Genomic DNA, 144,179 nt, shown 5'->3' on the forward strand with positions numbered 1-144,179 from the left:
ATTGTAAATAAATAAATACATTCACAGATGAGCTGGAAGGATGACCAGATCCTTATCCTCGCTATGGCTTTAACTGGATCTGATGGTATTTACCTCACAGGTGTCTGTGCATCTTCCATTACTGTTTCAGAGGGCAGTCAATGAAGAACAATGCAGAATAACTATCAATATTCATTGAAGACAGGGAATGCCTGATGGCCCAGCCTGAGCTCCTTCCTGAAGAGCAGGAGAGAGTACCCTCTGATAGCCATGTGCATGCTGCTCCTCTGCTGTGCTATCCTGACCACATAACAGGATCTTGCCTAAAAGTCAAAACCTGAGGCAAAATTTTCCCCATACCTAAGCATGCCATGTGATCTGATTTGTGGACCTGCTTAGTGCCACAGTTCCCATTAAACCTCTTATGGAGGGGCCTGAATATGGAAGTAAGTGTGTTGCAGTTTGACTGGCCTCTCTGGTGCATCTCTTCACAGTAGTGTAATTGCTAACCACTGTTTCCTGTGAGCTTGTGTGACTGCTCAGGAGAAATTCAAATGCCACCCATCAGATTAGCCAAGTGCCCACAGCTAAGGTTTCTGTTTCTATTGCTGGTACAACTTTGCACGTGCTGTGGTGCACATAAAGCATACTCTACACTTGGATGGAAAAGATTAGTGGGAACTTTGTTTCTAGCTTGGATAGATGTGTGTGCATTAGCACTGATTGAGCTAGCTCCTAAGAATAGTGTGACTGCGGCTACTCAGACTTGCACCTCACTATACAGTCAGGCTACGTCTACACTGGCCCCTTTTCCGGAAGGGGCATGTAAATTTCATGAGTCGTAGTAGGGAAATCCGCGGGGGATTTAAATATCCCCCGCGGCATTTAAATAAAAATGTCCGCCGCTTTTTTCCGGCTTTTAGAAAAGCCGGAAAAGAGCATCTACACTGGCCCCGATCCTCCGGAAAAAGCGCCCTTTTCCGGAGGCTCTTATTCCTACTTCAAAGTAGGAATAAGAGCCTCCGGAAAAGGGCGCTTTTTCCGGAGGATCGGGGCCAGTGTAGACGCTTTTTTCCGGCTTTTCTAAAAGCCGGAAAAAAGCGGCGGACATTTTTATTTAAATGCCGCGGGGGATATTTAAATCCCCCGCGGATTTCCCTATGACGACTGGTGAAATTTACATGCCCCTTCCGGAAAAGGGGCCAGTGTAGACGTAGCCTCAGAGGATATGGCAGGATTGTTCTGGAGGCAAGCTTGAGCTGCTATCCAGGTCATGGCAATGACTCGGATAGTCTGAGTTTGAGCAGAGATTGGGTATGTAAGTCTGCCTGAGCTGGGACTCACACTGCCCAGCTGCTATATAGACATACCTTAAGAAAGCAGGATCCAGGACACCTGTGAAATGATTATCTGCTGCCCAATTAGGCTTAGGAGAAGGTATCTAGGTGTTACAAAGGGGGAGCCAGCATTAGGAGAAGGACTGCTACCCATAGACTTCTCTCACCTTAGGGATGTAAGGATGTGAGGACGCTATGCAGAAATGTCTATCTGAGCTAGGAATTACACCACCCAGCTACTATGCAGAAATGCGCTAGAGGAGCCAGTTGGACTGTGGCACATCTAGTTATCCAAAGAGCTACTGAAAGAATTTGTGAAGGAAACAGTTGAGAGAGTTGCTGAGAGCCTTTAAACATAGAGAGGAGAACTCTGGAACTCCCTCAAACTGAGGTGGGAGATTATAGGCTGAGAAGGCCATGACTGAGAAACATAGGCCCATGAAGGAGGACCGAGGAACTCCCTGAACCTGAGGAGGGAGATTAGAGGCCAGAGAGACCTTTATTTGGTGTATGGGTAGAAGAGACCTTTGTTTCAAATGTGTTTAGATTAATAAAGAAGAACCTCAGCCCAGGCATTTAGCTCTCTACCTTTGGACTATGTGGAGTTCTGAATGGGGCCTTAAGAAGAGGAGACTGAAGCAGGACGCTACAGAACAATGTTTAGCCTCTATGGGCCACCATGGGGCAGACATGCCCTTTGACAAGGTGCCTAATGTTGGGTGCTGAGGCTAGCCTTTTAAGAAGACCCTCAGGCTATGTCTAGTCAGCGGGGCTATTTTGAGATACTGGAAATATTCCGAAATAGCAATTCTGCATCTTTAAACGCACTCATGATTTCGAAATATATTTCAAAATAACGGGTGTGCTATTCCAGCATCCCTGTAGCCCTCATTCCATGAGGATTAAGGGGCTTGTTGGAAAAGCACTTTATTTCAAAATTTGGCACTCTGTAGACAGTGCCAAATTTCTATATAAGCTATTTTTAAATAACCTCGAAATAAGCTACGCAATTCGCATAGCACAAATTGTGTAGCTTATTTCGAGGTAAAGGTGCTGTGTAGACACACCCTCAGAGAGCTAAGTGCCCCACTTCCATTAAGTGTTGAGAGCCAGACAGCTCATTCTTTTAATCTCATTTGAAAATCCCAGCCTGACATTTGATGGCTTCCATGTATGAATTCCACACTCTACAGAAAATGCTGGAATTTTTTGTACTGCTCTGCACCATTGCATAGAAAGAGAGTGGTGAATCATGCAAAAGCACCATTATTCTCATAGCTTGTGATTCTCTTCTATTGTGAACTTCGGTCATAATCAATGGTTAGAAGGGGGATGTGCTTTGAATAATTCCTTGTTTAGCATTGTTCAGAAAGTCCTTTGTTTAGCACATGTGTGATGTTTAGTGCTGGCTTTCCCTCCATCCAGCACAATTTTTAGATGGTTAGATGGTTTTAGGACTTAGACTGCAGCTAGGGATTTTTCAGTTTCTACCCTCTCAGCAAAGTGCCTGGAAACAACTGCTAGAATTTTCAGAACAATGAAATTGATTATTTTAAGTTTGAAATGAACTTATGAAAATGGATGTATTGTTATCTGGGGGGTAATACGCTTCTTGCTGTGTGCTTTAGATGTGTTTTCTGAGGTGGGATAAGACTTCAGTGACCAGCTTAATAACCCCTTTTCTCTTAGCCCCCTCACTGGGTATGTTCTTTGCAATTCTTTGTTTTAAAACTGCAGTGTGGAATGTGAATGTGCCAAAATAGCCTCCTTGAAATCCACAATCTTCAGAGACTTGCTTAAGAAACACTGGCTACCCTCCCTTCCCAAAAGGCATTGAGGCCAATAGTTTATTCTGAGCACATGTCTTCCAATCTGTGTTCTGTTGTTTTAATGCTCATTTAGGTGTTGGACAGGTAGCCAGAGAAACAGTGGCTCTTCATTCACAGAGTGGTAATGGACAGTGGCAGCAAGAGCTTCCCCACAGCACTGCCCATCTGTCTTAGGGTATGTCTACTCTAGCCCCCTAGTTCGAACTAGGGAGGCTAATGTAGACATTCGAACTTGCAAATGAAGACCGAGATTTAAATATCCCGGGCTTTATTTGCATTTTCCCTTCCGGTCGCCATTTTTAAATGCCTCTAGTCCGAAGTAACTGCCCGCGGCTACACGCAGCAGTTAAACGGTAATTCGAATTAAGTCCTTAGTTCGAATTACCTGTTTGAATTAAGTCCTTAGTTCGAATTCCTGGAATGTGGTGTAACCGGTAATTTGAACTAAGGACTTAGTTCGAATTACCATTTAACTGCCGTGTGTAGCCGCGGGCAGTTAGTCCGGACTAGTGGAATTTAAAAATGGCGACCGGACGGGAACATGCAAATAAAACCTGGGATATTTAAATCCTGGGCTTCATTTGCAAGTTCGAATGCCTACATTAGCCTCCCTAGTTCGAAGTAGGGGGCTAGTGTAGACATACCCTTAGATACATCTATGCGATTTAGAATCCCAATTACCAACACCACTTTTGAAAATGAAACTTGAGCTTCTAAGTCCATTAGGCATTGCAATGTTGAACACAGGACCTTTTAAACATCTGGGCTTAAGTGAGGGTCACTCACACTGCAAGCCTGCAGTGGAACATGGATATGAACCAAAGTCTCCTAAGTCCTAGCTTACTGCTCTTATCTGTCCACTCAATGTGTCTTTTCTGGGCAACACACCAAAAGCCTGACTTCATGGGATAACCTCTACACCATTGCCTATCAAAAGCATTTTGATAACCGTTGAGAAGTATCTAGTGAGTTGCCATAATGCTGACAGTTATCAAAGTAGACCAGGGCAAACTGTTGAGTATTTCAAAACTTTCCGGGTCAGTGTTAGCTGATATGATTCTGAAGTCATGGTCTAAGTGGATGCCTGATCAGCATTGCGTCAGACTTGGTAAAATTTTATAATGTAGCTAAGGCTTATGGATGAAGTCACAAAAAGGAAGCCCCTGAAGTTAGAAAGAGGGAGACCTGTGTATATAAGCCTAGAAAGTTTTTGTTCAGTGCATTAAAAATCTGTGAAGACGTATCTTTTTAGGGCCAAGGGAATAGGAGGGTATTGAATTTAGTGTTAGCAAGAAACATTCCAATCTCTTCCTGCTTGTATTCTATACTGTTAGGAGCTAGACATATTTGGAAAAATATTTCATTTAGACATGCACATTAATATCAAAGAGAATTTGCCACCCACTTGTGAGTGCTACATCTGATTTGCAGTCTCCATTAGATATATTTTTAAAGGAACAAAAACATTTGGGTCTTCAGGAATTATATTTTAAAGCTGATATCTTTCCCCTCTGAACTATGGAATCTGTTTACATAGGAAATTCAATTTATAAAGTCTTGGAAATGTTAGCAGGAGAAATGTTTTGTTATCTAGGCCACTCTGATCAAGATCTCCAAATAAATAAATAAGACATCAGCATAACATATATATCTAGGGGCTAGAAAAGGATGCAATATTTCTAATGGGCTCAGGTGATATTGTTGGTCTTGCTCTTATTTCAACATAGTCATATCAGCTTAGCTCCTCAAAATCAGTGTTTTAAAAGAAAAATGTTCTTCGGATTCTGTTCTTCAGGAGTCACCTATGCTTTCTTGGTTGTCACTGGCTCCTCAACTCTAAGGGCACATCTACACAGCAGGGCAAAAGCCGATTTAGATATACAACTTCAGCCACATCAATTGCGTAGCTGAAGTCAAAATAGCTTAATTCAGCTTTTGGTGCTGCCTACACAGCAGGAAGTCAAAAGAAGGACATTCTTCCTTCGACTTCTCTTACTCCTCATGAGTCCTTCAGCTCGACATTATTTAGAAATACCAGCTTGCTGTGTAGACGCTCACTTTGGTATTTCGGAATAACATCAGTTATTTTGAAATAATGCTGCAGAGTAGATGTGCCCTAATTGTTTCAGAACCAATGTTCCTTCCAATCTTTTCCATCCATGAGTGGATTTTTTCTATCCATGTGTAGAATCCATTTTTCCATGTGCACATAAGCATGTGCAAATGTGCGCTACCAGTAGAAACAAATCAGCTGGGTGGCATTTGAATTTCGCCTGAGTGGCTGCACAAGCCCATAGCTTACGGGAATACTGCACATGTCAATTTTATTTTGACTGCTCCCTCCTAATAGAAAGTTGAGCTGAACATATGTACTGATAAGAGCCTTCTTGGCTTACACAAGGATTGGCATTGACCCATAGGCTTCACTTCATGAACTTTGGGCTAAGGTATGACTAATGGTTGCATGATCAGACCCAATGTTTCTTGTCCAAAATGCATGCTTTTTGTGGTCCAGGTCCAAAGCAACCAAACATGAATTTCATCCATCTCTGGATATTCTGGGCAGGCCTGCCGATAGGGAAAACAGGGCAACAAAGAAGGCTATTACTCCGGAGCCTGACCACCACTGCCACTGCCCTTTGAATTTGTGCTGGAGCAGCTTGCTGAGTTCTCCGCACAACTTTGAGGCAGGGGAGGGAGGAGAGTGCCAGGGCTAGCTGCCCTGACTCTCCCCTTTCTGCCCAAGCTGTGCCCCCCAACACCTTGCCCCCCAGATCTGCACTGGTTGTCGGCCCCACTGACCGGGTTATCTGCTGGTTATCCAATGTCTTCAAAAAACATTTAAAATATGAGCAAAGTGTTGTGATTCTCTTTTGAAATCACATTACAGTGTATCAGTACGATACCCTTTTTAATATGAGCTATTGGCTATGCAGTGGGTCTGATTTGGACACCCCTGCTGACTTCAAGCAGTGCTCTACATTGTCAGTGCTTGCATGGAATGTGTGTGTTGGAAAAGTCATGCAACACCATGGTAAAGTTGGCAGAATCTGCTCTTGTATGTTACAACATGGGAAATGCAAATCATTTGGGGCTCGAGGTCACACGGTATTTCTATGCTGCCCCGCGGGCATCCTGTGGAAGGAATTATGGCTCAGCAAGCCATCCTTGCTTTAAGAGAGTGTGATTTGATGCTAGCCTATACCAGCAGCAAAGGCCCCCATGCCATTCCCAGTGCTGATTCAGCCCTGTAGGTCTTGCAGTGCAAGGAGGCAAAGTTGGGGCTTCTTTCGTTCCCAAGCCACTACATATGTACCAGCTTCAAAGATGAGCAGAGCAGAATCTCAATGATAGTTTACTCCAATATGATGGGATTCACTCTCTTGGTCACTTGTGCAGGAGGAAAGTAGGAAGACTTACTCATCCGTGCACTCCCATACAGGACAACGGGTCAAGAGAAATGTTGCATTTTGCAATTTTCAGTTTTATTCTCATTAAATAGATTTTTAGAATGATGACTCAGAGTTACACATTGACTAATACTATAAAGCGATGCCCCATATTTTTTCAGATAGTCAAACATGCCCAGACCAAACTAAACTAGATTCAAACACATCTAGGAGTGTATTTATTTGGGATTGGTAATGCTGTAGCCTTCAAAGAAACAACATTCTGGATAAATCAAACATGCCTGTAGTAAGCTGTTACATTAAACACCATATTATAATTACAGAATTTGTTTCATTTATGACCTCCATGTTTTATTGTATTATCGGTTGGACTTGAAAGCTGTAGCTGTGAATTTATAAAGCCCACTAAAACATCATATTTCCCACCCCTTTCTCAAAGTAATCAAATGGCTAAATCAATTGCTGGGGCAATGCCAATGGAATCAGGATCAATAGGAGCAGAAAATTTATTATAAATTTTCATTGTATAAATTTAGATTGCATAATTTATGAATGTTTATCCTTCTGAGACCCAGATTTCAGTTTTGCCTGAAGCATATGTTACAATATTTTGGACACTCTGTTATATTAAAATTTCAGTTGCAATAAATTTAATACATTCAAGTATGCTCTCAAAAACATCAGGAAAGGGTTTGTATTTTTTTTCTTTTAAGGTATGTGACAGCTAGTTTTGAGTATATCTTTAAGTTCTCCCAAGGTTTAAAGCCAGCAGTACATATATGCTGAGTGAAGCACTCAAGCATGTGCTTAAATGCAAGTACTCGCTTAAGTGCCATTGACATTAATAAAAACAAGGTATGTGCTTAAATCTGTTCTGAATTGTTGCTTTACTTTTTACTCAAAAGCCTGCTGAAGTCAATGGGATCTTTTTCTGTTGATTTTAGTGGGACTTGTATATGTCCTCATATGTACAGTTCTAGATCAGCCCATTGCTTAGTCTCCTCACTTTGCAGTGGCTATTTTAGAACAAGCGGAATGAAGGCTAAGACCATGCCCTGCCTCCCCTCCTCATTTGTATTGTTCATAAATCCACATTTAGGTGCTCTGCTTTGGGGGGAAGAGGGAAGAACCAAAAAGAAATCTACAGATCTACCTTATTTAAAAATATACACCTCATTATGTTGCCTAGAGGCTTGAGAACTGGGTCTCAGTTTTGTACCCAATTCTGCCCGGCCTGCTGGGTGACATTGTACAAGTAACTTCATTTCTCTGTTGGGGATAGTGACACTGACCTTTCGTAAATCACTTCGAGATCTGTGGAAAACAATTAATATACAGATATTTTTATTTGTCATTGATCAGATATTGGTGTGGGTAAGTGAATTCCCCATCCCTTTGGGCAAATGGTTCTAGAAGAGTGCTACACACTATCTGAGAATTCCAGAAGTTATTTTTTAAAGGCTTCAATTCAGCTAAACACATCAACACATGCCTGAGTCCATCCCTGATCAGCAAAATATCTAAGCATATGCTTACATCCCTGATTTAGTGAATCAGGGTCTAAATAACGCTGTCACTTTGAACTTTTTTTTAAAAAAAATCACCGATTTAAAAAATCTAATTTGTGTAAAATGTCTTTTAATCCTTACAATATTTACTCCTCTTGCTCCTTTTCTCTTGCTGATTTTAGGAGGATTGTTTTTATTTTCTGTTTTACAAGAAACTGACTCCACAAGAGAAAGAGTGGAGTTGATTATGCACAAAATGCTGAGAAATGGATAAAATTAAACATTCTAAAACATGAGTTTTAGGTGCTATCTGTAATGTGAGTAGGCACATAATATAATCCTAACAGTATTTGTGCCCACTAGCTTTACGATGAAGGAACTTTTTTTCACTTGACTACCATGTCTGTATTGAGAAACCCTGGGGATTTAGAGGTTTTTATTCCAGCCAGCAGAGGGCTTCAGTATTTTTTCCATTAATGTTGTAAAAACATATTAGGTCCAGTGTAAATCTGGAATAATTATGTTGATGTAAATGGAACTTCACCTCATCATTTTCATTTTTGTAGATGCATTAGCTGGTAGTGGTCATTTTATAATGAAGTTTACAGACGTGTGGTTTAGAGTCAGGATACTAGCCTCGTAATTGAAAACTACTAAACTTTACACATGGGTATATTCAAGTTGTGTGGTATATTGAATGTACTGGGAGTTGCAGCATAGATACAGAGAGGGGAATTTTGGAAGGACCAAAATTTATCCAAAGTCATTGTTCTATTTATTTGCAGCTCTCCTGTATACTTTGTAACTTATTTTTGTGGCATACTGAGGAAGGACAGGAGAAGTAGCCTAGGACTTAGGAGATTGGAATTCAAATCCCTTTTCCATCTTCTTGTTGTGACCTTAGTCAAATCACTTGGAATCTCTGTACCTTTATTCCCCATCTGTAAACAAAGATAATAACAGTTGCCTATCAGAAGGGCATTTTTTAATTTAAATATGTTAAAGATTGTGACACACATACAAAGAGAGGTACCAAGGGAAGGGGGGGGGGGGCATACAAACATTATAGATAACTTAAATTCTTTTTGGTCACATAAAAGCCACCTGCTACTCAGGGACATAGCTACAGGTGGGCCTGAGTGGGCTGTGGTCCACCCACTTTGCATGCAGACTTGCCCTTCTGCTGCCCACCCAATGAGCCAGTTGACGAGTGAGATTAGGGCACTGAGGCTTGCCTTGCATCTGTCCCAGCCAGGAAGCGAGACCAGGGCTTGCTTTCTCCCCCCTCTCATTCTTGCTCACTTACCTGAAGTCAGGGCCCATTGGGTGGGCCTTTCTGACTATGCCAGTGCTTGTCCCTCGTACAGCTTTAAGTTGCAAAACTGAAGTCTGTGACTTTGTGGTGGTTTTTCCTTGTTTGCCTTTTTTATAAATAAAAATGGAGACTAGCCATAATCCAACAGTCGTGCTTTGTTTGGAGTTCTTTCCCCACAGCTCTAATTGTGTAATATTACTTTGCGCTGGCTTTTGTAAGACGTGTTTTGATGTGTCTGTAAAGTGAATATGTTTAGTTATCATTATGTAAATAGAAATTTAATTGGATGGGAAAGAGGCCAGCATTAAAAATTTGTAAAGAAGTTGTATATGGGTTTTTAAACTATGATGCAGCTACTGACCATGACAGTAACATAAAGAGACAGTGTTAAGTATGGTTTTGTTTTTTTTGCTTCCAATGTCCTTTCAAAACCCTTACTGTACAGCTAACCTTTTTTTTTTTCTTTTTGAATGTAGGTCTACCCTGTGCTGACAGCTCTTCTTAGCTGTGCGCAGCTTTAACACCCCCTGCTGGAAGCAGGGCTGAGAGCAGTATAGTGGCACGGCCAAGAGGAGCTGCCAGCGCGGAATGGGAACAGTGGCACCATGCTTATTTCCTTTGGACACAGCATCACATAGAGTAGAGTCCTGTGGATCAGTGGATGCCAATGCGTATCTGTGGAGATCCACATCCATGGATAGATATTTGTATCCATGCAGGGCTCTAGCAGTATGGACCTGTGGGGGACACCACTCCATTCTGCAAACTGACCATTTATTCCTACTCTTTGTTTCCTCTCTTTTAGACAGTTGTCAGTCCATGAGAGGGCCTTCCCTCTTATCTCCTTCTTTGCTTATGTGCCTTTAGTGAGGGACCTTCTCAAGGGCTTTCTGGAAATCTAAGTTCATTACATCCACTGGATCCTCCTCATCCACATGCTAGTTGACCCTCTCAAAGAATTCTAGTAGACTAGTAAGGCATGATTTCCCTTTACAAAAGACATGTTGACTCTTCCCCAAGAAATTATGTTGATCTGTGTGTCTGACAATTCTGTTTTCTATAGTTACAATCAGTTTGCCTGGTACTGAAGTTAGACTTGAAAGGATTGCATCTAAAGTCCTTTTTAAAATTGGCGTCACATTAGACATCCTCCAGTCATTAGATACAGAAGCTGATTTAAAGGATAGGTTACAAATGACAGTCAGTAGTTCCGGAATTTCACATTTGAATTCTTTGAGAACCCTTGGGAGAGTGTCATCTGGTGCTGCTGACTTATTACTGTTTATTTAATGAATTTGTTCCAAAACCTCCTGTAATGACACCTTAGTCTTGGGATAGTTCCTCAGATTTGTCGACTTAAAAGAATGGATCAAGTTTGGGAATCTCCTTTGTGTCCTCAGCTGCAAAGACCAATGAAAAGAATCTATTTAGTTTCTCTGCAATGGTCTTATTGTCCTTAAGTGATCCTTTAGCATCTCAATCATCCAGTAGCCCCACTGACTGTTTAGCTTCCAGTTTCTGTTGTACTTGGAATACTTGCTTTTTAGTTTTTGGCTAGCTGTTCTTCCATTTTTAAATCCCCCTTAGTCCGAACTCCGTGCCCGCGGCTATACGCAGCATGGACTAGGTAGTTCGAATTAAAGATCCTAATTTGATCTACCGTTTCTCCTCATGGACTACCTACTCTGTGCCACGTGTAGCCGTGGGCACGGAGTTCGGACTAAGGGGGATTTAAAAATCACGGCTCCCGGGAACATGCAAATGAAGCCCGGGATATTTAAATCCCAGGCTTCATTTGCAACTCCGCTTGCTCTCATTACCCTACCTAGCTCGAACTAACCAGCTAGTGTAGACATACCCTGAGTTATTTGATGCAGAGCAATATGAACCCTTTATATCAAAATCTATATTTACTTCTGAGACCATAGCACAGACAAGACATTTTTGCAACAGAAGAACCATGTATTACATGATACAGATTAGTCTATTGATGGAGCGCAGGTTTGTGTGGAGCAATGGGGATATCCTGTCCATGATGTACTAGTAAATATTCTACAATGTAATCATTTAAAGCCATTAGCGGCATGTTATTGTCGTCTTTCATTTTTATTGTCTAACGACTTCAGCTCCGTGTATTTCAGCATCGGCACATATGCTAGTCTTTAAATAGCCTATTGTGGAATGTTTGTCACAAACAACCAGGACTAAAAAACTTGAGGCCATGAAATAAACATTCATTTGCATTAAAAAATAATTGCTAAAGTCCCCGCCTCCCCTCCAACCCTCACACACACATGCCCTTCTGGAGGAAAACATGAACTTTTGTAGCATTGGGTAAAAGTAACAACATTCTCAGAGATGTTGCCAGAAGTGCTGAAATGTCAGGGGCAGAAGCACCAACTCACCACCTTCACCTCACTACCTCTATTTTGTTTGTTCCCCCTCCCCTGCCCTAACGCAATACATTCCTGTTGTCGGGAATGACAAACATTTTAGAATAGAAAGTCTTTGCTTCAGCTGCCTGACATGTGATACCACGTAATCTCGGTTTCATTTTGACAATGCCAAAACCCAACAGCCTTGAACTGCAACCTGGAAATATAATAGGATGACTATACAACGCCACAATCAAGCTGCTGTGCTCAATGTGGAGACCTGTCCATAACTTAGCAAAACGTTTTTCTTTGTTTGCTGGAAATTCCTTTTAAGATGATTAGTCTGTTATTATTTGTCCTCCTCCTTTTAGAATTGCACCCTTATTTATTACAAATACCTGATGCGGCATGAAAAAAAATCCATTTTTAAACCCCTAATGCTCCATGGCCCCCTTTCCTTTCTGTGCTGTAATAGGGAAGTACTAGTTAACAGAAAAATTACAGTAAATTTGTTCTATAGTAAACTTATATCAAGAGAAGACACATCAGTTACTTCTACAAACCAATAATGACTGCATGTCATTACAGCATGGCTCATATATCACGGGAAATGACAAAGTGGTTTGAAATACATAAGAACATCAAAGGCCCCTTGCTTATTTAGGGTCACAAACATATAAGATCTGGTGTATGGAGAGCCTATATGAAAGTCATGGTTATTTTGAAACTGGGATGGATGAAATCCAAATTGGAACAAGATGTAGCCATAAAGGCAAAACATTGCATGAAACAAAAGTTTAGTGGATCATGATTAATCTAAATTTTTTTTTAAAATCCTAATTAAGAAAGCCGATATTGGGAAAATAGGATGTTTCTCAGAAGTGACTTATTTTACTTCCAGTGGCTAAGCAGCATTTTTTGGTTTAGTAGTTGTTTGTTTGTTTTTTGTTTCTTTTGGAGAACAAGTCAAGACTGTTTGTGGGTGGTTTTTGTTTTGTTTGGGAGCTTTTATATTATTCAACCTCCAAATTTTCTTGCTAAGAAAAAATATTGCATTCTGATGATGTGGGTAACTGAATATTCTATTGGAAATTATTTTGAAAATACAATTCTTGAATGGGCCCATCGTTTTATCGTTATAGGATTCCTGAAGCAATGCCACAGATATTTTCCTTGCAAAACAATCTATTACATCCAGGCTTCTCTCTTCACAGTATCTAACCTCCACTGAACCAACATTTTAAAAAAAGGGGGTTTCTGTGGCTCCCGTCCAAAGGGAAATGTAAAGAGGAACATTTGGGCCTGAACCACCCATCAGCCCATCTTTATTGCCAAGGGCAAATGCATCCAGATCCTTAAAAATGTTAATCTTTTTTCTGTGGTTGAGAAACATAATGTTTTGGCTTAGTTGTTCAAGCACAAATGTCAACAATTACAAATATTTGTTTTCTCAACATTAAACAGCTTCTTACCATTAGGAAACCTCTATACCATTCAGTCCAGTGCTCATCACAGATTAAATCCTTGTTACTCATTTTTTGTGCATTTAATGTGTTATGGATCTTTCAGTGTCCAGTCTTTGGTGGACTTCAAACTAATGTGTATTTTTGCTATCAAATATATACCTGCAAGATTTTGCAATCACAGACAACAGTTGTGATTTATATGTGCAAATGCAACTTTGTATGTGCAATTAATCAGATGCATTCTTTCCATTGTACAATCATAGAATGCCTAAAATATGTCACATTTTTATTAGGGTTAAATCAGTGTTTTCAGTAGTTACACCTATTTACACCCTTCAGCAAGTCTATATTCTTAGTTCAGGTGAAGAGAGCTACATGGTCTATAAATGTTTCCTAATTTGGGCTCTTCCGTATTTAGGGTATGTTTCACACAAGTCATGTCACAGTGTGCCTAAGGCAAGCTGTTGGGGGTGTGTACATAAATGTCACAGTCTCTCTGCTTATAAAACTGGGTTACTAATTGCCTAAATGAAAGGCTTTTTTCTTAAAACAAAGCTGGGACCCCATTTTACAGGCATTCTCACTTGTTAGGGAGAAGTTGGTGGGAAAAGACAGCTGATCTCAAAACAAACATGTGAATGAACTGTCAAATATTGAGTTGGTGGGAGCTGAATCTTCTACTGAGGTTTGAAAAAAATCTCTCCATTTATTATTATTTTGAAGTTTTAGTGCCCTCTTCACTGCCTCTGCCAGCTGTCACTGTCAGCAGAACTGAAAGGGCTGGGATGTAGCAAGAAACACATGTTGTCTTGCAATGCTCCTGCTTTAAATGGAAGCAGGAAGTCTTGAGAAGGAGGAGACATGCACAAGAAAGGCAATTCTCCGGAGACATCTGGTCACTTTTAACTTTTTTATTATTTATCATTATTTTGCTGGGCCCAAGTGGTTAAGAAAGAGATGTGGATAAGCCTCCGAGGTGAAGTATGGAGAGACGCTAAGCTCTCTTTTGGGTAAGATTCTGAAGTCCTTACTCAAATAGTATTCCAGATGAAGTTCAGTTAATGGAAGCTTTGCCTGAGTTAAGTCTTCCAAATTTGGCTCTCTGATTTCAATGGGAGTTGAGGAACTAACATGCCTCCGGGAAATCCTCAATTTATTGTAATATCAGGCTTTCCCCCCTACACCTAGGTGGTTCATGATTTAGAGGGAACTAATAAGCAATATATTACAACTCCAGGTAACTTTGCAGTTAATAGGTGTCTTTCTCCTCACCCCTGCAAAATGAGTCCCATTCATGTACAAAATCTCAGGTCCAACGGCGCTTATAAATCACAATGGCTGGCCTAAGAGGATGTATACACACTTGTTGGTGTTAACATAATCACTTAACAATATGAATACAGGCTAGCACCACTTGAGTGCCACTGGTCCTCCACTGTTTTCCCACAATATCTCCTATTTGCCCAAAATAACAGATTCTTAAAGTGGTACAGTTTACTATGGTGCTATGGGATATCCCCCCAGAAACCTTAGTGCCATACACATTTGAATACAGTGCCAGTGTAGATGTGTCAACTTGAGCATTGCTTCACATTGTGGCAGCTCTTGAAAGTAGATTACTCAAGTTCACTGCAGCGAAGACAATCTCGTAAGTTTAGATTCGCCCAGTGCAAAATGATAGTGTGAGGCCTATGGTCTACCTATGTCCTCAAAATACTGCTCAATTATGATTATAGTGGTATGTAAGCCTTATGCTGGTCCTCTGGACCGGGTGAATTTCATCCTTTTAGAATAGCTTTCCATAGATCTAACATATCTTTAAAACTGCACTTTCATTTTACAGAAAACCCTCCTTGTCTCTTTGAGGAAACACATCCATTTTTATCCCAAGTTCTGTATTTTTTTCCACTTCCTTTTATATTCAGTGGCTGACGAATGATTCATTTCCCAAATGTTTACAGAGAACATTGAGTGGAAAAGGGGATCATGACTTTTTAAAATACCTATTTAAAGAAGATGTCTCAGTCGTGCTGTGTAATCCAGTGCAGCTTCCCCCGGGTGGCCAGAGCCCACGGCAGAGTTTAATCAGTCTCAGTCAATCAAAGCAAAGGATTCTGTGGCATATATTTTACCATATTAATTCCAAATGCTTTTTTATTACAGTATAACAGGCTTTATTTTAATTGAAATGGCCAGATGTAGTGTTTTATTTTTAGTCACTTTTAGTATTGTTTCAGGACAATCTAAATTATTACAATGTCATTACTTTAATTTAAGAATACTATTTAACCATTCTGTGAATCTGCAGCAGTGATTTAATTTTATGACTAAGATCCTAGAATAGTCCTCTCATGTTCAATCTTACATGCCTTAAATTAAATTTACCAAATATAAAATAAGTATAAAAATAGACATTAATTTTCTCAGATGGAGTTTTAATATTAATTTCTAAGCTTTGTAAATGACACAGCACATATATAGGTTGTGATTTTAAATCCTGGAATATCTGTGGATCATATTTATCCCACACTAATGCTTCTATATTTAAATTTCAGGGAGAAAAAAAACTATAGGGACATTGCATATTAAAACTATAAGTAGCTATAGTAACATAAGTCCCTCTCCCCCCTCCCTCCCCACTGCATATTTGATTCATGTAGAAAGTAGTTTTATTCAGAATGGATTCTTCATATAGGGCAGCGCTATCATTTCTGCATCAAAAGAAAATCCTTCTTCTGATGGAAGGAGATTTGTGTCTAGAGTCAATCAACTCTGGTTCCCTTGAGCAGAGTCTGCCAATATGAGAATTGTGCAGTTTTGGGAGTGTATTCATATGGCAAGACATGGTGGTCTGAAAATAGAAATGGAGATATACATATGGTATACATGTGTGCATGCTTGTGACACTGATATACTTTTGTATAGAGTATATTATGTAAGGATGTTGATCAGGTAAGTTAGGCTGTAGTTATGCTAAAGCAATGTTATCCTCTTATGCCATGGAGCAACATACACACTATGGGGATATGCACATTGAACTCTTAACACAGATAGATAGAAAAATGGCTTTGTGGCATCTGTTTGTTTCAATTACTTTCATATCTCCAGTAAGGAACCACTATGGTTGAGTTAGCTGCCAGCCTGCCAGTTCAGCTTCAGATATGAAAGTCTAAGTGATTCTTTACAACCTGAATTTGAATCCTTTCTGGGCCAGAGATGATTGCTTAGGGCATGTCAGTCTGCCATGCTGTTTGCTGGAATGGCTATTTTGCAGTACAGGTTGAACCTCTTAAATCCAGGACTCTTTGCTCCAGAAATATCCATGGTCCGGTAGGATAATGGATGTTTCTGGACCAGAGAGCCCTGGGACTGGGAATGGCAGCCAGTCAGGGAGTCCAGCAGTGGGGAGCCCCACCATCAGACAGGTGAGCCCTGTCCCTGAAGAGCTCCGTCCAGGCAGGGCAGCTGCGGGACCAGCAAGCTCCTTCCCTGCAGAGCCCCATCCCAGCATGGAGACAGCAGCAGGGCATCCATGGAGCCCTGGTTGGACAGCAATGGGCCTGGAAAGCCTCGTCTCCATGGATCCCCGTCCTGGCATGGCAGCAACAGGACAGTCACAGAGACCAGTCCCAGTGGAGACCTGTCAAGGCGCAGCAGCATTAGGGCCACCAGCAATCAGTGAGCCCCGTCCGTGAGATGCCTCGGCTGGGCGGGGCAGAAGTGGAGCTGCGGTGGCTGAGGTGCTCCATCCCTGGAGACCCCCAGTGAGCCCAAGGCCTGTAGCAGCAGGGCTGGAGCCCAGTGGCAGTGGGGTTGGAGCTGAGCCAGCCAGAGGGAAGGGCAGTAACCTGGGAGGTTGGTGGCAGGGAACCTCCCCTGATCTGGCAAATTCCCTTATTCAGGATCAATCAGGTCCTGAGGATGCTGGACCAGGGAGGTCCAACCTGTATTTTAACTTTATAAAAGGTTGTTGGCTTATGGCTCTGAGCCTATCCTGGATGACCAGTGGATGGCTTCTCATCTTATTCCTATCTCTTGCCCAATCTGCTCTGGGTAACCTGACAGCAATTGAAATGCCTGTCCCAATAGTTTTTAGGGTCATTAAAAGACACAAGTCTTCCCACTGAGTGGAGGCGTGGACCTCGGGAAAGAGCTCTTCAAAAAATCTGGAGTGCTCATCAGCAGTTTAAAAACAACATTCTGTTTAAGCATCATGAGCCAGCGTAGAATTCGGCTCACACTCGCTTTGCTGTGTTAGTTTTGCAGGGCTAAGAGAGATGGAAATGGTAAAAATGTGTTCTGGTCACTGGCAGAGCATATTCAAAATGGTAATTCTGTCCTGATCATAAGTGCACAGTTAGGAGTGCTAGCAACATTACGCTAGACATCATCAGACATCTGGATTCCTATGTGAGCCATAGTCAGTTTTCCTGTACTATGTGTTGTGTTTGATGGAAGGCTTAAAAATTCTTCCCATGCAGTCCCATATTTTATATATTGCAAATTCAAATGACTTTAATGCTCAAGAAGAATGCCAGATCACTAGCATAAGAGATTAATGTTCTTCTGTTGGTCTGATCCAATTCCTACTGAAGACCATGGAAGAAGTCCCATTGATGTCAATGGACTTTGACTCACGTACACTGAACACATACAGCATACACCCCAACCATGCAGATAACTTTGAAGTCTATGGTATTTAAGCATGTGTGCATTTTTAAGTAGGACTGTTTGTGCGAATGAGATAACGTGTGAAGGTCATCGTTAGAGCCAGATGGTCAAGAGAGAAGGGGGGGGGGGCAAAGCGGGTGAAGACAAACTGTAAAAGACAGACTGTGAAGAGACATATCGGCATCAGAAGAACCATCTGTGTGTACCCACAGTCAAGAATTGATCAGATTGGCAGATTGACGACTCTAAAGGTGAAGGCATCCCTAAAAACAACTGATTAACAATCCAGGACAGGATGAGCATCTTGGAGATGTTTGGGGAATGATTAACATCAACAAAATAACAGTAACTTTCTGGGTGTCTGGCTGATGAGTCTTGCCCACATGCTCAGGGTTTAGCTGATCGCCATATTTGGGGTCGGGAAGGAATTTTCCTCCAGGGTAGATTGGCAGAGGCCCTGGAGGTTTTTCGCCTTCCTCTGTAGCATAGGGTACAGATCACAGCTAGAGGATCTCTGCATCTTGGGGTTTTCAAAGTATTTGAAGGCTTCAATATCTGAGATATAGATGAGAGGATTATTCTAGGAGGGGTGGGTGAGATTTTGTGGCCTGCACTGTGCAGGGGGTCAGACTAGATGATCATAATGGTCCCTTCTGACCTTGGAGTCTATGAGTCTATGTAACTGGTCACAGACTGACACAGCAAAATACATAGACTTCAACAGAGAAAAGGATTATAAAAGCAGGGTGCTTTGCTATGGAACTTTGGGTTCATCTTGCCACTAACTCCAGGATCATCAGATTGCACAGCCGACAGAGCCCAGCTCCCCCTCTGTGATTGATCTAGTTGGCCACTAGATTGATACAGACTCTGAACTGGTAACTATAACATCGTCCTGCGCGACTGTGTGTATGGTGTTTGTGTGTGTGAGTGACTGAAAAGCGTATGCAACTGTTGTATTCTCAATAAATGCAGAGTACTGCCTTTTCCCCATAAAAGTTCTCATGTGCTTCATTGAAGCATAACATCTGTGCTTTCATGTATTAAGGCCCTCATTAGAAACTGTGTGCAAAGTATTTAACTGTAACCAAAGCATAGGGGCCTACAAAATATGATCCACGATATGTCCTTGATCCATGAACACAGACCCTAGTGACACCAAAGGGACGTGTGTGCAGATCTAGGCCAGTTCAATGATCACTCCATGATGAATGCACTTGCAAAAGCTCTGTTTCACTCTGTGTTGGGTTCCAGCTGGTTGTGCATGACAACAGCAAGAGCCACACAGCTCCCACTCAGACTTTCTGCCTGGGAAGGTTAGCCCTTCAAAGCACAGTCCTCGGGTTCACAATATATTGCCCTAAAGATCTTCATGGAAACTCTCTTCTCTGGAGTGGCTAGTAATTGGTGACATTCACGCTTAGTTAAAATGATCGGACAAGATTATGGAATGAGAGACCTAGATGATACCTGAAGTGGGGGGCGGGGGAGTTGAAATCTCAATTGTATCATTTTTTTTCTGCTGAATTAAAATACAGGTTGAACCTCTCTACTCCGGCACCGTCAGGACCTGGCTGGTGCCAAAACTGAGGATTTGCTGAACCGCAGGAGGTCAATATTGTCTAGCAGCATTACCAACACTTCCACTGCTTGTTTAAGGATAAATTAGAGCTAAATTCAGCACAGAAAACTGAGAGCCAGGGCTTGCGGCCGTGGGAAACTTGGTCACACCCATGATAAATGGACATCTGGCTAACTAAAATCATGCCAGACCACAGATTTTGCTGGATCAGAGAGTGCCAGATTAGAAAGGTTCAACCTATTCATTTGTAGGAAACAATATTGTCGCAATCTGTTAACTCATTAAAATTCATATTATTCTAAGTCCTTCTTACATAGCAACTTCCTCCAAGTTTGGGTATTTTATATATGGACACAAGGTATGTGAGGCTATCTTTAATTAGACCAATCTATGTTGGTGAAAGAGACAAGTTTTTGATCTACACAAAGCTCTTCAGATATATTTATGTGTGTGGGTTATGGAACTCATTTTTGTAGCTTCCGAGTGATTCCTGTGAAATGTTAATATCTGCATTTTACACATAGAAAATTGAGGCGCAGAGTGCTAAAGGGACTCTTCCAAGATCACCAAAAAGGTATATTGTAGAACTTGGACTAAACCCCAGATTTTGTTTCCTAGCTCATGCTTTTTCTCTGTCTAAATATACTGGAACCTCCCTACACAGCAAAAGCAGGTAAAGATAGCGGTGCAAGAAGCTCTACAGGAGGCTTCCTTACTATACAGTGAAACTATGCAGCATGCAAACCCAGCATCGAACAGAGGTGGGTAAGCCAGGCAATGTTGCAAGTGGGTCTGCAAGTTCCATCCAGTGGTACTGTCCCCCATCATTTCCATATTCCAGTACTTACAAAAATAAACATAAAATGAAAAATCTCCAATGCCTATTGAGTTCTAAGGGTAGATTTTAGTCTTTTACGTCATGTTTTTAAGTAGTTATTTTCTTTGTATAATTTAATACATGTTATGCCTACAAACCTGGTAAAATTGCCTTGATCCATTCATTTTAAAGGAACACCGAGGACACTCTGCACTCTCTTGTAATAACAGGTACAAGTTTTATTAAAGGGATAGCATTTAAAATACTCGCAGAGAGTTGCTGACACAATTACTCTGGATGCTTCTTGACTAGTGCATGAGCCTTAGTAGAGTTTGCAATGAGGAGCTTATTTGCTGAACTGGGAATTATTACTGTAGTCACTTAGGACTCTGGTCATCACATCTTCTTAAGGTCTCAGCACACCTGATTGAGAAGGAGGGTAGAGATCATCTTTGGAACAATTTGCCCTGGGGGCTTTCAGCTGAGTGAATCAAGGCATTTCAACTGCTCTGCAGTGTCTGAGTGACAAGCTTTTGTGATAGGGAAGCCTGGAGAGGTGCTGGGATGAATGTATTCTTACAAACAATGAGCTAGGCTTATAGCTGTCAGCTAAGCCCAAAGTCCTGTGAACCTGTAAGACAGCATTGACTGGATGTTTGGATACACTCGTGTATAGGTGTCTATTGCGGGAGGTGGAAGGGGAAGCAATCCTTCACAATATTACAGAAGAGTGGAGCTGCAACCGAGATGCTTTTAAACTCAAAGATGAAAATGGCAATCTTTATGTGATAAGAGAAATGGTTTTCATTGGCTGGAACCAGAGCTCTGATAGACACTCATATAAACACTAGGGAAATTCAAAGTTTGTATGTAGCATGGTGATGACTTTGAATGGCCTAAAAATCTACTACTCCATGTACATCAGAAGACTCCAGCATTTTCCCCTTTAGAGACTCGGGGACTGTGTCTACGCTGGCCACTTATTCCGGAAAAGCAGCTGCTTTTCCGGAATAACTTGCCAGCTGTCTACACTGGCCGCTTGCTTTTCTGGAAAAGCAATGACGATCTACTGTAAAATTGTCATTGTTTTTCCGGAAAAACTATGTTGCTCCCATTCGGGCAAAAGTCCTTTTCCGGAAAAACTGTTCCGGAAAAGGGCCAGTGTAGACAGCACAGATTTCTTTTCTGCAAAAAAGCCCCGATCGCAAAAATAACGATTGGGGCTTTTTTTGCGGAAAAGCGCGTCTACATTGGCCACGGACGCTTTTCCGGAAAAAGTGCTTTTCCGGAAACGCATCCTGCCAATGTAGATGCGCTTTCTCCAGAAATACTTATAATGGAAAACTGTTCCGTTTTAAGCATTTCCGGAAAAGGGTGCCAGTGTAGACGTAGCCTAGAGGTACCTTTCAGAGTGAAGATGGTTGACTAACTTCCACCATCTGCAGTCTCCAAAGAGATTGGTATATGGGGCTGCTTTCTCTGTTTTTTCTCTAAGTATATGAGGAAGGGTGGCTGGAATAAATTCAGGTTAGCGTCATCCAAAGAAGATCTCTTGGAAAGGTTGGGGTCGGGGGAGACATGTTAGAACTGAAGGGATAGCTGAAACTATTGCATTTCATAAGAGCTGCAGGGTGATCTCTGGCATGATGAATCCATCCTATGAAAAGAATGTTTTCATAATTCATAACTTTCATTAACCTCAATGGGCATTTCTCTCATGAGGATAATCAACCTTTGAGTATGTTGGCATGAACAAAATCTCCATTCCTAAATAAACATTCTAAAAAGTCATTTATGAAAGGGCTAAATGCACTCCTTGAATATATCCTTTGGAAGCAAGTTCTACCATGGATAAATTTGCCCCGATATCTTGTCTTTAGAAATAAATTTAAAAGCCTGATAATGCCGTTCTGTAATATCAGATAAAAATGCATTAGAAAGCCATTATTTTATTATTTTTAAATACTATTCTCAGTTATTGGCATTGTGCTTGGCCTCTCTGAGAAATAGAGTTCATCATGGGAATATTTATGATCTTGAGTCGAATGCTGTCGTATGTTCCATCCAGACAGCACCAAAAACCAATGGGATTTTCTGGATAGAAATACATGGAGTTTGGCCCTTAGCTATGGGACAGTTATAACACATCCATGGATAATGATAGAGTGTTTGTGCACGTGTGTTAGAGGGAACACTGAATTAATAAATCGGTTAAGGGGAAAAAACCATGGTCATAGCAATCAGCAAAATGTCCTTGGAGGTGATGGGAAGAAAACTCCCCACAAACCCATCTTTATATCCCAATAACAGCATGCAGCAGTCAGCCAAATGGCCTTGTATTATGTGCATTCTTTTTATTTTTCATTTGTTTTCTTGGTTAACATACAACAAAGAACACTAGTGATGGGCAGAGCCACAAACCCATAATGACTGTGTGTATTACAAAAATATGGACAATGCTTACAGGAAAATGACACAGCAGATTTAAAATGTGTGGTAACATTAAAAATGTCTCTGTTTACTCTGGTTCCCACACGTTTGGGAGTTACAAGCATATGCTTTTCCCTTGGCAGGAATCTGACAGAGCACTTAGTGCCTACTGAAGGCTAAGTCAAGTATAGCAGCAGGGCCAGGCCCTGAGGCCTAACTAGAAGGCTTGATCATCCATCATCCCTTGACAGATGATTTTCTGGCTCTGTATTACATAGGGGAAGAAATTCATGCAACATACAGTAAATATAGATACAAGATAGGAAAATCCCCTTCTTAAATTCTTTTGTTTGTATTCATGATCTAATTACCATAATTATTAAAAGCATTTAATTAGGTTATGTAAAGGAGAGGGTCAAGGAAACATCATTACATCTCAGTGGCAAACAATAAATCATGCTGCAGAACAACATCTGAGCTTTTGCAAGCAGGTTTCTAGGGTCACTCAGCAGTTCTTGTGGCTTTTTAAAAAAACAACTTGATGGATAAAAGCTAATATAGTAGTTTAGCTAATGGACAGACAAAGTGAGTGAGGTTTTTTTTTTATTAGTCCAACTTCTGATTAAGAGAGAGAGAGAGAGACACACACACAATGTTTTGAGCTTACACAGAGCTGAATACCTGAAGAAGAGCTCTACATAACCTTGAAAGCTTGTTTCTCTCACCAACGGAAGTAGCTCGAATATAAGATATTACTTTGCCCACCTTGTCTCTCTAATATCCTGGGACCAACACAGCTACAACAACAGTTTAGCTAATGATACATTTCTGGTGTTTGTGTGGACACAGGGCTCTTGCTGAAATATCTTTAATCTTACAGAAGAAAAAGGCACAGTATTTGTTAGGGCTTGTGTATCTCTGTATGGAAGGGTATCTGTTTCAATGCTGGCACATGTTCCAGCTCATAGGATGCCCAAGAATGCATAGAGATGACTAGACAGATTTTTTTAAAAGGGCTTTAGTAGAATGAGGAACTAATCTCCCATTGATTTGGAACAGGAATTTGACAGTAGACAGATCTTCACTTTAGCAAACAAACGTATAACAAGATGAAGCTAGACAAATCCAGATGAGTAGTAAGGAACAAATAATGAACAGCAAGAGTTATTAACCACTGGTGTGACTTACCAAGAGTTGTGATGGATTCTTCATCACATGAAAACTTTAAAATCTAGATTGGATTCCTCCCCTCCTTCTCCCCCAAAAGCTATACTATAGTCAACACAGGGAAGTGCCATAGCTTGTGATAGACCAGGGGTGGTCAAAATCCGGCCCCAGGGCCGCATCTGGCCTGTAAAGCATTTCTCTCTAGCCTTCCCAGCAGATTAGCAGAGCATATTTACAACCAGCAGCATGTATTCAGAAGTCCCTTCCCCCAGTTTGCTCTGTCCTGCTGAAGGGGTGAGGGAAATGCTGAAGTCAGGGTGTTCCCCTGTTCCTGTACCTATCTCTGCAGAGCAGGGGTCAGGGAGAGGGAGACACACAGCAGACCTGCTCTGATCTGAAGCATGGATGTTAAGTGTCTCTGAAGAGAGTATCTTGAGGCAGTGCCCTGTTTCTAAGATTTCAATGCTTGTGCTCGCTCTCTCTCTCTCTCACATACACACACACCTTTGCCATCTGTGCAGAGCAAGGGAGGGAAGAGATAACAGAGCAGGACAGCTTTCCCTGTCTTAAAGAGACAGCTCATGGCTTCTCTCAGAATCTTACCCTGCAGCAGCCATCACACACACACTCTGTGTCATTGTCACCCACACCCAATCTGTGCCACACTGTCCATTTCACACACACACACACACACACACACACGGCCACACACTAGTCTCTGCGCTACACACTCAATTTGTGCCACAAAATCTCTCTCACACAGTGTCTCTCTTTCACACTCTCTTCCTTTTCCTCTCTCTGTAATCTCCAGCCCCACTCCTTCTGCCCAAAGCCCCATCCTTTCCAGGCGCCCAAGAACTGGCCCATAAACACGTACCAAAATGTATGAAGTGGCCCTTTGAGAAAATTATTGCCCACCCTGTGATAGACAGTAAGTCAGACTAGGGGCTTGTCAACAGGAACATTTAGTTCATGGCAAGCCATGATTAAATGTCCACGTGGATATTGCTGATATACACTGTTGGTTCTTTCATGAGTTTGGATTTAGACCTTCTTTGAAATGGGACTGTATCAGTGTTTCTCAAAGTGGTCCACGAAACCACTTTGAGAAACCTGTTGACTAGCCACTGTGGTGTGTTTATTTACCAGCACTTCAGCCGTGGAGCCTCGTGGCTCCCATTGGCTCCAGTTCATTGTTTGTAGACAAGGGGAACCATGGGAAGTGGCAAGGCTTTCCACGGCTCCCCTTGTGTAGCCAGACACAAACCCCATCTTGTTTTTCCACGAACCCCATCTTGTTCCCCCCCCCCCCAGAGAGCAAGAGAAAGGCAGTCAGCCTTTGATGCCCTGGGAACACAGGTGTGCTGCCTGTCCCTGACTCTACCATAAACAGAAACCAGACAGTAAATGGGCTAGCTGATGACCCGGGGCCTCCCGTCGCCCTGATGGCTAATACCAGTAATTGACACACCTGCACTGTCCCAGAGAGGAATCTTTGCCCATCACATACCAGAGGTGCCCATTGTCTGCATTTTCCCAGGTGTGAATTATGCTTTGCACCCTTCGTGGGAAACTTGGCATTCAAAGCCATTTTTCCTAATTGGCCACTTGAGACCAGGAAGAAGCCTACATGACCCAAGGGGTATAAAAGAGGTTCAGCAGCCCACCCCATTTGAGCTCCAATCATCTATACCTGCTGGCAGGTATTGATTGTCTCCCGAGGTCTGTGGGACGCCCAACCTCGCCCTACTTCTTCCCGAGGGATTGAGAGAAAGACACTGGCCACGCCAAGTCTGGAACGCAGGGGTGAGAATATATACCTGCTATGTGTCTATTTTGCATGCATTTAATAAGAGCTCAGAGAACCAAAAAGATTTCATGGTACCTGTAAGTGACTTATTAGTGTAATTTCTGTCCTGTCCTTTGTAGTGTCTGTGTTATCTGTAACACAGTAGTAGCATTTAACAACTAAGTTTACCCTGTAACAATAAATAGTAACTGTTTAAGCTTTAACCTGACTCCTTCAGTTGCTGTAACAGAACCAAGCACAATTTAAAAGAACTTCAGCCGGTCATAAGGGACTCACTGCCCTGACCGTCGGCTGACACCTTGTCTACAAACGGTGAACCAGAGCCAATGGGAGCCACGAGGCTCCATGTATGTGGTGCCGGTAAATAAACAAACTGTAGTGGCCAGTTAAGAGGTTTCTCAAAGTGATTTTGTGGACCACTTTGAGAAACACTGATCTATGTAAAATGCGTTAACAAACCATCAACGTGCATCAGCAGGGTCCATGAGGCTAGCTAGCAGGGTGTAGATTCATTCCCCAGCTTGCCAGATACTGAATGCTTGTGTAAACAACTCCAGAGGATCACAATGGACTTTTCTGGCTTTGTCTGTTCTAATTTACTGACTTACTTATGTCTTCATACTTTCCTGGAACAGAATACAAATTTATTTCTATATATTTGCTCCTGTACAAACTTCCCTCTTTCAGTCTTCAGAGAGATTTGGCTCAGACTTGCTGAGTTTTGTGGGTAGGCTTGGCTAGTTTCTTATTTTATCTGAAATGCGTCATCCAAGTTTCTCTTCCTTAGTTTAAGTAGCTCTTCAAGCCAAAGCTAAGATTTTTGTCTGTTGTTTTTTCAGTGCGTCTCCTTCATAACATAGTGAGATCGTGTATTCATCAAGGGTCCTGTTCTGTATTGCTTGTGCACTACAGGTCCCACTGAAGTATGGTGAGCAGAGAAAGTTGTTAGGTTTTTAATAACTATTGTGTCAGCAGGGCTTGTGTTCCTGTTGAAATATACTAGTTAATATGATGGAAGTATGGGACTTAGGAGATGAAGAGTGTTCCGGTGATTCAAGGCTCTAACCTGGGATTCATAAGGCTTGGGTTCAATGTTCTGCTTCTTCACAGAACATTGTGATTTTTTTGGACAAGTCATTTAGTAACTGTCATGTTTTCTATCTATAATATTCCTTCCCTACCTTACAAGGACATTATGAGCATAAATACACTGCACATTGTTAGGTGCTCAGCTGCTGTGTAATGGAGGCTATACAAGTACTTAAGATAGGCAAAAGTTTGAAGGATATGCACAGGACTTTGATGAATATACTACTCGGTAACTTTTTTTTCAGGCCAATTTTCCCTCTTGGATATGCATGCACTGGTAGTGCGGAGAGGAGGGGGGTTCATGTGTATATCTGAAAGGCACAGTGTTGCCTCAGGGAACAAGATGTTTCATAGGGTGTGTCTGCACAGCACCTTAAACTCAATATTCTGCCTGAAAATATTTATTGGTGTGATAAGAACCTCTATGTGCAAAACCCTGACATTTTGATTTCAATGGGAGTTTTGCCCAAGTAAATGCTGCAAGAGAACCACTTATCCAAACCCATAGGTTTGCCTACAGGTCATACATATGGGTTGCACTGGATTTAGAGAAGGGTTACAACACCTATAGAAACATAGGCTGGGATATTCCAAGATATCTAAGGGTATGTCTACACTAGGCAAATGAGGGCAACCGGAGTTGCAAATGAAGCCGGGATTTAAATATCCCGGTCTTCATTTGCATGTTCCCGGGTGCCGCCACTTTTAAATCCCCCTTAGTCCGAACTAATAGATGTGGATAGATGTGGCAGTTAAATGTTAATTCGAACTAACTCCTTAGTTTGAATTCCATGAGAAGTAACAGTTAATTCAACTAAGGAGTTAGTTCGAATTAACGTTTAACTGCCGCATCTAGCTGCGGGCAATTAGTTTGGACTAAGGGGGATTTAAAAGTGGTGGCTCCTGGGAACATGCAAATGAAGCCCAGGATATTTAAATCCTGGGCTTCATTTGCAACTCCGGTTGCCCTAATTTGCCTACCTAGCTCAAACTAACGAGCTAGTGTAGACATACCCTAAGGGAGTTAGGTTCCCAACTCCCATTTGAAAATCTCAGCCATCCCTCCAGTTAACACCGAATCCCTTTTTGTTTCTTAAAAATGCAGGGTTCTGGGATTTAACCTTGTGGTTCCCTTTCAGTATTTACTTGGGCAAAACTCCGATTGAAATAAAAAATCAGGGTTTTGCCTGTGGATTTCTTTTAGCATCTCCATAGTAACACTATTTTGAGTATAGAAAATAATTTTATGTAACCCTTTTATCACGCCCCTGGGAGATGTATGACTTGAACAAATGGATAGTTGGGAAAGAGGTTTATCACTGGTTTGGTAAATGGAAGGGGGCTTCTAGTACTTGTTTTGACTTTATTTGCCTCAGCAAATTCACATCAGATACTTAATATTTGCTTTTCCTATCAATGTCATCCAACCCACTGAAAACTCATGAGCTTGCGGAAGGAAATTCTCAAGTTTTCATGTGGTCCTAGCTAGACAAATCATTTCCTTTAGTATACACATGTTCAGCACATTTCCTGGATCTATCTTTGGTAAAGTTGTGGCATGACTTAGGGGGAAAGAAGAGGAAAAAAGATACTGAAAAAGTATCGATCATAGAAAAAAATATTTGGCTAACCTGTCTGAAAACAGATTGACTAATGGTTAAATTAAGCAGAATGTTTGCTTTGCTAAGACTATGGAAGTGAGGGGGGAATTCTGCCTCTTGTCTTCCCATTCTGTCTGTTTCCAGGCTTCCAGCCATGGCTTCAGAGAGTCATTCTTTCTCTACCTTTCCAATGAATGAATAAATAACACATATGAAAACTGGGTCCCACAGTGGTAGTGACGTTTCCTGAGTCACATCTAAGGTAAAGTAAAGTAAATTACCCATTGCAACCTACACCCCAATATGAGTACAACAATGCCCTTCCACCTTGCAAAAGGCCAACACTCTGCACAGCAATCATCCCCCACACCATTGTGTTAGGACTGATGTAAGTTGATTCCAGCCTGCTGTGTGTTATTTGTAATGCTTTCTGATATGTTCATTTTCACTGCTGTATCTGCTTGTCTGCTTAGCTCTGCATGGAAAGTCAACAAGGTTTTGATTCCTTGATAAAGGAATCAGAGTTCCCAGCTTTTTTGTTTGTTTGTTTGTTTGTTTGTTTTGTTTGTTTTTGTTTTGTTTTTTTGGGGGAAGGGGTTTGCTAATTTTTTATTTTCTGCCAATTTGGTCTAATGCCCGAGATACGTCAGCCTTTTCTGTAAAATTTTGCTAAATTTGAAAGATGTTAAGAATATACAGAGGTCAGAATTTATTATCTGTCCTTTTCACCATTTGCAACAACCTTTCTTTTTCCTATTCCTCCCATTAGTTCCTAGCTAAAGGAGTGTGCACAAAGATTCCCATGTAGGGAGGCAAGTGTTAATAGCACCTTCCCCTGATCCTTTTGGGATCAGAATCTTCTATTTAATCCCTGGGAAAAGGCATAAGTCTTCACTGGGGATCTGAACTGTTTTAAGGCATGCATTTCAGCTAGGTATTTCCCAGTTGAGACTTTGGGCGTGACCTGTGATTTTCAGTACATAGACAAAGGCAAGTTGGTTTTCCCATACTATTTCTTGAGGAGTAGGGGAGGGTTACTGGTGGGAGATGAGTTTAGGGAATGGGAAGGTTAGTATCTGGAGATTGGGTCTGTGTCTATTGGTTTTGTTACTACTGTCAATTAAGGATGTTAACTAACTATTAATTTGCTAATCGAGTAGTCGATGGAATTTCCACCAACTACTCAACTAGTCGTTAAGGAAGGGCACTTTAAGCATTCACTGCCGGCTCAGGCTGTGTCTGAGCACAACTCCCGGCTGCCACTCTTCACTCTTAAAGGGACAGAGGAGTCAGTGTGCAAAGATTCTGGCTTATTCTCTGGTCCCCTGCCGTCACGCTGCCACTCTGCATTTCTAAAAGGGATGCAGCAGCGGCAGCTGGCTTGTGCTGAGACAGACAGGGGGGGGGGGGGGAGGAGGAGGGAGTGATTGAGTAGTCGATAGTGCTTCCTGATAAGCTCCTACAGGAACTTATCAGGTAGTCGACTACTTGACTACTCTTTCACGTCCCTGCTGTCAATGTGCCTAGCATCAGGAAGGCTTTACTATTAATAAATATCTGTGCTGGTTTGAAAGTTTGCTGATTCGACTGACCTATAAGGAAGATGCTCCAAACCAGGATTCTATAGCCAGCTTCAAAACAAGCAAACTCTGCAGCATGTGGTTAGAGGAGCTCCTGTCACCAGTTCCATAAGCCACTTGCCTAGTCCTTTCCCCCTGGTATGAGGTAAAGGGGAGGCAGTGTGCTTGCACCTTTTGGTGCCCTGGTTGTCTGAGCAGATGCCCCATCACCGCAAGCACGGAGCCCACTTTGCAGCAAGCCCTTGTGATGGTGATATGTGTTGTGGGGAACCGAAAGGCGCAATACTTAAAGAGCACACGTATGTCTCTCCTCCAGGAAGAGGATGAGGATGAAGCTCAGCACGGCAAGGAGGCCCTGCTCATGCAGAGTCTGGCACTGATGCTAGCACAGCTGCCTGTCAATCCTCTGAACATGGTGCAGCACCGGTTCTGGCTCCATGAGGCCAACTCAGACTGGGACCGCACAGTGCTGTAGGGAGCAGATAATCATCAGCTGTAAAACTTCCAAATGTTCAAATGTTGTGGGAACTTTGCAAATGGCCTTCCCCTGCCCTGAGGCACTAGAATACCTGATTTAGACTTGCTTTCACCTTGGAGAAACCCAGGGCAATTGCCCTGCGGAAGCTTGCATTGACAGACAGCTACTGGTCAGTGGCGAATCAGTTCGGAGTAGGGAAATCTACAGTGGGGGCTGCTGTTATACAAGTAGCCAAGGCAATCACTTTTCCCCAACAAATTATGTTCATCTAGTCCCACCAAGGAGTCCAGCTCACTGAACAGGAATATGAGACCATTCAACTATAACTTCCATGAGCCATCTTTAAACCCAAATGTTTTGGTATTCCAATTTCTGCCCTCAAAATGAATTTTTGGGGGCAAATAGGATGTATTAAAGCAGCTCTAGATGTAGGCATAAATAGTTAGAGTGCTTTCTTGTGTCTCTCTTCTCGTTAATTAAAACATTACCTCCTCTCTTCACCTTTCCTATTCATACTGGATGTATTCTTTTCCTCTCCCTAGGCTAGGGAAAACTCTATCCTTCCTTTATGGTCATATCTGCCGGACAATTAATACACATTTTTGAAACTGGTTCAATAGGGTAAATTTCATCAATCGCATTTTAAATTACTATTGAGTGGAAGTTTTATTATGCCAAGAGGACTCATTTTCATGGACTGAGAGTGTTAAAGGATCGCTTGCATACTTACACAGTTCCAGTTGAAAGGAAGTTTTTCATATGGGTATGGTGTCAAGTTACATACCATAGGAGCTACCATAGCTAGGCATAAAAGGACAGGGGAAGATGGAGAGTCAGCCTTAACTCTGAATTTCCTGGCTATGTTGGTTATTTAAATTTAGTTTGGCTTATTAATATAAATACATCCAAGCACAATCCACATCATGTGTTTATATTTCTGATCAGTTCCCAGAATTTTATACAGAACATCCCAGAACTGAAATTTTTAAAATTCCTTAGTTTATGGGAACTTTTACACAGTGGATTTTCCAACACACAGCTAGGAAAAATCACTGACCACATCTGAGAGTACTTCAGCTTTCCTAAATCTCTCATGATGTTTTTATTAATATCCAAAAAAGGAAAGAGTGTTCATTTAATAAACCAGCTTGCCAGGTTCCTTTACAAGTTGTTGAAGTCCCAAACTTTCTAACTAGATGGATATTTTCAATTATTTTGTTTTTTTTTCTTATGAAATTCTACCCAATTAAAGGTACTTACACTGCACCTGATGTGTGTGGGGGTGGGTGAGGAGAGGGTGTTTTTCAGGTTTGTTGGAGAAAGGTAGCAGTGTTTTACAAGTGGAGACAGGTTACTAAAGGCTATAGTCAAAGTGACTAGTTTTTCTGAGATGCTGAGCATCTGCCTTTGACATTTATTAAACTATTATAGTTTAGAAAGGGGTTTTCAATCAGCATTCAGGAGCTGAATGTACTCTGTCATTTACAGGACTACTTATTACAGGACAACATTTACAGGACTACTCATTTTTAAAGTTACAGACTAATAGGGCTATCCCTCTGAGACTTTCTTGCACTCACTGAAGTTACCTGAGAGGTAGCTAGGAGCTAAGTTTTGTCCTCATCCATATTTCTTCTCCCCGGTTTACTTTTTAGAAATAGATACAACCAATTATATGAGTAGTTAGAATTTGGCTCAAGAAAAAAATAATTGTTTTTATACTACCAGTAAAACTGCCCTGTGGTGGGGAAACTGCCCCACATTGGCTGGAAGGGGTTAATGTAGGCTGGAGGGAGCCTGCACAGAGACCTGGTCTCTCAGGCTACATCTACATTGCAGGCTTTTGCCAGCAGAGACTATGCTAATGAAGTGCTCATTAGCCCTCGGTCACAGACAGAGCTCTCCCTCCCTCGCCAACTTCATCTAGTCAGAGAAGCAAAGATAATTATTAGTTAGTTGTTGTTAATATTACCCGGTTTATAGTCAATTGTTACAGTTTAGACGTCACAGTGCAAAATAACCCATAAGAAAACCTTTTCTTTATTCACTGGCCTTTAGGCCGCTGACAAAAAACCAAAATAACGCCCTCCCCCACCTACGAACGGATGATGCTGGGTTCTCCGGGCATTAAAAAATGCAACATTTGTCATAAGCCCATGCTGGCCTCAGACTGCCATTCATCCTGCATCCGCTGTTTGGGCAAGGCTCGTGTGCCTCAGAAATGTGCCTATTGCTTGAAGTTAACAGCAAGAGCCCAGCGAGATAGGGAAATGCACCTTCTGATAATCCTGTTCGATAAGGCACTCTAGCCATCGGACTCAGAGTCCGTGGCTACACCACACCCTGCTACTACACAGAAACAGACAGCGTCCTCTGCAGGGGCCGCTCCAGCAAAAAAGATGTGGGCTTCACCGGCACGTTCTCTCCTGCCAGTCCCACTGAGCAGGGTGGGCATGGGTGACCGGCCTAGAACATCTGGTACTGAAACTTTGCATACACTGGCGGTTCCAGGCACAAGACCTAAAAAGATGGCAGCTTCAGATCAACATCGGCACTAGTGGCCACCTCGTCTAAGGCAATGGCACCAGTATAAATGCTGATTCCAGCAGCGTCACCAGCACTGGCTGCTGTGGAACTCGTGCTGCAATCCAATCCGGCACCGGAAAGGCCCAATGCTTTCTCAGCATTGAGGAAAGCTTCTACAAATACCAACATGTGTAGGAGTCCGATCCCTATCTCTGTCTCTGCAACGTTCTGTGCAGTACCATCACCTTCTCCACCAGCACTCAGATCGCCTATGCCGCTCATTCCCCATACAGAACGGGAACAGATTTCATACCACATTGAAGGTCTCCATCCCTATGCCCTGCGGCACTGCAGAGAGACTCTCGATACCATATCAGGCACCTTTCTCTGTCTTCATCCCCGTCATCAAGAGGTTCTGGAATCCATCCTCACTCACCTGTGCTGTCACCACATGCTGCATACTGGGGGGGGGGGGAGGAAGCACAGGAGTGCTTTTTCTGCTAGGCATTCCTCAGCTGGACAATCACATCATTACCATAACTACCATCATGACCACACACCTTACTATTCGTCCTTTTATCATCACCATTAGTCACATTCAAGGAGATGGTCTCCATTTTGTCATAGGTTGCCCAGATACCCACCAGCCTCCGTAACGCCACAGGAGCACCACCCCCTGCCACTGCCACCACAAAGCCCACCACCTCAAGCGCATCACTCAGAACCTGAGGAACCAGGAAAGCTATTCCTCTGCCAGAACAGGTCTCCAGATAGCACTGGATGTCATGGACACATTCCATGGCTGCCCATTCCATGGCTATCATTATTATGATGAGGAGGTCTTCATGGTTGCAAACCGTGGGAGTCCCAAGAGAGTTACAGAGCAAGGTGAAGGTCTTCCCCTTCAACAAACAAAAACTCTTTGTTGAGAAAACAGATAAGGTCCAGCAAAGATTCACATACCATCTTGCGGACTCTTGGTATGTACACCCCTCCATACCAGCACAAACATTATTTACCTTACCAGAGGTTCCATGATTACCCATATAATAGGCAACAGAAACGTGGTTTTGACCAGCCATGGTCAGGGCAGCAGCCTCAAAGGAGGTGCAATCAGACCAACCATGCTTCTAAACACTTCCCATTGTCAACCTGAAATATCATGCTTCACCCCTATTTCACCACCGTCTGTGGCCGTTTTATCTCCAATGAGCCACCGTTACGTCCGACCGTTGGGTTTTGGAGATTGTGTTATCCAGTTTCACCATCCCCTTCCTATCTCTGCCTACAACTACCCCACCCACCCCGTCCCTCTGCAGGGACCCTTCTCACAAGAACTTGTTGAAATAAGAGGTCCATCTTCTCCTCTCCATTGGAGCTGTAGAGAAGGTACCGGACAAGTTCAGGGGAAAAGGGTTCTCTTCTCACTATTTCCTCATGCGGAAGAAAGCAGGAGGCTGGATACCTATACTCGATCTTCGAAAACTCAGTCGTCATCTCCGAAAAAACTTTTCAAAATGGTAACCTTTGCATCCATAATTCTGGCTTTAGACAACGGAAATTGGTTTGTCCTTCACCTTCAAGATGCCTATTTCCACATCAGCATCCATCCAGCACACAGGCAATTTCTTCGTTTTACAGTAGGCGGGGAACATTTCCAGTATCGGGTGCTTTCCTTCAGCCTTTCCTCAGCAGAGACACAGCATATAATAGCAATAACCAGACAGACTTTTGATTCTCTTGGCCTAATTATCAACAAACAGAAGTCCACGATCAAACCCTCTCAAGCTTTGCAGTTCATAGGCACTCAGCTTGACTCTACCAGAGCACAAGCCTACTTACCCATCCAAAGGTTCCAGGCCATCCACAATCTGCTTTCTGTGCTAATCATCAGCCCTACTGTCTCAATACTCACTTGCCTACAGCTAATGGGCCACACAACTTACACAGTCCATCACGCAAGGCTACACTTCCACTGCCTCCAACACTTGAGGGCATCCGTGTATACCTGTGTGACCTGTGTATACCTGTGTGACGGGGCGGACAGGCCCCGCACTGACGAACAGGGGATAGCCCAGGCCCAGCTGGCGGAGGAAGCCCCGCCCCTCCAACACTGCTGGGCATGCTCCCAGCAGTGGCCGGGTATAAAGGCAGAAGGAGCCCTGCAGTCAAGGAAGCAGCAGGGTGAGGGAGGAGACCAGGCCGGGCCAGTATTCCTGCCGCACCTGGGACCAGAGCCGCTGCCTGTGCCTGACCCTGACATGGAGAAAGCAGCTGCCGACCCAGGGAGGCAGGAGCACGCCCACAACCCCGGCAGGTATGGCCCCAGAGGCGAAGGGGCCCCAGGGGAACCAGGGCTTGGTAGGAAGCAGCCCAGGGCAAAGGATATAAAGTTTGGCTCAGCGTGTATCGGCCGGATTCCCCGCTGAGCGGGCAGGAGCCATAGGCCCTGCCTAAAGGGCCCTGGGCTGGGACCCGGTGGAGAGGGAGGACCCGGGTCCCCCTACCACCCGTTTTCCCTTCCCTGGATAAGCAAACCCTGGGCCAGGGGAGGCTTCTCAGAGCGGCTAGGCCTCTAGTACCATATATGCCCTGATAGTGGGGCCTGGACTTCTACGTTGGGACTTTGGGTACTGTATAGGCCCGGTAGGAGGGGGCCGAAATTCCAGACAGGGGCATACCCCCTGACACCCTACAAGACACCATGTCCACAGAACAGTAGCTCTTCCGCCCAATGTTTGCACGTCCCTCAAATGGTGGATTGACCTGCTCAACCTCCTGTAAGGTTTGCCATTCCACCTTCCTCAGCCTTCGGCCCGGATTTCTATGGATGCTTCCCTTTTCAGCTGGGGTCCTATATGAATGGCAAATCTGTGCAGGGCTGGTGGTCGTCAGGAGAGACAGCCCTCCACATAAACTTTCTTGAGCTCAGGGCAGTCTTCAATGCTTGCAGACACTTCCAGGACTACATCTGCAGCTCAACTATCAGAATACTCACCAACAATATCGCCACAATGTATTACATAAATCGTCAGGGTGGCGCACAGTCTCAATCCTTTTGTACAGAGGCAGTCTGCCTCTAGAATTGGCGTATGCTCAACAAGATCACTTTAATAGCATTGTACTAACCTGATGCCAACAATACTGTTGCAGACTCCCTGAGCAGACATTTCACATCCATCCATGAATGGGAAATCCACACCGACATACTTCAATGTATCTTCCGTTACTGGGTTTTCCCCCAATAGACCTCTTTGCCACTTACAAGAATGTGAAATGCTGATATTATTGCTCCAGGGCAGGCATCAGTTGGGGATACCTAGGGGATGCCTTTCTCCTCAGTTGAGGGGAGTCTCTCCTGTATGCATTTCCTCCCATTGTGTTTATACCCAGGGTCCTGGAGAAAATCAACACAGATGGAGCCAAGCTGATTCTTATAGCCCCCACCTGGGCATGCCAGCCATGGTTCCCCTTCCTCCTCCACATGTCTCTGTTTCCCAATCTACTGGATTGCTGATGCAGGACTGCGGTTCCCTCTTGCACCTGCAGCCCCACACCCTGCACCTAACTGCCTGGTTCCTAGCTGGTTCTGTGCATCCAAGAATTTCTGTTCCGAGCAGGTCAACAACATTTTGATGCACAGCAGGAGGCACACCACTTGAGCTACTTATCTCTCTAAATGGTGGAGATTCGCTTCTTGGTGTTCTGCTAACCGGATCAAACCACATGCATCACCTCTGCACCAGATTCTTGAGTATATCCTTTACCTGAAGCAAACGGGTATAGCTGTTGCTTCCTTGAATGTACATCTCATGGCAATTACTGCCTCCCCAGCACTCAACAGACTACACTTCCGTGTTTGCCCACCCAACTACAAAGAGGTTCCTAAAAGGCTTGACAAACCTTAACCCACCTCACACACACCCCCCCCACCTCTGCCCTAGAACCTAGACCTAGTGCTGGATACTCTTGCTTGACCACCCTTTGAACCCTTGGCCACAATGTCGCTCCAGATGTTGATGCTGAAGATGGTCTTCTTGCTTGCTATAACATCTGCTCGCAGAGTCAGTACTGCCATACACCATCTTCAACAGGAATGGTGTAGTATTATGACCACACCAAGCCTTTATCCCTACAGTCTGATCAGAATTCCATATTAACAAGTCGATCGTACTGTTATGCCCATACAAAACACACAAGTTCTTTTATAGAGGAAAAGGCAGTACGCTGCATTTATTGAAAATACAACAGTTAGCATATGCTTTTCAGTCTCCCACACACCATGCACACAGTCCCGCCAGTCAATGTTATAGTTACCAGTACAGAGTCTGGATCAATCTAGTGGCCAGCCAGATTGATCGCAGAGGGGAGCCAGGCTCTGTCGGTCATGATCCGATGCTCCTGGAGTTGGTGGCAAGATGAACCCAATGTTCCATGGCAAAGCACCGTGCTCTTATAATCCTCTTTTCTTTGTTGAAGTCTATGAATTTCACTGTGTCAATCTGTGACCGGTTACTCCTTAACTGGTACTATCTTTCGATGTTATCATTCCAAAATACCTCTGAGAGGGTCATCCTGTCCCGGATTGAGTTAATCAATTATCTTTTGGGGTGCTAGCTCCACCTTAGAGTTTTCAGTCTGCCCTTACTTTATCATGGATGCACGCACACTGATGGTTCTATGGCATCGGTAAGTCTCGTTCTTCACCCCTCCTCTCTTGCCCATCTGGTAGTTAACAACCCCCTTCACACCTTATCTTTTTCTGATGTAGACATTTCTCATCCACACAAACAGGGTGTGTCTACACTGGGCCTCTTATTCCGGAAAATCAGCCGCTTTTCCAGAATAAGCCGCGAGCTGTCTACACTGGCCGCTTGAATTTCCGGAAAAGCATCGACGCTGTACTGTACAAAATCAGCCGCTATTCCGGAAACCGTACGATGCTCCCGCTCGGGCATAAGTCCTTTTTCCGGAAAAGCTTTTCCGGAAAAGGGCCAGTGTAGACAGCTTTTCCGGAAAAGCAGAAGAAACGTAAAAAAGCGATTTGGACGGCGGGAGACCCCGTAGAAGCCACGGACTTCCGCATTACCCGAGGGCTTAAAGAGCCCGCACACTACTGGCCGCACGTGGCAGGAGCCCCCCGGAGACCTCCCTTCCCAGCTCTGCCACGTGGCAAGTGTGCTGCCCAGCCACCTCAGCGGAGGCATGGCAGCTCGAGGTGGTCAGCCACCGTCACCCGGGGCAGAGGAGGAAGCCCCCAGGGGCCGGAAACGCAGGGCCCCATCCTGGACCCCCAGGGAGCTGGAGGCCCTCCTGGACTTGTGGGAGGAGGAGGAGGGTCTCCATGACCTCCAGTCCCGCCGCCGGAATGCTGAGCTGTACACCCGGCTGGCCCGGAACCTGGCCCAGCAAGGGCACCCCAGCCGCAACTGCGAGCAGGTCCGCTCGAAGGTCAAGGAGTTGCGGCTGGGGTACGTGCGGGCTGGGGAGGGGAGGGGAGCAGGACCTGATGCCTGCCCCTATTTTGAGCGGCTGAACTCATTTTTGGGCGAGCCAGCCCCGCAAGGCCCAGGGACTCAGCCCAGAGCCTGCTGCTCCACCAAGGGGTGCAGCACAGGGAATGGCACACTGTCCCAGGCCTGGCTGTGAGGCACAGCCAGCTGCTCCTGGGATAAGTGCAGCGTCACAGTCCTGTGACCGTGGACTGCGACCGAGCCGCTCACCTGCTCCCAGTGCCTTGGCAGGTTCCCCGAGGGAAGTCCCCACTGCGGCCACACCTGTCCCTGGGCTACCAGGCTTGCGGGAGGGATAGTGGGAGGGAGATGGGCCCCTGAGTTTTGCTGCAAGGATGGGACATCCCCCCACCCAGTCACCCTTCTGGTTCTGACCAGGAGATATCGCACGCAATGGGATCTGAGAGCCCAGACCGCCACTGACAGGTGTGCTCCCAGGCACTGCGTGCGGATGCATCTCGCTCCCTGTCAAACACCACTGATTAGCCCTAAGCTTTTCACAGTGTCCACCGGCAGGGAGTTCCACAGGTGAACGCAGCACAAGCACCCTCCTGCCCTGCACGGAGCCAGGATACAGACCGGTGCTTACAATACTGCAGGGAGGACCCTACTCCCAGGGGTGGTCCTTCTTGCCAACATACAACACGGGAGCAGGAGGGGGACCGAGTGGGCCCAAGCCACAACTGTGCGGTCACCTGGGGCTCTGGGCTGGAGGGCATGGAGGTGTGGGGACAGTGGATGGCCTGCCTGACTGACCCGTCCTTTCTTCTCTTCCCTGCAGCGGGACCCAGCACCAGACCCGCGACTCCAGCAGCAGCGGCACCCCCAGCTGCCCAAGCCTGGAGGACCAGGCTCCGACACCGGGACCAGCTGCTTCGGCGTCATGTCACCGCGGTGAAGGGGATCCAGACCTCCATTGCGGAGCGTGTGCAGGGGGACCAGGAGTGGCGGCAGGAGGGATGGGCTGCGTTCCTGGAGGAATGCCGCGAGATGCGTGCCACAATGGGCACCCTGACGGCACATTTAATACATGCCATCCACTATGGCATGGCCGGACCGCATGCCCCCGCCATCCCTCCGGGAGCACAGCCCATGCCCCCTCCTATCCCTGCTCCTCTCCCAGCTCCTGCTCCTCTCCCTGCTCCTGCTCATGCTCCTGCCCCTGACCCTGACCGTGCTCCTGCTCCTGACCCTGAAGACCGTGCTCCTACTCGTGCTCCTTCTCGTGCTTCTACTCGTGCTCCTACTCGTGGGCACCTCAGCGTGCAGGCTGCCCCAACGCGGTCTGCCCAGCGTGGGCAGGTCTGCCCCCAGAGGGGCGTTCGCAGGGGCCACCCGTCCCAGTAACTGCCCCTCCCTCCTTCTCCCAGTTAAAGGTCCCCCTCCCTCCTTCTCCCAGTTAAAGTCCCCCCCTCCTTCTCGCAGTTAAAGCCCCCCCCCCCTTTGTAAATAAAAAGTTCTGTTTTCATTTCAATCTTGTGTGGTTATTGTGTTCCTCTAGTAACTGTACAGAAATTATGTGAGATGCCAATTAGCCACTTCAATTTAAGAGGGTTAAAACTGTGGACAACAAATTCATGACTCTATCACCGGGGGGGGGGGGGGGGGGGCTTTTTCAGTGGTCATTGGTTCACGGCGCATAAAGAAATACTGAGACTTTTCAGTAAAGATGTAAACCAGAAACTATATTTACATAGCAACAAACAAGCAGAAAAAAATGGTTACAATATGCAGTACAGTACAGATTCAAAAACATAAGTTAGGCGCAGGGAGGACGATTGTGGTGTTGCTGGCCACCTCGATCCTTTGGGCCTTCCGGGCCTCAGGAGAGGAACAGCCATTAGATCCATCGAAGATGGCACTGATGTAAGCCTTCCACACAAGTCCCAAATCCTGTTGGCTGTTCCTCAGGACGGCGATGGTGGCCTAAACCCTAGCCTAACTTAAAAGAAAAACCCTAACTACACCCGACGCACCCGACGAACAGACTCGATGACGGCCGCGATGTGCTGTGACCCGACGCTTTACTATACTATGGGGGGGGAGGTAAAGGGAGGAGGTGGGGAAGGGTAGGAGCTGGGACGGAGTACTCTGGGGTGACCCAAGCGACCCTGCTACGGGGCTTGGGCAAACATGTCCACCAGGGCCTCTCTAATGCGCACCGCCTCCTGGCGCGCCTGGCAGATGGCAGCTGTGTCGGGCTGGTCCAAGGTCTGTGCCTCAGCTGCCACCCATGCAGGGAGGAAGGCCTCCCCACTGCGCTCCACAATATTGTGGAGCACGCAGCACGCGGCCAGCACTTCCGTTGCATTCTGCTCACCCATGTCGAGACGGGTGAGCAAACAACGGAAGCGGGCTTTTAAGCGTCCAAACGCCAGCTCCACTGGGTTTCGGGCCCGGTTGAGGCGGTCGTTGAACCGGGCCCGGTTCTGGTCCGGCTGCCCCGTGTAGGGCCGCATGAGCCAGGGCATCAGGGGGTAGGCCGCATCCCCGACAATGCAGATGGGCATCGGCACATTCCCGACAGTCAAGTCCCGCCGGGGGAAGTAGGTGCCCGCCTCCAACCTCTGAAATAGTCCTGAGTTCCGGAGGATGCGGGCGTCGTGTGCCCGGCCGGACCAGCCGCCGTAGATGTCCAGGAAGCGACCCCGGTGATCCACGAGGGCTTGCAGGACGATGGAGCAGTACCCCTTTCTGTTCATAAAGTGGGCTGCTCGATGCTCCGGGGCCCGGATGGCGATGTGGGTGGCGTCCAGGGCTCCCCCGCAGTTGGGGAACCCGAGGGCAGCGAAGCCGGCCATGGTCTCATCGACGTCGCGCAGGCGGATGATTCTTGGCAGCAGGACGTCATTGATGGCGTGGACGACCTGCAGAAGGGTGCAGAGAAACACAAGGGAACACATTACATACAGCCAGGGGTGAGTGTGCGCTCCCTTGGGTCCCCCCCTTGATTCCCTCTGTCCACACACACACACACACACACACACACACACACACACACACACACACACCCCAGAGCCCCCCTCGCCCCACGCCCCCCCCCACCAGTGGGCCGGTGCAAGGGAGGGACGGTCGAAACCCCTGGGCGACCCAGCCTGGAGTCTTGGGTGTCCCTGGGCCTGGAGTGGAGCACCCTCCCCCCATCTCACTCCCCCGGGACTTACCTGGATGACGATCACGCCAACGATGGATCTTCCCACCCCGAACTGGTGTGCCACCGAGCGGTAGCTGTCCGGTGTGGCCAGCTTCCACAGCGCGATGGCAACCCTCTTGTTGACGGGGATGGGTGCCCGCAGCCGGGTGGCGGTTCTCTGCAGCGCGGGGGTCAGCCAGGTGCACAGCATCAAGAAGGTCCGCTTCCTCATCCGAAAATTCCGGACCCACTGGTAGTCGTCCCATCGTCCGAGGACCACACGGTCCCACCAGTCGGTGCTCGTTTCCAAAGTCCAAATGGGCCGGTCTATCGTCGGGTGCTGATGCCACGCGGTTGCCAGGACCTCCCTGGTGAGGGAGTCCAAGGCAATCTCTGCCTCCTGGTACATGAACACCAGGGCACCAGCCTGCAGCACGAGCTCCAGGCACCTGTACAGGTCTAACAGGGGCCCGAGCAGGTACATGGCCATCCACGGCTCCATAGCAGACAGTGCAGAGCAGAAAAAATAAAATGCCAGGAAAAGCTGGTGGGGGGCCAAAGGGTGGTGTCCCCAAAACTCACAGGGCAACCACCGACCCTGTGAAGGGTGCCAGTCTCTGGCAGAGGTCACAAGGCACGGGAGCACGAGACCAACGGCTGCCCGGCGAGACCCCTTTAACCACGCATCTGGACGGAGCTCCGGCCCCGCCCCCGGAAAGGTCTGGTGGCCTTTGCCCTTTTCAAAATGGTTCCGGGCTTTTTGCTTTTCCGGAAAAGCGCGCTGCCAATGTAGACGCGCTTTTCCGGAAAAGCGCATCGTTATCACGGAAACTCCGTGGCCAATGTAGACGCTCCTTTTCCGGAAAAGCTGAAAACGGAATGTATTCCGTTTTAAGCATTTCCGGAAATTCATGCCAGTGTAGACGTAGCTACAGTCTTTTACAGAGACCTTCAAAGGTATACAAACAGCAGTGTTTTATATTGAGCAATAAAAAGCATTGTAAATTAAACCTTACTAAATCTTGTAATCAAAACAGTTCACATTGTGGCTCGGACCTTCCACATTCCTCTAATCTTATTAACATAGACACAATACAAGATCCTATCTCTCACTTATTAAACCTTAAAACAAAGAAAGCTTATTTACTAAACCTTAAAACAACTAAATGTATATTTAAGAAAAGGGCCTAATTGTCTGTCCCTGCCTTTAACATTGGTACAGCCACTGGCAGTCTATCAGATGCATTTCTACCAATGCCCCAGAGGGTCATAAAGGAGGTGGTTGGCAGGATGAAATTAAGTCATACATTACTACATTATTAAACCTGAAATATAAATATAAAATCCCACTCCTATAGTATTCCCTTCCTTTTACCATAAGCCACACACTTCACCACCTTGTTCCACGAGGTGTACCGGTAGTTTGGAATAGGAATCCTAGTTCGAACTACCTAGTTCGAGCCCTGTGTAGCCACGCTGCACGGGGTTCGAACCAGCGGGGATTTAAAAATGGCGGCTCCCCGCTTATGCAAATGAAGCCCGGGAAATTCAAATCCCGGGCTTCATTTGCAAGTACGGTATGCCTACATTACCCTCCTAGTTCCAACTAGGAGGGTAGACATACCCTTCCTCTTTCCAGTGCTACAGGCAGGAGGCGCGATGGCAGTGAGTCGCACTCCATGACCTGCCCCTTTTGGTGTGTGATGTAATATTGGACTCTCTTAACTAATTGTAGCAAAGGGAAGAAAAGCAGATGTAGGACAATGAACCAAAAATCTTTCCTTTCCAACCACAATGTTTCCTGGAACAAAAGAACTAATGCTATGTATAAAGTAGAGTACATGTTATAAGTCCAGCCAAAACTGCCCCTAGTGGATACTTAATCTGTGTCTATAAAATTATATTATTCTATATTAGTTTGAAATGGCTTGAACATATGTCCATCATTGTTAGATTAGAAAGTGCAGTTATAAACTTTCAGTTCTAAATGCTAAAATGCTTTGATCTTTAAAGTGAGCTAAGGTAAAACTGCCTAGTTTCTTCAGCAGTTACAGTAAGTCATAAAAGGCCACGCCTGGGGAAAGTGGTTTTTAAGCATCCTTCACAGTAAACTAGCCAAAACTGTAATGGTGCCTTAAGAAAACATTTAACTTGCTATATTGCCTGACATTTCATTTAGAAAAAATATTAAATCCTATTTACAAAAAAGAAGGCCCAATTTTCACATCAAACCTAAATGAATGTTTAGATGGTCTCTTGAGCATATAAATATTGATCCTATATGCCTATTGAAGTACTGTGCCATAGGTTCATCATGCGATTAAGGCCTACAGGTCAACCCAGAAGACCTCAGTTCAGTAAAGTATCATGAAAGCTTTGCTATCTGGTACTCATGGGAAATGGGGGTTGCTGGTTAATTGAATGTGTTGGATAACAAAGCTTATTGCTCTGCCCCCACCCCTTACTGGCAGATCCAGTTCCTGGAAGCTTGAGGCAGGCTGAGGAGAAAGGAGGCTCCTGATGATGATGTCAAAAGCTGTCATAAATCCTGCAACTCCTGGCTGGACAGCCAGGCTCACATACCTGAGGACATATCAGTATTGTGACTGGGGGCAATGCTATTGCATAAAGTTTTCCAGTTAATGGGACGCCGAATAACAAAGCTTTCACTGTATTTAAATGTGTATGTATTTAACTATTGGGACCAAAATGAACTGTGAAAGCAAATACATTTGGAAATTGGGCCCTGTGTTTGGTGAGATGAGCTCTTTATGTACTGAAATCACTTTTTTTTTTAATTAAAGAAAAGCAATACTAGCTGCACTGAGTAAAGGTCAGTAGCTAGAACTTTTTTATTATTTTTTTAAAAGCTTGAAATACAGAAATGATTTAGAGTCTCGAATGTGTTTAGGCTCAAAGGGAATTAGAGCACAACAACCAAGAACCATTGATGGGACCGACAGATTCATGCACATACTGAGATCGGCTTGATGTCAGAAAGATTTTGGGGAGCGGGAAGTGTGATGGTATTAAGAAGCCCATTAAAATCCCTGATTTTTAAGCCACAGTGGCTCCAAACCCAGCGTAAGACTTCAGCAGCTCAATTATTTTTCATTTGCAAAAGCAGACCGTGTTCTCTATGGAATCCTACATCTAGTAGAATTGTCAGAGGTGATGTAAATTCCATTCTACCCACATCACTCCTCCTCCAAACCCCAATCATCCTCTAATTGGGTGGAGGGGCAATGGTAGCAGAACTAGCACTATTACCTGAGAGATCCTCTACCACTGTAGAAATGATCAGCTAAGCAGATACAATGCCAATCTGATTCTTTTGCATCAGAGTTGTGAGAATTCTAGGTGGTATCCCAGGGCTCTGTGCATCCCAGGAGACACCGTAGAACCACGTTCCAGCATGGTGTTGGTCCTGTCCACTGCCTTCACACATTTGTCAATGTCAGTTCAAGTTCATACCTCTTTCCTGTCCAGCATGTGAAGAAAGTGACTGACAATATGTTTCTGCTCCTGTCCTTCTTGCTTGGAGAATTGTGTCTATATATTGCAGCATGCAACTGGTGAGAAGCTCGGATGAGTAGGCTCAGCTCTTTGTCATAAGCTGAAAAGGCGTGTGGGGTTTAAATGTGGTGAGTCAACAGAAGAATTCTTCTTTTGGACAATCCACTGCTTCAGAGAAGTGAATTACGTACTACCATGGGAGACCCCTTCTTGATGCTGCAGTGCATGTCTACTCTGAAGCATAGAGAAGTGTGGCTGTAGTATCTTAAGAGCAGATATAGCCTAAGCATTTCCATGATTCAGCACTAAAGCCAGTAAAATTACCCAGATTCCATGAGCAAATGTGGGTCTTTGCACATGGAAATGGATGCAAGTGGAAGATTGCTGGATCATTCTGACAGAACAGTTTTAAAAAAATTGTCCTTCTCCAGTGTGTCTTGTTTCTGCCTAAAACATATTTTTACAGTCTAGTAATATAAATACCTTGAAAATTGTGATTTATAATGGAAATGCTGACACTCCCTTAACAATTGCACAGCAACTTGACTGAGAGTTCCTGTAATTTATTAGTGCTGATTTTTCACTTCAGCTACTTTTTCCCTCAGCTGTAACTAGCTTTTCAATTCTTATTCTTTCTGACATTAACTATTCCTACATTGACAATAAAATCCTCTCCTGATTCATTTTACTTCTATTTTTTCCAAGAATTAATCCCTAATCTTATGATGAGAAGAGAAACTTTGCACCATATTATCAAGGCTGATATTGCTATTTTTTCCCCCAATATCAGTACTTACATTAAAATGATTTGTGATTTCATTTCCCTCTTCAGTCATTGAGCAGCAGCATCTAAACACTTTTTTGGGTGTATTCATTCAGTTTTACTGTACATTACAAATTCTTCATGTATCTTCAGATTTATCTTACTTATCTATTAGTAACAACATTTGAATTAATGCAAAATAAAGTGCACACTAATTGTTCAAGGCACAGCAGACTTCATAGAGCTGTCCTATAGTACTGTTTTTTTCTAAGTTTTTGCATCATAGTAGACAATACGGACTACAGGCAGTCCCCGAGTTACGCAGATCCGACTTGCGTCGGATCTGCACTTACGAACGTGGCTTTCTCGCCCCGGAGCTCGCAGGCAGCGGGACCGCCCAGAGCGCAGCGGTACTGCCACCTCGACCTCCGGGGCGAGAAAAGCTGCTCCGGGTGCCCCTAGTCTGCTGGGGACCGTCTCCAGCAGACATGGGACACCCGGAGCAAAGCCGGGGAGGCGGAGGGGTCCCGCGCCTCTGAGGCTTTGCTCTGGCAAAGCCAGGGAGGCGCGGGACTCCGCCGCCGCTGCGGCTTTGTTCCCAGTGTCCCTGGTCTGCTGGAGATGGTCCCCAGTAGACCAGAGGCACTGGGAGCAAAGCTGCAGCGGCGGCGGGGTCCCGTGCCTCTGAGGCTTTGCTGTGGCAAAGCCTCAGAAGTGCGGGACCCCTCCACCTCCCCAGCTTTGCTCCGGATGTCCCTGGTCTGCTGGGGACCGTCTCCAGCAGACCTGGGACACGGGGAGCAAAGCCTCAGCGGTGGCGGGGTGCCGCGCCTCTGAGGCTTTGCCAGAGCAAAGCCTCAGAGGTGCAGCACCCCGCCACCGCTGTGGCTTTGCTCCCCGTGTCCCTGGTCTGCTGCGGGGGGGGGGGGGCACAGCTAGTGCGCCCCCCCCCAGCAGACCAGGCTTTTGTTGTGGACCCTGGGGTAGAGCAGCTGGGGTGCTGCCGGGTTGGTCCTGCAGGGACCTACCTGGCAGCCCAGCTGTTCTGTCCCAGGCTCGAGATTCAGCCGCTGTTGAAACTGATCAGTGGCTGATTCCAGGAAGCTGGGGGCAGAGCAATTCTGCCTCCAGCTTCCTGTAGTCAGCCCCTGGTCAGTTTCAGCAGCAGCGGCTGAATCTGGAGCCAGTTCCGACTTACATGCAAATTCAACTTAAGAACAAACCTATAGTCCCTATCTTGAACGTAACCCGGGGACTGCCTGTATATGCCTTTCTGTTTCAAGACTATTGTGTTGAGGGAGGCTTTCAATATAGTATATTCACTAATTAAATATGTAATGCAGATTAATAGTTTTAAAATATGTAATTATAAAGCCCAAACATACTAAATTAGTTCCCAGTCTCACTTAGCATCTGTCAAGGATGTTTCCAATTCTGGCACTGTAAATGCAGAAGGTGGGGGCCCTTAAGAGACTTTAAAATACCCTGACACTAGAGGCTTCTATTTAAAAACTCCCCAAGGTCACAAATTCCCTGGCCTTGGATTGGTATCGCCTGCCACCACCCAAATGCAAAAACCACTTTGAGAAGACACATTTTGGAATTTCTTCCTGAATGATACCCTCAAGCTCTTTAACCCTCCTTCTCGAGGGATCTTGAAAAAAACAACTGTATTTTTTTTAATAGCTGGTTTTGCAATCTTAGGTGCATGCACACAGAACAGATGTACAGATGTGGTCTCCTCACCTCAAAAAAGGTATTTTGGCCTTGGAGAGGGTTCAGAAAAGGGCAACTAAAATGATTAGGGGTTTGGAACGGGTCCCATATGAAGAGACGTTAAAGCGACTAGGACTTTTCAGTTTAGAAAAGAGGAGACTGAGGGGGGATATGATAGAGGTATATAAAATCATGAGTGGTGTGGAGAGAGCGGATAAAGAAAAGTTGTTTATTAGTTCCCATAATAGAAGAACTAGAGGACAACAAATGAAATTAATGGGTAGCAGGTTTAAAACTAATAAAAGAAAGTTCTTCAGACAGCGTGTAGTCAACCTGTGGAACTCCTTGCCAGAGGAGGCTGTGAAGGCTAGGACTATAACAGAGTTTAAAGAGAAGCTAGATAATTTCATGGAGGTTAGGTCCATAAAAGGCTATTAACCAGGGGATAGAAATGGTGTCCCTGGCCTCTGTTTGTCAGAGGCTGGCGAAGGATGGCAGGATACAAATCACTTGATCATTGTCTTCGGTCCACCCTCTCTGGGGCATCTGGTGCTGGCCACTGTTGGCAGACAGGATACTGGGCTAGATAGACCTTTGGTCTGACCCAGTACGAACGTTCTTATGTTCTTATGTAACCTCCTACCTGCTAGGACACAGGAATAAGTCCATCATCGTAAAAAGGCGATTTTTATTAACAAAACAAAAAAACGCACTTGGTGAACATTACTTGGTTTAGAACATAAGAACGGCCATACTGGGTCAGACCAAAGGTCCATGTAGCCCAGCATCTTGTCTTCTGATGGTGGCCAATGCCAGGTTCCCCAGAAGGAATTAACAGAACGGGTGATCCCACCCCTGTTGTCCATTCCCTGCTTTTGACAAACAGAGGCTAAGTATTACAGAGCAACTGAAAAAATATTAATACACAGAGAATTTCCCACTGGGTTTCAGTTTAGAAAGTTAGTGTAAGGGGGGTTACATGTGCTCAGAATAGAGAAGTCCAACAAACCCAAAAATAAAAAAAACAACAAAACAAAACAGATCACATCTGACTAAACATCCACTGTTCTACTTACATATCTGTTGTTCCAAGATTTAGTCCTTCCCAAAGCATGGACGTTGCAGGATATTCCATGCCTTGCTCCCTGGCTCAATTCATGTCTCCAAGCTTTGCTCTGGTTACACAAAGACTGCAACAGAAAGGTCACTGCTTTCAATTAAAAAACTCACACTCTGTTTTTCTTGGCTCTCCTTGCTTCCTGCCAACAGTTTCTGGTTCCCTAGCTTTCTAGTGATCCCTTAGGATCCACCGTCTCTGGTTTTAACCCTGACTGGCAATTTAGTTAATTGAATGGCAAAGATGTTCAGAAAAGGGTAGTACCCTTCCCACTCATCACATCATCTTGCTCCATGATTTTAAATATGCATTTCTTTCTCAGTGCTCTGTTCGTTATTAACTGGATAGTTTTTGAGCCAAAAAAAGCAACTTTCATAGAAAAGTGAAGCTATTATCATACTTTATGCATGCATTTGAAAGAATAAGTCACAGAGATAAAAGAGATCCTCTAGTTACATATCCTTCTGTTGACTTTTTCCTGTAAAGTTCTTTAACTCTTGCAGGAAAAGTGTTTGAAAAGGATTAAAAAACATAGTGTTAGAAAGTGGAGGCAAAGGAATGTAAGCTCAGACCACTGCAAGTAAAAAGGAGAATAGAAATTCTTCCATTCACTTTTTAATTTTTTCCCCAAAGTACACATTGAGTTTATGGATGCAAGTGCTCATCAGAATTTATAAAAAAAAATGGAAGTGATCTAGAAAATGATTTTCCCTATCAAATACATTTGATTTTTTTCATCATTTTTTTTCTTCAAGAGTCGCTGGGTTCTTTTTTGTCAAAAACCCCAAGCCACAATTTTTGGCAATCAAAAATGTTTAGTTTTACATTTTGCTGAAATCTTTTTCAGATTTGTTTTATTGATGAAAACATAAGCCTTTTTGTGATATCCTTCTAATCCAAAAGATGTTTTATATGAACTTTTTGGAGGAATATATTCAACTAGGAACAAACATATAGTAGCAGGAATATCCTGAATTATGGCATTAAGGATTAAATAATAGTGGTAAAGAATGTTGAAAAGAGTGTAAGACCTCATTCTTATGGCATAAACCATCCTCTGTGTAGTAGGCTAGGTTTAAAAGAAGTTTTCCTTGTCTAGGTTATTCCATAATTGTCTCACACAAGTTTATTCCTTTGAAGCATATGATATTTGCCCCTGGGAAAAACAGTACTGGACTGTCTAGACTGCTTCTATGTTGAATTTTAGTGGTTCTGTGGGCTGTGATCTAGTACTTAATAGCTGGAGTTGAATGCAATTTCTGAAAGGAAGATTTATGAACAGAATGAGAGTAAGGTTGTGTCTATATGGATTTTACTCCAGCAGTACACCTATACTGATACAGCTGTGTTGCTGCAGTGCAAAGGGTGAATAAACTTTATGCCAACAGGAGAGAGCTCTCTTGTCAGCATGATAAAACCACCTCCACAAGTAGTAGAGGATATGTTGATGGGAGACGCTCCCCACTACATAACATTGTGTACACAAACACTTACATGGGTGTAACTTACAATGTTCAGACAGAAGGGTTGTTTTTACACTCCTAAGTGACTTAGTTTCTGCTGAAAAAAGCTGTAGTGTAGTCACAACTTCAATCAGTCCCTCACTCTTACCTGGCTCAGATGATTGGTAGCATGCTTTAATTATTGTGCAATTGCATAGTAACTATATTTGCTATGTATTACTTGACAGTGATTCTTAAAGTGAACCCAATAACTACTAAATAACTTTTATCTCAAAATCATTATACTTCAGAGCCTGGAAATAATTCAGACTGCATGCCATGTAATTACTGTTCACAATCAATAGATAATCATTTTATGGGTATTTGTGCCTTAATAAAACTATAGGAAAAGAACTCATTAAGAATCACTTACATTTACATGGCCTTGTCTCTTCTTGACCTAGGAGCTATAACAAGATGATTGAAGTTCCCTGTTATGTTAGCAGGATGTGCATTCCTTTTATATACCAGGCACTTGCCGGACAACATGGTGTGTTAAAAAAATTAATAAAAAAGAAGTCATTAATCACTTTTTATTTGTTCGGGCCTTCAACCTCCCTTACTGGAGATACATAACAACAAATAGCTTTTGTCATCAAAGGGTACAGAGTGGAAATCCAATTTCTGATAAGCGCTGTTATTCACTATGGCTTTGTCTACACGACACGTTTTTGTGGCAGAAAATATGCTAATGAGGGACTCAGCATAAATCACAATATCATTAACATATTTTCTGCCGGTTTTTTTACACAAGGGTTTTTTGCACAAAGAGAAGCAGTGTGGACAATTTCTTTTTGCAACCCCCTTGCACAGAAAGGGATCCAAGGAGGAAATGCAAATGAAAGTGCGACATATGCAAATGAGCACTCCATTTGCATTTCCTCTTGCAGAAGAGAATCGTAGTACAGACGTAGCCTATGGGTACATCTACACAGCAGCGCTTAGCTTAATTTGCGGAGCTTATTTTGAGTTATGTCAATTTCGAAGCTTATTTCGAAATTGCAAGTGTCTAACACAGCACTTATTTCAAAATAGAGCACTCTTCCTCTGATTTCCCTTATTCCTTGTACAATGAGGGTTACAGAAGTCAGAGTAAGAAATCCTCCAGCTTGACAGTATTCAACATAATTTTGAAATAACTGCCTGCTATGTAGACGTAGACTAAATTATTTCAAAATAATGTTGCTGTGTAGACATACTCTATGATGGAAAGGATTTCTAAGTAAAAAATCTGCTTTTTTAAGTTAGAGAAAATGTGAACTGGCTGAGCCCAGCATGTTAGGGTTCTGTGATTATTATGAAAGTAGCAAAACAAGACTCTTATATTAGCTTTACCAGTGGGGAGATTTTTTTTTTCCCCACAGCTCTAGTCATAGCATGAAGGCTTATGCTATAGTTCGTACAACTTTTTACCAAAGAATGAGTAAAAAAAGACCAACCTGAACTTTTTCTATACTTTGATTTATCTTCTGCCCTCTGAGATTCAGGGAAAGAAAGATAAAGATCTTCTTAATCAGCCTTAACAGATACATGTATTTTTCTACTATAGGAATATCCAGCGTTATTTCCTTTCAGATCATTGCTAACCTGTCACTTTGGCTGCATCTAGACTGGCATGATTTTACGGAAATACTTTTAACGGAAAAGTTTTTCAGTTAAAAGTATTTCCGCTAAAGAGCGTCTAGATTGGCATGGATGCTTTTGCACAAAAAGTGCTTTTGCGCGAAAGCATCCGTGGCCAGTCTAGACGCGATTTTGCCCAAGAAAGCCCCGATCGCCATTTTAGCGCTTTTTTGTGCAAAACAGTTCTTTTCTGTCTACACTGGCCCTCTTGCGCAAGTATTCTTGTGCAAGAGGGCTTTTTCCCAAGCGGGAGCTTGAAAGTATTTGCGCAAGAAGTACTCACTTTGTAGTGTACAAAGACAGTACTTCTTGCGCAAATACTTTCACGCTCCTGCTCAGGAAAAAGCCCTCTTGCACAAGAATCTTGTACTTTGCGCAAGAAGTATTGATTTTGTACATTACAAAGTCAGTGTTCTTGCGCAAATTCAAGCGGCCAGTGCAGTCAGCTGGCAAGTTTTTGCGCAAAAGCAGTTGCTTTTGCGCAAAATCTTGCCAGTCTAGACACACCCTTTGTGTCAGAAACTAGGAGAGCCAGGCCAGCAGTTCTTTTCATTGACTGTATCACAAGGGGAGCTAGTCAGGAATTTTCATTTAGAAGGATTTTCTGATGGGAAATACATTTTCCACAAAATCTACTTTTGCTGAAAATTTCCAATTTTACTTCAAGCAGCATTTCCTGATCAGTGAATTGGTTTATGGTAGATCCCTGGAGGACTATCTCACCCATAATGCAATATAGATTTCCTTCTGACCCAGCTCTGCATTGTGGATTATGGGAGATGCATGATTCTGGGTGTATCCTAGGAGGTATAGTTAAGCCAGAGAATCTGGCTATTGGGGCCAATGGGTTCCTGAACTTCAGCTTCCACAATGGAAAAATGCAGTTTAATGTTGAACTCTAAACAGAGCATTCTGGGTCATTTGAACAAATTGAAATGAAATATTTCAATGTCAGGCACGTAAATGTCTAATTTATTGTGTATTTTTTGCAACTGAAGGCCTAGCTCTTTGCACATCTGAGGGCTTCCTTGCTCCCCTCTATTTCTCCTCACAGTTCCCTTGGCATCCCCCTTCCCTTCCCCTCTATTTCACAAATTCCCTCAAGCTGCCCATGACAGGAGTCCTGTGTTCCCCTCTTTCCATGCTACAGGTCCCCCCAGTCGCCCATCCTCCAGAGGCTACATGTGCCCCCTGTTCACTTCTAGTCACAGAGGCTCTTGCCCCAGGAGTTATTTGGTTGGCCTATCATTTGGGTCACCTGAGTTCAGTTTCCTACTCTTCGAAAGACTTCCTGTGTGACCCTGAGCAAGTCACTTAGCTCACTGTTCTTCTTCTGTAAAATGAGTATTGTGAAGATAAATACATCAAAGTTTATAAGAGCTCTGATACTGTGATCATGGGGGACATATAAGTATCTATAGACACACTGTGTTGCTGCAACTCATGTCATACAGTGACATGTAGCCCTATAATTCTATATAAAATATCGGGAGAATAATTGATCCACTTTTCTTTAATGGCATATATAACATTTGGCACTGGTTTTGATGACAGCAGTATATATTCTGAGCTTCTAGAAACAAGGAAAGAATAAAGTATTGGTAATGGTGAAAGAAAAATCTTATTCTTCTATTGCTTCCAGAGTAAAAGAGTTCATGATAAATGTCTTGCATGCATTTGAAATTTTGGATGCTTATGTGAACTGGAGAAAATCCTGAGACATTTTCATTATCAATCTATCTTAGGTTAGGGTAGTATGAACAAAATACTAAGGGTGATCTCCTGGCCTCATTAAAGTCAGTGGGAACTATGCCATTGACTTCTATGGTGTCAGGATTTCACTCTAAAAGTGATTCCAATTTGATAACCAATTCAGTTTGTACAGTAGATCAGTCTGATCATCTTTAATTTACCTTTAAAAAGAGCAGACTTAAATCTTTATACTTTCTAAGTTCCTTATGGCATTTTTGCTTTATGCTTTGTGGAATAAAAGAAAATGGGTAGCCTTGCAGCAGAGACCAAGTAGGAAAAAAAAAGTCCTGCTTTTTAAGTTGATTTATTAAAATAAGATTAACCTCACTCTGTCAATAATGTCAATTATGCTATGTCCTAAGTTTGAATTTTCCCTAGTAAGGTCCCATAACTCCAAATGATGTTAGCATTGCAGATTGCTGTGCAATATAGATATTAGTTTTATCCCAACATAACAATTGTTCTGAAACCTGATAAATATTTTAATTGCAAGAGAAATATATCAACAGTATAATTCTACAGTTTTTACCAAAAATATTCAAAACACAGAGAAAGGAAACAACGAAAGCTGGGATCTGCCTGTTCTTTTGGGGATGTTGTTAACTCAGGCAATTTATTGTGAGGTATATGCTCACCTGATCATACTGGACGATTTGTGCTCATATTTTGGACTATACTGACTGCCGATATTTCACATTTTTGATATTTCAATTTTTTGTGTGTGGAAAAAATGCCAACCCTTCCCCCCCTCCCCGAGAAAGTGTCCTCGTCTTTGATCAACAAAACAACAATCACCTAAGGAACCAGGCATTCTTCCTTAGTTTTTACTTTTGTACATGAAGAGAGGTTGAAAAGAGGGACTAAATAATGAAGAGGAAAAAAACAGATTAACAAATCTGTTTATTGGGAAACACTTAATATGACCTTGCAATGAATCAAATTTGTTGGTTGTGGCATTGTGTCCTACTTCTGTGTTTCTTTTTCTTTTCCTTTATAAGGGAGAGTTCAGCCATTTAATCAGGGAGCTGCAAGTTTACCCAATAACTAATTATACAATGTTAATGCTGACAGGTGGAACTGAAGCACTGGTATATTAATTCTATAATACCATATTTAGACAAAGAAAATATGTCTTATATCTACTATATCAACTTATCTGCTGCCAAAGCTAACTTCTTACAGGATAAGGTCCCTGTAGGCTCTTGTGTTACTGCTAGAATAGCATGAAAACTGAACAGTTTATAGATTAATCTATCAGTTTGCAGGCTAGTGGACCAGGTTAGACTTACAGGCTACACTAACTGCATAAACTTAAGAAAGGGAACTTGGTATCATTATAGACTGTTCAATAAAGTATTCTGTTCAATGTGAAGCTGCATTCAAAAAACAAAACAAAATGTTTAGTTGCATAAGTAATGGGAGTGAGAATAATGCAAAGACTCATAAGTCATTGGCATGTCTACATCTGCAATATTGTGTCTAATACTGGTCACCTCCTCTCAAAGGGGGTGTTACAGAAGTGAAGAAGGTTTGGAGAAGGTCACAAAGTACAAGCATGGCTCTAGAAAAGATCGTATGAAGAGAGATTAGAAAGGCATGTAGTTTGCTTTAGAAAGAAGACGAACAAGTGGGGACCTGATAAAAGTGTATCAGAAGTGTAGAGAGAATAGAACTCCTCCCTGTCTCATAACACAAGAGGAAGTGGAGTAGGGAATGAAAGTGGAAGGTGGGAATTTTAAATTTCATAAAAGGAAATGCTGTTTCATATGTGTAACTACATAGGAGCACTCATTGCCCAAGGAAGTCACTGAAGCCAAGGACTTGGTAAGATTTTAAAATGGGCTAGACATTTATAGAACTACCAAGAATAGCCAGTATTATCATCACTGACGCCAATAAAACTTTTGTGAAAGAGATGGTAAATTTCAGTCTTTAGGTTGAGACCAAATTGAGGGTGGAGGAATTAACAGATTAACCCCCACATTTACCTCCTACAAAGTTCTCGAACTTTCCTCTGAAGTATCTATTGCTGACTGCTGCCAGGGAAAGGTTACTGAACTAGATGGATCTTGGACCTGATCCACTTTGGGGATTACCGTGTTACAATTTTGTTGCAGATGTTTATATTTATTTTGTGTTTCTGATTATGGAATGGTAATGAATAAATATGGTAGCTGGCATGGTCTTTTAAGAATTGCTGGTTGATTAAGGCCCTGATTCTGTTGTTTATTATGTATAGGTGGACTGTGCCTGCAGAAACCCCTAATGACTTTAGTGTCAATGTAAGTTCAAGTCAGCAATGCTCTGTGTTGGCCCAGCAGTGTGCTTGCATGTTAGAAATTGCAGGATGAGGGCCTACATCTGTTATTAGGCTACATAGCATTCACACACACTGTAAAATTATCTAAGGAAGAATTCCTATGCCTTAAAGGCCAACATCTAAACTTCTCAACATTCACAGCTCATACCCTCTGATTTAAAGTGGTCAGCTTTGTTTTAACTAAATTACAGCAAGACAATATATTGGGCTGTATATATTTGTCAAAATGTGTTACTTTGTTTTCCTAGCTAGCCAGCCCCTCAAGCATGTTGGAGAGGTGGGAAAAAAAAGTTTATTGGAAATTATTATATTTGAAAAGGCTTTAGCTATTCCCCAGAAAGAGGAGAAGCGAACACAGGGTCAATTTATAACCTGACCTGAAAACACAAAGTTGATAATTGGCTGTCATTGCTTATTGTATCCATGAGCTGATTTGTTGAAATGCTCAATAAATCTGCTATTAGAAGAAAAAGTGCTTACATGCATTTTTTCCCTTAAATTTTTTTTAAACAACAAAATAAAAGATTGATTGACAAGACATCAATAAAGCTTTGAGCATGCACTACTGACCTTTTTTTCTTTGCACTGCAATCTGTGTTTATTAGAATTCAGCTCCTATAAATAGGTTTCTGTGGATAAAATAAAGTGAGCAGTTTCTTCTGGACTTTTACTCAATAAACTTCTGTGAAAATTCTAACTGTTTAATAGAGAGCTTTCAATTTAATTCAGCCTGTCTTCCCTTCTTAAAAATAAGATATAGCTGGGGGTGAAATAGGCTTAGCTAGTGGACTTTTTAAAGCTGGATACTTAAAACTTACCTTCCTTTTTAATGTTTACCAGAGCAGTCCATCCTGAACAGACAGGATACATTTCATTTCAAGCCTGGTAGTGTAAGCTATTTCTTCTCATTAAATAAAAGCATATGATAAGATTGTGTTGCTTGTAGCATTATAAGAACTCAAGTCATGTTTGGAGACTTCAAAAGTGTGTGGGTATGAGGTTTCTATGGGGATATAGTCATTAGAGTCTACCCAATGCTACTGCCCGAGCTCTTAGATGCTATTTTATATTCAAATTTCCTGAGGAGCTATTGCCACAGGCTTTTAAAAATGTAACAATTTTATATCGTGGTAATGCCAAGTCTTGTGATGCCTGGTGTTTTTCCTAAAGCCGCAGCTCCCAAAGTCATGTTATTCAGTTGGAATATCTACTTTCATTTTTTGTAAAGGTAAGTGTCTAGCTGACACGACTGAAGAGCATAGCTTAGAAACCTGAACCTCAAAGACTCAAAACCTAAGCCAATTTAAAAAGAACTTAAAATGTATTTTTAACATATGTACAGCCTACCTATTTAGTTCATCACAGAGTTGCTAGATAACTCAGACTGTGCCTCTCCATAACCTTCATCTAAGTGGAATTGAGTGAGGTTCTCCCAGGTTCATATATGTAAGGATAATAACGCCTCTGCTTAGTTGTAGGCCTTCTCTACACTGGGAGGTTAGGGCTATGTCCACACAGAACGCCCATTATTTCAAAATAAATAATGGGCTTCTTACTCAGACTTCTGTAATCTTCACTGTGTGAGAAGTAAGGGGGAAGAGCACTCTGTTTCAGAATAACTGTTGTGTAGACAGCACCAAAAGTTGAAATAAGCTGTTTTGACTTAAGCTACACAATTAGAGGTGCCCTAGGTCAAACTTAGCTGTATTAGGTCGATTTTCTGAACAACGAATCCATATTCCCAAGTCCATTCTGTCAACTTTAAGAGCCGCCAAAGTTTATTTCTTTACTCTTTCACTAAAAGTAATGACTCAATTCACTTTGAAAGTTGATATTCTTAGCCTCTGGGAGGTGCTCCACCATGACCACTCTCCACATGACTCTGAATGCTACTGTTCTTCAGGTGAATAGGAAAAGACCCAGGAAAATTTGAATTTCACTTTCTCTGTGGCCAGTGTGGTGAGCAGACCTCAGAGCAGGCAATATACCTCACCATGAATTCCATGAACTCCAGAAGTTCCTAGGGTTGCAGACAAGCACCAGCATGGAATGTGCAGGAGATCCTGGACCTCATTGCTGTATGGGGAGAGGAACCTTTTCTTGCAGAACTACAAACCAGCAAAAGAAATGCAAATGTCTATTTCAAGATTGCAAAAGGCATGGAGGAGAAAGGATATGCCAGCAGTGTTGTATGAAAATAAAGGAGCTGAGGGAGTCGAACTGAAAGACAAAGGAAGCAAACAGATAGTCTGGGTCATCATGGCAAACACGAAACAAACATGCAACCTTTGTGGGGGACCCAATCAGCTTCCATGACCAGTCTGGGGATTCCTCCCAAGATACTCAGGCAGCCTTGGTCAGCAGAGTGGAGGAGGAGGAGAAAAAGTAGTAGTAGGAGGAAAATGGTCAGCAGCAAGTGGGGTAACCATCGTCACCCAGTGACAAGACATTTTTATGTCCTTGGTGACAATGCCTTCCTCTCAGGATATCTCACAATCGGGCACTGATCCCAGGGAGAAAACTTCTGGTGAGTTCACTTTTTTTAAAATCTTGCTAAATGCTAAGGCAACTGAGTGTGATCTGTGGCAGCTACTGTATCTACACAGTGGGAGGTGGGGGTGGTCCCAAGAACTGCTTGTTAACATGTCTGGATATGGTGGAGGAATTCTCCCTGCACATCTTCATAAAGCTCCTATGGAGGAGCTCTTTTATCCCTCTCACAAGGTTTCTAGGGAGCCTGCCTTATTCCATGCTCTAGGGTAGGATACCTTGCCACGCCAAGCCAGCAGTGAGTGGTCTGTTGTCATTGCAGCACAAAGCACTGCAGCAGAAGATCCAGGTTTCTGGCCACGTTCAGTCAGCATCAGCTCCCCATCACTCTGTGTTGTTCAGAGAACACTAGGTATTAGCTGATATCACAGCAGTACCTCCCCAATGAAGCGTGGCTTGAGCCCCTTCCCTGCCTTGCCCTGTCCTCCCCGGCCCTGCCAACATGCCCATACCTCCTCCTTCCACCTGCCTGTCTACGCCTGCAGGAAGAGAAAGCTGCATTCTCCCAGAGTGCCGAAAACACAGATGCCATGAGAACCACTATCCTGCTCTGCCATCGCTCCTGGACCCTCTTCCCCTTCCCACCTACCTGCTCCTGTGGGAAAGGAAAGTTGCACTCTTCCGGCAAACGGGAGGTGCCAAACACACTGGTGCTGCATGAGCCCCAGCTTTGCCATCACTCCTGGACCCCTCCCACCCACAAGGCTCATGCCTCAGCCTGTTCCTTATTATGCCTGACACCAAACGAAATCCAGTGACTCCCCTAAGAGCGCTGAGGTATACCTGCTGCATAGTGACCACTTAAAAGCATAACTGTGGCCTTGTGTATTACACATCCCTATTGTCTTTAGAGAGACGCTTATTATATTCTAACCAATTAGGTGTTATGCTCTACGATGTCGCTCCTGTAAAGTCTGCCCTTCACTTTTTGTTACACTGGGAACAGCAGTGAGCCTGTTGTGTACTCCCTCAGCACTTCTAGCTGTCTGCCTGGCACAAATCTGCAGCGGAAAATGGACTAGGGATGAGATGTTCAAGAAGCAAATGCAATGCGCCCACTTGGACTGGGAGCGTGTAAGCGAGTGGAGGAATATGCAGCTGGAGAGGATGCAAGCAGAGCATGAGGAAAGGAGATCATGCAAGGAACTGGAAGTGAAGCACCAGGAGAGAGTATTGTTATCCATGGTGGATGTGGTGAACCACATGGCAGCCTATATGGAGGGGATCCTCAAGGAATCCATTTTGAAGCACTTGGAAGAGAGGGAAGAGATCAGGAACAATCAACATGGATTCACCAAGTGCAAGTCATGTCTGACCTACCTGGCTGCCTTCTATGATGAGGTAACTGGCTCTGTGAACATGGGGAAGTCAGTGGATGTGATATACCTGGCCTTCAGCAAACCTTTTGAAATGGTCTCCCAGAGTATTCTTGCCGGCAAGTTAAGGAAGAATGGATTGGATAATGGACTTAGGGTGGATAGAAAGCTGGCTAGGCCATTGGGCTCAATGGGTAGCAATCAATGGCTTGATGTCTGGCTGGCGGCTGGTTTCAAGTGGAGTGCCCGGAGGGTCAGTTCTGGGGCCAGTTTTGTTCAACATCTTTATTAATGGTTGGATGAGGAGATTGTCTGCACCCTCACTAAGTTTTCAAATGACACTAAGCTAGGGGGAGAGGTAAATATGTTGGAGGGTAGGGATAGGGTCCAGAGTGACCTAGACAAATTGGAGGATTGGGACAAAAGAAATCTGCTGAGGTTCAACAAGGACAAGTACACAGTCCTTCACTTGGGACAGAAGAATCCCAAGCACTATTTCAGGCTGGGGACTGACTGGGTAAGCAGCAGTTTTGTAGAAAAGGACATGGGGATTACAATGCATGAGAAGCTGGATTTGAGTCAACAGTGTGTCCTTGTAGCGAAGAAGGCTAATGGCATATTAGGGTGCATTTGGAGGAACATTTTGGGCAGATCTAGAGAAGTGATTATTTCCCTTTATTTGGCCCTGATCAGGCCACATGTATCCAATTTTGGGGACCCCTCCACAGATGCGGATGTATTGGAGAGGATCCAGTGGAGAGCAATGCAAATGATTAGGGGGCTGAAGCATATGAACTGTGAGAAGGAGCTAAGGGATTTGGGCTTCTTTAGTTTTCAGAAGAGAAGAGTGAGGGGGGATTACATAGCAGCCTTCAACTTCCTCAAGGGAGGTTCCAAAGAGGATGAGAGAGGCTGTTCTCTGTAATGACAGATGGTGAAATGAGGAGCAATGGTCTCAAGTTACAATAGGGGAAGTCTAGGTGGGTTATTAAGAAAAACTATTTCACTAGGAGGGTGGGGAAGCACTGGAATGGGTTACCTAGGGAGGTGGTAGAATTCCCATTCCTAGAGGTTTTTAAGTCCTGGCTTGACAAAGCCCTGGCTGGGATGATTTAGTTGGGATTGGTCCTGTTTTGGATAAGGGGACTGGACTCAATGACTCCTGAGATCTCTTCCAGCCCTAGGATTCTATGATCTATATGCACAGGACCCCCGTCCCACTCCTGTGGACCAATGTTCCCTCCTCAGAGTTTCATAGCCTCAACTCCCAGAGATGCATTGTGACGCAAAAGGCTGTCCTTCTTGTAATGTTGATGCCTCTCCTTCCCCCTGAAACTCCCACCCTGGACTCCTGTCCCTGCTGTGTTCCCCAGATAGAAAGGCAACAATCTCTTTATTGCTTGTTTCAAAGGTGGGGGCAGAGAGGATTACAGGCAAATGCATTGAATGCAGAGGCACCTCATTGTGAGCAACATGCATGACTCTCAAAACTAGTCATTCATAAAACTGTCCTTCAAATTTGTCAGCTTCCACAGGGAAATTGCCACTCACTTCTCCACTATCATTCATTCTGGTATTCTTGTGCTTCAGGGAAGGGGAAAGCAATTTGCAAACTTCCATGAAAGTGGCCTTACGCATATGGAAGTTTTGCAGTCACTGCTGATTGTCAGGGTATGTCTACACTAGCCCCCTAGTTCGAACTAGGGAAGCTAATATAGGCATTAGAAGTTGCACATGAAGCCCGGGATTTAAATATCCTGGGCTTCATTTGCATCTTCCCGGGCGCTGCCATTTTTAAATCCCCCTTAGTCCAAACTCTGTGCCCGCAGCTACATGCGGCATGGAGTAGGTAGTTCGAATTAGGATCTCTAATTCGAACTACCATTACTCCTTGTGGGATCCATGATGGCTCCAAGTTTACACTGCTATAGCATCTGCATGGATAACCAAGGGGGAAAGAGCATGAAAAGACTGTTGGCCATTGCTCTCAAGCAATGGGGGGAGGGAGGCAATAAGTGCATTGTGGGACACCGATCACATGTACCCAGAACCTCCCATTGCACAGTTTTGGTCCCAGTGTGCACTGGGAACATAACCCAGAATGCAAAGGGGCATAGGCAATGTGGGATAGCTACTCACTGTGTATCAATCTCAAAGTCGATGGTAGCCACACTACTAGGACGTGCTTCTTCGAACTACGGCAGATTCTAGTTTATGAGGGGACAGGCACCACTGACTTCCCAAAATTGGGTGCTAAAAAGTCAACCTTAATAAATGTAACCTTATCTCATAAAGTAGATGTGTCATTAACCTCTCTCGCCCTCTACCTCCTTTCCTTGAATTATTGCCTCCTATACAAATCCAGAATGGCTAGGTGAGATCTTCCTGTGATCACACGTTTACACACACGCACACACACAAATGTATGGGAAGGTCCTTATGCAGTGTGCTGAATCAGCCAGTGTGATCAGCCAGTGAGAGGTTGCTGTTTGAGCACTTTAGCCTGCACATCTGGCTGACTCCCAGCTATGAGGCCACTGATGCTGAGCAGAGCATGTGGGACAGACCTTGAGTGTCCCTGTGTGGTTCTCTCTGAAAGTGTCTACCCAGTCAGACTGCGTAAGAACCATGAGCTCTCAGACAGCTGCAATAAGTCCATAAACCAGCTTTCCAAGTCCCAAGGAGCCAGTCTCTCATTTGGGCCCCTAGATAGGAGTGCAAGTGGCTCTGTACATGTGTCTATGGTTTTGAAATATAGGCACTAATTTCTCCATGTCTGAGGTTTTATGTTTATTAAAATGTCTCTCTTCAGAAAAGGCTTGTGGGCCTCTGTTGAAATTGTGCGGCATAAAGGGGAAGTATTTTTTTAATATTCAATATATCATCAAACTTTGTGGGCAATGAGTAGGGATGAAAGTATGATTCAGTTCACTTAGAACAGTGCAATTATCCATTCAAGTCATGAATCCAGTCATACCAGATTGTTAATAGGGAAAGGCTTCACCACAAACCAAGCATTCTCAGTTCTGGGTACCTAAGTGCGAAAGGATGCACCTAAGGAAGATGTCACTAAACACAAAAAGGCAGCCTAGCATTCTGTCTCCTCTGAGACCTGTGGAAAACAATAGCAAGGTTGAGGTGACATAAGAAAGTTCAATCACTAGGCAAGATGCACTAAACAGAATGAATGTGATGCAAAATGCTGAGCCATTACCAAAAAAAGGGTTGTTTCTCATGCTTAGTTCGAAACACGCATTTTTTTCTTGTGTCTGCCCAATATAGCCAAAAGGTGGCAGCACTCAAGTCAGGTTTCATCTCTGGTGGGTAGATTTTAAAACACATGCAAAGAATACTGTTTCAAATATAAGAACAATATGTAAAACTAACTTAATTCTGCTTATCCAATAATTAAGCCTGAAACCTTTTTGGAGCGGGAGGGGGATGGGAAGACTGCTTTACTCTGCACTCTCTGATCCTTAGAGTCATTTCTAATTACTCTGCTGTACTGACAAAAACTGATTGATACAGCTCAACATATTACAAATATTGAATTAAAGGACTAGCTGTGCTAGATCTTGAGCTAAAGCAACATCAAATGACTAGCCAAAATCTGGCCCCAGATAGTGTGGTCATTTACTTACTTGTACTGCACTTGGTTTGGATAGTTTAGATCATGTATATGAAATAGCCCTGGAGGAGGTCAGTTAAAGTAATAAAGGCTCCCTTTGCCTCAGGAGCCACTCCCTCTGTGATATGACCTTTCTGTGACTTCCTAGCTCAAATCGTTATGAAGAGAGTCAAACATTTATTTTAAATCTTTTTGAAGGGTCTTCAGGGCATTGGGCTTTATGGCAAGCTCTCTGTCTCTCTCTCTCTCCCCCCAAAACCAATGTACTGATTGCTTGAAGGAGGGGAAGAATGAGAAAAAAGAAATGAAAAAGAAAACCTTTCACACTTTTTTAATATATATTTTTCAATTTTAGGAAAGCGGTTGTGTCTCTGGGATTTCTGGGGCTCTCTCTTGATGTGACTTTAAGATTGTGGTTACACACTCCAGCAAAGTAATAGCTGTACAAGGACTTGAACACACATTCTTTATTTATGCCATTGTTATTTTGCCCCAGTAACACTTAGCACTGATTCTAAAACTCAAGATGAAACACTGTGGCCACAATTCTGCAAGGGACATGAGCACGTATTTTGCTTTAAGCATCTACTTAACTCCCTGATTACTGGCTAAAGCACAAAGTCTATGCTCAAAGCATTACATCTCAATCTCAGATCCTTAAAAAGCAGCCCATGCCACTTTTAAAGAGATTGCATGGTTTGGTGATATTCCATGTGCACAAAATAGGGACTACAATGAACAAGTAATAGCTTTAGAACTGAATTGATCTTTTAAAATACACCCATTGTATATTTGTGGGGAGTTTTGAAAGTTGTGTGTAAGCACATATGGTACAATGTGATATGTTCATTAATAAATCTGCAATACTATCAACTGGCAGAGACAGCGAAATAACAAATTTTAGATGGACTAAGGTGGTAGAAAACTTATATTTCCTTTTTTTAAATTAAAATTGGGTTTAGGAACAATGAGCATCAATGTTGTTGGCTCATGCTCCACTGATTTCAAGGTCAAAAGCAAAATAGAAAGAGAAAAGATATCAGTGTTTGTCATTGCTGTAAGGTTCTGCAGTGTTTAAGCACATTGTTACCTAATCTGATTTCACTAACTTCTAACAGCCTTGAGGGTAACATAGCAAAGTCATAGGCAATATCTTATTAAGGCCCTGATTCAGTCATCCATCCTTGTTCAGCAAAACACTTAAGCAGATGCCTAACTTTAAGAATATGTTAGCAGGCTGGCATAACAGCCTATAACTGTACCTTATAGCAAGGGTGGGGAACCTTAGGTCCTGGGGCCAGATGCAGCCCCTGGCTTGCCTGGATCCAGCCCCCAAGGCTCAGGGATACCCCCATATTGGGGAGCCCCCACTGGTACACCAGCCCCCCTGCTACCCACCCACAGGGCTGGAGCATACAAAAATCGACTAGCCTGCTCCTCCCCTCCTCCTCCCCCCGGCTCTGGTGTGCAAGGGGAATGTGGGGAGTGTCTTTCTCCTTCTTGGTCGGGGCTTCTCACTTGTGTGTGGCCCCCAACTGATTTTTCTGGGGGTCAACAGCCCCTGAACCAAAAAAAAAAAAGGTTCCCCAACCTTGCCTTACGGTATCTAGACTGAAAGTGAAGGGATTTCATTCACTGCATCACCATTACATGTTTTCAACTACATTTTTTGTCTTCAGATTTTTCGTATCTTTGCCAGTCTGTTTGGCTCAGGGAAGTCTTTCTCCCTGTCCTTGCATGGTCCTTGCTAGAGGGCAATACATCTACATGCTAAAATGTTAATAGTAGTGAGCGAGAGGTATCTCAAGCAAGGAAGATGGTGCTGTTATCAGCTCTTTATCTTGTTGGTGCTCATGTTTCATCAATCCAGTCTGAGCAGGAGGAGGGGCATGTTGAAGTCACAGGGATCCTGGGTACCACTGTGCAAATGCCCACCACAAAGCCTCAGTGAATTCCTCTCTTGAGGGTTTTAAGTGGACTATAAAGTGGAAAATTTCACCTGAGAGGGGACCCACCAGAACAACAGCACAAAGAAAATATATCTGTTTTCTGGGAGAGGAGGAGGAGTCGTGTTATCAGAGTTCTTGCTGAGCTATCTGTGCTGAAGGCACCTCTGTCTTCCCTTATTATGAAACCCAGGGTCAATAATACATCTGGGGGGAAGGACTTCTGTCATTAGAATATCTTCAGGGCTGAGCTTGAATATACATGATGCCTGGCTTGAATGTAAATACTGTGGACAAAAGAAAAAAATGTTGGGAAAGAAATCTGTTAGACCAAACTTCTATCTGGAGGTTGTGGCTGTATCCGGAAATTCTGCTTGCATTCCAGCAAGTTATCCCCCTACCCCACCTGCCAGAGGTGACAAAGTGGAGTAACAGGACAGGGTTGGGAACCAATGGTAAAATCGTGCTCTCAGAAGGTATGTAGGAAATGCAAGAAGAAGGGCTCAGGGAAGCCTTAAATAAAGAACCTGCATCCCATTCCCTTGTGTTGTACTTCCAAGCTGGGGGTTGGTTTGTCCCTGTGAAGCTGCTTTGGTTCCATTTCTCCTGTTGTGAAGGATGCAGTTTAAAAGTTTTGGTAATAAAGTCTTGAGAAGGATAACTATCTGACTGAAAGAATGGGGGATAATAATGCCACCAACCTACTGGATAGACATCTCCAACTTACAGATACAAATAAGAATCAGTAGGAATCCAAACAAAACTGGGAGGCAGTTTTTCCCTGGCTCTTTATCATCTATTGGCTGAGATGATCCTATGGAGCTGCAGACAAAATATAGTGTCCCATTGCTTTTAATACTGCCAACCCCAAGAATTCAAAAATAATGAGATTCATTTAAAAATTGAGATATTTTGAGGGAGGGTTATTTGTCTTTTGGTGTTGAGCCTTTAAGTTTTCTGTTTTAAAGCCTTTGTTTCTGCCACCATGAGGGCTGTAAAATTACTTATTAAAAAAAGAAATAAAGCTGAGATTCTCACATACATATTGTGGGAATTGGAGGTCTGAGAATATCTCTAATCATGATACTGATGATAAAATTGCAAGACTCGGTGATAACACTGAAGAACACATCTCTGACCATTTTAGAATACAAGGCAAGTCATCTCACTTGATAATATTTAGGGGCACTAGCTGCTGAAGTAGCAGGTGTCCAAGCAGAACTGATTAAATAATAGCTAGTGAATAATTTATTTCACAAATATAGTCTATTTTTGTGTTTCTGACACTTCTCTGAATAGCAGCCGGGTTTGTGAATTTATTTATTGTTCAAAATTATTTACCAGATAATTTCAGTAAGTATTCTAGTCCATAGATGGTTCAGGACTACTTGTGAGTGATCAAAACTTAAGCTATGTTGGCTAGTTTAGACATCTGGTATACATGTAGATGTTTCTGTTCTGTGATTGGGTGGGCATAACTCTTATACCGAGGTTTCTAATTATTGTAGTGATTCTAAGGTTTGCAGCTGGTAAATTGCTTATAGAAATTATTCACTCAAAATTCAATGTTTCTAAAAAAATACTTTCCAACAAGTTCATTTCCTGTGATATTTGTGGGAAGGAAACACAAAGTAGGTGCATGCACAAGTAAAATGTGTCATTTTTTCTGTGATTTTCATGGAATTAAGAGTGTGTGTGTGTATGCACACGCTTTGTCTGCCCAGATAATTTACCAGGGCACAGTGGGGGGTATTTTATCCACTGTTCTTAACATGAGTGTAAAACTAAGTGTACCATTTCCATTTCAAAGGATCACTTAATATCTTTTCTGCCAATTTTCTAATTTGTTTAATTAAAACTTACCACTCCATTTCACTTCATTAGATCTATTTAATTTTCATCTATCTAAGCACTTTCCCAAGTACATAATTAAAAGAATAGTTTTATAAAATCAGTTCTTATTTTACATTAACATGCCCAAGAACAAGAACTATATTTTTCTGTTGATTAGCATTTGATGGTAAAGGGATTAGTGTAAGGTACTAGGAAAGAAATAATCTAATGTAGTTTGAAAATCCACACTGGGAGCTGGACACAAAATGTATTTAAGAATGCATGACAGGGATACTAGTGTAACTTTGTAGGAAACATGAGTTCAGCCATTAACCTTGTATTGCCCAATTTGCAGAATGGTGGAGAACGTTTCTTTCAATGGTAAGAAAGGTGTAGAAATGGTATCGTGCACTAATAATTGCTATCTATGTAGTGCTTTTCTTGTGTAGAACTTAAGTATTGTGCAAACATGGTTCTCGTAAGGACAGATTTTACAAAATGGAGAAACTGAGGCACTGGGGAATGTGCTTTCAGGTGGTCCATCAGGGTACGTTTACACTGCAGGGTGAAAGTTGAATTAAGCTACGCAACTTCAGCTACATCAATTGCATTGCTTAAGTCAAATAGATGTATTCGGCTTTTGGCACTGTCTACACAGCAGAAAGTCTAAGGAAGAGCACTCATCCTCTGACTTCCCTTGCTCTTCCTGAAATGAGGATTACTATGAGTTACCATAAGACATCCTGGAGCTCGATATTCTTTTGAAATAAAGGCTTGTAGTGTAGATGCACCCATAGTGAGTTGGAGACAGAGGTAGAGTAGATCCCCAGAGAGTTTTCAATGCCATGTATATCTGAAGAGGATTAGCACTGTTTTTCTACTCTTCAGCACCCTCAAGCTGTAAATGGTGTCAAGAGGGAAATGTGCTACAAATGGAAGGGAAAAGGGGAGAGAAAGCTAGATAAAAATAGTTATAGGTATGCTTGAAAATCTGACATCAACTAATTTGTGAATATAGTGTGGCAGTGGGCTGCCGAAGTTTGGTGGAGGGCAGATACACGGAGAGTTGGGTGTGTGGATTTATGTTCCCTGAGTAGGCTGCCAGAGACTGCTGCTCAGCCATCAGATCAGGCAGGCACCTGAAACTCATTAGCAGCCAGTCTGGAGTGCAGCCTAATGAAACACCTGCCACCAGTTAAGGCCTGAGGACCCACTATAAAAGCCTTCTCCTGAGGCAAGGCTGGGGAAGGAGAAGAGGAACCACAGAGTGAAGATGAAAGTGTCAGACCACAAACAGGCCGGGGTTTTCTCCAAGATGCATGGAAGGAGGTACCAAGGGAGTAGTTGGGGAAGTGGCCCAGGGAGGGGCTGCTATTCAGTGGAGATAAGGTAAAGAGCCCCAATAGTGGCTGCTACATGGGTCCCTGGGCCAGAGCCTGCAGCAAATGGGTGGGACTGAGTTCCCTCTCTCCTCAACCCTTCCCCTGGCTGATGGGCTGCCAACAGGGAAAAAGGACCCTTGGACTGTGGTCCTCTGTAGTCCTCCAAACTAGTGATTGGCCAATGTTGAAAGTAGCTCATGAAGTGGGGTACCTTCACCTCTGAGAAAAACATGAGGCAGTGGTAGGGTTCTCTGAGGCACACAAAAACCTGCCAGGAAGCTCAGGACCCAGGAGGCACATCCTAACCTCTGTAACAAGAGATGAAAATCCCTGAAACTGTTGGTCCAGAGGTGCAATGTCTGTCTACAAATTCATCTCTTACATAGAAAACCTAAGATTGGGATTACTGCCACCTTCATTCTCTTATGGGCTGCAGGAGGAAGTTGCTGAATGCTGTGTTCTTCTGGGCTGAGTACAGAGAATCATGAGCAGAAGTGCTGTGGAGTCCACCATCACTTCCACTTGCAGCAGCTAGAGACAAGTGCTCCCCATGCACAGGGAGAAGATGGAAAAAGGAAACAGTGGCCCCTCCTACAAGGACCAGATTAGTACAGACTAGACCTAGAAGCTTGCAGGGTTTATATAATGAAAATGATGCCTCAACTCTAAGCAGTAGACCAGTAAAGTATTGCAATGTCCTGACCAAATGGCCAATTAGAGTTTGGACTGGATTTCCTACCATGCTTGATTTCTATTTGCACAGCGGAATGGTCATGGGGGGGAGGAGGTGGAGCTATCAATGAGACATTTCTGGCTCACTAATTCTTACTCTCAGTTTTGGACTGTTTTAATTGACTCCAGCTGGCTATGATTCCCGAGAGAGAGAGAGGGTATGTCTACACTAGCTCATTAATTCAAGCTAGGTAGGAAAATCAGGCAACTGGAGTTGCAAATGAAGCCCAGGATTTAAATATCCCGGGCTTTATTTGCATGTTCCTGTCCGGCCACCATTTTTAAATCCCCTTTAGTTCGAATGAACTGCCCGCAGCTACGTGCGGCAGTTGAAAGTTAATCCGAACTAAGTCCTTAGTTCGGATTAACTGTTATACCTCATTCCATGAGGAGTAACAGTTAATCCGAACTAAGGACTTAGTTCGGATTAACTTTTAACTGCCGCACGTAGCTGCGGGCAGTTCGTTCAAACTAAGGGGAGATTTAAAAATGGCGGCCGGACAGGAACATGCAAATATAGCCCGGGATATTTAAATCCTGGGCTTCATTTGCAACTCCAGTTGCCTGACTTTCCTACCTAGCTTTAATTAATGAGCTAGTGTAGACATACCCAGAGAGACAGAGTACAGCTTGCTTTGATGCTTCTAAGTGTCATGTACTGGTGGAAACTGAGACTGGAGATCTAGGACCACCATCTACTCCTGGTCTGTCCTTATTTCTAGCTGGACTGTCTGTAGTAGAACTTTTTTTCTCCGTTTCATGAGGAAAATATATCGTGTTGACATTTTCCAATTTTCATCAAAAAAATTAAAACTTTCCCCACAAATTGGTGTTTGAAATCTAGATAAAACCTATATAGGGTGGGCAGGTAGGATGTTGGGTTTTGTTTACAGTTTTTGGTCAAAAATTGAACAATTTGGAAGACATTTTGAAGAAAAACACTTTTTAAAATCTCAATGGAAAAGTATTTGGCATTTTTTTTTCCTGTAGCTTCAATCCACTGGTAGGGAATTAAATGCCCCAAGAAGAGCAAAGAAAATGAAGGGGTACAGAGAATCTGACCTCTTTACCCTTAGAAATGACAATGTATTTGTATATGGGAGATAAGCAAACAGGTGATCAGGAACATCCCCTGCTGTGTAGAATTATACAGACCAGTTGATCATTTGTCATCAACTGAAATTAGTTCAACAAAAATAAAAAACATCTACCATCATTATTAAGTCACTTCTATTTCTATGACACCTAAGATGCTGGCATTGTCTGAACTTAGGTTTTGCGGCTTTAACTATGTTGTTAATCTAAATGCAGTAATCCTAAATCCTCTTTTAATCTAAATGCAGTAATATCATGCTCTAGTTTGGCAAAGCAAAATACGTAATAGTGATATGAAGTGGCATACCACTAATTGTACTAAGGCTTTTATCAGCATAGCTATGTCTATAAAAGTCACCCCTCCCCCTTACTGATATTGCTATAACAATCAATTTTTTTAAAGTGTAAACCAGTTTACCTATATGCACCCCTTCATTTAGTTGTGGAGCCATCATGGAGCCAAAGCAAGGCAACTAATTCTCTGGTAGCCTTTAGGGCAGGGGTGAGGAACTTCAGGACCAGATGCAGCCCCTCAGCTTGCCTGGATCCAGTTGCCGAGGCTCAGGGTTTCCTCCCCAGTATTGGGGAGTTTGTACTTGTACTCCAACCTCTACCACCCCCTCTTGAGGTTGGTGCACACAAAATCTACTAGTCTGGGCCCTCGTAGGCTCTGGTGTGCAAGGGGAATGTGAGGTGTCTTTCTGATTCTCAGTTGGGGGACACATCAGTGAGGAGTCTGGATTTTATTTTTTCTTCTCACTTGTATGCAGTCCAAGACTGGTGGTGTTTTTTTTTTCCCTATGGGTCAGTGGACCCCAACCCAAAAAATATTTCCCTACCCCCTGCTTTTAGGGGGCATGTGGCAATCTACAAATGGGGTTGAAAACAAACTTGCTCTGTAGTTGCCCAACAGGTGCAGCTTGAAATAGCTCAGAAGTAGTAAGTAGTTCAGTACTAATGAACATTGTTCAACAAAGATTTATAGCAGATAATGGATTTAATACATACTGTATTTTAGGGCCCTACTAACAGCCTGAATCAAAGCCAGTTGAAGTCAGTGCTAGACTTTGGACTTTGAATGAGGTATATTTGTGACTTTTTTTCTAAATGGGACAGGATCTGAGCATTATCCCAACATATAAAACACTGAATGTTGGATCAACTGCCTTCATGGACACTTTTTAAAAAAAGTTCACGTTTCCTTAATATCAGCCCTAAGAAGATAACTATCACCCCCATTGCATTTATAGGGCTTGCTGCATCTCTATTCAAGGCAATACTCACTAGTTCAGCAATCCCAGTGAATATCTGCCTCTCAGACCTGCTCACCTACACATGCACCTCATTTCAATTTTAAAAAAAAGTGTTCCTTTTTAAACCTGATGCAATTCTTTTGATCTCCAGTGTGTATGTGCCATGTCCCATCCTGGTATGACTCTTTAACAATCTATTCTTATTCCTTCCTTCATGTTCTTCCATATAGCCCCCTATTAAACCAAACCCATATGTGAATGCAGTAAACATCCCAATAATCAGTGATTCCTAAATTTCTACCAAGCAACTCTAAATCCATCATAGTTTTATTTTAGATTCCTACTTCCTTGTTTCAGGCCCTTCCTTCCTCTTCTCCACCCTATTCCTTGAGCTATAATGGCCTCTTTGAGCTACACACTGAAGAACAGTGTTAAATATTTAAAACTTAAATAAGCGTTAGCAATGTTGTTGCATCTAAGAGATTCATTGTGAGCTCCACTGGAGATCACCGTTCTAAGTGTTTGTACTTAATTTGCAGTATTGTGGTCATAGTTTCCATTCTATCCGAATGGCAGATCATTCCATAAACTCAACGCAGGGGAATTATGAAAGAATTCAATTAGCCAGGTAACCTCTGAATCTTTACTGGTGTACGTGAAGAGGAGAAATCTGCTCCTCAAACACTTTACTTTTTTTTGACGCACGCATTCATTTCAAGTCCTAAATAATATTTATGTAACAAGTTCATTTCCACTGGAGCGAACCTATGTATCAGTCTGGACCTGTTATTTCTTTATTCTATATATTATACAGGAAGGGCGCTGTTATTGGTCAGATTTGTTCTAACATAATAGTATTACCCTACAATGAAGCGCTACAAGAGAGAACGTGAAATTGGGCATGTAAAGGGACACTTACATTTACAACCAACTTCTGGTGGCAGGTAAAGATCATATGATTCTAAGGAGGGTAAGTGATGCTTGTCCTGAGGACTCTTCTGTTGTTTTCTTGTTATGAGTTCTTAATACATATGTTGATACAGAGCAAATGTGGTTTCAGTCCAGATTACTTTCATTTTAGATTAAAGCAGGGTGGGCAAACTACAGCCTGCAGGCCACTTCTGGACAATCAGACCTTTCAGTCCAGCCTTCAAGCTCCAGATGAGGCATGGAGTCAGGTTTGCCCCCACTCTGTGCATGTTGTGGATTTGCATGGCTCCTGGAAGCAGTGGCATATTCCTCCTCAGGCTTCTACATGCAGAGGTAGTCAGGGGGCTCCACATACTGCCCCCTACAAACACCAGTTCTGCAGCTCCTATTAGGTGGAATCCAGAGCTACTGGGAGCTGCATGACTGGCACCTATGGATGGGTCTGTGTGCAAAGCTACCTGGCCTCACCTCTTTCTTAGGAGCTGAAAGGGAGACATGCTGCTGTTTCTGGGAGCCGCTTCAGGTAAGCGCTGCCTAGAGCCTGCACCCCAGACCCCACCCACCCACCTCATTACCCTGTTCCTGCTCTGATTCCTGTCCTGCACTCTGAACCCTTCAGTCACCGCCCAGAGCACTCTTCTGTATCCCAAGTCCCTCATCCATGACCCCACCCCTGAACCTGCACCTCCAGCTAGAGTCCTCACCCCCTTCCAGACTCCAACCTCCAATTTTGTGAGCATTCATTGCCTGCCATCAAATTTCTATACCGAGATGTGGCCTGCAGGCGAAAAAGCTTGCCCACCTGGGAACAATAATAGAAGTACAAAATTAACTCTCCTGAAGAGAGCACAGTATGTGTCACCTTCAATAACAGTAGCCATCTTGAGCCAACTCACAAGCATGTTAAAACACGGTACATAGAAAATAGCTTTCTAGTTACATAGTTATATATGCCACAGCTTCTGACTTCCATTATCATTTGCCTCCCCAAAGTCTCCACTGAATTACTATATCAGGGCAGTTACACCAAACACAATTTTCTGTCTTTCACTACCTCTATTAAGGGCCCCAGGAAGCATTGGGGAATAATTACTTTGAATGACTCTGGGGAGTAGTTATTTCAAAATAACATTCATTGCAAATGCTGCTACATTATAGTTCATCTCTTCCTTGTCTACTGTGAACTGTCAAAAGGTTAGCTGCAGCATCTAAATTCATTGTGGCAGACCTTAGTTTCTGCAACTGAATGTTTTTGATCTCAGATCTCATAACATTGGGCCCATTGATGGAAAAATGTTGTGAAACTTTAATTTAAAAAAGAAACAACTTATTTATAATTAATTCATATTACATATAACAAGCAAATTAGAACAAATTCCTCAACAGAGCTGACCTTAGTGCATTGCCAAATGTGTAAAACATTCTGAGCAAAGTTATAATCTGATGTAAAAGTAGAAATGCCAGCTGCTGTGCATCACATTCAATTATTGGTTTGCTGCGAGGTTTGGAAATCTACAGGAGTTGGTTGATTTTTTTTGCAATGGCTTTTTACGATATAATTCCAGAAAGAGGGAATACTTCACAAGTCAATGTGAGGCTCACAAGTCAATGTGAGGTATCAAGATACGTAGATATTGATGAGTTCTGAAGACATAATTAACATGAAAGCAATGGTATGTGAAATGAAAGATGAACAATTCCAAAGTAGACTGTGGTCTTTTATTTTGAAACAGTGTAGTGTGGTCACTCCACTGCTGCTATTTCAAAAGAACTACTGCCCAGAGTCATTCAAAGTAACTATTCCCCGGTACTTCCTGGGGCTCTAAGTCGAGGTAGAATGTCCACATTAAGGGAGCCTGCCTAGGACTAATTTTGAGGCTTCCCTGTATTATGGAGACACTATTTCGAAATAGTTATTTCAGGAATTATTATTTAAGGGCATGTCTACCCTTATTCCCTAGTTTAGACGTGCCCTTAAATATCTTTTCAATCGTATAAAGAGTAATTGGCAACTCTGGAAAAGCTGAAACTTGTAAGGAATTTTCCTGGATGTTTACTTTTAATATTTTTGCAGTGCCTTTTTGCAACTACTCCCTTCCTGGTTTGTTGCTACGTAAGTGGAATACTGGTGTGTCATTGTCTCTAAGAGGCAGACACACTGACAAAACTCAGTAAAGTAACAGATAGGGAGCTTCCTCGCTTCCTCTCTGCTTTTCAAGGGACTAGTACAAAGCCTATTGATGACAAAGAACTGGCTCTGGCCACAAGTCAAAGTCTTTCCTGCATCCACTTGAGGAGGGCTCCTGGTACTTCAAGTTGAAACTGTTTCACTTACCTCCATGAGGACTAGGGCCTTGTTATATTAGTCATAATAGCCCAGTCTGAAAACCGAAAATTTTGCATTTCACAAAGCTCAGTTTCATAACATTTTGGGAGCTTTCGGGTTCTCTTAAACAGATGCCCCTTCAACTTTGCCAGGAATCCTTGTAGCTTGTATCAATAACTTAAAGTCTTGGCTCTTCAATTTATGACTGCTGCTGAGGAAGAGAAATTTGGATTAACAAGGAAAACCTCAAAGACTGCATTTCCTATTTTCCTTTCAGCAAGAGAAGGAGAGAGAGACGTACCCGTAGAGGGTATGTCTAGACTACATGCCTCTGTCGCCAGAGGCATGTAGATTAGGCTACCAGGCATAGAAAAATGAAGCGGTCATTTAAATAATCGCTGCTTCATTTAAATTTACATGGCTGCCGTGCTGAGCCGATCAGCTGTTTGTCGGCTCGGCGCAGTAGTCTGGACGCGCGGGTGTCGACATCAAAGGCAATTGTTGACCACCCAGGTATGCCTCCTGGGATAAAAGGTTGCATAGGCATTGCATATACATATAGGGAAGAGAAGTGTAGACCCCTCCAAATTATCTACGCTCCATCAGGCAGTGATCTTTTCAAGAAAACTTGTAGAGAATCAGTCTTCAGTAGAAAGAAACTACATAGGCTAAATTGTGCCTTGAAGTGCATTAGCCATGCTTGGGCATGGTGAGCAATGTAGTGGTTGAGTAGGTGGCTTGAGGCATTCTGATTGAGTGCAGTGAGAAGCAGAATGTCTCTGGGTGGCCCTAGACTGTGTAATCTCCTGCTTCTACTACACCTCCCATAGAAAGGGGTTGCATGTGCACCTTACAGATGTGCTACCAGAATCTAGCCCTGTCAGCATTCCCAGCTTAGCTGGGCAGGTCTCCTTTGGATACAAAACACAGCTGGCTTCATAAATCAGAGCCTTTCCAGCACTGAAAAGGCAGCCAGAACAACATTCTCTCTGCCCCCAGTTGGTGAGAGGGAACAATGAAAAAGACCCTTTGGGTCCTCTTCAGATCTGCTCTCCTTTCTTCCATCTTGCACCAGGGCAAGAAGAACCACCAGTATGACCGCAAGCATCTTGTTTTTAAGAAGAGACACTTACAGGTCAGCATTTTTTTGTCAATTATATTAATCAATCCAAATTATGCATAAACCAGAAAAATAACTATTCATGTTGAATTTTTTTATTAAAACAGTCTTGTTTAGTACTTTATGCCTTGAATATAATCACTTTAACCATCTGCAAACCAAGCTATGATCTGGGGTTTTTTCCTAATTATTCTTTGGCAAAATTATCGGGGGCTAATGTCAAAATCTTGAGCTACTGCAGAAGGAATTTTCTCATCCCAGCTGAGAAATTCTGTATTCTGAACATAAACATCAGGCATCTAGTATCTTGCTTAACATCTTAACAGCATTTGTGCTTTTATAAAAATGGAGACCTGTCAAGTCCTAGGTTTGGATGGGGGGGGGCAGTTTTGATCCGCACCAAAAGGATTAGATTCATAGGTTGAGTCTGTAAAATTTGCCAGATATGACATGCAGCCTGGAGGGGAAATTCCATACCCAACTACCAACTTCTAAAAGGCTCCTATTGCTTCCATCAATGGAGTGGTCATCCAGCAGGAACCAGGGAACCAGATTTGTATCTGCTCCCACATGTATAGGTCTCCTCTTTCAGCCTGCTCCACCATCTGCACTAGACTCATCATTTTGGTGTGATCTGTTCTAGTGCATTGGGAGCTATTAATTTATCCACTGGACCCTACGAAGTGCAGCGTTTACCATTTAAAAGGCATTCCTAGTACTGTGAAGTCTCTCCCTCCATTCCCTTGTCAATGGCTAGTGGTAATCCCTTGATCCTTCCCTGCCTACATTCTCCTGAAATTAGCCATTCTCCCTGGAAAGATCATTAACAGGAATCTTGAAATTAATTTTCCCAAACCTCAAACTTTTCAGATTCTATTTGTGAGGCCAGGTTTAGAAAGTGTCTAATTAGCAGCCGATTCATACATTCTTAAAAGTCAGTTATGAATTGAAATCCTCACATTGAATGGCACCGTTCTTGAAAGTATGTGAAATCAATTCTGCATATTTTGTGGTGGAAGCTCAAAGCCAGATATTAAAGTGGTGTTTGACCCACTTCAGTTTGCTGTAAGATGTGAAAACTGCATGCTTTGCATGTGAGCAACAGTGCATTTTGCAGGCATAATTTTATAGGCTGCTTTTAAAAATTTGGTTCTGTTGCCCAAAGGTTTGCTTTTTGCTTTTTTTCTCATAAAAACCACTTCCATAAAACAAAGAAAATGTGTCCAAATTCTTTGTCTTATCCCCCTGTAGCAGGGCATGAAATCATGAGAATTGCTACATGTTTCCCACACGACTGGCAGTCAAGAGATCTGAGTTCATTCTTGTATGATTGCAAGCAAGTCTTATCACTTCTATGTGGCTCAGTTTGTAAAATACCTGCCATGTAAGGGAAATGTTTGTAAAGCACACTGAGATTCTCCAAAGAGTCTGTATAAGTAATAGTATTGCTAATTTTAGGGTAAAGTCTGTTACATTAATGCTGGTCAAATTGTTTCTTTCACACAATTTATATGGTGAATTAAACGTTTTTTCCCTCGATGTTGTTCATGAACTACTCCTCACTCCTACAATTATAAAGATAATTGTATAAGTATCTTCTGAATAATTAGAACAGATTTCAGCTGATGGGTTATTAGTAATTGTCTGCAAATACATTCTCTGGATGAAAGTTTCAGAGAGGCAGACTGTAACTTAAAAATAAGCAGTCAGATCTCAGGCAGTGGGTTTTGTCCACGAGAGCTCATGATACTATATAGCTAGATAGTCTCTAAAGTGTTGCAGGACTACTCATTGTTTTATGGATGGCTCACTTTAACTGTTTGCTGTTCAAAGTATGTTGTTAGTCATCAAAATCCCATGATATTCCTGCTCCCTATTCAATGAAACAATATTTTAAACAGGATGCTAAATATCGTTAATTGCTTCTTGGCCTTTATATTAAGCATCAAATAAACTAATTATTTTCAATGTGTATTAGTGAGCATTTTCAGATACCTGGCAGTCAACTGAATTCTCATGAACAATTCATAGGCCCCCACGAAGGAAATGTTACACAATATTTACTGGCAAAATGACTTAATAAGCAGTTGCATTTTTGACCTGTTCTGCTTGTATGACCAGGTTCTAGATTCCCCATGTTCTAAAGCAGGAGAGCCAGAGAGCATTAGATTCCCCATGTTTTAAAGTAGGAGAGCCAGAGAGCGTATCTTATCAGTAAAGCAGCTTATTTACTCAACAGTTTTGCAAAGTGAAGGAATTCCTTCTAAGAATTCTCACAGCTGAATGTGTGGGTGTGCTTTTTTAAGATAGCGTAGGATGTTAGCATGATGAGCCAGTAGAGGGTTGTAAAATTCCAGTTATCCCAGACTGTTTTTGGCAATGTTCTTTTGATTTATTTTGAAGATTTTAATGAACAGCAGTGGAAAAGAGATTACATGATTTATGTATCATTTATTTGCTTTTATTCTTTGTGATCTGCCTTGTTATAATTTAAGAATTTTTTTTCTTTGAACTGGCAGTGGAGTGGCAGCATTTCTACTTGTTTTTCCTAAATGAAATTAAAGTCCATGGCAGGCACTGAATTAAGAGACCTAGAGATTGACATTCTTCAACCACACAGGCCGGGCACTGAGGCTATTCCTTCCATTTGCCCCAATATCAGCACGGAGGAAATCCTTCCAGGAATGCAAATATAACTGTACTTCTGTTCTGTGGAGACAGCCAACGAGGGATGAAGATGAGCTTTAGGAAAAACTATTTCACTAGGAGGGTGGTGAAGCACTGGAATAGGTTACCTAGGGAAGTAGTGGAGTCTCCATCCCTAGAGGTGTTTTAAGTCTCAGCTTGACAAAGCCCTGGCCGGGTAGATTTAGTTGGGATTAGTCCAGCTCTATGGTTCTATGATTCCTGTCATCTTTACAAAGATGTCTCTGTTCTCACCAGAAGTTGGTCCAATAAAAGATATGGCCCCACAGTATGCTAACATCTTTATGGCTGACCTAGAACAACGTTTCCTCAACTCCCGTCCCCTTTCACCCCTCCTCTACCTACGGTACATCGATGACATCTTTATGATCTGGACACATGGCCAAGAAACACTGGAGATATTCCACAGAGATTTCAACAACCTACACCCCACCATCAACCTCAGCCTGGACCATTCTACACGAGAGATCCACTTCCTGGACACCACCGTACAAATCAACAATGGAAAATTAGACACCACTCTCTACAGAAAACCCACCGACTCATACAGTTACCTACATGCATCCAGCTCCCATCCAGAACACACCACACGATCCATCGTCTATAGCCAAGCCCTTCGATACAACCGCATCTGCTCTAATCCCACTGACAGAGACCAGAAGCTTCAGGATCTCTACCAAGCATTTATAAATCTCAACTACCCACCCAGAGAAATAAAAAAGCAAATTGAAAGAGCCAGACGAATACCTAGAAACCATCTACTTCAAGACAGACCCAAGAAAACCAACAATAGAACACCACTTGTCATCACCTACAACCCCCAACTTAAACCTGTCCAACACATTATCAATAAACTACAGCCTATATTGGAACAGGATACCATACTCAAAGAGGCTCTGGGAGATAGACCCATAGTCTCCTATAGACAACCACCTAACCTCAAGATGATTCTTACCAACCACCATAGGACATACCACACTAATACCAACCCTGGTACCTTCCCTTGCAACAAACCCCGTTGCCAGCTTTGTCCACATATTCATTCTGCTGATACCATTATTGGACCTAACCAAGTGAGTTATAAGATCAAGAACACATATTCCTGCGCATCCAGAAATATAATCTATGCTGTCATGTGCCAAAAGTGTCCGTCTGCTATGTACATTGGACAAACATCTCAGACACTTCGCCAAAGGATTAATGCCCACAAAACAGATATCAGACAAGATCACAAAGAGAAAACAGTTTAGCAAAACGCTAATTCGAACTAGTTTTTAGTTCTAGACACGTTAGTTCGAATTAGCTTAGTTCGAATTAACTAATTCGAACTAAGTTAGTTCGAACTAGCGCTGTAGTGTAGACGTACCCCAAGATAGTTTCCCCAATTATCACCTCTAATACCATTAACTCACAAACATCCCACTCTCCCTACCTCTAATATCATCAATTCACAGACACTTACCTTCCTTCCTCCCCCCCGCCCCCGCATCCCCCTCCTGTTCTGCAATGTGATTTGTCCTTTTCATATTTGTTCATTTTTTTTAATTGTATCCTTTGGTATATATGGTTGTGACTACTTTCTTCCACTATTTGATCTGAGGAAGTGGGTCTGGCCCACGAAAGCTCGTCATCTAATAAACCATCTTGTTAGTCTTTAAAGTGCTACATTGTCCTGCATTTTGCTTTAACTACCCCAGACTAACACGGCTACATTTCTATCACCACCCCCTTGTTTCTCTAATATCCTGGGACCAATATGCCTACAACAACATTGCAAACAGGGAAAGAAATCAGTGCATTTTATGTAGTGGTGGCTTTGGATAGGGTCTAGCCGATACTGAAATGAGATCACAACACATTTCATGAGCAACGAAGAGTCCCACATATATGAATTAGTTACTGCAATTGCAAGCTCTGCTTGAAGAATAGTGGTGCCTCTTCCAAACTCATGTGCTTCATGATTCTCTCCCCCACCTCTCAATTGTCTCACAATATGTACCAAGATAAGATGGAGTGGCTTAATACTTTCTCTTCGGGGGGGTTTTCAGTACTGTAAAAAGGAGAGAAAATAGGTCATTCTTTTTCTAATTAAAACCTAGCAAATTTGTAGGCATTGCTTCAGAGTGCCAAAAGACTATTTTATTCAAGTTCAAAAATGCCTGGCCAAATGGAGACATGCAGTCTCATTGAAAAACTTTTTCTTTTCCTGAAACAAACCACCACACACAGATGCAAATACATTCTCTCTCTCTCTCTCTCTATGTCTTTGGAAACAGTAGCTAATTTAACAAATAAGTAAAAGTACCATTGGAATATGGTTCAAAAGATTTAGTGATCCAGCTCTGGAAAATATCTACTGTTTTAGAGCTGCTTTTCAAAGTGCAGAAAATGCTTAGCATGGCATATTATCAAAGGTACTTCCAGGAAACCTAGAGGAAATTCATTTTTACACTCACTTCTTTGTTTTTAAGACTTTAATATTAAAGCTTTACATTGGTTCCACCCATTAAAAGAAACTCTTTTAATGCACCATCACATTGCACCAAATTCTGAATACATAAACAACTCCTTGATGGACTGCAAACGTGCTTGCAAGTAAGAATGTGTTACCACTTCCTTAGAAGCAATCCAATGAATTTGCCCAACCTAAATGATCGAAAGTGCAAAAGAGAAGTAGTATTTCATATTCAGCTTTAGTAGTCAAATAAAAAGGAGAAACTTCATGATGAAGCAGTTAATACAGCAGTTAATAGATTAAAATAGCCGAAAACAGTGAAGACAACAAACACACACCAAAGAGTACAGGCAGTCCCCAACTTACGTGGATCCGACTTACATCGGATCCGCACTTACGAACGGGGCTTTCTCGCCCCAGAGGTCGAGGTGGAGGATTGCTACCTGCGAGCCCCGGGGCGAGAGAGCCCCATTCGTAAGCTGCTCCGGTGCCCCTGGTCTGCTGGAGACCGTGTCCAGCAGACCAGGGGCACCGGGCGGGTTCCCGCGCTTCTGAGGCTTTGCCAGGGCAAAGCCTTAGAGGCGCGGGAACCCGCCGCTGCTGCGGCTTCAGTCCCGGTGCCTGTGGTCTGCTGGGGACCGTCCCCTAATGACCACAGACACCGGGACTGAAGCCGCAGCAGCGGCGGGTTCCCGCGCCTCTGAGGCTTTGCTGCACCTTCAGTCCCGGTGCGGCTTCAGTCCCTGGCTGCGGCTTCAGTCCCGGTGCCTGTGGTCTGCTGGGGACCGTCCCCAGCAGACCACAGGCACCGGGACTGAAGCCGCAGCAGTGGCGGGGTCCTGCGCCTCTGAGACTTTGCCAGAGCAAAGCCTCAGAGGCGCAGCACCCCGCTGCCGCTGCGGCTCTGCTCCCCATGTCCCTGGTCTGCTGGGGGGGGGGGGTGCAGCTAGTGTGCCCCCCCCCAGAAGACCAGGCTTTTGTTTTGGACCCTGGGGCAGAGCAGCTGGGGCGCTGCCAATTGGTCCTGCAGCGCCGCTCTGGGCACTACTGGACCAACCCGGCAGCACCCCAGCTGCTCTGCCCCAGGTCCTGATTCAGCCACTGCTGGTCAGTTTCAGCAGTGGCTGAATCAGGACGCCTGGGGCAGAGCAGCTGGGGTGCTGCTGGGTTGGTCCAGTAGCACCGAGGAGCGAGGAGCCCGAGGCAGAGTTGCTCTGCCCCAGGCTTCCTGGAATCAGCTGCTGATCAGTTTCAGCAGCAGCTGACTTGGGGACGCCTGGGGTTCTTAAGTTGAATCTGTATGTAAGTCAGAACTGGCGGTCAGTTTCAGCAGCGGCTGAATCTGGATGCCAGTTCCAACTTACATACAGATTCAACTTAAGAACAAACCTACAGTCCCTATCTTGTACGTAACCCGGGGACTGCCTGTAGATCACATGCATAGCCCTGTTCTGAAGACAAATTTGGTCAATTAATTCCATATTCATGTACTAATATTTCATATAGACAAAAATATCTCCTTTATGTGATACCAGAATATGGATTTTCTGTATGTCCTATGGGGCTAGAAGTAGGAGACACTAGGCATATCTACACTAGGAAATGTATTTACAAAAAACTTACTGTTAAATAACTCCTGAAATAGCGATTTCAAAAAAGTGTGTCCATATTACAGGGAAGCCTCGAAATTAGACTGAGGTAGGTTCTCTTAAAGTGGATGTGCTACCTTAACTTAGAGCCCTAAGAAGCATGGGAGAGTAACTACTTTGAATGACTTTGGGGAGCTGCTATTTCTAAATAGCAGCAGTTGAGCATCCAGGATATGTCTACACAGCAAAGTTATTTCAAAATAACAGCCCTTATTTCGAAATAACTTTCCAAGGGTATGTCTACACTACCCCGCTAGTTCGAACTAGCGGGGTAATGGAGGCATACCGCACTTGCAAATGAAGCCCGGGAATACTCATTAGGAGCAATGGTTGGTCAAAGATTGAACTATCAGGGCAGCACCAATTTATCTTTCTTGTACTTTTGTTTTCGCATCTGTAAAATGGGGCTGATGCTACTTTGATACAAAGGCATACTTGCATAAGAGCTTTTAGCAACACTACAAACTATTTGTTTAGTCAAGTTTTTAATGATTCACATAACAATTTCTACAGCAGAAAGCTTTGAGATTCAGCCCTCAGAGGGTATGTCTACACTGCCACCCTAGTTCGAACTAGGGTGGCTAATGTAGGCATTCGAAGTTGCAAATGAAGCCTGGGATTTAAATATCCCGGGCTTCATTTGCATCTTGCCGAGCGCCGCCATTTTTAAATCCCTGTTAGTGCAGACTCCGTGCCCGCGGCTACATGTGGCACGGAGTAGGTAGTTCGAATTACGCTCTCTAATTCGAACTACCGGTACACCTCGTTCCATGAGGAGTAACGGTAGTTCGAATTAGAGAGCCTAATTCGAATTACCTACTCCGTGCCGCGTGTAGCCGTGGGCACAGAGTCCACACTAATGGGGATTTAAAAATGGCAGTGCCCGGTAAGATGCAAATGAAGCCCGGGATATTTAAATCCCAGGCTTCATTTGCAACTTCGAATGCCTACATTAGCCACCCTAGTTCGAACTACGGTGGCAGTGTAGACATACCCTCTGAGGGCTGAATCTCAAAGCTTTCTGCTGTAGAAACTGTTATGTGAATCATTAAAAACTTGACTAAACAAATAGTTTGTAGTGTTGCTAAAAGCTCTTATGCAAGTATGCCTTTGTATCAAAGTAGCATCAGCCCCATTTTACAGATGCGAAAACAAAAGTACAAGAAAGATAAATTGGTGCTGCCCTGATAGTTCAATCTTTGACCAACCATTGCTCCTAATGAGTATGCAGTAAACACTGTATCATGCACTCAGTTCGGAAGTACTTACTACATACTAAAGAAGCATTTTCAAATACTTGTGACATTAGGGCTATGTCTACCTTATGAGTTTTTGCTGGAAGAGGCAATGCAAGTGAAGCACTGATTAGTATATTGTCGTGCTTCATTTTCATAATCTCCTCTGATGCCTTTTGCGCAGGAGGTTCTTGCACAAAAACAGGCCATGTATACGTGTCCGTTCTGCGCAAAACCCCCTTTTTGCCCAAGATCCTTATGCCTTTCCCAGAGGGAGGATAAGGATCTTGCACAAAAGGGTTTTTTTGGGCAAAACAGACACATCCGTAGTGCCTGTTTTTGCACGAAAACCTCTTGCGCAAAAGGCATTGAAGGATTTTATGGACAATCCTTCATTTGCATTACCTCTTCCGACAAAAACTTGTAGTATAGACAAAGCCTATGTGTTTCAATGGAAAGATGAAATTCTGAACTTGCCATTTGGCAGATAATTTATATTTTATTTCAGTGCTGTAAATCATGTATGTTAAAGAATGTTTATACTTAGTGGTGTAATTTATATTTCTATGTGTGTACATATATGATGTCAATTAAATATTAAAGGCCACAGAAACATTGTTACTAATTTAGCATTTGGTTGAGATTCCAGCTGTGCTGTCTTCTCATTCCCAATTTTACAGAGAAAACACACTCGCTCTACCGTCTGCATGTAGCTTGCATTTGAACATACTTCGAATTTCATTAAGCTGGAGAAAGTGATTGTGCTTGGGTTCTGTTTTTTAGTCTGCAAAATTAAGAACAGGAAAGTGGTTCCAATTTTAATGGAGAGATTTATTCACATAACGAGTAACTATTAGAGGATACTGTATAAAAATAATTATTTTTCTTACAAAAAAGTCCTGTCAAGTTCAATGAAGGTACCAAAGCACGTTATTTAAATTGTTTAGAAAGCCAAAATGTTTTTAATACAATGTTGGGGCACTCTGTTATGATTCTAGATGTTGTACTGCCTTCAGAATACATTTGTAATATGCCTCTGTAAAGTCTTCCGAACTCTGAATTTCTTAAGGATAGATTATATAAAGCACTGAGCTCTGGCCTCCTTATTGAGATGAGTGAAGAACACTCAACAAGAATGTTCAATGCCTTCTAAGAGCAAGCTTAAAGTACACAAGTTTAAAATTTGTTCATGTGAAGAAAATCTTGAAGGACTAAGGAGGGGTATCCAAATGATTTCTGTTGTTTAATATGTAACAATAACTGGTGGTGGTAGTAATGATTTGCATTTTTGCAGTCCTCGTCCAAGGATGCTGTACAAGTGCTTTGTAGCAAAGATTTACAAGATCCCTTCAAGGAACTTCCTAGAAGAATTGAGAGGATCTGCTTGGAGACACGTGGTTATGTTGTAAGCCAAAGGTGTGCTAGTGGAGTTGATGGTAGCTTACAAGGATAGCTACAGTGAGTGTCGGTAGGGATGTGCTTTGAAATAATACTTTGGATTGAGATTAGAGGCAAGAGCAACAAGAATGATGTCATAGTGGGCCTCTGCTATACACTAGACCAGGAGGTTCAGGTAGATGAGTCTTTTTTCATAAAGAATTTTCCAGATCACAGGCCCTAGTTCTCATGGGGGACTCCAATTGCTCTGACATCTGCTGGGAGACCAGTACAGCAGTGCACAGACAATCCAGTTTTTAGAGAGTGTTGGAAACAACTTCATAGTGCAAGTGCTGGAGGAACCAACTAAGGGTCATGTTCTTCTTGACCTGCTGCTCACAAACAGGGAAGAATTGGTAGGGGAAGTAAAAGTATACGGCAACCCAGGCAGCAGTGACTATGAGATGGTTGAGTTCAGGATCCTGACAAAAGAAAGAAAGGAAAGCACTAGAATATGGATTCTAGACTTCAGACTTTGACTCCCTCAGGAAACTGATGGGCAGGATCCCTGGGATGCCAAATGAGGGGGAAAGAAGTCCTGGGACAGCTGTCAGTATTTTACAGAAGCCTTATTGGGAGCATGGGAACAAACCGTCCTAATGTTCAGAGAGAATAGCAAATATGTCAGAAGACCTGCTTGGTTTAACAGAAAAATCTTTAACTAGCTAAAACACAAAAAGAAAGCTAACAAGAAGTGGAAACGTGGACAGATGACTAGGGAGGAATTGGAGTTACACATAGCAAGGAATGTGAAGGACAACAAGAAGAGTTTCTATAGGTATGTTAGCAACAAAAAGAAGGTCAGGCAAAGTGTGGAAGCCCTTACTAAATGGGCAAGTCAACCAAGTGACACAAGATGTGGAAAAAGCTGAAGAGCTCAATGCTTTTTTTGCCTTTGTCTTCTCAGATAAGGGCAGCTCCCAGACCACTGCACTGCCTAGCACAGTATGGAGAGGAGGTGGGCAGCCCACATAATGAAAGAATAAGTTAAGGATTATTTAGAAAGGCAGGACATGCACAAGTCCATGGAGCTGGACTAATATATCCGAAGGTGCTGAGAGATTAGGCTGATGTAATTGCAGAGGCATTGGCCATTATCTCTGAAAACTTGCAGTGATCAGAGGAGGTCCTGGATAACTGGAAAAAGGCAAATGTAGTACCTATCTTTAAAAAAGGGAAGAAGGAAGACCAGTCAGCCTTACCTCAGCCCTTGAAAAAAATCATGGAACAGATCCTCAGGGAATCCATTTTGAAACGCTTGGAGGAAAGGAAGGAGAGTAGGAATATTCAACGTGGATTCACAAAGGGCAATTCATGCCTCTCCAACCAAATAGACTTCTATGGTGAGATAACTGGTTCTGTGGATATGAGGAAAATACTGGATGTGACATACCTCGCCTTTAGCAAAGCTTTGGATATGGTCTCCCACAGTATTCTTGCAGTAAGTTAACTATGAATTGGATGAATGGATAAAAATCTGGCTAGATCATCAGGCTCAATGAGTAGTGATTGATGGCTCAATGTCTAATTGGCAGTTGGTATCAAGTGGAGTGATCCAGGGGTCAGTCCTGGGGCCAGTTTTTTCAACATCTTTATTAATGATCTGAATGATGGGGTAGACGGTACTCTCAGCAAGTTAGTGAATGATAGTAAGTTGGGAGGAGAGGTAGAGATAGGATCCAGAGTGACCTAGACAAATTGGAAGATTGGGCCAAAACAAGTCGGCTACATCTACACTGGCCCCTTTTCCGAAAGGGGCATGCTAATTTTCAACTTCAGAATAGGGAAATCCGTGGGGGATTTAAATATCCCCCGCGGGATTTAAATAAAGATGTCCGCCGCTTTTTTCTGGCTTGGGGAAAAGCCGGAAAAAAGCATCTAGACTGGCCCGATCCTCCGGAATAAAGCCCTATTCTGGAGGATCTCTTATTCCTACTTCGAAGTAGGGCTTTATTCCGGAGGATCGGGCCAGTCTAGACGCTTTTTTCCGGCTTTTCCCCGAGCCGGAAAAAAGCGGCGGACATCTTTATTTAAATCCCCCGCGGATTTCCCTATTCTGAAGTTGAAAATTAGCATGCCCCTTTCGGAAAAGGGGCCAGTGTAGATGTAGCCGTCATGTGAGGTTTAACAAGGTCAAGTGAAGAATACTGCACTTAAAAAGGAAGACTCAAGCACTGCTAAAGGCTAGGGATGGACTGGCTAAGTAGCAGTTCTGCAGAAAAGGACCTGGGGATTACAGTGGATATGACTCAACATTGTGCCCTTGTTGCAAAAGTTGCTCATGGCATAGTCAACTGAATTAGTAGGAGTATTGCCAGCAGATTGAGGGAAGTGATTATTTATCTCGAGTATTGTGGCTAGTTTTGGCCCCCACCCTGCAGAAAGGATGAGGACAAATTGGAGAGAGATCAGAGTAGGGAACAAAAATAATTAGGGGGCTGAGGCACATGACTTGAGAGGAGAAGCTGAAGGTGCTGGGCTCATTTAATCTGCAGAAGAGAAGAATGAGGGGAGTTAACAGCCTTCAACTACCTGAAAGCAGGTTCCAAGGAGGATGGAGAGGCTGTTCTCAGTGGTGAGAGATGACAGAATGAGGAATAATGGTCTCTGTTGCAGTGGGAGAGGTCTAGGTTGGATATTAGGGAAACTACTTCACTAGGAAGGTGGTGAAGCACTGCGATGTGTTGCGTAGGGAGGTGATGGAATCTCCACCCTTAGAGGTTTTAAACACCAGGCTTGATAAAGCCCAGTCTGGAATAATTGGGTTGAAGTTGGTCCTGCTTGGAGTAGGAGGTTAGACTAGATGAGCTTCAACAAATATATAAAAACACAAATCTGATTATGAAACACATGAAAGCTTAGGATAATATCCATTTTCAGATCAATGGAAATAAGAAACCTTTCCTCAGCCAGTCAGTTGCTTTTGACTATCTCAAAAAATGTGGTACCATGTTTGGGGGAAAATACACAAAACCCCTCTTTTTCTAACCTGATCTAATGTTAATACATTGTGCTTCATCATAAATGTAGCATGATCCTGGACTTTCATTTCATTTATTTTTTGTTTACAGAGAGAGCTACCACAGGTGCCAATACTCCATAATCTCTATCAGAAGGTAAGCTCTGCTTTGCTCAAAGGTACCTGAATGATATTTGTCAGTTCAGTGTAAGTCTGGTTGCAAAAAGGGTAACAATGATACATAAAAACAAACTGTAATGAAAAGAACTCACATCATGGGTGAAGCTCATGAATCATGTAAAGGTGTGCATGAAAAATTGAATATGTACACTTTAGATCTCAGATATGATAAATATTTCATTAGATTAAGAAATGCACTCTTGAAGCTTACCTGTGTAGAAGGACCATTATGAAGGTATAAGGTACTCTGTCAATTAAAACACTCTGTGTGTGTGTGTGTGTGTGTGTGTGTGTGTGTGTGTGTGTGTGTGTGTGTGTGTGTGTGTCTAACAAAAATCTTTGAAAGGTGGCTATATCTGTACACTTTAAAAATGTAAACCTTTGAAAGTAAAGGAACTAACAGTTAAGGTCGTTAACGATATGCATGAAATATGCATGGCAGAAAAGAAGTATAGCTGCAGTAGCTGTTAATGCACATACTTCAATTACATCCGTAATGGTTTAATGTGTTATAGCTGGATACTGTTGAAGGGAGAGGGTGTGATCATGCTGCCCTTAAAGTCAATGGAGTTTTGACATTAACATCTATAAAAGTAGGCTGGTCCTTGAGGTTGAGACTGGCAGAAGCACTGGGCAGTGGGCTAGCTCAGCTTCTGCTGAAGTCAGTGGTCAAACTCCCATTGAGTTAACTCAACACTGAAATGCTTTTGGAAAGCCCAGTCTTACATATAATGGTTGAATTAAGTTTTATGGCACAACCTTTCTCAAGACAAGGGGACCAAGAATTGAGGGAAGGGTTGTGTCTCTGGAAGGTGCAGTTCTTAACTAATCATATTTATAATGGTCTAATGAGCAATCGAGAATGGGGCTGCTATTGTGCTAAGCACTGTGCAAACACAGAGTAGAAGTGCCTTGGAGAGTGTGTGGTCTAAACAGACAAGACACACAAAGTGGGAGAAGAGGTACAACCCGCAGTAGTTCCTCTGGAGGTATCTGACCTTTGCATGTATAGACTGCACCCTAAGGCAATGTGCCCCCCTACCAGTAACACTAGTGAATTAACACTCTCATACTGGCTTTCATTTGAGTGAGACTCTTGGGGTAAAATTTGTTCCAGTTGTTTCCAGTTAGTCTTCCCCCTTTTGTCCCAGTGCCCAGATGGATGCTTTGCTGGGAAATATCAATAACATATTGGACAGTTTCTATGGACTTGATTTGATCATAGCTGTTCTTTCTTCAGAGTTTGACAGTGGATTAGCTGATGGACTTTTCTAATATCCAGTATCCAGGTGTGTGACAATGTTGACAATTCAACAGCTGGGGGAGGGCAATTGTTTCAATAAAACAAAAGCTAGTCTCCTACCCCAGCAAATTGAGTAATAAATTATTGCCCTGAATTGTGTACGGCCGGAATTAAGAATTCTGTAATAACTAATTATTGAAAGGTAATGAAAAATATTAAGGAACTGAAATATGACTCCACTGCCACCCTAAAAGAAGATAGTGTATATTTCAATTCACCTTTTCATGATTTTGAAGCATGAAACAGAAGAGGCCTGTGAAAATGCGCTCCACTTAAATGGAACTGGTAAACAATTAAAGGACAATTGATCCCATGCAGACTGAATTTAGCATCTTTTAGACATAACATAAAATGAAGGAAAGCAAAAGGAACACTAAAAGGAGAAAAGGGTGGGAGAATTGACTGGACTTGGCTAATAGGATCAGCTCTGCATGAAACAAAGTAAAACATAATATAGTGCAGGGGGAGCATTCACAGTCGCACTGGCCATAGAAAAAGTCATGCAGCTGCTGCTATTTCTCTCCCCTTCCTCAACTGAGGATACGTCTTCAAAGCAGAGTTATTTTGGAATAATGGATGTTATTCCCCGCTCCCCCACTCTTCAGTCCCTTTTTGGCATCTTACAAGTTTTCATGCCAATAACTAAGCAGAGGGCCAAAGCCTTCACTTCTGTTTCCTAAACTTATTTTCTTTAACCTTGAGAGATCTATGGACCATGAAGGTCAATTTTAATCAGTATCACTCCTCCCCCTAGGCACTGGTTAACATTTAGGGTGAGAATTTCAAAGGGGCCTCAGTTGGATTCTGATTATTGAAAGCATGCACAATCATAATGGCTTCTCATATGATCAAGGCTCACAAAGACATGCATGTTTTTGCATGCCAGTGTACACAGCTGAACTCTTGAAAAGGAAGCCCTGGATGTCTTAGCACATCAGAGGGTTGCACATCTACTTGTACCACCATTGATCATGCCTGAATAATGGCCCCAGTAATATATTGTAGATGCAGAACAGCAGGCACAAAATTGGAACCCATGCTTGGAAATGTGGTTGTATTAACTTGTAACTTTAATTTAGTTTCTCATCGACTCCTGCTTCGTCATTCTTATAGTCTGATGCTTGTGAACAGAGGCTGTTAACAGGGAGTTTGGAGAGGGAGTTCTCCAGATAAAGGAGGAAGCTAATTCAGGACCCTTGAGGGAGGCATTGAATAATAACTGAGGAATCTCTCAGAAGGAAGGCAGGTATGGATGGTGATAGCTCTGCTGTTGTTACCTGCACAGTATTTGCCATGTTTGTCTTCCTCCCAGAAGAAGGGATTTCATCTGCATTAAGTGCAAGTTGGTCACCATTTTGGAAGAAAAAATTAGAGGACTGGAGGCCCAAGTATCAACCCTACGTTTTATCAGAGAGGATGAAAACTTCCTTGATAGAAGGCAGCATTTAATTCTGCAGCCACAGCAGGCTGACGAGCCAGTCAGGGCAATACAGGACAAGGAAGAAAACTGGTAACATGTAGAAGGAGAAGAAGGCCAACTCAGGTATTCCCCATTCCTGTAGAGGTAAGTAACCACTGCAGTGGAGAATGCTTTGACAGGGACCTCTCAGGGACGAAATCAGAAGGGAACACTATCTACCGGAAGGTATGGGATGGGGGTTCCACAATCACCACCCCCAAAAGAAGACAGCTGGTGGTGGTCGGACTCCCTCCTAAGAGGGACTGAGTCCTCCATCTGCTGTCCAGACCTGCAATCTTGAGAACTGTGCTGCTTACTGGGAGCTCGCATTCAGGATGTGACCAAGAGTTTTCCAAAAGTGATTAAACCTTCAGATTGCTACCCCTTCCTGCTTCTCCATGTAGGAACTAACTATACGGCCAAGAATGACCTTGAGTGGGTCACAGGGTTATGTAGTGCTGGGAAGAAGAATCAAGGAATTTGAAGCACAAGTGGTGTTCTCATCCATCCTTCCAGTTGAAGGAATAGGTCTGGGTAGGGATCGTCGAATTGAAGAAGTAAATGAGAGATTGTGCAGGTGGTGTTGGAGAGAGGGTTTTGGTTTCTTCAACCATGGGATTCTGTTCCAGGCACAAGGATTGTTAGGAAGAGATGGGATCCACCTAACCAAGAGAGGAAAGAGCATCTTTGTGGGCAGGCTTGCAAACCTAATGAGGAGAGCTTTCAACTAGGTTCATTGGGGGATGGTGACCAAAGCCCTGAGGTAAGTGAGGAAGTTGGACACCGGGAAGAATCACAAGGAAGAACAAGCAACAAAGGAGGACCCCTGATTCAGATGGAGAAGGCAGGGCGATCAACTGGTTATCTAAGGTGTTTGTACACCAATGAGCGAAGCCTAGGAAACAAACAGGAAGAATTAGAAGCCCTGGCCCAGTTAAAGAACTATGATTTGATTGGAATAACGGAGACTTGGTGAGATGACTCGCATGACTGGAGCACTGTCATGGAAGGATATAAACTGTTCAGGAAGAACAAGTGGGGGAGAAAAGGTGGAGGAATTGCATTGTATGTAAGAGAGTGGTATGATTGCTCGGAGCTCCAGCACTTGGAAGGAGAAAGGACTGTTGAGAGTCTATGGGTTAAATTTAGAGGTGGAAGCAACAGGGGTGATGTTGTGGTGGTGTCTGCTATAGACCGCCGGATCAAGTGGATGAGATAGATGAAGCTTTCTTTGGACAACTGAGAGAAGCTTTCAGATCGCAGGCCCTGGTTCTCATGGGAGACTTCAATCTCCCTGACATCTGTTGGGAGACCAATACAGCAGTACACAGACAATTCAGGAAGTTTTTGGAGAATGTTGGGGATAACTTCTTGGTACAAGTGTTGAAGGAACTAGCCAGGGGCCATGTGCACCTTGACCTGCTGCTCACAAACAGGGAGGAACTAGTAGGGGAAGTAAAGGTGGGTGACAACCTGGAAAGCAGTGATCACGAGATAGTAGATTTCAGGATCCTGACCAAAGGAAGAAAGGAGAGTAGCAAAATACACACCCTGGACTTCAGAAGAGCAGACTTTGACTCCCGCAGAGAATTGATGCGCAGGATCCCCTGGGAGGCTTACATGAAGGGGAAAGGAGTCCAGGAGAGCCAGCAATATTTTAAAGAAGCCTTATTAAAGGCAAAGGAAGAAACCATCCTGATGCGCACCAACAAAAGCAAATATGTTAGGCAACCAGATTGGCTTACCGGGGACATCCATGATGAGCTTAAACACAAAAAGGACTCTTACAAGAAGTGGCAACTTGGACTGATGACTCGGGAGGAGTATAAATATATTGCGCGAGAATGCAGGGGAGTTATCAGGAAGGCGAATGCGCAATTGGAATTGAAGCTAGCAAGGGATGTGAAGGAAAACAAAGGTTTCTACAGGCATGTTAGCAATACGAGGATGTGGGGCCCTTACTTGTTGAGGGAGGTAACCTGGTGACAGATGATGTGGGAAAAACTGAAGTACCCAATGCTTTCTTTGCCTTTGTCTTCACGGACAAGGTCAGCTCCCAGACAAATGCACTAGGCAACACAGTATGGGAAGGAGGTGGACAGCCCTTTGTGAGGAAAGAACAAGTTAGGAACTATGTAGAAAAGCTAAACATACACAAATCCATGGGCCCAGATTTAATGCATCCGAGGGCACTGAGGGAGTTGGCAAATGTCATTGAGGAGCATTTGCCCATTATCTTTGAAAACTCGTGGAGATCGGAAGAGTTCCCAGATGATTGGAAAAAGGAAAATGTAGTGCCTATCTTTAAAAAAGGGAAGGACAGTCCAGGGAACTACAGACCAGTTAGCCATGAATAGTCAACATGGATTCACGAAAAGCAAGTTGTGCCTGACCAATCTGATTAGCTTCTGTGATGAGGTAACTGGCTCTGTGGATATGGGAAAGTCAGTGGGTTTTATATACCTTGACTTTAGCAAAGCTTTTGATACGGTCTCCCACAATATTCTTGCTAGCAAGTTAAAGGAATATGGATTGGATAAATGGACTGTAAGATGGATAGAAAGCTGGCTAGACTGTTGGGCCCAACAGGTAGTGATCAACGGTTCGATGTCAGACTAGCAGTCGGTTTCTAGCAGAGTGCCCCAAGGATCAATTCTTGGACCAGTTTTGTTCAACATCTTTATTAATGACCTGGATGAGGGGATGTATTGTACCCTCACCAAGTTTACAGATGGCACTATGTTAGGGGGAGAGGTAGATACGCTGGAGGGCAGGGATAGGGTCCAGAGTGACCTGGACAGATTAGAGGATTGGGCCAAAAGAAACCTCATGAGGTTCAACAAGGACAAGTGCAGAGTCCTGCACTTGGGACAGAAGAATCCCAAGCATTGTTATAGGCTGGCTAAGCAGAAAAGGACCTGAAGATTACAGTGGATGAGAAGCTGGATATGAGTCAACAGTGTGCCCTTGTAGCCAAGAAGGCTAATGGCATATTAGGGTGCATTAGAAGGAACATTGCCAGCAGATCCAGAGAAGTGATTATTCCCCTTTTTCGGCTCTGGTGAGGCCACATCTGGAGTATTGTGTCCAGTTCTGGGCCCCCCAACATAGAAAGGATGTGGATGCACTGGGGAGGGTCCAGTGGAGAGCAGTGAAAATTATTAGGGGGCTGGCGCATATGACCGATGGGATTTGGGCTTGTTTAGTTTGCAGAAGAGAAGACAGAGGGTGGATTTGATAGCAGCCTTCAACTTCCTGAAGGGAGGTTCCAAAGAGGATGGAGAAAGGCTGTTCATGATAGTGACGGATGGCAGAACAAGGAACAATGGTCTCAAGTTACAGTGGGAGAGGTCTAGGTTGGATACTAGGAAAAACTATTTCACTAGGAGAGTGGTTAAGCACTGGAATGGGTTACCGAGGGAAATGGAGGAATCTCCATCCCAGAGGTGTTTAAGTCTTGGCTTGACAAAGCCCTGGCTGGGTTGATTTAGTTGGGATTGGTCCTGCCTTGGGCAGAGGGCTGGACTTGATGACCTTCTGAGGTCTCTTCTAGCTCTATGATTCTATGCGATAAGAATAACACCTGATTTTTTAAAATGTAGGGTACCCTAGTTTTAGGTGCAAATTGTGGCATTGTTATCAATATTTTACTTAGACTTTTTTAGCTTTTTAGGAGGCTTACCTAGCAATTCATAACTGAATCAGTCAATGGTGTTTATCTCTTTACAGTATTCAGTAAGATCCAAGTACCATTTCTATAAGTACTACTAATTTTTGCTGTTGTAAATTCTTCACAGTGGCTTCTATAAACGTAAGTAGCAATGATAATTATGTACTAGTCAAATGTCAGCAAACATGCCAACCTCAAGTGAAGATGTGCCTTCTGCAGACCATGAATGTTGGCACTGATGCACAGAAGTGTGTCCAAAGTGGTAGCCACTTGCATATCAACTTCAGAGTAGTAATACCCAATAGAATGCTATACAAATACATTCCTGGTCAAGCAGATCATGTTGGAAACTTATATCACTACTTATTATGTATTTGCAAATTTGTTTATGACAGTGGCTTCATGAGCCAATCAGGGTCAGGACCATGTTGGGCTTGTATACAGTTTTACCACATGAGAAGTTTTGTCCCTCCCCAAGGAATTTTCATTCTAACAAATAGGCAAAGAGGACTCTGTGGTCTGCATTGTACAAATATGAAGCCCAGAGTTAAGGATGGGCTTTTCAAAAGGTCTCAGCACTATCCTGTTTCCAGTAAAACTCCCCAATTCCCACAAGGGCAGAGTTTGTCTGAGATGGACATGGACTTTTTGAGAAGATCCCGCTCTGAGCCTCTAAACAGTGTGGTTGTTTCCCTCACACACAGAAATTGGTGCAGATATTACTTCACCCACTTTCTCTCTCCAGAATGCACAATACATTTCCGAATAACCAAGCAAACAAATCAGTGAAAATGCCTGGAATTCCTCCAATGGGACTGAGCAAGACCGTCTCATTTGTGTAGACTTCTGTTCTATATGTATTTAGTCAGCTCCCATACCAGTCCATTGGAGCGCTGCTACTGGTTACACTGGGAAAAGAATCAGGCCCATGATTACTTTAAAAATTGGCAGGTTGGAAAGGAGCAATCCACTAATAAAAGTCCATAATCATGCAATTATGGCTGCAAATACAGACTGTACAAGGTGAAAGTCATTGTCCCTTTGAGGCTTCCTGAAACTCATACCAGTCTCTTAATTAGTTTGTATTTGTTCTTAATTTATTTCATTCCCCCTGAAGATTCAGCTTTTGTGCCCTGCCCCGCTGGCTATAACCAGACTGGCTATAACTTGACTACCTTCCCACATGCCTTCCTGTGAGTTTGAGCACATGCTCAGGTTCACCTGGAGGGCCTTAGTATCTGCACTTTAAAGTTCTCTTATGGCACACAAATAAAAATATAGTGATTTGGTATGGGTACATATGGGTACATGCTCCATGGCAAGAGAAACTCACATGGGCATTAGTCAATTGATCTTCTATGATGTATCCCGCAGTTGTTCTGCAAATGTAACTGCCCACTGGTGCCTAAGAAGAAAGTAAAAATGTGGCTGAGCTATTCATGTCAGGAACATGAGCAAAGAGGATGCCAAGTTGTAGTGTGCAGTAAAAGCATTGAATGAGTGTTTTCATTCTGTCACAGTTGGAGACTTTGTTCCATGGGCTACATTAAAAAGTCTAATAGGAAGTTGGGGGGAAGAGGGGGAAATTAACCTGGTGATCTCATAACTCAGATTAGAGTATATAGTGTTGCTGTCCCATTGACCATGATTGTGGGAACAGCTTTCACATTTCAGTCTGTTTCAGCAGATAGGCTCATCAGCACCCCAGGTTGTGTGGGAATTCTTTCAGCTTTCTGAAACTATCCAGGGATTCTGAATTTTCCTTCAGATACTGCAATACCAGAGATTTTGGCAAGCCAGTTGGTTTAAAAAAAGGTTTTAAAATATTGCATTGACCTTTATTGGGACAATAAATTATTGTTCTTTTAACAGTTTCCATTCACTGTAATAAGGTGCCCAGTGTTTTATGAGTAACAAGAAGGGGAAAAAAGAAATAGCTAATAGGTGTTGGCTTGTGCCCCTGGAGCTGGGCACCGTGTTGTTCATACTGCACCTAACTGACTGACTGCCAGTCTGTGTGGAAGTAACCGTCATCTAGATTTATGGCCCCATTCACATTTGTCGTGTTAGAATAGAAAGCTTGAAACATTTCTGTCATATTGCTGAAGTTGAGTACCAAAGCACTGCTCAGCCATATCAAAAACGTACTGGCTAGGAATAATATCTAGTGTACAACAGAAGGAAATTGTGCTTATTTTATAGGCCTTAAAGTTCTTCCTGCCCACATAAAATACCCGATAGTTGTCAGTAATTTTTTTTTTCAGTACATTTGTGCTGACTCTTGAGTTCTAGCTTTGTAAGTTAGGAAACCAGGAATCAGTCTCTCCCTCAGGATATGTCTACACTAGCACCCTAGTTTGAACTACAGAGGCTAATGTAGGCATTTGAAGTTGCAAATCAAGCCCAGGATTTAAATATCCCACGCTTGATTTGCATCTTCCCAGTTAGTCACCATTTTTTTTTTAAATTTACAAGTCTGGACTAACTGCCCACGTCTACATGCGGCAGGGATCCAGTATTTCAATTAAAGCCCCTAAATCGAACTACCTGTTATTCCTCCTGCAAGGAGATTTAACAGGTAATTCGATTTAGGGGATTTAATTTTGAAATACCGGGTCTCTGCCACGTGTAGACGTGGGCAGTTAGTCCAGACTTGTAAATTTCAAAAATGGCGACCAGACGAGAAGATGCAAATCAAGCGCAGGATAGTTAAATCCTGGGCTTGATTTGCAACTTCAAATGCCTACATTAGCCTCCTTAGTTCAAACTAGGGGGCTAGTGTAGACATACCTTCAGATATTTAGAATAGGTGCTGAAGGAAATACTTCTTCTGGTATTGAGGGAATGAAAAGCCTACTAACACACACACACACACACAAAAACCCACAAAAATTTGCTACAAGAGAAACTGGAGGCTTGTCAGATTTATGAGAGGGAATAAGTTGGGTGGGGAGGGTATAAGATGGATATTAGGAAAAATTGCTTATTTAGGAGAATGAAAAAGTACTGGAATGGGTTCCCTAGGGAGATGGTACAAGATCCATATTTAGAAGTTTTTAAGGCCAGGCTTGACAAAGCCCTCGCTGAAATGATTTAGTTGGGATTGGTCCTGTGTTGAGCCAAAGGTTGGACTAGATGACTCCTGAGGTCTCTTCCAACCTTATTTTTCTGTGATTCTATGATTCTTCTTTGAGACTTCTCTTATCCTAAGAGTGGGTCTGCTAATGTGGAATTCTCTCTGGAAGTTAGGGAATAGGAAGGAACCTTGACTGATCATCAATTCCAGTCCCCTGCACTCAGGCAGGACCAAGCATCATCCCTGCCAAGTGGTTTGTCTAACCTGCTCTTAAAAATCTCTGATGATGGAGCGTCCACAACTTCCAACCTACCTCCAACCTAGACAATTTATTCCAGTGCTTAATCACCCTGACAAAGTTTTTCCTAATGTCCAACCAAAGCCTTCTTTGCTGCAATTTAAGCCTATTGCTTCTTGTCCTATCATCCAATGTTAAGAAGAACACTTGTAATAACCTTTTAGGTGCACAAAAATTGTTATGTCCTCTCTCCGTCTTCTGTTTTTCAGACTAAACAAATCCAGTTTTCTCAGCCTTCTCTCATAGGTCATGTTTTCTAGACTTTTAAGCATTTTTTGTTGCTGTTCTCTGAACCTTCTCCAATTTCTCCACATCTTTCATGAAATGTGGTGCCCAGAACTGGACACAATACAGTAGACTTCCAATAATCCGGCACCTCTGGGACCCAGGGGTTGCCGGATTATCGGATATGCCAGCAGTGGGGGGGTACTTTGGCAGGGGGCTGTGACAGATCTTCAACCGTCCGGGAGGGGAGGGAGTTGGTGGGGAATGGCACATCGAGGGGCAAACCCTCCGCCGTTTTGCAAGGAGGCGGGGGAAGCCCCGCGCAGCCACCGGCGACAAGCCAGCTGGGGCTGCAAGCAGCAGCGGTGGACTTGGGGAAGCGATGGGGCAGAACAGCTGGGGTGCTGCCGGGTTGGTCCCGTAGTGCTGCCCCTCGCCTCGCCCCCTCTCCTCTGCCACTGCTGGCAGCCCCAGCTGGCCTGTAGCTGGCGGCTGCATGGGGCTTTCCCCACCTCCCTGCAAAACGGTGGAGGGTTCGCCCCTCGTCGCAGTACTCCTCCTAGACAGTCGCTTCACATTTTGTATGTGTGAAACTGATTGTTCCGTCCTAAATGGAGCACTTTGCTTTTGTCTTTATTGAACTTTATCCTATTTACCTCAGACTCTTTCTCCAGTTTATCTGAGTCATTTTGAATTATGACCCTATTCTCCAAAGCAGTTGCAACCCCTCCCAGCTTAGTATCATCTGCAAAATTTGTAAATTCACTCTCTGTGCCATAATCTATGGCTTAGAGAATGAACTTATATGTCTTCTCTTGTCTAACTGTCTTTTTGCTAAATAGAAATATCTTGTTTTTTTCCAAAGAGTTTTATGTTGTTTTGCCAGATTAATATCTTAACATCAAAAGTCTAGGATAACTGAATAATAGAAGAAAGATTAGAAGAAAGATTAAAAGTATCTCAGACAGACAGATCCTCCTAAAAGGAGACTGTAGGTGTCCTGATATGACGTCAGGAGGAAAACATTATTTGGGATGTTAGGTTCATGCAGATCAAGGATAGCCTTTGACTGGGAGTGGGACAGACTGCTGACCTTATGTGACAGATGATTTTTAAAAATGAAGATTGATGGTCATGGCATAAATGTGCAGGCAGAAAAATATGCACCTACCTTTCTGTGGGCAATCACCGTAACAGTGCATGCTCAGTAACATTAAGCCTCTAAATGGCTCTGCGTGCCTCCATTTTTTAGCAATTGTTCCCAGTCGGTATTTTCCTTCATCTGTTTTCTTGGATTGTTCAATTCCTTCCCATTAAGTGTTGAGAGAAATCATCCAAAGATTGGACCCATTATAATTAATAGACACAGAGAAAAAATTCCATAGATCCTAAACATTTCAAATCTTTATTTTATTTTGTTTGTTTATTTATTACCCCTACACTCATGGTACCATCAAGTCCTATATTAGAATTCCAACAAGTGATCTTTTAATCCCAAAACCCAAAGGATTAATGCTGTCAAAATGTATGGTAAAAGTGGGCTTCTTGCAAGCAGAGCTTAAAAGCTGTCATCACACACAAACCAGTTGTTCTGTAAGTCAGATTCTGTAATGTATCATTCACTGAACGACATGTTAAATGTTCTACTTTCTTACTGTTGTTTTGATTGTTACATGTTTAAAGACAACTTGAGTTAATTAAATATAGAGACTTCTAAGTGAACGTAAGTGTGGTGCAACTCATCCAAATACTTAAAATTAAGAATAAATAAATCAGAGGGTAGTAATAATAAGTAAAGTTTGTGAAGAAAATTCAGTGTGCTGTCCAGCAACATAATAATGCTTCTGACAAGCTGAGTTCATACATGAAACCTTGGACATTGTTTTATTTAGTGATATATTGTATATTTATTGGCACTCACTCACTGTAGATTTCAGGTTAATAAGCACTGGCCAAAGAACAGAAATTCCTGCAGGATATTATACGTTGACTAATGCCAAATAATTGTGGGAAGCTTGTGGGACCAAAACAGTAAAAACCAAAAATAAATAAACAAGAGAAACAGAGGGTAAGAGACACAAAGAACAAGCTATTTTCTGTAACTTGTTATTAAGCATGTCAACAACGCTAAAAGAGAAATAAATCAAATGAACTGAGAGAAGTTAGCTTGGTTTGATGTTAATTGATGTTCCATGCCAGTTGCCAGAGATGATAGTGTTTTAAAAGCACGTAGAAATCAAGGATGGGCAATCTGGGTAATTCATTTATCTGTAACACAGTTAAGAAAACTTTGTTTTAAACTATTTTGCCTATATGTTTATCACCCTCAGCAGTTTTATTTACTCCTGGAAAAATTAAATGAAAAACATCTGCTGCTTGATGGTTAAGAAAATGTTTCTTTCTTTGCAGTCTGAATGAAGTTTTTGTGTGTGTTAAACTAGAAAGAATGGCAAGATTTACATGGTCTATTCAAACCTGCAGTTAGGAAAAGTTATGTGCTGTAGCAAAAGCTTGTATACGCAAAGACTAGCTACAGGATAGGAATAGCTTTAAAGCCCCTATTAGTTGCTTAATACTACTCTCTTTGTGCATAGCTTCAGGGTTTTATGTTTTTTGTTTTTGTTTGTTAAGGAATCAATTAATCCTTTTGTAAAAGCTTCTATATCTAGCAATAATCAAACATTATAGTATTCATCATTTTATTTCTACAATACATATCTGCCCAAGTACATTAGGTACTTTTTGATAACAATTAGACAACAAGAGCTACAAAAGAATCTCTCAGAACTGGGTGACTAGATAGCAAAATGGCAGTTGATAAATGCAAAGTAATGCACATTGGAAAATATAAATTCCAACTATAATTTTAAAATGACGTGGTCTAAATTAGTTGTTAATACTCAGCAACGGGATCTTTGAGTCACTGAGGATATTTCTCTGAAAACATCCACTCAATATACACTGGCAAGCATAAAAATGAACAGAATGTTGAAATAATTAAGAAAGGGATAGAGAATAAGACCTAAAACACCATATTGCCTCTATATAAATCAATAGTAGTGAGTGAAGATGTGGTCACTCCATCTCAAAATATATACCGTAAAATCGCGAGTATAATGCACACTTTTTTCCCCGTTTTTTTCGGGTCATAGCCGGGGTGCGCATTATACATAGAAGGTTATCTTTTCAAGTTTTAAACTCACCCTTGGCAGGCGCAAGCTGGGCAGGGAGGGGGCCCCAGCAGGTGCAAGCTCGGCACGTAGACAGCTGGGCAGGGGAGGTACCCCAGCAGGTGCGAGCTTGGAGGACCCCTGGCAGGCACTAACTCAGTGCGCGGGCAGCTGGGCAGGGGGCAGGTTTCCTTCCCGTTCCTTCCCTCCCGTTCTCCTGTATAGTGGGTGTGCATTATACATAGGAGTTCGGTTTTTTCCTGATTTTAAGAGTCTAAAGTCAGGTGTGCACTATACATAGGTGCGCATTATACTTGCGCTTTTACGGTATATTGGAATTGGGAAAAGTTTCAGAAAAAGGGAAACAAAAATAGTTAGGAGGGTGGAACAGCTTCCATATGAGGAGAGAGTAATAAAACTGGGACTTTTCAGCTTGGAAAAGAGATGAGTAATGAGAGATATGATTGAAGTCTATGAAATCACAACAGGTGTAGAGAAAGTAGGTAAGGAAGAAATGTTTGCTCATTCTTATAACACAAGAATTAGGTAAGTTAGTCTGTACAGGATAAACTTAAAAAACAACAAATAGTCTGGTAGAACTTTAAAGACCAACAAAACATGTGGATGGTATCATGAGCTTACGTGGGTGCAGGCCACTTCTTCAGATGATCAGATTGTTGGATGTCCAGAACTAAAATAAATAGGCGAGAAGGGAGGGGAGGAAAGTATTGGGCAGGGATGGTGTCTGTAGTATCTGTTGGCCAGGAGTTAATAATGGGCAACAAGGGATGGATCACTTGATGATTACCTGTTCTGTTCTTTCCCTCTGGGACACCTGTCATTGGCTGTTGTTGATAGAGGGGATACTGGACTACATGTACCTTTGGCCTGACCCAGGTTTTGTCTACACTACAAGGTTTTTGCGGCAGAGAGTTTTCTAATGATGGACTCATTAGCATGAGTCATGATGTCATTAGCATATTTTCTGCCAATGCTTTTTGCGCAAGGAGTGTTTGCGCAAAAAGAAGCTGTGTAGCTGCTTCCGTTTTGTGCAAAAAAACCACCCCTTTTGCGCAAGCTCTTTATGCCTGTCCCAGATCTCTGCCTCAAAAACTTGTAGTGTAGACATAGCCCCCGTGTGATCATTCTTATGATCAGGACTCGACAAATAATGCAATCTACTCACCTGAGGCGAGTAGATTGCAACCCGGAAGAGCCAGGTTCGGGCGATCTGCACATACGCAGAACGATCTGCACATGTGCAGATGGCTGGACAGCGTGGCTGGTGAGCAGGGCTCGCCGCAGTTTGGCAAGCCCTGCTTATGATAGATTTTCAAATAAGTAAAATGAAAGAATGCTGTGTACATAAAATCTGTTCATATTCAATGTGCATGAGCTTTGTAATTATGCATGCAAATATACTTTGCCAGCAGTTATCTGAATGATGGGTGCATGCCTAGTTTGTTTGAAAATAGAAATAGGGCAGCATACAAGTGAAATAATTAAGGTTTGGTGGGGATAGCTGACTAATCAAAGAAGGTACAGGAGGTTAGGAGTACGGATGCGATGGATGGGGAACTTCTATTATATGGTTAACATCATTCTGCGAATTTGAGGGTGGTGTCAACTGGGACTGCAAGTCAGTTTTAGTACCATATCGCTTATTCAAAAACTGGAGGTGCACTAGTAACTAGATGAGTATTTTCAAATAAGGAAACTAGGGCTAAGTCTATGTTATAGAATTTTTGTGCAAAAACACCTCAAGCACGTTTTTGCACAAGTAAAACAAAAGAACAGATTGTTTTTTCCGGTGTAGGTATTTCTCCTTCGACGAGGAATAACTCCTTTTTGTGCAAGAGTTCTTGCACAAAAAGGTGTGGGGATGGGGAACAAGGGTTTTTTTGCGCAAAAAGAGGCAATCAAAAAAAGCAGAGGTGCCCTGGTGGCCATTCTGTAAATAGCAATCAGTTTCCTTTCGAGAGAGCATCCATGCAGTCTAGACACTCTCTTGCGCAAGATGTTTTTGCAGAAGATCTCTTCCTCAAAAAGCTTCTTGAGCAAGAAACCTGTAGTGTAGACATAGCCTAGGGGCCCAACTCCATATCTGTCTATCGAGTAGTAGATTGTGTAACCCTGCCACAGAGCCTACGTTTTTGGAATGGGAGCATAATTTAATTGTCTGCCATGGAGGAATGCTTAGTCCACATTCACCACAGGGCTTTTTACCCTCTCACTCATCTCAGCTACACTATATATAGCTGATGTACACAAATGTAGGCAGGCCAGAGAGGTCTTGGGTAGGTTAAACCTATATTTTAATACTGTATCTAAAAAGTTGCGTGTATGTTGTCTGGGGCAACGCATTAATGCATCAAGTGCTTCAAAGCTTAACAATAAAGATGAAACCACACACTTGAATTTATAGAACTTGGAGTGAATGCACAAATCTCAGGAGATGGTCTGCATGACGTAACTTAAATGTCTGAGAGAGATTTGTTGTTTATAGTGTTCAAATTTTTCTAGATGCTGGAAGTGTTCTCTCTCTTTCTTGATCATCTTTTCTGACCACGTTATCCAGAATTATTCACCACCAACCTCCATTTTTCTCTCCCATTATCATCCTACTCTCCCCACTGCAGCAGCTACATTAAATTTTAAAATATTTTCAAAAACTAAAAGCTTTTACTGAAAAGTTTGTAATGGAAAACTGCAAAATTTCAGTTGAAGTAAAGACATTTCTGTGAACATTTTGATTGAAAAGTAATTTTTTTGGTCAACTGTTTTGATGACAAACATGTTGATAATTTCTAACACATACTATTTAGGTCCTTCTTCAAGGACTTACCACATACTTAAAGTCAGGCACATGCTTAAATACCTTACTAAACTGGGACACGGAAAGACCATGATTGTCTGCAACCCATGGAAAGATTGTAGTTAAGAAAACAAAAAGGAAAATAAAGTAATTGTTTCTAAGACTTGGAATTAGTCTAAATTTGGAGAACGTCCATCTCTTGTTTCCAAAATCCTTTTAGTATTTTTCTTAAAAACTGGTAGCAATGGTATATAAAATATTCCAGTTCAAGGAACAGAAGAAAATCTTTCATAATTAAGGTTCTTTCTTTTACAATTTCTCATTTTTTCAAGATCAATACTTCAAAAAGCGATCCACAGATATTACCATGAATATTTACATTTAGTGAATGAAGGGAGAGCATTTGTAAATCCTTTGCTTTTTTAATTAATGCCAGTCTTCAAGGTTTTATTTCTTAGTGATTGATAATAAAAAGGTTTCTGTGTGACATGGTGTCCTTTGCAGCATGAATTGTACATGACCATAAAATTGTAAGCTACATCATTATGGCTGAGTGTATTGTACTAAATGAGCAGATACCAGAAAACAAAATGAATGTTTTATGTGTTTGCACAGCTAGAATCAGATAGCACACAAAATGTACCTCTCAGAAACAATCAGATGTGCTAACGTATTTATTTTAAAGTTGTACAGTTAATCTGACTTCATTCACCATTATTAACAGAATGATGAATACAAAGATATGAAGTTAATATGAAAGTAGTTATGTAATAACAGATTATGGTACTGAGTCTGCAATCACATCCATATATGCAAAAATGTGCATCCGTTGAGGCCCTTTGATTTCAGAGGGGTTCTGTGTAACCTTAAAAATAATCTTTTGCCTGAAAATTTTCCATCAGACCTTTTTTGTTTGTTTGGTTGGTTGATTTTTTAACAGGAAATTCAGTTTTGGTCTAATTGAAAGATGTTTTTAAAATGTGCCCTCATTCCACTGAAATCTAGACTTAAGAGCCAAATTAGAAAATATGCTGTTTTATTAAGAGTTAACCTCGCACTATCAATGAGATGGAAGAAAGGTCTGGCTTAGTTCAGAACTCAGAGCTGGATTTGCTGACAGTACAATGCCTAAACAGATGGCTCCTCCTTCTAACTCCCATTTATCATAATCTCCTGGATATTCATTAGTCTGGGTCACCCTTCCCTTGCCTTGATCCCATGCTCTGATATATAAAATAAAGGTGTTTCTGATCAACTACACAGCCTAATCTATATTTTCCATTCTGTTATTGAAAGAAAAAAAAACTTTTAAAAATGCCCAATCCATTTGTATCTGTGGCTACATCTAGACTGCAAGCTTCTTTCAGAAGAAGCTGTCCCAGAAGAGATCTTTCAGAAAAAGCTTATTTAGAAAGAGAGCGTCCAGACAAGCAAAAGTGCAATGAAAAAGTGATGTGCTTTTTTTAAAGAGAGTGTCCACATTGATAGGATGCTATTTTGCATTTAAATTGTGATTAGTCTGGATGGAGTGGCCACTAGGGCACCTGTGTTTTTCCTAGAGGCCTCTTCTTTTGAAAGAACTCCCTCTTCTGCATCCACAAAAAAGCTTTTTCGGAAAAAGGCTTCTTCCTTGTAGAATGAGGTTTATCACCATCAGAAAATCTCCTTTCTTTCTTTTGACTTTCTGTCAAAAGAACTTGATGGCAGCATTGACGCAAGTTTTTCTGGAAAAATGCTGCAGTGTAGATGCACCAATATATATTTAAGAACATTGCCACACTTTGCAAGTCAATGAAATAAAAGCTGCAAAATTCTGAATCGGTAGTCATGTCTAGAGTAAAACAGAAAACCACAGGCTTCCTAATCTATCCTATATGGCCTGTAGTCAACCTGGGAGCCATGTAGGCTATAGCAATTAATATTCCCTCTGAGTGCATAGAAACAGATGCAACAATAATCCCTCAGATTACTTGCTTGACCTGTTAATTAAGTTTCACTATTTACCTCTGGAAAATGCTGGGGTTTGTGCAGGATCAGGAGTACCCACAGTTTTTTCAAATTACCATGACTTAAAACCTCCCTAAGCCTAAAATGAATAATTGAAGAATTATATTGAAGAGATTTTATTTTTGCCGTGTAATCCCATCCGCTACAGCAGAATCCTCCAGATAGAAATTGTTAACTTTTCAGTTAATGTTACCCGTTTTTAATAATGTCTTGTGTATCATTCTTCATTTTCATTTGGTAGTTGGCACTTCATAATTAGCATGTTAGCAAAAAGCTGTACAATTATAATGCCTTTGTGCTTTGCCTTGTATTTGTAGAGTAGACTAGCATGGAAAGACTACTTGGCCTTTTAAAACAGAGAGGGGGATTATAATTAGCATATCATTGTCTCCAAGTCTACATCATTAGCATATTTTTGTCTTGTCTGTGTCTTGTTTTGGCAGGCTGGGGAGCTAAGCAGGGCTGGGTTTGTGGCATATATTGAAACAGAGGTGCTAGAGACCAAGCTAGTTCAGGATGAACAATGATAGAGGAACTGGAAGTGAGATAATTTGGTGTATCACTAGTCCTGAATAACCCAAAAAGAAGGAGGGTAAAGAAATACCATCTTCTGCACCTCCATGTATTTCCACAGGGCCAAATCTTCATACCTGAATACAGCAGATACAAATACAGTGTTCACCAAGGAAACTGAAAAGTAGGGAATCCTTTCCTCCTATGTAGCTGGGGGTTTAGTTGGTTGATCTATGTAACTGCAGCTCACTGTGTAGTCCTCTTGATCTGCCTCCAAAGCTGTACTGCACAAGTCTCCTTCCAAAGACAAAGTCTGGGTAGTGTTTTGCAGAGCTCTGGGATGTATAAGGCTAGCTATTAGACAGGTGATAAAGCAGCTGTTTAGTTCAAGGGCTATTTTAGCCAAAGCTGTTTATCTTAAGGCCTGTTACAGTGAAGTGGGTTGTTAGCTGGAGAGCATGACTATCCTTTGCACGTGCTCTCCCCAATGACCCTTTGGTCTCCTAGATCTCCATCTGTTTAGAGAAAAAAGTTTGGATTCAGATAAGTTTTGGGGAGCTTAGTAACTGTTGAAGGTATGAGGAGGTGGGACAAGAAGGGGATAGCAAAGGCTGCAGTGGTGGAGCTCACATTAAAAACCCTACAAATGAAGGCACTAGAGTTGGATGCTTTTGTGTCTATTTGCCCTGTAGCACACTCGTTATTGCCCTGGGCAAGTTAAAGGGGGTTTGTGTGTCCTGTGGTCCTGGTGTGTCCTGGCACAACCAACATACCTGAGTTAGCTTTGATCTTCCTATCTCAGATATCCTGGAACAGTGAAAATGTGGCAATGCAAGATTCAATGCATGTTAGCCTGGTGCTTAATTAACAATGTTCTTCTGAGTAAGTTTGCATAGCCCATACTGCTGCAGCTTCATTGTTCTGGGTCCACAGCTAGCCAGCCTGAAATTAGGTCAGGTATGGCAGTTGGATCTGCTGTCACACCTAGTGACTTAGAGAAGAACGAGGGCCCTAAGGAAGGAAACCAAAGATCTCCCTCCGAAAGAGAGAAAGGTTCTCTTTAGGTGACTTCAAGCAGTGACTCCTTGTCCCCTTTTGCATAACAATGCGACAGTACAGATGTGTAGGAAGAGAGAAGATACAAGTGCAGTATTGTCAATCTCACATCTGCAAACTTGTGCGACTGGCCTAAAAATCTTGGTTTAAAAAAAAATTAATGTGGGGCTTTGATTTGCCTTCTGGATTTAGAGCTTTTAGGACACACATTTTCAAGCAGTTTTAAGAGACAGGCTAGAAATCTTTCTTTGAAGTGGAAATTGAGATGCTACTGTAATCCCTTGCTCCAGGGGTGGGGCAGGAAAAACACCCCAAATCATGGGAGTTACAGAACTCATGGGAGTTGCTAACCCTGCTGAGTGTAAGAGAAGCATGGAGGGGAGCCAGACCCTGCGAATGGCTAAGGATAAAAGCGACAAGGGACAGTATGGTATTAGCTCACCCTAAAGAGTCCCCTTGTCCTGTCTCCATTCCTGCCAACTCAGGCAGAATCATGTTTTGAGAATACAGCTGCCAGCAGGGGGAGGGCAAAAAGAGAAGCCTTGGCAGCAGGAGCCTTTTCAGTCGCCACCAGAGCCCCATGTGGCATGATCATGGCAGCACTGAGGGATGGCTGAGGGAGGCAACGCACAGCCCAGGCAGCACTGAGGGTTGGTTGCCCATAGCCCTGCCCCTTTTGCCTGAGATCCCACCCCTTCTAGGGGACCCAGAGCTGAGCCCCCTTCACATTGTCTAGGGCAGGGCTACTCAACAAGTAGCCCATGGGCTGCATGCGGCCTGCAGTCCATTTGTTTGCAGCCCACAGATGGGAGCCAAAACAAAAAAGTAGTTAATATAATTGTCTTCTGTTAATATGTGTTTTAGCAGTTAAATTCCTGGACTGTCATTGCTCATTAAAAGTGCTGTCATATGGGTGAAAATAGGGTAAATATTGCATTTTATTAATATCAGCAGAAATGACTTAAATGGGGCCTGTGTGTTGTGTAGTCTGCCTTAATCTTTGTATTCATGCCCGTCAGTATGAAATAAGCTATTTGCATATATATTTGCGTGCATAAGCAACCACCCTTAAGTTGTGTCCCTTGGCATGTGCTGTGAGTATCACTGTGGCCCCTGGGGCTTCCAAAGTTGAGTAGCCCTGGCCTAGGGTCTGGCGAAGGGTCTGGTGTAGTCTGCCACTGGCCCTATTTGACTCGATATTTGTGTGTTCGTGCCATTTATTGATGTGGGTGTGTTACGGGTGACTATCTTCTATAGAGGTTAGGAGTTGTTACAGCTACGGAGAGGGAGCGTTAGTACAAGCTACAGCAACCCCTACTTCCTGCTCAAGACATCCCTGGTTCAACCCCTAGCATGTCAGTCTAAATGACCACCATCACATGAGTAATCTAAACACACTCCTGTTAGCATCCTGTATATTTATAGCCAAGAACATAAATTGATGCTTGTTTTTTTGGTATTCTCCATGGCTATGTCTACACTGCCATGATTTTCCAAAAATGCTTTTAACGGAAAAGTTTTCTGTTAAAAGCATTTTCGGAAAAGCACGTCTAGATTGGCAGGATGCTTTTCCGCAAAAGCACTTTTTGCGGAAAAGCGACCGTGGCCAATCTAGACGTGTTTTTTCGCAAAAAAGCCCTCATCGCCATTTTCACGATCGGGGCTTTTTTGCGGAAAACAGTTCTGTGCTGTTTACACTGGCCCTCTTGCACAAATAATTTGCACAAGAGGGCTTTTGCCCGAACGGGAGCAGCACAGTATTTCCGCAAGAACACTGACCATCTTACATGAGATCATCAGTGTTCTTGCGGAAATTCAAGCAGCCAGTGTAGACAGCTGGCAAGTTTTTCTGCAAAATCATCTGATTTTGTGGAAAAACTTGCCAGTCTAGACACAGCCCATCTGTTTCCTGAAGTTTATCAGATGAGTTTGGTCTGATTTTGAATGGTTTTGTTTTTGTCGTTGCTATGAAAGTTTCATCCAGAACTCTCATTTCTGAACAAAACCTTGCTTATTTTAAGGACAATGTGAGCAAAGAGTAGTATGAAAAAAAACCTAAGGAGAGGCCATGTAGGCAATGGGGCTTGCTGGACCCCTGGGCAAACTGGAGCTATTCCGGAATAGTTATTCTGAAATAACTTATTTTGAAATAGCACATGTACATTAGGGGAACCTGCCCTGGACTAAGTTTGAGGCTTCCCTGCCGTGTAGGCATGCTATCTTGATTTAGAGCCCCAGGAGGCGCTGGGGAGGAATAATTTAGAATGGCCCTGGTGAGGGGCTATTTCGAAACAGCAGCATTGGAGTGTCTACAGATGCCTCATTTCAAAATACAGGCAGTCCCCGGGTTACGTACAAGATAGGGACTGTAGGTTTGTTCTTAAGTTGAATCTGTATGTAAGTCGGAACTGGCGTCCAGATTCAGCCGCTGCTGAAACTGATCAGTTTCAACAGTGGCTGAATCTGGATGCCAGTTCTGACTTACATACAGATTCAACTTAAGAACCCCAGGCATCCCCAAGTCAGCTGCTGCTGAAACTGATCAGCGGCTGATTCCAGGAAGCCCGGGGCAGGGGCTTCCTGTAGTCAGCCACTGGTCATTTTCAGCAGCTGCTGACTTGGGGACACCTAGGGCAGAGCAGCTGGGGTGCTGCTGGGTTGGTCCAGTGGCACCCAGAGCGGCGCTATGGGACCAACCGGCAGCGCCCCAGCTGCTGTACCACAGGCGTCTGGAGCAAAGCGGGGGAACACGCGGGCAGCGGGACAGCCCAGACGCGCCGTGGCTATCCTGCTGCCCTCGGGCTCCGTAGCTTTACTCTGCTCTGCTCCCCCCCCCCATGGTCTGCAGACCAGTGGGAGGGGGAGCAGAGCAGAGCAGAGCGGCGGAACGCGCGGCCAGCTGACAGCCCAGACGCGTCTGGGCTGTCAGCTGGCCGCGTGCTCCGCTCTGCTCCCCCCCCCCCCATGGTCTGCAGACCAGGGGGAGGGGGAGCAGAGAGGAGCAGAGCAGCAGAACGCGTGGCCAGCTGACAGCCCAGAAGCGTCTGGGCTGTCAGCTGGCCGCGTGCTCCGCTCTGCTCCCCCTCCCCCTGGTCTGCAGACCAGGGGGAGGGGGAGCAGAGCGGAGCAGAGCAGAGCGGCAGAACGTGCGGCCAGCTGACAGCCCAGACGCGTCTGGGCTGTCAGCTGGCTGCGCGTTCCGCCGCTCTGCTCCGCTCTGCTCCCCCTCCCCCTGGTCTGCAGACTGGGGGGGGGGAGGAGCAGAGCGGAGCACGCGGCCAGCTGACAGCCCAGACGCTTCTGGGCTGTCAGCTGGCCGCGCGTTCTGCCGCTTTGCTTCCTCTCCCTGGTCTGCTGGAGACCAGGGAGAGGAAGTGCCCCGTTCGTAACTACGGATCCGATATAAGTCGGATCCGCGTAACTCGGGGACTGCCTGTAGCTGTTTTGGAATAGGCGTTATTCTTTGTTGAATGAGGTTTACAGATTTCTGAATAAGCCGCCTGTTATTTCAAAATTCTTTCAAAATAACAGAATGGCTGTGTAAATGCTCGCATAGTTATTTTGGAACAAGAGTTGTTATTCAAAAATAACTTTGCTGTGGAGACATACCCTGAGGGGTATGTCACCAAAAGAGGTGGAGTCTCAGGCAGAAGGAGCAGGGCTAGCCTCCAGTCAGCCCTGAGGGCCACCCAGAGCAAGCCATACCTTCCCCAGGCAGTCCTCCACGTTGCCCAGAGCGTGCTGTATAGGGCTGTGGCAGCCATTTAAAGAATCAAGGGCAGCAGCTTCCACAGAAGCAGCAGTGGTGGTCAGGAGACCTAGGCCCTTTTGAATTACCTGCCTCCCCCTAAACACCCACCCATTAGCAGGTCTGCAGGTATGGATTTGGTTACTATTTACACAAGACAATCAGATTTTGATTTTCACCCATTTATTTTCATGCAACTCCCTTTTGTTGCTCCTGGTATAGTTTTGTCAATTTCACTCAAGATCTGTTTCCACGGAAGAAAAATTCTCTTTTGGCTGCAAGTGAAACTTGAACATCTATATCCTATTTTCAGCCTTAGGGGAAATAGTCAACCTGTATTAATAAATAAACAAATATAGAATTGACCAACAGTTCTATACTCCTTTTTCATGCCATGTTTCTTGGACACTTTTTTTTGTTTTACCATAAACTTTATTCTGATTCTTAAAAGAAATGCTTTCCTCTGGCTGTCTCACAGAGGTGCCTTTTACAAAGTGACTCATGTCCTATGAGGGACATTGTCAGGAAGGCAAATTGAATTAGAAGGAAAAGAGGTTCAAGTTTACAGCAGAGAGGATTGTAATTTGAAAATTAAGGGGTTTATTCTCTGGTGAATACATGCTCAGAACTCCCATCAACAGTAATGGAAGTTGTGTGCATGTAGAGGGAAGATGAGATCTCTACATTATTATAACAATTTTTATGTATATGTGGGGTTTTATGTACATTCATATAGGCATTGTGTACAATATATATCTGTACAAACCCCTCAGCAGGGCTTGGCTTTACATCTTTCTGTGCATTTGGGAATACGGTGTCTGCATTTAGTAGTACGGTGGTTTGATACTTGACAGAAGCTGTATTTGTGATTAAATCTAAGGGTAGTATGAGATGCTGAACCATGTCTGTCTACAGGCAATTTTTATAGCCCCTGACCCCTCTTCTTTTTGGCTGAAGCTAATTAGCCCCTCTACAGTTCCATGCTGTTTGTTTAATATGTAAATGTGCCTTGTTTTAACAATTAAACAATTTCCACCAGCTGCTTCTGGCAAGGTGGGGAAAAGAGCAAGAAGAAAACCAAACTGGAACACAAGCAGTCCCTAATCCTGCAGTGAGAGCTGGGGTCTATGCATGTGGAACCTGAGGGTGTGTCTAGACTAAGTGGACTTTTGTCTACAAAACTATACTTGAGTCTACACTCCCGTCGAGTTCTGTCGACAGTAAGTCGACAGAACGCGGCAGTTTTGTCAATGGCGGTAAACCTCATTCTACGAGGAATAACTCTTTTTGTCAACAGAGTTCTGTCAACAAAAGGTGTTATTGCATCCACACTTTTTCAAAAGAGAGTGTCTAGACTCTCTGTCGAAAAAGTGGCCTGCTTTGTCAACAGAACTGGATGTAGTCTAGACACTCTTTTTCGACAGAGGCTTTGTCATCAGTATCTGTCGACAAAGCCTCTGTTGAAAAAAGCCTGTAGTCTAGACGTACCCTCACTGACCTCCACTAGTGTCAGTTTCTATCTCCTCCATGATAAACTGCAGTACAGCATTCCAAACAGCAGATGGTACTGTGGGGGATACAGGGGTGCCAATTTTCACAATTTTTGTGCAAGTCTTGCAGTATTTGCTGACATTTCTTAATGCTCCAAGTCATGGAGTGACATGAATATGTGAATATATCAGCTTACTTTGTTAAAAAAAAAAAAAAAGAGAGAGAGAGAGAGAGAGAGAGAGAGAGAGAGAGAGCGTTTCCAGCCTTCTTGGTTGTGGAGAAAGGCCTAATAATGTGACAGGAGTGCATCCTAAAGGTTCAAAACCCAGAAAGTAAAAAACAAAACATATTTTGAAGTCTTATAACTAAAGCCAATTGCATGATTTTGAGGGCACTTGACTCATGATTTTTGTGAGGATTACAATTGGCAATACATAGCAGGACTCTTTAGCCCTCTCATGGGGACCTATATGCAATTCACTAACACATATTAGAGAAGCTTCAGAAGGTAGCCGAGTTAGTCTGTACAGGATAAACTTAAAAAACAACAAATAAATCTGATAGCACTTTTAAGTCTGCACATCCTAAACTCAAAACTAAGGTCATTTGAAGAAGTGGCTGTGCCCACGAAAGCTCATGATACCATCTACATGTTTTGTTAGTCTATAAAGTGCTACCAGACCATTTTTTGTTTAAGTTTATCATATATTAGAGAAGTTTGCTCTGAACTCCTGAGAAAATTTAGCTCTGCAGAAAAAAAACCCAGTATTTTCCAAAAGAAGAACTAGACCATCTTTACCATTGGTGCCCCGTGACTGATTTTTTTCCTTTATATCTTTCTTCAGAGGGCAACAAAGAATTGTAATTAGTTTAAATATCTTTTTGTATTAATCTTACAATGGCCCTCTCCTTCAAGTTTTCTCTGACCTCATGGCAGCAGTTTGTAGAATAGGGAAACATTTGTTCTTTAGAGGTGCATCACACATTTTCCATTATGACCAGTGCGGAAGTAATAATGATCATATTTCATCCTATTTATTCTGTCATTCTGCTCTGTGTTACCATCTGAGTGAATTCTATTTCTGTACTTTCTTAACAAGAGTGTTTTGTGCCAAAGATTTTTAAGTGTTTTATTTTAATGTCACAGATGATTAAATGCTTCAGTGTGACTGACAAGCTTTAGTAAATTCATACAAATTAGATATACTAGCTCTCAGTAAAATAGATTTTCTAAACCTGTTTTGTATGAGAGAAGAACAAGTGACTAATGATGGTAAAATACATTAACATCCTGGCAAATAAAATAAAGTAAAATAAAATAAAACACTTAGGGCTAAACTAAGGTTTTGAGCCAAAGTTCTTTGCAAGTGGGGGAGGAGGAAGTTTGGAGAGAGATCACCCCAGCTGGAACTCCTAGAAAGTGTGCTATTGATAGGATCAAAATGTCCTTCACCACAGGGCAAGCCTAGCAGCTGTGCTACCTATATACAGGATTCAGGAGGTGCCCCATATGCCTGCCCAGCTCTGATGGCTGAGGCAAAATGGCCAGACACACAGCTCTTCCCTTGACTTGCTCTTTTAGGAGACTGGTACGGCTGGAGGCAATCGCTTCCTGCAGTCCTTGCATTCAGATCAATGTAAACCCTGGGACTGTTCCACAGAATAGCTCCTCCCTCAACATTCCACCTCGTGTATTGCCACGGGCACAGTATATATTAGCCCATAAAATACTAGAGCTGTACAACAAAGAACAGGGACACTTACAGACCTATCAATTTTTTTCTTCTTCCTAAGAAGAAAAGTTGAACAGACAGTATAAAGGTTTAGATACCTTTGTGGTGGGCACCTTAGGTAATTCTAAGTTAAACAGATGGGTGATACCTGAAAGCACATGAACCATGGATGAATGACTTCAGGTTTTCTCCCAAACTCAGATGTGGTGAAAGCCTCATGAAGGTTTGCAAATCTTTCAAGAGAACCCAGGCGCTTCAAGAGGTTTCAGGAGAACCGTTTAGCCTCTCACCAAGGGGATATTTGTTTTGTTTGGTGCACATGTCCCTTATGTGGGAAACACTCAAGAGAACTTAGAATCTTTTCACAGCCACCTCCTTCTCTCATGGCACCAGAACTTCAGCAGCTTGGTTCCTATGATGTCCCTATAAACTGCATTTTGCTTCACCTATAAACTGTGGCCTTCAAACCTCTCAGGTAGTTCAGTGAGTGGAGGAGTCAGCCAGTGAGAGATCCTGCTGTCATGGCAACATGACCCACTGGCATACTAACAGAAGTGCTTCCATAAGATGGATCCAAAGGAGACTCTGCCCTGGAGTCAGTGTTTCCATGCTCCTTCTCCCATCTAGTATAAAAGAGGGGATGAGCTAGCTCAGTGTTAAAAATCAAAATGACATTGTTAGCAGTGCACCTAGGACTTAATGTAAGAGAAGTCCAGACCCCAGGACAGGATGCAAGGAAAGTTGAAAAGCAGCCTTATTAGCAGTGTCTGGTTCTAGTGACAGAAGAGAACAGCAAGAGAAAAGGAAATGATCCAAATGAATAAAAGTTAAGTGTCAAGGACAAAGAGGCAACTGAAGGGACTCAAAATACCTGGATTCTTTCCAGGCTCTGGTGGTCCTCGGTGAACATGGGCAAGTTGCTTAATCTCTTTTGATCCTCCTGTGATGACTTTTCGATCTTGGAAACTGGAACCTTGTCAGGGCAGGTTTTGTTTCTTGCTATGGGTGTGTTCAATGCCAAGCAAAATGGTGTCCCTTGACTAGGTGCTTCTCTAATGCCGGCAATAATATAACATAATATACTGCTGAATTATTTAAGGATTAAGCATTACTAACTACATAGATTTCCATGGTGTACGCATTTTAACGTGCCATTCACATTTACTTCTAAAAAGAGCATTTTTTAAATGAAAATTTTAAACAGCTATTTTTAAAGTTAAGAAAATCTCTTAATGTTCTGCAAGGATGCAAGTAGGAGAGTAGGTTTTATTATTAAAATATTACCTAATCAGAAAAATAAAAGATCCTTAAGGAAAAAAGATGATATTAACAACACAATCTTTTAGCTCGCTATCAAGATATATGTTCTCTTGTGGAAGTGTTACCCTACTGTTCTTCTTTTATAAACCTTTGTTCTCTTCTGATGCATATTAAGCACCAGATGAAAAATTCTGTTTGTCTGTGGTCTAACAATGAAATACCTTGTAGGAAATGAAAAGGTCAAGGTTTCTCTGTCAGTGATTTATTATAAACAGTGCCTCCTTCTTTTATTCCTGATACTTTGCATTTGGATTAGTGATGATACATCACCAGCTGCTAGATAAAATATGAAGTTAGGAAACTATGGTCAAATATTTCTGTTAAGGAATGACCCTGTAATCAGTTCACAGCACACACAGGTCTCACTTGATTTATCAACCCAAACCTGTGGTTCTAAAAGGGGATGAATTAGTTTAAAGATATCTAAGGGATAATAGCTAAAGCCAAAAGCGCTGTAGGAAAACCGTTTGTCACCAGCATGCCCTGCCCTCCTTAATTGCAGAAAAATTGAGAGCGGATTCCTTAGGCACCTTCCATATAAATCACTGGTCAAACAACCAGCTATGTATCAAGTGGTGAGTTGCAGGCATTTTTCATTTGCTCTTTGTGGGCAGAACACACGCTGTTTTGACACGAGGCACCAACACAATCTAATATGTTTTTAGTTTAGGTACAGATTTTGCTTTGGCCTTCACCATGACGTCAAACATTTTCTTTGGGTTAGTTTATTGGCTTGTTGTGTTTTTCATTTCTGAATTCCACTGCATTTTAAAATGTCACCTGATGCCAGTTTGCATTTGGGAAGTACTAGTCCTAGTTTTACAGCCCCCAGGTCAGGAAAAGGAGTCTGCAGTTGTCCTTCATAAGTCACATCTATTTGTGCATTGCAATGAATGTTGGAAAGATTTGTGCCTATTAAAACAATAATATAAACAAGATAAATATCTGCCCACCCAATTCAAATTGCTGGGACCTAATTCTCCAGTCCCTTATGCCAGTTCACTACATTTACTGCCCCAGTCCCTCAAAGACTATTGTATCTGTTTTACTTAGTACAATGTGAAGAGTTCCATTGGCTTCACACCTGCACAAAGAGGTCACAAAGATGCACTCTTATTAATATCACTGTGACTTTACATAGTGTGTATCAGAATTTGCAGGATCAGGTATCTCCTAGTTCTCAGTCCTGAAGCTGTGTGAGCCTTCCAGTTTGGGTAGCTTCACTAAAGATGAAACACTAAAAACGGCAATGGTCAGTGAAACATGAGAAGTGGCACAGACTCCCCCCTACCCCAACTCCCAAGGCCAAGCTTGCCTGACCCTGTGGGCTACCACCCATGCTACAATGTCCACACTTCTATTGTTAGCGCTCCATCTCAAGTGAAGCTGGACCAAGCTGAAGGTACGTGCCCAGCTGGAGCATAGACATACTGATTAACATTACAGTCTTGTCCTCTAGTCTATAACAGGGACAGTTATCCATACATTCAAAAGACCTGCAGTAGTGAATAAAAAAGCATTGCAATCTCTCTCCCTCACACACATGCAACCATGAGGTGTTACAGAAATATGAGCCAAAGAGCAGTAATACGTACTTGTATTTAATTTTTTTTCATCCATCACCTCTATTTCTAATCCCTTTTTACCATCTTTGTATAGCATTGTAATGATACTACCCAGAATTGTAAAATTGTCAGGCAATTTTACAAACCCAGGTACAAACTCTGTTCATACCTCTCTCCTCCAGTTACCACTTAGATACCATGGTGGTGAGTTTGATAATAAATCCTCTGTCCTGGCCTTGAAAACACTTAACTGCATAAATTCATTCTCATGAGTACAGCCATGGAAGCACTGTCTCAGGAAAGCACAGAATTAGCGTGAGCCTGAAGTGCCTTCTTCTGGGATGTTCAAAAATAGTTTTGGGGAGTTAGACATCCAAATCCCATTGACTTTCCATGGCATAACTGTCTTAATCTGTCTGTGAAAACCGCAGCCGATCTATATAAAGGGGAATAAAGACACCCTGAAGAATCATGGGCCAATCAGTTTAACTTAAGTACCCTGAAAGTTCCTGAAACAAATAATTAAGCCTTCATGAACAAGAATGGATTTATGCAAATGACTGAGTGCTTTCTGGAATATGGGCCCAAACATATATAGGATTAGGGCCTTAGATAATAAATAGTTCATTAAAATTATGACTTGCCCAAGGTACGCAGAACTTTACATGGCTGTATTATGTTAGCATTATATTTAATATGGTTGTAATTACTTTAAAACAGTAAAGCAATATATTTTTCAAAACAAAATTGAATTCAGTTAATAAAATAATTAGATGGGATGCTTAAAATGTTTTTACATTTAGCAGGCCCAAAAGGAAGAATGAGAAGTCAGCTAGCTCAGTGTACATTAATTTCCATTTTTAACCATAGAGAGACTACATATAAGACTTGACAAACAGGGAAAACTTGTGAATGCTTTTGACTTCCACCCATTATCACTGCTTATGTGTATTAATGATTTTTAGCATAGAAACATGTAGCACAGATTGCTGCATTAAGATAAGAATCCTTTAAAAAGAAACATAGGTTCACTGGGTGCAATTTTGATTGAGAAGATCTATCCAGGTTCTGTAAGCAATAATGGAATTTGACTTCATAGGCCTTTTTCATACTTATGGTATTCCAAACCATCATACAGATGAACCAGTTAAATGCTTGTGGAGCAGCAACTGGGCAGGTAATTGTGGCGCCTATTATGTGCACAGCAATAGCTTACACACAGCTATGGACAATGGGAACAGTATTTTCTTTATTTATTGAGGGTCACCTGGGTGAGCCCATTCCTTCTGAAAACCACTCTGGGATTTCTAATTCCACCTGGATCATCACTAGAGAGATGCAGGGAGGGCCACAGTTTAATGTTTCATTGAAAGGATGAATGAATGATTGTTGGATGATTAATAGCTGGTCTGTGTTGAAAGACGACAGCCTGTTACAATGGAGATAGCTAATGTAATTTTCTCCATACTGCAGCTTCCCAACTGCAATATTCTCACATATTGGGCCTTTTATAAGGTAAGATACAATGCAAAGAGGATTAGCTGCTGTTTAGAGGAACACAGCAGAGCCTGCCAAACCGGATGGTCTAAAAGCAAACACAGCATCTAGAAGAAAGACTTAAAAAAATCTTTTGTCCATTCTTATCACAGATTCAAATATTTGATTTCCATACCTGATAGCTTTTAAATACTGTCCCTTCTAGGTTGCGTCTAGATTGGCATGATTTTCCGTTAAAAGCATTTTCAGAACAGAGAATCTAGATTGGCACAGACTCTTTTCCGCAAAAGCACTTTTTGCAGAAAAGCGTCCGTGCCAATCTAGATGCGCTTTTCTGCAAAAAAGCCCCAATCGCCATTTTGCGATCGGGGCTTTTTTGCAGAAAACAAATCTGAGCTGTCTACACTGGCCCTTTTGCGCAAAAGCTTTGCACAAAAGGGACTTTTGCCTGAATGGGAGCACTGATTTCTTACAGTAGGAAGTCAGTGCTTTTGCGGAAATTCAAGAGGCCAGTGTAGACAGCTGGCAAGTTTTTCTGGAAAAGCGGCACTCACTGGCCACTGGGCCAGGACTGGGGGCTGCCAGGAGGACGTGGGCTGCCCCAGGGAAAACGGGAAGGAGGTGATGTTAGTGCCCTCCCTCGGAGAAGTCGGTCCATCCCGGCTACGCTACATACCACCGCAGTGGCCAGGATTGCAGCAGGGGTTGCTCCTGGGAGTGGGGCCCGGGGCAGTGATGGGGAAAGAACACCCCTAGCCACCTGGGTGGCCCAGTGACCCTCAGTTTTGCGTGTCTCTCTGCAGGTGGTCAAGGCCATCAAAAGGGTGCTGCTCCGCAGAGTCGTCCACCTCACCAACCTGGACGCGGTCATCCAGGGGTTCGGAGCCCTCTGCTTCCCCAATTGCGGGGGGGGGGCAATCGATGGGATGCATATCCCCATGTGTGCCCCGGACTACCAGGCCTCCCTCTACATTATCCACTAGGGGTACTTCTCTGTGATCCTGATGGCCATGTCTGACCACCGGGGCCAGTTCACAGACATCATTGTAGGCTGGTCTGACAAGGCACACGACATGCGGGTGTACCGCAATTCCTCCGTGTGTCAGAGGCTGCATGCTGGGACTTTCATCCCTGACTTTTATCTGGGTCGGGGACGTGGACATGCCAGTGTGCCTGGTGGGCGGGGTGCGGCCTATCCCCTACAGCCCTATCTCATGAAACCCTACATGGGACACCTCAGCCCCTCCTGGCAGGCCTTCAATGCCAGGCTCAGTGGGGCCCGCAGTGTGGTCGAAGGGGCCTTTGGCTGACTGAAAGCACGGTTTAGGTGCCTCCTCACCCGCCTCCACCTCTCCCAGCACAATATTCCGCATGTGGTGGCAGCGTGCTGTGTGCTCCACAATTTGTGCGAGAGGAAGGGGGAGGCTTTCCTGCCAGCCTGGATGGCAGAGGCTGACCACCTGGCTGGCCAGTATGCACAGCCCCACACGGCTGCCAGCCGGCACGCCCTTCGGGGGGGCTGTCCGCATCCGGGAAGCCCTGCGAGAGAGATTCCAGGCGGACGAGGACTGAAGTCCCCCTGGCGAGCCCCACTGGGGCCTTGTGCCTTACCTTCCACCCCCACCTCCTATCCCTTTCCCCTCCCTAACCCCCCTTCCTGATCTACAATAAAAACACCTGTGTTGCCACAAAATACTCTCTTTATTTCACATAACTGGGGTGCAGGGAGGGTAGGAATGAGAGTGGGAGAGGGGAGGGGGAAACATGGGAGGAGGGAGCTGGAAGGGGTAGGCAAGGGGATGAAGGGGGAGGGGAAGTTCAGGGTTGGAGGTCTTGCTGGCTTTCCCGTCTTGCAGCACTGAGGGTGCAGGGATGTCAGGGGGGAGCGAGTATGGAGGGTGGGGCAGAAGGGATGAGGGGTGCAGAAGAAGTGGGAGGGGGAGCAGGGGTGAGAGGAGGAGCGATAGGTGGGGCAGCCACAGGGGCTGGAGCAGCAGGAGGCAGCAATCAGTCCGCCAGGGCCTGCAGGTGCTCGTGGAGGGCACGACCCTGCTCCCAGAGCTCCCTCAAGCTCTCCCGCCGCAGCTGCAGGTCCTTTTGCACCCACTGCTCCTGGCTGTGGACCTGCCATCCCTGCAACCACAGCTGCTGCCTCTGGAACTTCTCCGGGTTGTGGGTGTGCCTGATGGCTTGGGTTCGGGTATATGGTCCAGGCGTGGTGGTGTGTCCTGCATTCACAGGTGCTATGGCTGTGGTGAAACAAGAGAAGTGGTCAGTTCTCCTTGGGGACACAGTGGGTGAAACCCAACCCCCCTCTACAAGGCGAGGATGGCAGGTCTCTGCACCATCACGTCCTGCTATCCCCGGGAGTGTGAGCTGGCCCAGGACTGCACCCCAGCCCCTATGCTGCCTGTAGTGTGGTGTGGGGGTGGGGAGGGGAGATGTGCCCTGCCTCTGTGTAGAGAGGACATCCGGAAGTGTGTCTCCCCAGGGTAAGGTCCCTGGGCTTCCCCTCCCCCTGCCCTGCATAAGGGGACCATGATGTCACTCACATGTGAAGCCTCGGATGAGGCTGCTGACAGGCTCTCTGGGATGGCTCGGGGTTCCTGGGTGCAGGGCAGGCTTCCTGCAAGCTCCTGGATGCCGTCGTCTTCCTCCTCTTTCCCTGTGTCAGGGGCAGGGCCCTCTGCCCCAGGGTCAATGATGACCGGGAGGCACAGACTTTCTGACCCCCCAGGATGCGGACCAGGCTTCATAGTAGGGGCAGTCCTCCAGGTCAGCCCCTGGTTGGGAGGCTCTGGAATAGGCCTGCTGCAGCTCCTTGATTTTGCTGCGCACCTGCTCCTGGCTGCGCATGTGGCCTCTGGTGGCCAGGCTGGCAGCCATGCAGCTGTAGACGGCTGCATTCCTGTGCCTAGTGCGGAGATCATGGGCATTGGAGGCCTCCCCCCAAATCTCAATGAGGCCCATGATCTCTGCACTTGACCAGGAAGGTGCCCGCCTTTTGCAGTGCCTGGCAGGCTCCTGGGAGCCGCCAGCATGGTCCTGGGGAGCGGTGGAGGGATGGGTGGCTGGCTCATCCTGTGCCAGGTGCACGGTCTGCTGGCTGTGTGCTGGCAGGCTGGCAACTGGCACAGGCACTGTGGCCAGAGTCTGCGCCGTTAAGGGCTCCAGGGTTGGGGGAGATCAGATGAGTTTTCCTGTTTCGAATTAGGTGTTACTCCTCATAGAATGAGGTTTACCTCATTCAAAATAAGGGCTCCGCTATTTCTAATTATTTCAAAATAGTGGTTTGTATGTGTAGACGCTATTGCAGTTAATTCGAAATAACGTCTGTTATTTCGAATTAACTCTGTAGTGTAGACATATCCTCAGAAACATAGCTAGATTTTTGAATCAGGCTGTTCGTTAGTCTTCTGATGAACTTTTCTTTAACTGAAAATTGAGTGTGACTAACAATGAGTTTGAAGTGAATTATCACTACAGGAGAAAAAACAGCACTAAAATAGAGTGTAAACTTATTGCTGCTGAATTTATGAGCCCCTTTTTGAACTCATTATGGCTACATTGGTTTTTTTTAAGTTTTGGTGTTCACTGAAGTGATTGGGAAATTGACTGCAGAAATGTGAGAGAGAATTCATAACTGGAGAGACTATAAATGAAAAGAATCCATGTTGTCTCCAGAGATCTGATAGATGAATGCAGGACAATGTTCCAGTTTCTGAAAATAAATTTTAAAAAGTCATTTTTTTTCTATAAAGTGGGAATTTTCCATGAAAAATTAACTGGATGATTTTTTTATTTGTCACTGTCCGTTGAAAAAATACCAGTTTTCTATCAATTTTAGATTTGAATGTCAACAGCTGAACATTTAGGTGACAGTCAACCTGTAGATTAAACTTTAAAATGTGCTTAATAAATTTGATTAGCCAAATATTTAAAGAAAACTCACTGTTGATGGTTAGTGTATGAACTGACAGTTTATCAAAGAAGTTTCTTCCCTATTATTCTTTAGCCATTGTAAACTACAATTATAGTTCTTATTTTAAAATATAGCACACTGGTACAGATGCTCTGCAGGTGTAATGAAATCAATCGAGCTATTTTTATTTACACCAGATGATGTTCTGGGTCAATGCTGTTTAAAAATAGACAAGCAAACATAGATGTGTAGAACTGGAAGGGATCTTGAGAGATCTTCTAGTCCAGTCCTCTGCACTCAAGGCAGGCCTAAATATTATCTGGACCACCATTGCCCATCCCTAATTTAATCTTAAAAATCTCCAGTAATAAAGATACCACAACATCCCTAGGCAATTTATGCCCATATTTGGTCACCTGATGGTTGTGAAGCTTTTCCTAATATCCAATCTAAACTGCCTGTGATGGGGCAGCTGCCCCACAGTGGCACCTTAATGGTTAAAACCCAGCCCTGGGAGAGGGCTGGAGTTGTGGATTCCACAGCTGAGGCAGATTCAGTCAATTATGGCCCAGCTGGGGCTGTATAAATAAGGGCTTCTAGAGGGAGAACAGACATACTCTTGCTGGGAAGCAGGAGGGATCTGCCTGCCACTGAGACAGAGCAATGCTGGGAAGAGGCAGGAGGGCTGGGGAGCAATGGCCTGACCTCATTCCTGGGCTGTAGGGTCTGAGGCAAGCTCTGAGGCTATGTCTACACTGCAGAGCTGTTCTGGGATACCAGAGGTATCCTGGAAAAGATGTCACATCCAAGGAATGTGTCTGTTTTTCTGGAAAAAAATTGGAAAAATAGACACTTTTTTTGACATCCCTGTAAACCCCATTCTACAAGAAAGAAGGGATGTTCTGAAAGAGGGGTTTTTTTTCCTGACTTTGGCCCTGTGTAGATGGACCAAATGTCGGAAAAAAGCGTCTTTCAAAGACTTTTCCCTTCAGTGCAGACATAACCTGAGTGTGCTAAGGCTGCAAGGAAACAGCCAGTGATAGGAAAAGGCTACAAGTTCACACCCCCTTGCCAATGATGAGTGACCATTTCAGACTGCAGTTTGCCCCTGAGGTAGTGGGTCACTGAGTCAAGGTGGTAAAGGGGAATTGGGGGAGGGGAGTCACTGGGAGGGGAGAGCCCCAGATAGCAGGGGCACTGTCCTAGGACAGTACTAGGAGGAAAGGATGGTGTGGGCAGGGACACTTGGCTGATCTGAAAGAAGACCTGCAACAGAGGCTGGGACACTGATCAGCAGAAGGCTCTCTGAGGCATGAGTGCTGACTCTCCGAGTGACCAACTGGAGGTGCTGTGGGGGTGAGTGCTTACACTGTGTCCAGTGTTCCCTTTCATTTTTCCTTCCATGGGTGGAATAAATTTTGTTATGTGCACCAAGGCACGTGCAGAAGTGCACTACCAATAGAAACATAGTGCTGCCGACTGTGGGCACTCTTCTGATCAGCTGGCACCTGAATCTCTCATGGGTGGCTGTCGAAGTTCTCAGCTTGTAGGGAACACTGGCACGACACTGCCCTTGCTGAAAACTAAGCCCATTGCTTCTTCATGGTTAGTTAAGAGAAAAAAAATTCTCCTCCTTGCCAATGACCTTTTATGTACATGAAAACTGTCATGTCCCCTCTGTCTTTTCGTTTCCAAACTAATCAGACCCAATTTTTTTCAATCTTCCCTCATAACTCATATTTTCTAGACCTTTAATAATTTTTGTTGCTCTTTTCTGGACTTTCTCCAATTTGTCCTCTACCTTTACTAAAATGTGGGATCCAGAACCGAATACAGAGCCCAGCCGAGAGAGAATAGGGTGTAAAAATTACTTCTCGTGTCTTGCTTAAAAGCTCCTGCTAATACATTCCAGAAGGATGTTTGCTTTTTTAAGCAGTGTTACACTGTTGACACATTCATCCTGTGATCTACAATGACCCCAGATGTATTTTTTGTAGTACACCTTCCTAGCCAGTCATTTCCCACATGGTATGTGTGCAACTGATTGTTCCTTCCTAAGTGTAGTTTTCTAGCCCGTTATGGTTGGAATTCCCTAATTTCTTTATACGAAGGTCATGTGAAACTATTAGAAGACTTACTAAAGTAAAAAATATATTATGTCTACTGCCTTCACCCTATCCACAAGTTTCAGGGGGTAGCTGTGTTAGTCTATAAGGGCACATGTACGTTTCTCCATTTCTACACACGCTGCCTGTTGTTCTGAAATATTTTTCGAAATAATGGGCACTCTAGTTCGACATCCTGGTAACTCTCATTCCACGAGGGCTAAGGGATGTCTCAAAATAGCATGAAAAACTTAAAAAACAACAAATAGTCTAGAAGCACCTTAAAGACTTACAAAGCACGAAGATGGTATCATGAGATTTGGGTGGGGTTACCCACGAAAGCTCATTAACAAAACATGTAGATAGAGTCATGAGCTTTCGTGGGCAACACCCCAAATCTCATGATACCATCTACATGTTTTGTTAGTCTTTAAGGTGCTTCTAGACTATTTGTTGTTTTTCCTGTTACAGACTAACTTGGCTATCCCTTGGAAGCTTTCAAAATAGCATGTTATTTTGAAATTTGGCGCTGTGTACTCATGCCAAATTTCAAAATAAGCTATTTCAAAATAGATTTGAAATAAGATATGCAATTTGCATATCTTATTTGGAGTTTAGGGTGCTGTGTAGAAACACCCCTAGAGACTAACAAGCTCATGATCCTATATATTTTCGTGGGTAAAATCCACTTCATCTGATGAGTTGGAGCAGAAATAACAGAATCCAAGGTACGTACAACAGCAAAAGCAGTTACCTTTATTACACTGTCAAACCAAGCTGCAAGGTGGGTTTGCCATGATTCTTGACAAATCCATGCTGGCTATTATTCATCACCTTATCTTCAAATTGGTTGCTTAATTATTTGCTCCATATCCTTCAAGGAATTGAATTAAGCTGATTCGTCCATGATGCCTCAGGTTGTCTTTATTCCCCTTTTTATAAATTGGTTTTATATTTGTCCTTTTCTGGAATCTCACCCATCTGCTCTGACTTTTTGAAAATAATCATGAATGGCTCAAATATCTTCTTAACTTCTTGAGTATTCTAGAGTGTTTCTTCAGCTCTGGTGACCTGAAGACATCTAACTTGTCAAAGTAATTTTAAACTTGTTCTTTCCCTATTTTAGCTTCTGTTTCTACCTCCTTTTCACTGGCATTTGTTAAGTTAGATGTTCAATTGCTAGTAAACTTCTTGGTGAAAACTGAAACAAGGTCACTTTTTAAATAGCACTGCTGCTATTTCTGTACTTTGTTACTGTTTTTCTTCCCTCCTTGATTAACAAGCCTACCCTGTCCATAGTCTTCCTCTTGTTTCTAATGCATTTGTAGACTGTTTTCTTATCACCCATTATGTCTCAAGGTAGTTGAAATCTTGTTTTATGCATTGGCCTTCCTGATTTTTCTCCTACATACTTGTTTATATTTGTTTGTTTTTTAATTGGAAAGTAATTGACAATTATGTTGACTATTAATACTACAGTAGTTTTCAGTGTTAAAATAGTAAAATTCTGCAGAAAACCAGGTATTGCTAGACTTTATTATAATTATGTCTGTGGGAGCTGATCCTGCATTTCAGTCAAATTTAATCAAGTTTTTGGAAATGCAAGCAATGCAGACTTGGGCTAATAGCAATTGATATTGCAAACATGTAACATTAAGACATCTATATATAGAGAGTGTGTCTGTCCATCTGTGTGAGTGAGTTTGTTCAAGTACTCCTAAATGTCAAGAGCTAGGATCATCAAACTTGGTATATATCTTCCTCTTATCCTAACTTACACCAAGTTCACGGCTTGATTGTGTCAGGAAAATGGGATGTGCCTGGAATGGGATTGTTTTCCATAATACGGAGGCTGATAGGAGGGACAGCTACTCTCCATATTGCCAGGACTCTCCATATTGCTGGTCAGCAGCCTAGGTAACTAGCTTCCCTTCCCCAAGCCTCTCCTCCAGCCCTTTGACCCAGTGTCAGAGGGGCAGGGGTGTCTCTAGCCAGCAGCCTCTGCCGGGAGCACCACAGCCAGGGTCAAAGCCTGAGCCGTGAAGCCCTCTGTCCCCGTCCCCCCCACTCCCAGGAGGCGCAGCCTCTCCCCATCAAGGAGCACTGCTGGGGCCAGGGCCAGGGCCAGGGCCAGGATGTGCAGCAGCATCCCTCCTTCTACACTGAAGAAGCCCTGATGGGGTCTGGGGATAGGCACTCCAGCCCCTCTCCCTGAGGACCAGGCAGCACAATCCTGGCCCCTGGGTTCTCTCCCTGGAGGAGCCCTGCTGGGACTGGGAACCACAACCCCTCCTCCTTTTCTGAGCTCCCCCCCCCCCAATACTTTGCCTTGACTCTTGCACCTGCCATACCACCTCCCCCCTGCCCTGAAGGACCCGAGAACACTGAATAAGTCTTCTAGTAGTTTATAAAATTGATTGAATATGCAGTGATATTATGAAGCACAGGTTCAGCACAATTAAATGAGCAGTTACATTTAAAAACACAAGCCCTTGACCTGCTGTGTAACGTAGTGTGACGAGATGGACCATTAATCATATTCCTTTCATAAAATGATGACTTGCACATTGAATGATGACACTTTTTCATATTAGCAACTTTCAGAATTTTGCACTGGCCTGAAGGACAAGAGGTTCTGTAGGTTGTACCTTCTCTAAACAACTGGTAAGCTAATTTTCATAAAATAGCTACATTTGCCATTTGAGAGAGTTTTTAGCTTGTTTTATTCGTATCTAATTCTATCTAAGCTGGCTATTAATATCTGGCAGATATTTGCACAAACCCAAAAGGATTGCAAAGTATTTTATAAGCTTAATGGTATCCAAAGTACGCACTGGAATCAGTCCATCCTGTAATGAAATAACTCCCATCTGTTTCAGACAGCAGCACAAGAGATTAGGACAAGATGCAAAAAATACTGTAGCCAATAGAAACTTCAGGGATAACTTAGACTGGTAAAATGCAGAGTTGGAAGTCAGCCAAAATGGCAGTGTTCATGGTATAACTGTTGCAAAGACTCCAATAGGCATAGCACATCAGCACTTGGCCACCTAACTTTATTTGTGGCATTGCTTAAGTACTGATTGAGGCAGACACCAGCACCTCTTCCTTTAGCACTTGGTGGTTCATTGTGACTCTCCCATCCAAGTAATGACATCTCCTGACCTTGTCTAGTCAATAGATGTGAAAGGATCACAGCACTAGATGGAAGACTTCAATATAAACTTAAAAAACAGCAAATGTTGTGGTAGCATTTTATAGACTAACACAACATGTAGATGGTATCATGAGTTTTCTTGGGCATAGCCCACTTCTTCAGATGACTGGAGTTTTGAGTTTAGGATGTGCAGACCCAAAATAAATAGGGGAGAAGAGAGAGGGGGAAGGAAAAAAAAGAAAGGGGGTAGGAAACAAGGAGCAGAGGGTAGGAAAATATCAAAGGGAAAAACAAGAAGGCTAAACTGGTAATCTATAAGCACCTGAAGATATGTTTATAGAAACAGATTCACATTTCTTCTGTGGTTCAAAGGTCAACCGTCAATATAGATTGACACCAGTGATAAAGGGCAAAAATTATCCTATTGCCCGATCTCTTTAAAAATTATGTAGCCAGCAGCTATGAATATCCATTTCCTGGCAATAAACATAGACTATCTGCCTGTTGCTACTCTGATCTCAATCTTGGAATCACATCACAATGTCACGAGGCATTTTCAGTATTCCAGAGCTAGTCTCAGAAATATTACCTGTCATGATGGTCTAGTCCTACACACAATAGTGGCAGTATGGGTAGCAAAATAAAATATCCTATTAAACAAATTTCAATGAGTGCAGAAAAACATGTGCCTATTAGAAAATTGAATCGTTCATAAAATCATAGAGCTGGAAGAGACCTCAGGAGGTCATCAAGTCCAGCCCCCTGTACAAGACAGGACCAATCCCAACTAAATCAACCCAGCCAGGGCTTTGTCAAGCCAATATTTAAAAACCTCTAGGGATGGAGATTCCATCACCTCCCTAGGGAACCCATTCCAGTGCTTTACCACCCTCCTAGTGAAATAGTTTTTCCTAATATCCAACCTAGACCTCTCCCACTGTAACTTGAGACCATTGCTACTTGTTCTGCCATCTGTCACTACTGTGAACAGCCTTTCTCCTTCCTTTTTGGAACCTCCCTTCAGGAAGTTGAAGGCTGCTATCAAATCCATCCTCACTCTTCTCTTCTGCAGACTAACAAGCCCAAATCCCTTAGCTTCTCCTCATAGGTCATATGCTGCAGCTGCCCTAATAATTTTCATTACTCACCACTGGACCCTCTCCAGTGCGTCCACATCCTTTCTATAGTGGGGAGCCCAGAACTGAACACAATACTCCAGATGTGGCCTGATCAGGGCCAAATAAATGGGAATAATCACTTCTCAGGATCTCCTGGTAATGTTCCTCCTAATGCATCCTAATATGCCATTAGCCTTCTTGGTTAAAAGGACACACTGTTGACTCATATCCAGCTTCTCATCCACTGTAATCCCCAGGTCCTTTTCTGCCAAACTGCTACTTAGCCATTCAGTCCCCAGCCTGTAACAATGCTTCGGATTCTTCTGTCCCAAGTGCAGGACTCTGCACTTGTCCTTGTTGACCCTCATCAGATTTCTTTTGGCCCAATCCTCTAATCTGTCCAGGTCACTCTGGGCCCCATCCCTGCCCTCCAGTGTATCTACCTCTCCCCTTAGCTAATTGTCATCTGCAAACTTGCTGAGGGTGCAATCCATCCCCTCATCCAGGTCATTAATAAAGATGTTAAACAAAACCGATCCTAGAATTGATTCTTGGGGCACTCTGTTAGAAACCGAATGCTAACCTGACATCGAGCCATTGCTTACTGCCCGTTGGGCCTGACATTGTAGCCAGCTTTCTATCCATCTTATAGTCCATTTATCCAATCCATACTCCCTTAACTTGCTGGCAAGAAAATTGTGGAAGACCGTATCAAAAGCTTTGCTAAAGTCAAGGTATATCATATCCACTGACTTTCCCATATTCACAGAGCCAGTTATCTCATCATAGAAGCTAATCAGATTAGTCAGGCATGACTGCCTTTTGTGAACCCATGTTGACTATTCCTGATCATCTTCCCCTTTTCCAAGTACTTCAAAATGGATTCCTTCAGGATCCCCTCCTGATTTGTCCAGGGACTGAGGAAAGGCTGATTGGTCTGTAGTTCCCTGAATTGTCCTTCTTCCCTTTTTTTAAAGATGGACAGTACATTTGCCTTTTCCAATCATCCAGGATCTCTCCCGATCTCCATGAGTTTTAAAAGATAATGGCCAAAGGCTCTGCAATGACATTTGCTAACTCCCTCAGTACCCTTGCATGCATTAAATCCGGGCCCATGGATCTGTGTATGTTTAGCTTTTCTAAATAGTTCTTAACTTGTTCTTTCCTCACCAAGGGCTGTCCACCTCCTTCCCATACTGCATTGCCTAGTGCATTTGTCTGGGAGCTGACCTTGTCCATGAAGACAGAAGCAAAGAAAGCATTGAGTACTTCAGCTTTTCCCACATCATCTGTCACTAGGTTACCTCCCTCATCCAGTAAGGGCCTCACACCTTCTTTGATGACCCTCTTTATTACTAACATGCCTGTAGAAACCTTTCTTGTTATCCTTCACATCCCTTGCTAGCTGCAATTCCAATAGCGCTTTCACCTTCCTGATAACTCCCCTGCATTCTCGAGCAATATATTTATATTCCTCCCTAGTCACCTTTCCAAGTTTCTACTTCTTGCAAGCTTCCTTTTGGTGTTTAAGCTCTCCATGGATGTCCTCTGGTAAGCCAATCTGGTTGCCTACCATATTTGCTTTTCTTGCTGTGCATCAGGATCGTTTCTTCCTGTGCTTTTAATAAAGCACCTTTAAAATACTGCCAGCTCTTCTGGACTCCTTTGCCCTTCATTTAAGCATCCCAGGGAATCCTGCCCATCATTTCTCTGAAGGAATCAATGTCTACTCTTCTGAAGTCGAGCATGTGTATTTTACTACTCTCCTTTCTTCCTTTGGTCAGGATCCTGAAATCTACCATCTCATGATCACTGCTTCCCAGGTTGTCACCCACCTCTACTTCCCCTGCTAGTTCCTCCCTGTTTGTGAGCAACAGGTCAAGGTGCACATGGCCCCTGGTCAGTTCCCTCAGCACTTGTTCCAGGATGTTATCCCCAACATTCTCCAAAAACTTCTTGGATTGTCTGTGTATTGCTGTATTGGTCTGCCAACAGAGACCGTTACATTGCACTAATTGTTCTAAGCATTTTTAAAGCTGCTTTTGAGATTATTTTAAAAGAAATGAGAAATTGGATTCTATTAAATGAGTGAATTTAAAAATAGTTTTGTATATAGTACTTGACATGAAATTCATCTATAGATGTCACAATTTGGTTCTAATAGAACAAACAAATTAACAGAATTAGAAGTTCTGACTCAATTTTCATTTGTTAGATCCCATACAAGTCAATGAGGCCATGTCTACAGTAAGACATTATTTCAGAATAACTTATTTTAAAATAGTTCCTGATATAACTTTTTTGAAATAAGTTTATTCCCTCAGGAAAGCAGGGGTGCCTCTACACTGAACCCTTAGCTCAAAATAAGATATGCAGTTTGCGCTACGCAAATTGTGTATCTTATTTTGATTCTTTTTCGAAATAGTATATTTCAAAATTTGGCATGTCTACACAGTGCCAAATTTTGAAATAAAACACTATTTCGAGACGTCTCTTATCCCTCATGCAACAAGGTTTGCAGGTTTGCCTAAATAGCGTGTCCGCTATATTTCACAATAGCGGACGTGTTCAAAAGACATAGCCTTGCAGTGTACCCCTAGAGATACTATTCAAAATAACCAGGCCCTTATTTTGAAATAATGGGCTGAGTAGTGTGGAGGCTCTGCTTGCTCTTTCAAAATATAGACCAGGGCTAGGAGTTTGCTTGGTCCTACCCCAGTCTGGATCTACTCCAATAAATATAAAATAACTGAAAGAATATTTGCTTTTGAAGTCCATGGCAAAGGTCTGCACTGAATTAAATGAAAATAAGATAAGGTGTATAAGTAAATCAAGTCTGAGACTGTTGGTAAAATATAGTCTTTTCAACCAAAACAGTTTGGCCATTTTGACACACTTTTTGTTTTTTATTGAAAAGACAAATAAATACAGCAATAATGGGGGTGTTTATGAAGGCAAAACATTGTTTTTGGTTTGTTTTGATGAAAAACTGAAACTTTCCTGGGACACTCAAAACAATTTTTCAAAATATTCCATGAAAAGTTGTTGGTATTTCTGAACATGCGCTAAATACATTCCTTTTCAAATTACTTAATGCTGCAAATCTTGTATTTCTATGCTGTCCATAGTGGTTTAAATACAATGTGTCAGTCTGCATGTTGCAAACCAGATTATTCTGTATGGAAATATGAATAAAACATCCAGATCCCATGTTTGGATACTAAGCAATTTAGGTGAATAAACCATGTCTAACTTGAGTATCCTAATTCAAGATTTAAATGTCCTACTAAAGTGACCACCTTTGTAGTTTTAACTCACTGTTCTTCCTTCCTTCATCTGATTCATCCAAGGAAGAGTAATCCACCCAGTTTAGAAGCTCAGTCCTGCAGAGGCAAGAGTGTGCAGGGATTTGAAGTAATCTCAGACTCACATAAGCCTCTCTTGCAGCCCCAAAATATCCTCTGGCATTCCCCATCTGCTCCCCACACACTCCTCCATGCTCTTTCAATGCTCTCAACTGAATTTTACTCACTAGATGTGATGACATTCTGCTATCCCAGGCAGACAGTTCACATGCCATTTGCCTAAGAAAGAAATGTTTGTGATAATGGTGTCTGGCTTAGCAAGAGACTGTTCTGTGTGTGGGGGGGGGGAGGGTTTAGCAAGAGACTGTTCTCTGTGTGTGTGTATGTGTGTGTGTGTGTGTGTGTGTGTGTGTGTTTGGCATCACAGCATGACTTCGAAATAAATAAATAAGATTTTCCAACAGTGAAGTCAAATGAACTCTTCCTCCTTATTCCAATAAATAAACCCCTCGATTTTGCAAATATTTGATCACATGCATATCTCTTCCTTAAATCAAGTTCCACATTCTTAAATAACTGCAGAATTGTGACTTCAGAGTCAAACCCCAATCTTTAGTCACATAAGTAGCCCAATTAACCTCAGTGGGACTAGTTGGAGTTTTTAAAGTAATTGAACAATTTCAGTACCCCCCAAGTTGTTCACTCAATCGTTTGATACTACTGTTACTGCTCAAATACTTTGTTCCACCAGATAGCAAGCTGCTGGAATACCAAAGAAGCATTCATTCATCGTTGTTGAAAAATGCTAACGTTAGATGTCAAATGTCTGACTATTCAACCAGCTCCAGTATGAAGGATTTCCCCCTTAGCAGTAACTCGTGCACATACAACTGTTGAATATGCATTTGCTAAAATAGGTAGTAACCAAATATCTATCTATCTCTGGTCTTTCTTTACAAAGAAACAACCAATGGCTTTAACATTTTCACTTATTTTAGTTCTACTAAAATTGAGGGACTCCAGCTACAGACAAGAGGTTATTTCAATCTCCTTGTACCATTTAAAGCTTGGACTCTACTGATATTAGTTTCATTCCAGTTTTATTGGCACTCAGCATGAGAGAGATGTCAGAATCAGGCCCACAATATTCAAATATCTGTTTTCAGAAGTAAAAACATGTTTTTAAAAACCACAAGAGAGAGGTGAAGAATAGCTTGGAAGCTCAGGGGTTAGAATGACTTAGTATATGGACTTGTCTTTTTTATGTCATCAGTTTTGATTCTAGTTGCCCACGTGGCCTAAATGAATAAGGATCTGGTATCAATCTAGATCACAAGAATCTGGTCATTTATTTAATGAAAAAAATATTCTCTGCAATTACCATAAAACTTTACTGTGCTAATTATCCATGCTTTATTTTATACTCATAATTGTAAGATTTTTTTTCTAGTGTTGCATTGTTTCCATACTATGTTGTTCATACCGTATAAAAACTCCTGTTTATTACATCTGTGTATTTAATAATCTGCATAGTAAGAACATTGTTCTGCATTCATCTTTCATATCTCTTGATACAACATTCTTTTCATTTATAGTCTCTCCAGGTATGAATTCTTACACATTTCTGCAGTCAATTCCCCATTCGGTTCAGTGAATACCAAAACTTAAAAAAAAAACAATTGCAGCCCTAATGAGTTCAAAAAGGGGCTCATAAATTCAGCAGCAATAAGTTTACACTCTACTTGAGTGCTGTTTTCTCTCCTGTGGTGATAATGCACTTCAAACTCATTGTTATACATGAAAATATTTCATGTAAATGCCTTAAATGTTTTCATCTGATTATTGATTTACAAGCTCATTATTTTAAAAACTACAAACTGAAGATTTGTAAATTGACTTATGTAAAATGATGAACCCTACAAATTCCAGAATTTCAAGCAACTTTTTCCAAGGAAACTCCTGCTCCTTTGAAGTGTGCTTACTTCTAGTCAAAGATTGGGATGCCTTCTCAACTATAAACTGCCATGAGAATCAGAAATTTGCCATGAAGGGGTTCAGCTACTTCTAAGGACTAAAGAACAGATCATCGAGTTGAACTGTACCTGAAACCATTTTTAGTTCAAAATAGTTTCTATTCCTGAGTCTACAGTAATGCCCTGACCAAACTAACCCGTCTCCTGTCTTCAGACAGCTGAAGACTGGAACGTCATTGTAAAGAGTGCAAGAAGAGGATTATATACTCTTTAGCCATTGGGATCCAGGTATGGCACATGCAGTATGAAGTTTGAATATAGAGCAGCTTGTAAGAGCACAGCAGAAAGAATTCAAATCTTGACACACTTTTCCTGTTTCGTATCACAAACCTAAAATGCCGCTTTAGAACTGGGAAGAAGCAGCTTAGAGATAAAAGGGAGCCCATTTGGAGTCAGTGAGAAGGCAAGATTCACATCAAGAAAAATAAGAAATGGGCCTAGAGAGAGAGACAGAGAGAGCAGAGAAAGGTTGGGACATGGAAAATGGGCATCCAAGGGAAAATGTCAGAAGACTTGTATAAGTACCCAGACTTTATGGTGAAGATGGAGAAAGTTTTCCAAAGCAAATCATTTAATCTTACGCAGCTTGCATATGAATCAGTGCGTCTGAGATGCTCCCCAAAATCAACCTCATTTATCATACTTGGCTCTTTTCCTAGAGCTTCATTGGAGATTGTCTGTGACTGGTTGTTTAGCAAAATTAACAAGAAAGCAGTTCTGCATTCTGGAGCATGTCGCCTCCTCCCCCACACATGTTTTAACTCAGCTGCTATCACAGGGCATGTCTACGCAGCAGGGCTAAAGCTGAAACAAGCTACACAATTTGAGCTGTGTCAATTGCATATCTTAAGTCAAAATAGCTTATTTCGGCTCTTGGCGTTGTTTACGCAGCAGGAAGTTCAAGAAAGAGAAGTCAGAGGAAGAGTGCTCATACTTCTTGTAAAATGAGGGTTACAGGAGTTGGAGTAAGAAGTCCTCCAGCTCAACATTGTTTTGACTTTATGTCCTAATAACTGCTTGCTATGTAGACGGGGACTATATTATTTGGAACTAGCTAATTAACCCGTCATAAGACGGGATTTTCAGGTCTCTCCTCCACGTCGGTCTTCTCTCCTGAGCCTCCAGTCTCTTGCTCCGTCTCTCTCTCTCCTCCTCCTACTGCCTCCCCCCCCCCTCAGCTCTCCTCCACCTGCCTCTCAACTGGGGGGACTGTGGAGCCCAAACAGCCGTTTGGGCTCTGCACTCCCTGTGCTCCATGGGGAGCGTGGAGCCCAAACAGTCGCTTGCGCCACTTGCTCCTACGCGGCGGCATGGCTGAGTGGTGCAGAAGTCAGCCCAGCGCTATGGCAGGATACAAAGGGGGGCGGGGCGGTGATGTTCACAGCTGGGGGTGGGGCCTGGAGCCACTGCCACGCCACACATCACCGCCCCAGCCCCCTTCCCTTCCCGCCGTGGCACTTGGCTGACTTCTGCCCCACTCAGCGGGGCTGCCGCAGGGGAGCAAATGGCCATTTGGGCCCCACTCTCCCCATGCAGCCCGGGCCACCCAGAAGGAACAGCCAGCATTTTAGGCAACAGCTCCCCCCAGAGGGAACAGCCAGCATTTTAGTGTTACAGACTCTCAGACACTGGGCTACTATATATATGATAACATCAGTTACTCCAAAATAAATAACATTGCTGGGTAGCTGTACCCACCATGAATAACAGAGTACTTAGAATATCTCATAATCAATGTTTCTTCCCTTCTGAAATCAGGAAAACGTTTAACGAGTGACTATCCCAACCACAGGTCTAGAATATATGCAGTTGGTCAAATAAGTTAAAGTGAACAGTTTATCTGCTTTTCAGCTATCTCCAAAGACAAATAGATAGATAGATAGATAGATACACATGGTCTCTTTAGAAATAACTTGATGTGGAAACTTTTCAGAGATTTTCTATACTTAATCACTGAATTGACTGAGTATAGAAGATGGATGAATAAAAAAAGCAAATAAGTCAAAGAGTTTGAGTTGAATTTTAAAATTTGCAATGTCACAATGCGATACTATCTAATTCATATTTATGACAATGCTTCTACTTTTCTAGATTTCTAAATATTAAAGAGAAGATCATTACATGAGGTTCTCACAGTTTAGGGGCAGAAAATTTAATAGGTAGAGGTTAGAGACAGGAAAAAATAACAAAAAATTGCACATTAGTTTCATAGTGTGTCCCTTCACCTACTCAGATGCTTTACAAGGCTTGCAATATAGAATTCCACTATATGTGAGACTGTATGGTGATCCTTATTCCTTGGACCATACCCAGTGGAGCCAGCCTAATAAACATTTACTGGCAGAGTATTTCAATACCACCAAGTTCAAATCCTGCTCTTCTTCCAAGCTCTCTGGAATGCTGTGGAAGGAATCTGTTTTGTGCTTTGCTATGGATGTTATTGGGCTTAGGAGAAATCCAAGTTTAGTCTGTCTTGGTCAGAGAGAGGATCACAACATGTAGGGGAAGGCGGTTATGACTGGAATGGACTTAAGAGGAGAAAGATGGGGAGCAGGAGTGCTAGAGGGACATTTCCCAAATAAAATTACCCTGTTTCTAATCTATTGTCTTATGTAACATTGTTAAATACACACATTGTACTGAGGAGGAAATGTATTCAGCAGCTCAAGGTATACATACTGTAATACTGTACCTAGATTTAGTCACATCAATAGTATAATTGGAAATATGTTGGGCTGTTATATGGTCAACCTTCCCCAGTGAAAAGGAATAAATAAATATTTGCATTCTGTTTTAGATGCTGAAAATAGAATGGTCCCTTCTGGTTAAACGTGTAAAAGTTAACCTCACCCTCATATTTCCTTCAAAATACATAAGCAAACAAAGCTGGAGACACAGGTGATGATGAATTATCCTGTAAGTGTCTGCTGGGAAGTGGTGGTTGCTGGCACACCTCTATGAAAAAAACAGTGCTCTTTTTTAGTCACATACAGTAACATTCTCAGAGGATAATCTTATTGAAGTGCAAAGGTTAGAAACCCAAGGAAAAAGCTTGACGTTCTCCAAAGGTATATTACAAAGCCTCCTAAGCTATAATAATAGGAATCCGAAAACATGGGTGGGTGACCAATTATGCTTAAATCTGGTCAACATTTTATTTTATGTGGTTGTACTCTGGCTATTTTTTGACTTGTATGGATCATACTGGCTAAGTGTTCCTGTCCAATAATACTTATTTAACCCCAACTAGCTATTTAAACCAAGTAAGATGCTGTTTTTGCTATTGAAAAGAAAGGCAAACTCTTCCATTATGGTTAGTTGTTTTGTGGATTTTAGTACCCACCCATTTATTTTGGTTCGTCCTAATCTATATTTATCTACGGATGACAAGATGAACTTGAAAAAAGAACATGTTTAAAGTTGCATACCAATTCCCAGGATATAAATCATACTGGGCTTTCAGCTCTTTCGAGCTTTCATAAACACTGCTCGCTGAAAGACTGAATCATATTTTTCTGTGACTCGAGTTCATGTCAAACAATTAACTTTTAACTAAGGTGGTCAGTTTCCCGATGTGAGCACACGAAGCTCCCCAGAGAGTTCTGCTTTCTTTAGCCATCAGCATGACAATTTTTCTTTTTAAAGACATGCACATAGTAAACTAGAATTGCATTAGAGGCTTGGAAAATAATTCAGAAACAGTGGGTGTAGGGTAATGGTTAGCTTGCTTACTGAGTGGAAACTCTGGACTAAAATCAGTTCTCTTTGCATCTTTTTCTAATCAATATATCAGTCAAGGAATGTGTCAGCTATAGAAGCTTATGGCCAAGCCTTGACCTCCATTATACCAGTCAGAGGGATGGATCACCTCCTTCTTCACAGTCAGAATGATAGGAGGCTGTAAAGGTACTCGGACTGGTAAGTATGATCTAAGAACCTGTAGAGAAAGGGGATGCAATAAACTTCTTGTGGTAATTCCTCCCCATCCCCACCACCATTGCTCCTACCCTATTCCTAGTAGCAGGATTTTAGGAAGCTCCTCTAAAAGAAGGAGGGGCTTCACAAAACAGACAATATAGTTAATTACTTTTTTCAGTAAATCTATGTGGGGCTGCTGAAGGAAAGAGTTTTCTTCCTTGATTCTACCAGCACTCACCACAGTCATATAGTCCTATATCTCAGTCTTAGAGAAGGGCTCCTAAAAGAGTGCTTTGCTCATCCTACAGGCAATTAATGGGTCTGCCTGTATTGGCAACTAAGGTAAACTGGAAACAGCTCTCAAGTATAATTAACACCTTGGCTGACTACAAAGGGAGAAAGGCTGCAGTTAAATAAGGAGTGCATGGTGCTGAACAGCTGCCCCTCTGCATGAAACAGAGGGTAGCATCCATACTCTATGGTTTGAATTAGCACATGTGCTATTTTCCCTGGGCTACAGTGATGAGAACCTCTTCTGGTTCAATCTACTTTTACTAGCTATGGGCCTGATCATGTGTCATTATCTGCACACAGAGAGGATCCTCCTTGCACAGAAATTACCCTTCCCTTGCAGGAAAGTGTTTAGGGGGCAGAGGAGGAGAAGGAAAGTTGAGGAGTTTACTTCCATGGAACTCTCTGGAAGCAATCTGGCAAACTCACATGAAAACGGTCCACCTTTGTCAACTGAAGGTAAATTTGAAATTCTATTTCATTTAAACAGCATTAGTACATTCTGTATGGCCATAAAGATAGTGAGTAACAGAATTCATTTAAGGGCATGCTACAAAGTCCACTGAAGTAAATCCAAAGATTCCTGTCTATTTAAGAGGACCCTAGATTAGGTCCCATATCAGTGCAAAACAGGAGCACGTAATATACCTTAAAAGAAAGACCAAGCTACGAAATGACAATCTGAATGTATTCCTGCAGATTCAGAAATTCACATTGATCAATCTGCAATTTTATTAAAGGGTTCCAATAAATTAATTTTAAAAAAATCAGTAAATCCAACAAGTTGTCACCATAACCTTTCTAGGTGGCTATGTCTACACTACGACTTTTCTCGGCAAAAAATATGCAAATGAGGGACTCATTTGCATGAATCACAATCTAATTTTCATATTTTCTGCTGATCCATTTTTGCACTGGGGTTTTTGTGCAAAACAAGCAATGTGGACTTTTTCTTTTTACACACAACCCCCTTTTTCCGTAAGATCTGTGTACCTCCTTTTTTGGGGCATAAGGATCTTGCGGGAAAAGGGGGTTTTGCGCAAAAATAAAAGATCCCCACTGCTTGTTTTTGCACAAAAACCCCAGCACAAAAACGGAATGGCAGAAAATATGCAAATGAGATTGCAATTCATGCAAATGAGTCCCTCATTTGCATAATTTGGCAAGAAAGCTTGTAGTGTAGATGAAGCCAATTTGTTCTTTTGGGGGAAGAGAGAAACCTTGTATACAAGTACAATAATAGAATAGTCTTGTTCCATATTGAGTGTTGGTAGAATAATTTCATTGTCTTTTCTGGGGCAGGGAGGGACTCCAGCATATCTGTGTCTTTATATTTATATCCAGCGGTACTTTCTCAAACTGCTAAAATGAGTCTTCCTGTTCTTTTAACGCAATTCAAGAAACTTCATTCTAAACCTTGGACTGTAAACATTCCATATTTTGTCAGCAGTGAAAACCCTAATTTAAAAGATATGGAGACAGATTCTGATGCCATTTAGACTCTCGCAATTCCAGAGAGACTTCAGTAAGTCACTGGTACTTGTATGTAATTGGGAACAGAACTTTGCTTTAAATATACAAGTTTTTATTTTTGGAGTTATCACTGTAATGATGATAACATACCTCTCCCAGAAAGGCACATTTATTTTGAGTGGCTGAAAGGACATCAGTGCAGAAATAAGTTCACTGCTGGTGTATAAACAGATTTAATTGAGAGCATAACCATAACTTCACTTTGCTTTGGCACACCAGAGCCAATAAGCAGAAAGTAGAGTAGGATCCATCAAATCACTTATGTTTTAATAATTACATGAATGTATAAGGGGAGTGAGATTATCTCAGTATATTTCAAGTTCTCACAGCAGTTCCTTCTATCTCCTGATCTCTTTTCCTAACAAGATTTTCTTCGGTATCATTTTTCCCACTGTCTTTTCGGTGAGTGCAAGGATTCCCCTGAATGCCCTCAGACACTGCAAGATTCAGCTATTCACTTAACCATGGTTAATTCAGCAGATTTCACTTTCAGAATAGTTATCTGGTGACAGGCGCACACCTAAAACCTTTTTCTTACTGAGTGCGCTTGCCAATGGCATTTCAGAGCTTTACTTCTCTACTATATTTGGTACTCAAGAGTGTTATTTTCCCCTTTCTAAAAGTGCACCAAGAGTTTGACTGTGGTTTTTTGAATTTTGAGAAGTTATTTTTCAGACTGGTAACTACATAGTAATAATTTCCAACTTAGAGTTTTAGACTTTTTTTCGTTTTTACTCTATTTTTAGAAAAAACACTTGGAAAACTGTCCTACCAATTTTTTTTGGCAAGCAGTGGAATAACATGAACTGTGAGCAACTGACCAACATCAATCTTGTTTTTCCCTTTGAATATTTGATGAGGCAAAGCTTTCTAAAAACAATAACCCCAGCCCTTTGGCATACCTTTTCTTAAAGGGCAAGGCAGAGGTGAAATTTTTAGTTGCTCTGCTTCTCTACCCCCACTGTGCCGTGCAGAGGGAAAGAAAAGTATGGAAATAGCACCGTGAGTGGCTGAATGGAATATTCTTACATTCAGCAACAACCCTGTGTTACGGATAGCCTGCATGGTAATGAGGAGGCATGAGTAAAGGAGGAAAAAGGGCCCAATGCTTAGGTACTAGCCTGTGACTCATAAGAGTCTGGGTTCAATTTTCTCCTCCCTACAGGGTTTCAGACTTTCATGTGCGACTTCAGGCAAGTCATTTAGCCTCTCTGTGCCCTGCTGTTGCAAGTACAAAAATGAGGATAACACAGTTTCACTCCTTCTGAGAAGAAACATCTTGCAGTGACTGCGAGATGCTCAGATTCTATGGTAATGGGGGCTGTATAGGTGCCTAGCGTATCTCTATAAAAAGTGACACTTGAAAATCAGACCACTTATTTTGGTGCCTATCTAAGGACTTAGGCATTCACCCCATGACCCCTATCAGAATAAAAGAGCCCACAGGCTGATTGATTGCCAAGGCAACACGACTGAACCAGCTAACTGGGGCTTAAGACTTTTCCCCATGCCTAGTTCATTCTCCCTTGGTTTGGTGACTCTGCACAGCTAATAGGAGTGTATAAATCCCTCTTGATGTGCACTTTGCCATGAGCACATGTGACCTGTGATCCAGGATCTACACTTACTGTCTGTACCAAGGAGTGTTTTTAGGTCTCATAACCAACACCTTACATACCTCAGATCTGCCTACCCAGTAGACCAACACTGAGCATATGACAAGCTTCTGCAGGCAAGATCCATGGGAGCATTTATGACAAAGGCATAAGACTCAAGATAAGACTGCTGACAAAGCACCACCATGAAAGATCTCTTCTTTCTGTTCCTCACCCCACCAGGCACAGTAGTGCAAAGTTACCTAAATCTGTTTTCCAGGCACATGGCACAGCCCATCTGCTTGAGTGAATGTTGATAGAGGTTTGAGGGTGGAATGTTCAACAGGGAATGCATGTTCAGAGTGGTGGTAGCAAGGGATTTGAACCATGTTGGTCTGAGGCCTGGTGGGTAGATGAGGTGCTGGGGAAAGTGGGTGGGATATGTGCGACTGCTGCTTTGGATTATTTATATTTAACTCCTTTGGTATTGAGTTTTTAAATGTGAGCCAAGCATGCCTAGAACTTTGAATGGGTGCCCTTTCTTTATATGTTTGTTTAGATTTTGATGTAAAGTAATCTTGATGTGCACTTTGCCATGAGCACATGTGACCTGTGATCCAGGATCTACACTTACTGTCTGTACCAAGGAGTGTTTTTAGGTCTCATAACCAACACCTTACATACCTCAGATCAACTCTGAATACTGACAGCAGATCTACATCTGCAAGCCCAGTATGCACAGAACATCCCTTGACTTCAGTAAGGACTGCACATGAGGATCAGTCTAGACTGGCAGATCTGTTGAGTAAGAGTGTGTCACTTTTCCACACTCAGCTTTCTTACCGCAATGGTAAATAAACGAAGAAACCTCTAATTTGTTTGCGGTGACTTTGTCATGTGCATGAGCAATGCTTTCTTTACATTCTCAGCCAAAGCCAGCTTCCTCTTGCCTTTGTTCTACTGCTTGATCTTCCACTACTTACTCTTAATATAAAATAATGATTCTTCCAATGCAGTCAATGATATCATACTCTGGATGAACCAGCTTTGCTGGACATTTGAGGAAGGTCATCCACCACTGCAATGCAGCCAGCCCCCTCTGGGGTTAGGCAGAGCAATTATTCTGTAATAATAATCCTAGACAAATGATTTATGGCCTTGCACTGTGAAGAATGATTGTTGGGATTTGATCCCAAATATGGTTATGACACTGAGATTTTGTGGAAAATGCCAGGGGATTGTTAAATGACCATTGAAACTGGAGTGAGATGCTTATGATAAGTTGAAGGAAAGCATTTAAGTAGTAACATTAGAGCAGTACTCTGCACATACTAGATCACTAATGGATATTCTCAGTTGTGATACTGAAGCATAAGCAAGCAGTAATTATATTGTTTTATAGTTTAATGAGCTTCAAGTTTGTGTGCATGTGTGGAAGTGGAAGTCTGACTACCCACGTCTGGATGAACTTCTTCCTGCTTACATTAGCACCCAAAAAGGTTTTCAAAAACCAAACAGGTTTTTGATATATCAATATGCCAATATTTTAATGGTGGTTTAACTGAGTCGCACAATTATTAAAAATGGGGTTCTTACTTT

The sequence above is a fragment of the Pelodiscus sinensis genome, chromosome 12, assembly GCF_052426305.1.
Source record: "Pelodiscus sinensis isolate ZL-2025 chromosome 12, ASM5242630v1, whole genome shotgun sequence".
NCBI lineage: Eukaryota > Metazoa > Chordata > Testudines > Trionychidae > Pelodiscus > Pelodiscus sinensis.